The 140,270-nt window shown below is 45.7% G+C and overlaps 9 protein-coding genes across 23 annotated transcripts in view; 4 read left to right on the top strand and 5 right to left on the bottom strand.

Moving 5' to 3' along the window:
- The window catches only part of LOC137610190 (nucleolar protein 4-like), a 53,177-nt gene extending 43,897 nt beyond the window's left edge, over positions 1-9,280 (top strand). For both annotated transcript variants that reach the window (XM_068337670.1, XM_068337680.1), the window contains 6 exons: positions 4,612-5,096; positions 6,097-6,288; positions 6,366-6,554; positions 7,948-8,061; positions 8,171-8,411; positions 8,595-9,280. In XM_068337670.1, coding sequence (XP_068193771.1) covers positions 4,612-5,096; positions 6,097-6,288; positions 6,366-6,554; positions 7,948-8,061; positions 8,171-8,411; positions 8,595-8,830 — 1,457 coding nt within the window. In that variant the 3' untranslated portion in view covers positions 8,831-9,280. The remainder of the gene's footprint in view (positions 1-4,611; positions 5,097-6,096; positions 6,289-6,365; positions 6,555-7,947; positions 8,062-8,170; positions 8,412-8,594) is intronic.
- A 5,995-nt stretch (positions 9,281-15,275) lies between these two features.
- On the top strand, positions 15,276-28,142 carry srms (src-related kinase lacking C-terminal regulatory tyrosine and N-terminal myristylation sites). Its single transcript, XM_068341726.1, has 9 exons — positions 15,276-15,538; positions 15,581-16,461; positions 18,720-18,841; positions 20,961-21,127; positions 24,430-24,577; positions 25,156-25,314; positions 25,841-26,022; positions 26,156-26,312; positions 26,459-28,142. Exons 2-9 carry the CDS (start codon positions 16,082-16,084, stop codon positions 26,656-26,658), a joined length of 1,515 nt encoding a protein of 504 aa, XP_068197827.1. The 5' UTR covers positions 15,276-15,538; positions 15,581-16,081; the 3' UTR covers positions 26,659-28,142.
- Positions 28,143-32,371: 4,229 nt separating this feature from the next.
- Positions 32,372-40,043, top strand: ptk6b (PTK6 protein tyrosine kinase 6b). The gene is made up of 8 exons (XM_068341740.1): positions 32,372-32,895; positions 33,808-33,929; positions 36,384-36,547; positions 37,035-37,191; positions 37,808-37,969; positions 38,045-38,226; positions 38,310-38,463; positions 38,929-40,043. Exons 1-8 carry the CDS (start codon positions 32,522-32,524, stop codon positions 39,108-39,110), a joined length of 1,497 nt encoding a protein of 498 aa, XP_068197841.1. The 5' UTR covers positions 32,372-32,521; the 3' UTR covers positions 39,111-40,043.
- An 11,005-nt stretch (positions 40,044-51,048) lies between these two features.
- Positions 51,049-53,694, bottom strand: ppdpfb (pancreatic progenitor cell differentiation and proliferation factor b). The gene is made up of 5 exons (XM_068341753.1): positions 53,526-53,694; positions 52,409-52,497; positions 52,242-52,319; positions 51,918-52,011; positions 51,049-51,506 (listed from the first exon to the last, which is right to left on the bottom strand). Exons 2-5 carry the CDS (start codon positions 52,461-52,463, stop codon positions 51,392-51,394), a joined length of 342 nt encoding a protein of 113 aa, XP_068197854.1. The 5' UTR covers positions 52,464-52,497; positions 53,526-53,694; the 3' UTR covers positions 51,049-51,391.
- Positions 53,695-55,433: 1,739 nt separating this feature from the next.
- On the bottom strand, positions 55,434-67,805 carry tpd52l2b (tpd52 like 2b). Of its 6 annotated transcripts, none has more exons than XM_068329936.1 (8): positions 67,576-67,805; positions 64,425-64,582; positions 63,852-64,000; positions 61,575-61,622; positions 59,859-59,960; positions 58,026-58,067; positions 57,555-57,603; positions 55,434-57,211 (listed from the first exon to the last, which is right to left on the bottom strand). In XM_068329936.1, the coding sequence occupies exons 1-8, from the start codon at positions 67,592-67,594 to the stop codon at positions 57,125-57,127; spliced, it is 654 nt and encodes a 217-aa protein (XP_068186037.1). In that variant the 5' UTR covers positions 67,595-67,805; the 3' UTR covers positions 55,434-57,124. The 6 variants fall into 6 exon arrangements, with proteins under 6 accessions (XP_068186037.1, XP_068186045.1, XP_068186054.1 ...); XM_068329944.1 differs by having other exon boundaries at positions 57,570-57,603; XM_068329953.1 differs by lacking the exon at positions 58,026-58,067.
- A 448-nt stretch (positions 67,806-68,253) lies between these two features.
- trim101 (tripartite motif containing 101) lies at positions 68,254-76,912 on the bottom strand. 6 transcript variants are annotated; one of them, XM_068305958.1, is made up of 13 exons: positions 76,392-76,912; positions 75,486-75,698; positions 74,319-74,500; positions 74,075-74,249; positions 73,876-73,971; positions 73,725-73,802; positions 73,506-73,661; positions 73,391-73,413; positions 73,157-73,281; positions 72,608-72,987; positions 71,430-72,317; positions 70,608-70,737; positions 68,254-69,950 (listed from the first exon to the last, which is right to left on the bottom strand). In XM_068305958.1, the coding sequence occupies exons 1-12, from the start codon at positions 76,401-76,403 to the stop codon at positions 70,651-70,653; spliced, it is 2,415 nt and encodes an 804-aa protein (XP_068162059.1). In that variant the 5' UTR covers positions 76,404-76,912; the 3' UTR covers positions 68,254-69,950; positions 70,608-70,650. The 6 variants fall into 6 exon arrangements, with proteins under 6 accessions (XP_068162059.1, XP_068162067.1, XP_068162075.1 ...); XM_068305966.1 differs by having other exon boundaries at positions 68,254-69,935; XM_068305974.1 differs by having other exon boundaries at positions 71,610-72,317.
- Positions 76,913-77,591: 679 nt separating this feature from the next.
- On the bottom strand, positions 77,592-85,602 carry dnajc5ab (DnaJ (Hsp40) homolog, subfamily C, member 5ab). 2 transcript variants are annotated; one of them, XM_068305108.1, is made up of 5 exons: positions 85,434-85,602; positions 80,354-80,530; positions 79,806-80,019; positions 79,459-79,654; positions 77,592-79,368 (listed from the first exon to the last, which is right to left on the bottom strand). In XM_068305108.1, the coding sequence occupies exons 2-5, from the start codon at positions 80,458-80,460 to the stop codon at positions 79,271-79,273; spliced, it is 615 nt and encodes a 204-aa protein (XP_068161209.1). In that variant the 5' UTR covers positions 80,461-80,530; positions 85,434-85,602; the 3' UTR covers positions 77,592-79,270. The 2 variants fall into 2 exon arrangements, with proteins under 2 accessions (XP_068161209.1, XP_068161221.1); XM_068305120.1 differs by having other exon boundaries at positions 79,483-79,654; positions 85,434-85,594.
- Positions 85,603-85,619: 17 nt separating this feature from the next.
- LOC137588180 (proteasomal ubiquitin receptor ADRM1-like) lies at positions 85,620-89,633 on the top strand. 2 transcript variants are annotated; one of them, XM_068305087.1, is made up of 10 exons: positions 85,620-85,751; positions 86,647-86,887; positions 87,525-87,641; positions 87,731-87,941; positions 88,081-88,162; positions 88,262-88,395; positions 88,541-88,675; positions 88,793-88,950; positions 89,059-89,161; positions 89,382-89,633. In XM_068305087.1, the coding sequence occupies exons 2-10, from the start codon at positions 86,678-86,680 to the stop codon at positions 89,468-89,470; spliced, it is 1,239 nt and encodes a 412-aa protein (XP_068161188.1). In that variant the 5' UTR covers positions 85,620-85,751; positions 86,647-86,677; the 3' UTR covers positions 89,471-89,633. The 2 variants fall into 2 exon arrangements, with proteins under 2 accessions (XP_068161188.1, XP_068161195.1); XM_068305094.1 differs by having other exon boundaries at positions 85,621-85,751; positions 88,084-88,162.
- A 5-nt stretch (positions 89,634-89,638) lies between these two features.
- On the bottom strand, positions 89,639-139,990 carry lama5 (laminin, alpha 5). Of its 2 annotated transcripts, none has more exons than XM_068305063.1 (80): positions 139,534-139,990; positions 136,208-136,360; positions 122,617-122,734; positions 121,660-121,778; positions 121,330-121,500; positions 121,132-121,229; positions 116,172-116,287; positions 115,248-115,366; positions 115,083-115,173; positions 114,860-114,994; positions 114,723-114,785; positions 114,465-114,605; positions 113,855-113,992; positions 113,505-113,639; positions 112,891-113,025; positions 112,609-112,746; positions 112,267-112,319; positions 112,028-112,127; positions 111,873-111,925; positions 111,338-111,443; positions 111,140-111,239; positions 110,865-111,021; positions 110,127-110,265; positions 108,972-109,114; positions 108,695-108,798; positions 108,324-108,477; positions 108,082-108,245; positions 107,531-107,639; positions 106,799-106,896; positions 106,507-106,720; positions 105,947-106,073; positions 105,725-105,864; positions 105,378-105,493; positions 105,063-105,274; positions 104,725-104,926; positions 103,551-103,695; positions 103,323-103,463; positions 103,069-103,230; positions 102,567-102,674; positions 102,370-102,453; positions 102,063-102,293; positions 101,324-101,437; positions 101,099-101,229; positions 100,937-101,017; positions 100,413-100,627; positions 100,195-100,295; positions 99,925-100,108; positions 98,648-98,788; positions 98,367-98,518; positions 98,164-98,274; positions 97,816-97,927; positions 97,480-97,650; positions 97,201-97,397; positions 96,993-97,109; positions 96,762-96,916; positions 96,533-96,662; positions 96,329-96,431; positions 95,944-96,057; positions 95,630-95,812; positions 95,395-95,537; positions 95,136-95,315; positions 94,834-94,973; positions 94,586-94,745; positions 94,231-94,364; positions 93,936-94,101; positions 93,710-93,844; positions 93,477-93,628; positions 93,105-93,237; positions 92,780-92,923; positions 92,563-92,693; positions 92,309-92,476; positions 92,060-92,192; positions 91,829-91,983; positions 91,559-91,751; positions 91,223-91,360; positions 90,966-91,125; positions 90,762-90,892; positions 90,544-90,637; positions 90,338-90,457; positions 89,639-90,247 (listed from the first exon to the last, which is right to left on the bottom strand). In XM_068305063.1, exons 1-80 carry the CDS (start codon positions 139,825-139,827, stop codon positions 90,099-90,101), a joined length of 11,097 nt encoding a protein of 3,698 aa, XP_068161164.1. In that variant the 5' UTR covers positions 139,828-139,990; the 3' UTR covers positions 89,639-90,098. The 2 variants fall into 2 exon arrangements, with proteins under 2 accessions (XP_068161164.1, XP_068161173.1); XM_068305072.1 differs by lacking the exon at positions 110,127-110,265 and adding an exon at positions 109,334-109,463.
- Positions 139,991-140,270: the final 280 nt, after the last annotated feature.

The following is a 140,270-nucleotide window of genomic DNA, read 5'->3' as shown; positions in this document are numbered from 1 at the left end:
GACGCCGCCACTCAAATGATTCCAGGAGTAATTATTATTATGTTGTGGAATTGCGTTTCCATCCCAGATAATACGTCGTGTGTCACCATAGATTAGTTAATGATGTCACTGAGGTGGATCAAATGTGAGCCAATCAGAAGAGTCCCACTGATGGCGTCTGACCCACCATGAATAATATTTCACATGAAGTAAAAATTAAATTCTATTATTGTTATTATCATCATCGTGTTGAAATCACGCTCATCTGCTAATTTAAATCATCTTCGTGTTCGTTATGAGGTCATCGCGCTGGTTGTGATGTCACGCTGTGCAGGCTTCTCATTGGTCCATCCATCCAGAGTTTACAGAATGAAATCTTCTTCATGTTAATAGTTCTATTGGAGGAGGAAGAGGAGGAGGAGCTCATAGCTGCTCATTTCAGCGGGCCCAGTGTGTTTCTGTGTGTTTGGGAGTGGGAGGGGTCAGGGTGGACCGGGAGGGTTGTTGCCATGGCGATGCCAGGCAGCGCATGGCCACACGGTGCATCATGGGGTGCGGCACGGAGAGCTAGCGAGCAGCTCGTGCCGCGTTTTAGCGGGATAATCCATCGTAATCCCACATGGGGGGTGGGGGGGGGAGTAGCCGGCCTGCCCACCCCCTCCTTTGCCCCCCTGTTCCTCCCCCCGCTCCCCCCAGCTTCCCTGTGGCTCTGCATCCCTCGGGATGGGAGGTCGAGGAGGAGGAGGATGGGGGGGGGGGAGTGAAGGAATTAGCATCTGTTACCACTCTTACTCAGGTTAGCTCCGCTGAGGAGAGGGAGGGGGGGCGAAGGCGGGAGGGTATGGGGGGGGGGGGGGTGAAGCCTCCAGCTGTCACTGCGTAGTGAAGCCACAAATGAGAAACGACAGGGAGCGACCCATTAGAGCCCCCCCCCCACTCCATCCATCCATCCTTCCATCCATTCCTCTTTTTAGCTCCTCTGTCCCCCCCCCTTCTCCTCCTCCAGCTCTCATTTTCATCGCTCCTCGTTCCTTTCTTCTCTTCCTCTTCATTTGCCTCTCTGCCTCCTCTTCATCACATCCTTCCTCTTCTTTCCCCCTGCAGCCTTCCTTGCTGAGTTTCCCTCCTAGTTTTCCTTTTCTCCTCCTCCTCTCCTCCTCCTCTCCTCCTCTTCTCCTCCTCTCCTCCTCCTCTCCTCCTCCTCCTCCTCCTCCTCCTCTCCTGACGACTGCTAATGATGCTGAAATCGATCTGGCTCCTAACGGCTCACAGATGAATGTAGAAATGTAAAAAAGAACCACTGTGTGTGTGTGTGTGTGTGTGTGTGTGTGTGTGTGTGTGTGTGTGTGTGTGTGTGTGTGTGTGTGTGTGTGTGTGTGTGTGTTCTACACTTCTATGATCAGAAGTCGTCCTCCTCTTTGATTGGACGGGACGAGGTGCTGATAATGAATCTATATGCTGCGTCTGCTTATAGATCATATAGGAAGCTGAAGCTGCAGAGCTTCAGCGAGTCTCTTCCTGGGGGGGCGTTTGTTTTTCCTTCAGCCGTGACTCGTTTGCGGAGCTTCTGTTTTTCAGCTGGACGTAAAAGCAGAAACGCCTCCGACCCGAATAAACACGTTAAAAAGTTTCCTGTGAGTTTTTCCACGATGCTTCACCGCCGCTTCCTGACGCAGATCGGGGACCTCTGCTCTCCATGGGGGTGGGGGTGTGTGGGGGGGTGGGTCACGGCAGAGTCCTCCACCGCCGTCATGTGACCGAATGATGCACAGATCATATGCACTCACACACATGACCTCACACACACACACACACACACACGCAGGGGCTGGGAGCAGACAAGCCTTTCCATTCATACGTACGTCACACGCACACACACACGCACACACAAGGTCACATTGTGTCCCGCGTGGAGCGAGACGGGGCAACGACCCAACAACCTTTGCAATGATAAATATTGATGCGGATAACTGGAGGCAAACTGTGAGGTATGCATGAAAGATTAGCGGCGCAGGAGCGCCTGCAGAAATCTATATCGCACAAGTCATTATTATCCCGTAACAAAAGGGAATGTTTCGATTCCTTCGTGCACGCCTTCCTTTTTCTAAACAACTCTGTAACGGAGCTCAGCTCAAAAGGGCGAATATCGTCCGACGTCAAGGTCGCAGATCTGAAAGCGGGGCAGGTGGAGGATCAATCACAAAGATGCCGCGTCAGCAGAGGTGGCACCGCGCATCTTCGTCAACGAGTGTTCGTGCGAGTGTTTCCGCGTGTGTGTCGCGTTAGCAGCCGAGGTATTAGCCAGACGGTGGGCGGCGGCAGCGGCGGCGGCGTGATTAATCAGGCTCGTCTTCGTCTTTTTAACCCACTCAAACTCTATTGGTCTGGAATCACGACGCAGCTCCAGATGAGATTTATAAGATTTGAACACGTCTCATTTGTTCTGAAATGGAAACATCTCCATTACCGCTAATGAGTCTGTCCGCTAGCTGTTAGCATCAATCTAATGTGTGAATTGCAGATGAAAAAAATTCAAGGTCACGTCTGTAGTCAAGACGCTACGGAGAGACGACGCTCAGTTCCGTTTCTGCACCGCGTGGATTGTGTCACGCTAACAGCTAATCGTTTTTTTTTAGTACAGATGACATGAACGAGTGGGCGTGGCTACCGTCAATGGAGATCATGCTGGATTACACATCTCTAACGAACGCAATGCTAAAGGAAGTAGAGCGGCCTGCGCTTCATTTTAGCATCGCTGCAGCTAACATTGTAAATTTCCAAGTTTGGGATCAATAAAGTTTTATCTTATTTTATTTTATCTTATTATCATGGCTGCAGCAGCTGCAGCTAACGTTAGCGCGCTAGCAGCCAGTTCAGATTTACATTAAATGTCACTTTCTGGTGAATTTATTTCACTAGGATCCAAAATTTATTCCTGGAGATTTTTTTTTTTTTTTTTAATTATGAGGAATGCAATAAAATAAATAAAAATTAACTACATTCCCACCAAGTTTCATGATAATCAGTATTTTTGTGTAATCTAAAAAAATAGCAGGTGATTTTTTTTTTTACAAATTTTGTTTCTGCAGGCTGGAGCTGCGATTAGCACCGATGCTACGCTAGTAAAGCTTCCACCTTGTGTGCGGAGTTAATCAGACGTTTCCCGTTTGACAGCAGATTTACATCCTCGTGAACTCAAGAGCTCTTTAATTAAAAAAATGAAACATCTTTCACCCGAGTGTCGTGCCGAACAGGAACCGGTTTCAATCAATGTGATTTAATAATCGTCACGAGATATTTCACGTCTCAGTCGCTCACGAGAGCGACGGCAACAAATCAATGGCTCCATTGTAGCGACGGGGCTCCGGCACATCGATCTAAAAAAGACTAGCAGATTAAAATCCACGCCATTAATTAAACGGATTGTTTCTTTAATGCAGTCATGTAATCAGTTTCCTCGGGGGAGGGGGGGATCGGATTCTTCCTCGTCTTCCTCTTCTTCTCCAACATCTGGTGTTTGTTGTTGGCAGCCGTGATGCTAGCGTGACAAATATGTAGAGGTGAAGTTCAGGTGTGTAGATCCTCACCCAGACCACACCTCCACCTGACCACACCTCCACCTGACCACACCCACTCGGTTGAACGATGGCGTGGCGTTTCCACTGCTGATCGACGTTCATCACTAAGGAGTCAGAGTCAGGAAGCAGGAGTCAAGGAAGGAGGAGGTGAGAGGAGGAACCTCCTGTTTGGGGGTGAGTCAGAGAGGAAGACGATGAGGAAGACGGTCTTGTTTTCATGTGAATGGGAGGATATAAAAGAGAGAGACAGGGGGGGGGTAGCTCCTAACATATAGAGTAGATAGTAAAGATGGAGGGATAGAGGGATTGCAGAGAGGCAGTGATGGAGGAAACGAGGGATGGATGCAGGGATGGAGGGAGGCGGTACCAGGAGGATGCAGGGATGGAGGGATGGAGCTCTCCCTGCTGTGGGGGTTGTGCGGTGGGTGATGCTGACCTCCACACATCAACAGTCTTTACTCATGGTCCCCCCCCCCCCCCCCCCAATATGTGTGCCTTTGCCTCAGTCTCTCTCCACCCCTCCCCCTCCCATCCTCCATCACAAACCTCCCTCATCCTCCTACCACTGCCCCCATCCCCGAGCCACGACCCCCCCCCCCTGCCGCCCCCTCCCATCCTCCTCCTCCTGACCTCTTTCCTCCTGCCTGGCTGTTACCTCCCTCCCTCCCTCCCTCTCTACCTCTATAATCATCTCTCCCTCTCTCCATGCAGCGGTTTGGGCTCCACCCCTCCCTCCCCAACTCCCCCCCCCCCATCCAACGAGTGACACAGTCGATATCGCCCTCTTTCTCTTTCGGTGCATCGCTCTCCTCCTCCTGCCGTCCGTTTCTTCCGCCGCTGACTCATCCAAATCACCCCCCCACACACACACGTTCTCTCTCTCTCCACTCGTTCTTGATTGGAGCCGATTCTCTCCGTCACTCATCCCGTCTTCCATCAGCTTCTCTCCGTTCGTCTCCCCAGGAAGCTGGGAAGCTAACGGCTGTTCTGATCGATTGATCGGTTCGGTGATCGATCATTAAAGGTGTTCATGATCTTAAACGTGTCGTTTCAGAGGACTCCTCCTCAGAGAGTGGGAGCGGGAGCGGGAATGGCCTTCCTGCCCTGACCCCTCCCTCTTCCGCTGTGATGGACGGCGGCGCCCTGGTCAGGGAAACCGAGGTCATCAATGGCAACGGCGGCCCAGCCCCTTTGGACTTCAGCACGCCCACTTCCTCCTCCTCGTCACCGGAGGACCAGCAGGCGATGAACCTGAGCGACCCCCCCTCTCAGCACCTCCCACTGGCCTCCTCCCACCTGCCCGTCACCGTGTCGGCGGCGGCGGCCGCGTTGCTCGGCGCGCTGCACCCCAGCGCGCCGGAGGAACTCCGCAGGAAGTACCCGCTGGCCGCCAAACCGCCCCTGGTGCCCCACCCAGCCATGCCACTGCCACACCCCCTCCACACACACAACGCACACACCCCCAGCACACACTCCCAGTCCCACGCACACGCCGCCGAGCTGCGACCGGACCGGGACGGCAGGGACTACGGGGGCAAGGTGAGATCACATGACTCAAGTATCAAGCTAGCAGTCACATAGCTTATCTGACAGTCTTTATGCTAAGCTAAGACAAGTTAAGCTAAGATGAGATAATCTCAGCTTAATTTATCTTAAACTGAGTTAAGATTAATTTATCTTTAGGCTAAACGAAGCTTAATTTAGTTTAACTAGGTTAAGCTTAAACATGTAGCTAATAAACTACATGTTTATTCGCTAATAAGATAATAAGCATGTAGCTTATTAGCTCACAATCATAACAATTGTGATATTATAAATTAATATTAGCTTTAAAATATTTAATCTGAAACCACTGAAAGCCTTTGAGAAAGGCTGGTTAAATAAAAATTATTGTTAAAACTCAAAAAAAGTTCATAAAGAAAAATTTTTGTTGTTGAATTTTGCGTTTTTACTGTGAACTCTCGGTTATTTCTTGGCGCTTAAACTCGTCTCTTCTCCTGTACCTGGATCTTTCCCGCCTCCTGCCTCAGGTGTTTTTTGTGGAATCCTGCCAATAAACCAACAAATCAAACTGAGGATTTCTCCTCATTGGTTTAAATTAAAAGTTAAACGGGAGCAAAGAACAGAACAAAAAACTTTCAAAATTCAGCTGAACCAAAACCTGATGAAGAAATCAAAAGCTGCGATCCAGACTAACAAAAGTCTCTCCTATAATAAACCTAAAGTAAATGGAGCGCCTGTTGCTATGGCAGCAACCTCCTGCTCGCTTCCAGATACATTTTGTCTGTAAAAGTCACAGAGCGTTAATTACATTTGATTCTTCATCATTTTATTTGAAGAATGAACCTTTATTCCTTTGTGCCTGATGTGTGTCGAGTGTCTCCACTGCAGACTGAAATCTTTGTACTCGGTGACCTTTTTTACGTCGAACTGTCATATCCTGATGAGACTAATCAGTGTTTTATTTATTAATACGTCTGCAGGAACAATGGACCAATTAAAACCCTCATTGGTGTAAAAACACCCTGTGTGTGTCTAGTCCCCCCACTACAGCTCCGGCGGCAGCTACGACAGCATGAAGATGGACCTGAGCGCCGAGGACCTGTCGGTGGGCCGTCACGGCGGCCAGGTCGCCCCCGACGACGATGACGACGACCACGACGACCACGACGACAACGACAAGATGAACGACACGGAGGGAGTCGATCCCGAGAGGCTAAAGGCCTTCAACGTGAGTCGGTTCGCCGATTCATCCGTTCCACCAATCACGGCCGGCGATTCTAATGAGCGACGTTGTTTTTCCTGCAGATGTTTGTGCGTCTCTTTGTGGATGAGAACTTGGACCGGATGGTTCCCATCTCCAAACAGCCCAAAGAGAAGATCCAGGCCATCATCGAGTCCTGCAGCAGACAGTTCCCAGAATTCCAGGAACGCGCCCGCAAGCGCATCCGCACCTACCTCAAATCCTGCCGACGCATGAAGAAGAACGGCATGGAGGTACGGTTCTCCAGTAGTTTAAGTTATCAAATCAGGACTAATATTGATCACTGTTATTGATTATTCCTTTGCTGATGTTTCCTTTTTGTTTGCCTAATAAAGAATATTCCGTTTGTGTTTTAAAAAGAAAAGAATCTGAAATCCGTCAGGCTGTCGGTCTCCGTTAGGTACCAACATTTCCTGGCAGCAGCGCCTTGTGATCCCGGCGGTTTGTTTTCCAGCGTGACTTGAATGCAGCGTGTGGTTGTGTGCATCCGTGTTGCCGCCTGAGACACGGAGCTGATTCCTGCTCTCAGAAAGCTTTCAGACCGACAGACAGATAATTTCCTTTTCACTCTGCAGCCAATTTAGCAGTGATATAACGTGTGTCGTCCTTGCAGCGCGTTTAGTCCAGTTGATTCCCATAATGCACTGCTGCTGGCCTTGCTTTCCAGTCGACTGCTGCGGCAGCCAGAGACACGCTCTCTGGTTTCCTGATGGTTTTATTGCAGCAATTTGATGCGTTTGTTTTTTTGTTTTTGTTGGGTTTTTTTGAGTAAAAGTTAAAAGTCGGAAAATATTTTGTGATCTAACAAAGATTTAGCTTCTACCTGCTTAAATTAGATTCTACCTGCTTAATTAGCAAACAGTAATTCCTCGCGCATTCGCACATCAACACGCGCAACTTCACCTCATCGTGGATTTTTAGTAGGCAGTCAAACGATACCGTACTCGCATTCTATTGGCTGACGGCATCCGGAAGTGCGCCACGTTCCGTGAATTTCGGATTTCCGTGAGACACAAAAGTGCTTTAAACAGTCTATCAGAGCGTGGGAAAAGGTAATACAGATAGAAGGTGGTTTAATATCAGTATGGGGAGGCTTCATAAATGTTTAAATTACCGTAAATATTAAGATAAATAGTTTGTCGCCATATTACGGAATACTTTATTCGTGTGTGGTTCCTGGAACGCATTAACTGTGAGGAACGAGGGCACACTGTATATCCGGGGAAAAAAACATCTCCCCTTTGTGGACACGCCCCCTGTTTTCCAGGCTCCTCCTCCTCTTGTTGGAATAATAAAATAAAATCGATATGCTGGAGGAACCACTTTTACTTTGTACGATATTAAATAATTCACCCTCATCGTTTGGTTTATTATGAAAGTAATAGAAAGCTGAGAGATGAGTGAGTTGGGGGGGGGGGGACTGGATGATCGAGGGAACAACAGATGAGGCTGACATTTAAATGGCTCTGCTGCCCCCCAGTGGTGAGGAAGAGACTCATCACCATTGAGACATGAAAACAACTTTTGCTTAGACTGAAAGCTGGTGGACTGTTCCTTTAAGAGAGGAATCTGTATGTTGAGATGCGTTATTATTATAAAATTAATTCTAATGTTTGTTGTCTGCAGACACGCCCGACTCCGCCTCACCTCACCTCAGCCATGGCTGAGAACATCCTGGCCGCCGCCTGCGAGAACGAATCACGGAACGCCGCAAAGAGGATGCGCCTTGAAGCCTATCACGTGAGTTCCTGCGTTTGTGCAGAATGAATCGCCCGAGGACGAGAGATCACCCACCGTGGGTTTAAATCCTCAGTCTTATTTTGAAAATCCTTCCCGTTTCCTGTGTCAGGATGAGCAGATCTCTCTGGACAAGCCATCCAGCGGCTGCGGCGGCGGCGGCGGTCTGAGGGAGCCGGCGTCCCTCGCTCACTCCGCCTACTCTCTGGCCGCGTCAGCCTTCGCTTCCCAGGATGCCCCGCTCTACATCAACGGAGCCGGGCTCAGCTACGCCTACCGCGGGTACCCCGGACTCAGCGCCGCCATGCAGCACCCGGTCTCCCTGACGACCGGCACCGCCACTCAGGGCAACGGTGAGGATGTAGTGCTGCTGTCCCCCCAGTTTGAAGACTGTTTTAGTGATTTACTTCTTTGGATTTGCTAACCGCTAACTGCTGCTAATTGGTTTTAGCTGTTGGTGCTGTTCTGTCTGATCGCTCTCCTCCCTCCTCCATCTCTCCATCTTCACCATCTCTCCTCCTCCTCCTCGTCTCCAGGGCCGACGGACCTCAGCATGAAGTCTGTCTCCGCTGCCAACATAAGCAACTCCTCCTCCAACAACAGCCTGGCCGGGCGGGGCAGCGGTGGGGCGGGAGGTGGCGGGGCATCCACCCAGCTCAGCCAACCAGAGATCACGGCTGTTCGTCAGCTGATCGCCGGCTACCGGGAGTCGGCCGCCTTTCTGCTCCGCTCGGCGGACGAGCTGGAGAACCTCATCCTGCAGCAGAACTGAACTCCTTCGCTCCTCCTCCTCCTCCTCATCTTCCTCCTCCTCAAATCTGCTTTTGTTCGTTGCTCCTCAAACGCCTTGTCTTTGGAAACCACTTTTTTTTTTTTTTTTTTGGGAGGAAAGCACCTCACAATCAACACTCCGAGCGACAGAGAGGAAGAGGAGGAGTGGGTAGAAGACTGCTGCAGAAAATAGACTTTTCCTCCTCCTTTGTCTGGAAAAGCGTCGCCGTTGGAAGACGATCGGACTCCCTGGATCCGTCCTGGTGCAGATGGTTGTGAAAGCAGGAGTTGTTGTTGTTTTTGGGGGTTTTTTTGTTAGTTTTTGAACGTCCGACGAGCATCTTTTGTTTTTTATTGACTGAAAGAACGAAAGAAAGAAAAAAAAACCGGTTTCGTAAAGGATAGCACTAATAGTCCGGAGGGGCTGACGGAGGAAAACTGGAAAAGAAATGAGAGATTAAAAAAAAAAAAAAAAAAGATTTTGGTTTAAAAAAAAAAAAAGAAAAAAGAGGAGAATCTTTTCTGTGCTCGCTTGTACATAAGCTGTTTGTGTCCTCTAGCACTTTCCCCTCACCCGAAACCTCCCCCATCCTCCTCACCCCTTTTTAATCCAGGGAGCAATTTATGCATTCAAGACGCCATGTTGACCACCAGGAAATACCTCAGATCAGACCCGCCCACTCCTCACACACACACACACACACACACACACATATGCCGACACGACACACACACACACACACACACCGTTTACGTTGACTCCACCCCCCCCCGGATGTCTTTGTGTATTTTCGGACAGCGAATCAAACGGACCTGAAACGAAGCATTTGAAAAGTTCGTTCCTGAGCTGCTGTATATAATCAGTTCATCCTTTCTCCTAGAGGGGGGGGGAGAGGGTGTGTGTGTGTGTGTGTGTGTGTGTGTGTGTGTGTGTGTGTGTGTGTGTGTGTGTGATGGGGGGGGAGGCATTTTCTCAACAAAGGGGTTAAATGTTAATTTTCAATTTTACCTCCTTTTAGCTGTTTTTTTTGCAAATGTTCAACGCCAAAACCTCAGCATCTTTCTGTTTCGCACCCTTTTCCTCTCCTCTTCTTGCTCTTCGCCTCCATTGGACCTACTCTTCACCTCCTCTTTGTGGACCTAAAACCGCCTCCTCCTCTCCTCTGGTCCCGGGTCCGACCCGGGTTCTGGAGGAAGAGGAGGGCGGCTCTGCCTCACTGTGTTTCTGTCATGTTCTTGTCGATGATTACTATGAACTGTCATGTTGCTGCTGCTATTTAACACCGGACCTTCTGCCATAGACCTGAAACCTCAACGACGCTTGGCGTTAGCGCCTCCCCGAAACCCCGCCCACCTACCAACCTCGATCGAAATGAAGCAAAAGACACGTAAAGGCTAACAGGAAGCAAAAACCCGCTCTTCCTCGCCTGCTCACGCCTCTTCTCTCTCTGATTGGTTGGTTGGTTTCCTTGTTTTTGCATCACAGGGCTCTTTCAGTCCTTTCCTGTGTTTTCCTTAGGGGGGGGCGGGTACATCGGGGGTGTTTTAGTACACACTTGAATTACTAGAGTGTGGTTAAGGGTAGATTTCTTTTGTTATGGTTTTTTGGTTCATTCAGTCCAGACGGAAAGAGAAGAGTCAGAAAGATATTTCTAAGTGAATTCAAGTCCCGCCCACTGTTCAATTTAACTCCTCCCACTTAAATTTCATTGGTTTAACTGTCAGATTGAGTTTAAATAACCTCAAAGAAACATTTGATTTCGTTGCTCCAAAAAGGGAACCAAACAAAACAAAAGACGTTATAGATTCTTTATGATCTTTAGTTTGAAGCTAACTGGATGTTTATTTCATATATTGACTAGTTTGGCCAAAAAATGGTGAAGATTAAATAAAACTTTAGCATTGTTAATAAATATTATCAATGACCAGAATTTGGATTAAACCAACGGTTAGCTAACGGCTAACCGTTGCCGGTTTGGCTACCTCAACAGGAAGTTACGACTTCCAGCCTGCTAATGACTAGCACCACAGCTAGCTGATGTCTGAAGTAGCTACACCACAACGTTTAAATACTTTTCGGTCACTAGCAACATTTGACTCCACCCACTTTGACAGTTAAACCAATCAAACCACAGTTTCAAATCGCTTCTCGCTGACTGTTGTTTGAGAAAATTCATGCCTTGCTCATGTCTGTGCGTTAGCTTAGCTGACAACCTAGCCTAGCCTGCTGGCGCTGCATTGTCCACAGATGGAATGCGGCATCCTGGGAAACGGAGTCAGACAAGATAATGCTGCAGTCGTTGTGCTATGCTAGGCTAAGCTAAATATTTGATAGCTTACCTTTATATTTAGCATGCAGACACGTGAGTGATATCAATTTTCTCATCAAAACCTGTGCAAAGAAAACTGAAAAAAAAATCTCATTTTGATCAACACTTTTTAATTATTTTTCTCTGCTGTTGCTAAAAAAAAGAAGCTAATTTTTCTGGATGATATTTTGATCAGTTTGATCCTCGTCCAATCAGCTGTTGGTTCGCCCATCCCGCTAAGATGATGCTAAGCTACTGCTGTGATCTGTATGCATGTTTCCTAAGAGAGACCCCCCCACCCCCACCCTTCCCCGACTTGCACTGGAATTGGACAAAAGGGGCGGCAAAGGTGTGGCGTTTTGTTCTTTTTTGCAATGCAGTTGATAATCATAGCATCGTTTGTTGGCGGACAGACAGCGAGGCCTCCTCACCACCGGGTGGCGCCGTCGGGTCGGGTCACACCTCCTTTTCCATCCAATTCAATCCGATGTTAATTTTTTTTCCCACTCGTGTAAAATCAGAACCACGATGTCAGCTTCCGGTTTGTTTGATTGCAAATGTAAAATATTTCATTTGTGGCCGGTTAGATGTAGAAGTGTGATTTATTTTTTTTATTTTATTTTTTTTATGTCACTGAATGACACGAGAGAAATATGCAAAAAGAAAAAGGAGGGGAGGGTGACATCATCGGGTTGGGGGCCGATCTTTCTGACGGGGTTTCGGCGTTTTGCTACGACTGAATTTAATTGAAGCTCACAGAGGAAAACCTCATGAAGCCTGAGGTACAATCAATTCTCCCTCTGGCTCCTCCCACATTTCAGTGTCCTTATTATATATGAAATGACCCCGACGCCGACCTCCCGTCCCTCCGGACTCCTGTTTGATGCTCACTGTGGACCCCCCCCCCCCCTCTCCCAGACGTGCTCGTATGGCCTCTTCCTCCCTCTTCATCATCCTCAACGTGATACACCTAAACGCGACCAGCTGTAGCGACCGCCGCTTCCACGCCGTTAGCAACCAGCCCATAATCACCAGGGCGGGTGGACTTTTCGGACTCATGTCATTAGTTCAAGTGTTTCTGAGCCCGGGGCAGAACAGCACCACAAAAAAAAAGCAAAAAATAAAATAAAAAAAGCAAATGACAATCTTTGGAAAGGTGGAATTTGCTCAGTTTGGTTCTTCTGTCCCTCAAAAACGGGACGGACTGGGGAGAAGGTTTTAATCAGAGCGTTGGTTCTTCAGAACTCCTCTTCCTGTTTGTTAACGTCTCCAAACGACCGACACGTTTCTATCTGATTTATATATTTTAGTATTGGATCAACGTTCTGGATTGTTCATATTATTTTATAGATATATTTTGTAGTGCGAGTAAAGTGGTCTTTTTTGAGAGAAAAAAAGAAGAAATTTTGTACAATATTCCAACGGTTTCATGCCTGTTCTTCACATTCCAGACGCCGGACCCGACCGGCATCACTGCAGACGCCCGTCTTTGTCGTTTCAATCCATCTGGCGTTTAAATCAGGACTGTGATGCTAAAACTGTCTCCTGTGTAACGGTCGATGTTTACGTCGTGAACCGGATGTCAGATTATAATCCCTCATCGATCGGCCGCGGAAAAGGATTAAATCCTCCGTGGCTCGGAGGAAAGCGACGTGCTCGCCTTTAACGAGTATAATTTATTTTATTTAACACTTTTATTTTCTTAGACTCAAGTTTTTTTTTATTTCCTGGATTATAGTTGTAATATTTAAAAATGAAGGGAGTTTGTTTTATTTTAATTAATTTAAAGATAAAAAAGCAGCTTCACTTGAGCTTCAGGTCTTTTGAGTTCTTTATAATAATCAAACAAAGAAATCGATGTCACGCCTCTGTGTCGAATGCGACGCCTTAGCTAGAGGCCAACTAGCTTAGCTTAGTTTAGCATAAGAATGAAGGCCCGCTCTGTCAGAAGGTAAAATCTGAATAAGTCGCTTTAGGTCGTGTCGTTTCACCGACATTCCGACACACACACACACACCTGTGTTATACATCCTACATAACGGGAATCGTTCTGGATCCGTCCGGTCTGAGCCGTGATGTGGGTCGGGTCCCATCGTGAACCGGTCTGGTCCGACGTACGACTGAAAAGGGTTTAGAAACGATTTGAGGAGAAAGAGTGACGGACCTTTTTATTCAGTCAGAACTAACGTCCTGTTTTCTACTTCTGTTTTTCTCTGTGATGCTTCAGGATCATTTTCTCTTCCTGTCTTCGTTCTCCGGACTCTTTGGCGGTCTCGGGTTTCCTCCGCCGTCCGGTGAAGCCAGTTTTCTCCTCATGGTTCGACTCAGTGGAAGTGTGATGTTTACATGTACAGAATTTTGGATTCTTTCAGTTGTTTTTTTTTTAATTATTTTTTTTATTTTATTTACTGCTCATCCCTCTCTCCTTCCTCATCCCTTCTTTGACTTCATCTGACTCCTCTCACTAAAGGGAAATGGGACTCCGTCAAAACACAATTATCACCACTTTCACTCGTAAGCCTAATCGCACGCCGGGACGCCTTTTGAATTTCAGCCTGTCTCATCTCGTCACCAAACGTCTGCCTTGTTTGTTAGCATTCAGCTAGCATTCAACGTGCTAATGCTGTCGTATCCAGGAATGCTAACAGCTAGGAATGGAAAGTATGGCTACGAACAACCCACAGCTGGAATTAAAAGTCGTCTCTGGTTGGATCAGATCGTTTTGAGGTGGGTGGGGTTGGGGGGGGGGGTTGTCGAGCTGTGTGTTTGTTTGCCTCTGAGCAGAGGCTGACCTTTGACCTCTCGGTACACACAAAATCACAGTGGGGCCCACAGTGACCCTCAGTGAATGATAAGCCATGCCGGGCCCTGTGTGTCGGGTCCTCTAGTCTATTAGTATATTTAGCAAAACTTTAAACTGCAGACGACAAAATTCAACCTCAGGAATTAAAACGCAGGACATGACTTTTGTAAAAAAACGCGTCGAACTGAAGGCCCATTTCCCTCTCTCTTTGATACCACGTAAATTATATCAAAATTCTTTTTTATATTTATTGTGTTTATTATTATATATAACAGTGGAATTCCTTCTTTTCCAGTACCTGTGGCTAAATATTTTGATTCTTTAGAAAAGTGTTGAATATATATGTGAAGCAACTTAAACGATCGAGGAAAGAAAAAAAAGAAAAAGAAAAAAAGAAAGCGAGGGTTATTTTTTTTTGTTGACGGGCGCGTCCGTTAGCCTAAGAACATATCACTCTGGTCCACGACGAAGAAACCAATGATCGGAAAAACTGAGCTTTCTTTTGTGTGATGTCACTGCTGAAGCTGAAATGTTTCTGGACTTTAAAAATTGTGACCATTTGTTTCTTTTTTTATTTGTTTGTTTTTGTTTTCTCCCGAGCTGTACGTCACAAAGCTAAATATACTAATAAAACAGTGTGCTATCTATCAATCTGCAGCGCTCCTCTCTTCTTGTTAAAGCAAAAGTATTTGTCATTGTAATTTTTAAAAGATGATTTTTATTTTTTTTTTACATTAAACCTAATTAATTTTATCAATTTAAATCACTGGACACAAATGCTATTTTATAATGAAGCAAAAAGCTCTGCACAGCTGCTCCCGAATGTCACAAAACTTTCATTTAAAAAAAAAAACAGCCTTAAGTGTTTGATTACAAAATTATATGAAACATTAAAAAAGGAACAAAACATAGTTAGAAAATAAGAGTTAACTTGATAAAACAGTAAAAGTGGGTCAGACAAAAGAAGTCTTGTCTGGTCCCATCAAACGCCCTCACCTGTCATGGCTTTGATTGGTCTACTGTGGTGCAATGAATGCTGGGACTTGTAGGTTTTTAGCTTTTGAACCTGTTTTCTGTCATGTAGCAAAATTTTAAGAACATTAGCGGCTTTTGACATTAGACTAGTAGATCTGTCCATATGAGTAAAATCATGTTTTAATTTAAGACATAAGCAGTATTTTTAAAAAATTCAGAATTATTTTCATGTTTGGAGTCGAATACCTTCACAGATTCACAAATTTAAACAGAAATATTGGGGTTCGATTTTATATAAAACACTTTTGATTTGATTTTAATCAGAGAAATAGTGAAAAAGTTTAATCGTGCAACGTCACAATTAAACTCGTTACAAAAAAAGAAAAAGAAAAAGTGAACACACTAAATACAGGAAGAGTAACGGGTCTGATATGAATGACGTGTTTAGGTGAAGTGGGAACAGAAGCGGAGCAGAACCGGATCAGCTGAGGCGCGCAAACAGATCGGAAACACCTCCGGGGTAAATAACATGGATGTGTGTGATGTTTAGTCTGGAGACACACAAACACACCCGTCCGCCCCTTCACTGCGCATGTGTGTGACAGCAGGTGTGTGACAGCAGGTGTGTGACAGCAGGTGTGTGACAGCAGGTGTGTGACAGCAGGTGTGTGACAGCGGGAGGTGTGTGGACGGAGCGCCAAACCCAAACTTTTTACGCACCGCGCTGCTGCCGCCTCCGCGTCCCGCTGCTAAACCCCCGACACCCCCCCCCCACACACACACACACACACACCGCTTGGCGTCCACACAGGAGGATTACCGGCGTTACGATCACACCCCCGGTCGGGCCGCACCACCGAGTCCTCAAAGGGCTCCGACTTGGATGCCCTCCATTCCCGTTTCCGCATTCCCGCAGCCGCCGTGCGCACTGCAGGCGTGGAGATCAGATCCATGATCTCGACAGAAAAAACCGGTTCCTCCGGCTAATCTACCCAACCACTGCTGGCGGGGCATTATGCTTCCAGCCACGGGACGGGAGGGAAAGTGTAGGACTGAGCGGCCGGACGCCGTGGGCTGTAAACGTCCGTTTTTAGACTGAGAAAGTCCCGATCGTTGTTCGGATCGATCCCCGGAATCACCCCGCCGCGCTCCTTCATGTCCCGGGATGGAGAGTTGCTGCCGCTCCTGTATGCCCTGTTTGGACCGGCTCTGGAACTGCATCTGGCCCGGCATTCGCTACCCGACCATCCCGAACCACAACCATGTCATCGCCAACCCGGGCGCGCAGCCGGCGGAGATCCGCACCGTGTCCGGTGACATCCGCATCCCGTCCCCGAAGAAGCGGCCGGTGCAGCTTTACGCGGCGCTGTTCGACTTCGAGGCCCGCAGCGACGACGAGCTGACGGTGAAGGAGGGGGACAAGCTGTCGGTGATCGAGAAGCGGGGGAACTACGTGCTGGCCAAGAAGCTCACCGGGACGCTGGAGTCCGGCCTCATCCCGGCCAACTACGTGGCTCTGCTGCAGGACGAGTTCGCCAAACACAAGTGAGTTTGTCCGCTGCTCCGACCCGTAGTTCCACCTGCCAGAACCCCCGGGGTGCTGTTGCCTCATTCTAGGGATATTAACACAATCCGGATCCTGATCCTGATCCCCAGCGGATGAAAAGTCACAGCAGAAGGTTATGAAATCGGATAAATGCCGGAATTGGAAGGAGACCGAATTCTGATCTGTTGTTCAGGCGGTGTAAACACGAATCGGAAGTAACTAAAACTGTCAAGTAATCTGACCTGACGTTACTGTTACATAAAGACCAGGACAAGTTTGCTTATACGTGTGTGTATGTATGTATGATTATATATATAAATATAAATATATATATATATATATATATATATATATATATATGTATATATGTGTATATATATGTATATATATGTGTATATACATGTATATATGTGTGTGTGTGTGTGTGTATATTTACACAGTATATAACAGTATTATATATAAATTTAGATGGGTTTTTATTCAATTTCTCATTCTGATTCTTTTTCTTTTTTTTTTTTTAAATTATAGAATTTTTAACCCAAAGAGCAAAAAAAAACGTCGACTTTCCGTCCAGTTAGGTTTTATTAAAACTGGGTTCAACATCGTTCAGCTGCTGGTTTTCATCCATTGAAATGAAAATTATTCTGTTGAGTGTCACATCTCCACCCCATCAAAAACTACTTTTATGTGTCCTGTTAAGGCGTGACATTTCTCAGCTACACAAAGGCGTGATCGTTGTGATAAAATTGCTGAGTCAGAATCTACCTGAAAGAAAATCCAGATGGGATGTTGCGATTAGCAGGGGGAGTAAACTGTTAGCTACTGGCGAAAAACTTTGCTGCTCTTTATTTCTTAATTTTTCATTCATTCATTTTCTTTTCCACGTCGTCTGCTTTTTGTGGATTACGAGGGTTGCTGGAATCAATCCCAGTGGATTTATGGACGAGAGGCGGGGGACACTCTGGGAAAGGCGCCAGTGCACCACGGATTATTAATTCATTATTCAAAACATAATAATAAAAATGGTTAAAAAAAAGTCAAATACAAATTCTATACATCCAACATCCTAGATGTATAAAGAGGGACCAGACATGGGGTTAAGGATGGAATAACACAAAGGATTGATCAGTGATCGGCCACCTCCATGGGAATTGATCAGTGGTTTATTAATATAATAATAAACACCGTCTGTCTGATGCTGCTGGCGGAGCTAAATGCAGCCGCAGCAGGTCCTCCATTATTCATTCACCCCCAGAGAATCATCGTGTTTCACTTTTAAGGTTCACTTCGCTGTCTGCGTTCAGGCGTCTACGACGACACCTGTCCTCGAACGCATCGCTAGAACTGAGGATGAGCAGTAATGATGATGATGACGCTCAGTCAGACTAATAATGGACATGAAAGAAAACGCACAGGAATCCTGTAAAAATCCAGTTCCTTGACCTGATCTGTTGGATCTACAAATCTTTAGTGTTACCGGAAGGGAGGAAAATTTGGTTCAATGTGCGGCAGGTTCATTATACCACTTAACTATTAACTGTTGGTCGAGTTACTTGAGAAACTTAACGAAATAAAATGGAGTTATAATGCAAAAAGTATATTTTATTTTATTTTATTTTATTATGTGTTGTATTTATAACCTGTTATTGTGTCTGGTCAGTCTTAGGGAATAGTACTTTAGTTCTTAGAGTCGTAATAACATTTAAATAATCTCAAATTTAATAAATAACGACTTACAAACAACTCCGCTTGAGAACAGTATCTCACACCCAATCTGTGTCCGTATGTTGAGGACGACATGTATTCTGAAGGCTTCTTGTGGCTCCGCCCACTGGTTCTTGTTGATACCTTGCTCGAAATCCGACCCTCTGGAGCCCCGCCCCCCTGATAGTGTAAAGTAAACAAAGGTCAGCCTTTGATCTATTGAGCAAACAGCGGCGTGTCGTCCACGCCTAAAGACGCCGCGGCGCTCTGGACATCTCCAGAAATAAAACCAGAACCGACCCGACCAGTTTGGTTTATAGTATGAGTGTGTTTAAGGAAAAGTTTACCTTTAATTAATTTACTAATCTCCCTCCAATTGTGCACTGATGGAATGTAATGAAGTATATTCACTTTGGTGCTGAAGTAGTGAGACCTCTGGAGGAACTGAGTATCAACATAATGACAGGAAACAGATCCCAGGTCAGATTTGAGGATGTTTGATCATCGTTAACAATGACGTTCATCCCTCCATCCCTCCGTCTTTCCTCTGCAGGTGGTATTATGGGAACATCAACCGCGTGAAAGCTGAGAAGCTGCTGATGGCGTCCCAAAACAAAGATGGCTCCTTCCTGGTTCGCATCAGCGAGAGTCACAGCGACGAGTACACCATCTCTGGTGAGTCGTCCGTCCATCCATCCATCCATCCATCCATCATCCATCCATCCATCCATCATCCATCCATCCACCCGTCATTTGGTTTCCACGTGATCTTATTTACTTCTTTTTTTTACTGTAATCTGACTAAATTGAATTTAGGGACATAAAAAAGAGAAAAGTTACGTCCTGATCATTCAAAAATATTTTATTTTATTTTATTTTTTCACTCTCATCTCATGGGATCCAACTTTATCCAGATGTGAACATTTCCCGCCGCTCCCAAATCTGTTCTAGTGTTTCTACATATCGATGACCCACTTTAACCAAAAAAATCACACTCCTGTCGCCACGGCGACAGCCAGCCAGAGATAAACTTTCCGCTGGGCATCGGTGGGTGAACTGGTCAAACCGGACTGGGTTTGAGAACAGAGGAACTGCTGAGGGCTGATTTGAGTGACGGGGCTAAATTTAACTTTTCATTTTCAAGAACAATTAATCAGCTGATTATTGGTTTCAGTCGAGGTAAAGTCTCGAGGGAATTAATCCATTATATTCTGATTAGATTAAGTTCAGACTCAAAAAGCTGATTGAACAGTTTGTCTCGTTCTTGACCTGCATGCTGTTCCGCTCCCACCCATCACTCCTCCACCTCCTGTCAACCTTCATCTCCCTGAGTTTGATTTCCTCTCCTTCTTCCTCCTCCTCTTTCCACCGTCTCTGTTTGGATTTTTAAATTTTTGATGCTAGTTTTTTTTTTTTACCGCAGATCAAACCATGTTTTTATCTGAAACACGTGACTCTGAGAGTAAAGCGACCGTAACGGTCTGCCTCATGTCTCAACGACATCTTCAACAAATCAGCATTAGATGTTTCTCTGAACCAGAACAGAAGAACGTTCTAGGATGGTTTGTGATGGGATCATCACTAGATCACCAGCTGGTGTTGGAGGAACAAAGACTAGACCGTCCTTTAGCTTGACGCAGTGTTTCAGTCTCTCTTTGACCAAAGACTAGTTGTTTTCTAGTCCTGTCTCCAGTTGACCCACCTTCTCCGATTGTTGTCATCTTACGAATGAGCCTACAGCTGACCTCATGAGGTTTGTGTGATTTGTGACTTGAGGTTATATTTATAATTATCTATATCATTATCTCCCTCTTTCTCTCTCTCTTCACTCTTTATTCTCATCTCTTCTATTTGTCCTCGAGCTTTTTTTTTTTTGTGTCGGCATCTTTTTCCTCTCGTCCCTGCATCGACTACAGTCCTCCCTCCCCCCTTCTTCAAGGTCCTTCAGGTCCCTGGGGGGGAGGGGGGGCAGGGGGAGCGGGGGGAGTGCTGAATCTCGCCGTTCAATTTTCGCTGCGCTAGTTCTGCTGAAATATGCATCATCAGTACTCTGAGCAGGGAGCCCTGGGAGGAGTCTGCCAGGAAAACACCAGCGATAACTTTGTTTTATGGCTCGATTGCGTGGGTTCCTGTGACTTCCTGTCACGGCCTCCATCGTAAAACAAGTTCCTCTTCATCATCTTACAGTTTAACGACATAATGTTTTAATTAATAGCGTAGATTATGTCCGTGTCTGCATCCAGTGCTTGTAAATGATGTAGCATCTGTATCAGGGTACAAGCTAAGCAAAGTTCTGTGAGATTTTAAATTGATATGTCGATTTTATGTTGTGAGTCATGCATCTTTTAGAATTATTGATAGACAACTCCACTGAAAACGAATGCAGGGGTCACCTGGTCAGGTAAGTCGACATTTCATGTCTCAAAAATAAGACTTAAAATATAGTAATTAGTAAATTCAGGGTAGGAGGTCAATGACAAATAATTTTTCCAACTCTCTAAAGAATGAACTTTAAGAAACTGGATCGGACCCAGTTTTGTTTTTTTTGTATCAAAGTCTTCGTTCAACCTGCGAAGAGCGTTTTAAGATATTCTTTCTTCTCTTGTTCTTTTCAAGACAAAAACAAATCTTTATTATCCGCAAAACATTCGATAAAATTCTGTTTGACTGTATGAATACTCATTTCAAAACTCGATAAAACAGAAGCTCTGCCCAACTTGAGTCTTGGGTCTGCTTGAGGTTTACGTCTGTTCAAGGCAGCTCGTGAACTCGATGCTTGTCCTGTCCTTCCCAGTTCGGAGTGAGACGAAGGTCTTCCACTTCAGGATCCAGCGCTCCGTCATCGGAGCGTATTTCGTGGCGGAGAAGATATCCTTCGGGACGCTGGGGGAGCTGGTCGCCTACTACCAGAAAAATTCCCGCAGCCTGGGGGTGGTGCTGGGGGAGCCCTGCGCCCAGCAGGTGAGACCCCGACACAAAAACACATATTTTTACTTCTACACTTACGAGGACCCACAAAGGTGTGATGTATTCACCGACATGCTAATATGGATCAGGCTCAGAACTAATATCATCCAAAGACTTGATGATGGATTAACCCTTTGGCGTCAGTTTAAAGTTAATATGGAGATTTAAATGAGATGAAGGACTGAATGACTTCATGGTGTCTGAGGAATGTTCCCCTGTCAGGTTAGATAACTCCAGGATTCCTATTGGTGGAGCAGAGCTGTTGGTAGCATTCCGATCATGAGAGAGCCTCTCATTGGACGGATGCATGTTGACATGTTGGTAAAGACAAGAGATTGTTTATCCGACATGAACATTAATTATTTTTTTTTTTGCATCCATGTGACAATTTAAGTCCATATTGACTCTTTTAGCTCTGGTTTTGGTCTCGACCAATCACAGTGTAGTATGTGGGCGGAGTTAGTAGGTCAGAAAGTAAATCAACGGAGGGCGACGCCATTGGTTATGAAAAAAAGTGATTGTATGGAGGTTGTGAGAATGGAAGCCGTATTCACTGTATTAGCTTAGCATTAGCATGTGTATTAAAATAACTGTAAAGAGACCATACTTTAGGGCGTGGCTTCCTTGTTGACACCTGGTCTTGTTAATCTGACCCAGTTTTTAGCCAGATACGGTCATGTCTGGAGTGTGCTGCAGCGTTTTATTCATTTAAAACGATGATTTGAGAGCCAATCAAACTGCAGATTAAACATCCGTCAATGAAATCCATTGATTATTTAAACTACTGATCACTGCAACATTAAACTCACCTGGTCCTCACAAAGGTGGAAGGACAGGAACACCTTACATGACAGGAAAAACGGTAGTAAAGATCCTGTGAGGTTTATTATTGGTTCTAAAGTCCAACATGTTGGTCATCTCTGTAAACACGTATAAATACGTAACCAGTAAATCATACACAACTTAATAAGGTGAGATAATAGCGGGAGACGTGATTGATCCTGGCTGACGCTTCTAATTCTGGTCCATTGTGTCGATGATTCTGATCAGACGCTGATCTTTCGAAGGAGAGTCGAGATGACGGTGATATTAAGAAATGAAATATTGATGCAGATGTGATGATGATGTTTAAATATTTAATGAACTTAAGGCCTTGTAGATTTTTATTCATTTTTCCTACAGTTGAGGATTCATCTCCTTTTTTTCAAGAATCTTAATTTGGATTTTTTTTGCACTTATTGTTAAAATATTGTAAAAAAAAAACAAACTTTCACATTAGTTGTGAAGTGAGCATCAGATTTAAGGACACCTAACAGTTCAGTAAAATGTACATAAAGCTTCCCTGTTTCAGAAACAACTTCTCTATTCCTCTGTATTTTTCTGTGACTTAATTTAATTCTTTCGAATCTTTCCACGTTTCATGGAAATTACTTTCTGCATGGAGACAGATCAACTTAAACAAAATAAAACGTAATCTTTAACATAAAATATCTAGTAAAAAGACACTTTAGAGTTCATAATTAAAAAAATAATGATTAAAAAACAGAATTACAAATTGTAATTTTTGACATTTCTTGTACATTTATATCAACTTTTTTTATTTATGATCTAGCGGCTTGGGGAACCGCAGGCGTTCGTAAATCAATTTAAACAAGTCAACAAAAATCAATTTCATTTTCACAAACGGGAGCTTAAATTTTTTAAACATAAAAACTGCTTAGTTTTCTTTTATTTGCAAGTCCTTATCAGACATTTTTATAAGATGTGTATAAATAATTCTGTGTGATCCTATTTAGCGCCTTAGAGTCATGGTGTGTGTTTAAAACCAGAACCAACTCATGTTTTCACATGCGGCCATTTTCCTGTGATGTCACACACAAACAATGGGTGCTAATGCTGTTCATCCACTGCTAACTAACATTAATACATCACATTAAACACAAACACTCTCTCTCTCTCATTAAATTATCCTGGGAATAATGGGTTTATTTTTAGCTTGGTTGTGCTATAATTACCCTCCATCTCTGCAGATGAAAACAGAACAACAGAACGACTCCTTTCATCTTTCATATGTAGTATTAATATATGCATGAGAGAGTCACATGACTGACGCAGGGAGGCGTTCAGGGACCTCACGTAACACTTAAACACCTTGAAAAGTGTTTGAGGAGGTGAACTCAGACCTTCCTCCTGATCAGACGACTCAGTGACTCCCTCCTCTTCTCTCTTCCTTCCAGGGAGGGCTGTGAGTCAGAGGCCACGGACACACAGAGGCCGACACACACACACACACACACACACACACACACACACACACACACGGCTAACTGAAGGAACATTTACATTTTGTTTTCTTTACATTTCAGATCTTTGTGTTCATATTGATTGATTTACTTGAACATCTCAGTAGTTTATTCTCATAGTCACATAAACAGGAAACTCAACCAGTTATCCATACTGGGCACAAACTGGGAATGCAGAGTTGGAAGCCACTCTCTGATGATTCAACACAAACTGATTTGAATGTTCAGTTTAAATCCTAATAAATATCAGCTGACTGCAGAGGATTGATCTGAGAATGCTCTGAATAGAAGTATAACTTAATTTAAAACTTCACAATGAAGACGCCAAAAAAACCACAAAAAAAACCCATGGATCATTCTCATGCTGTTCTGTGAAAGAATAACATCAGACTGAATGTCTTTTTAAATTTCATTTGTTTTAATTTTGTTTTTTGATTATTTTGTTTATTGAAGTTTTTCTCACCCGAACCTTTTTTATTATTTATTCTTCCTGCGGATTTCTGCTGTTTTATTTATGTAAACGAATATTTAATCTTCTTATCTGTCGTGTTTCTAACATAATCATTTCACTGATGTGTTCATTTTATTTCATGTTTATTGAAGCACTTGATCATTAGAAAATGAAAAATGTTTTGTAGAAGCTGATTTTTACTGACAATAAATTACTGAAAAAATGTTTAGAACCAGTGTGTCATTCATTCATTTATTCATTTATTCATTCATTTTGTTGATTAAATCAACGTGAAACAGTGAAATCTATTTCCTGTGTATCAAACCTTAAAACATAAGAAATAAGGAAAATGTGAAAATGAAATTATTCTCATTTGAGGAGATGACAAATCTAGAAATTGTAGGCCCGCAGCCATTTTTGTATTCTGTCCTCATGTCTCAGGTGAGTTACAGTTAGAGGAGTGACGTCTTTATTCTGTTCTGTGTGGATGTTGAATCTGACGCTTGTTCGGCGTTCCGACTCACCTTCTCCTCTCTCCACAGCGGGAGCTGTTCGACATGGAGCCGTGGGAGAGACCCCGAGAGGAGTTCAGGCTCCTCAGGAAGCTGGGAGAAGGCCACTTTGGGGAGGTGTGGGAGGCTCTGTGGACGACGGAGAACAGGAAAGTGGCCATAAAGACTCTGAAGCAAGGTACAAACGAAGGAACGAACGTGTTCGTTTAAAGTCGGAAGGAGAAATTATCATCCAGTTTGTTTTAATCTGCCTCCTTATGGGAGGTAAAGATGTGATCTCCTCCTCCTCCTCCTCCTTTCTTCTCTGCTCACCTGACCAGTGTTAAATACAATAACAGCATCACTGTAGATTGTTTATTGATGTTTGCATTTACAGTAGTTTCCGCACTTTAAGGCGCACTAAAAACCTTTAATTCTCTCAATTTCTTATAATCCAATGTGCCTTTATATATGAAAAAGAGTCTTAAAATAGACCATCCATTGAAGATGAGTTCTCAGATGCGTTTTATAATCCAGTGTGCCTTATGTATGAATTTTTAACAAAAAAAGAATAGGCCATTCATCTCTTTACTTCAATCAGGTTTACAAATTAAGATTTAGTCTCAAACATTTCACCAGCTCCTGCTACAAAAGGATTTCATACTTTCCAACGAATCCTTCGACAAACAACCAAACATGTTTGTAATGTCCTTGTTTCCATGGTTACAGTTCGATCTTAGGCTCATTCTTTGACTTTGTGATGTCCTTCTCTTCCAGAGGACACCAAGCAGGACGAGTTTGTGAAGGAGGTGCAGGCCCTGAAGAGCCTCCATCACCCCAAGCTGATCCAGCTGCTGGCCATGTGCTCCAGAGGAGAACCGGTCTACATCGTGACCGAGCTGATGATCAAAGGCAGCCTGAAGTCCTACCTCACCTGTGAGCACCTCTACGCCTCCACACCGTCACACATTCACCAGAACAGGTCCACAACATGCCTGCAATACTTCTAGTAGGAGTCACAGTTCCTGATTACATCTACGGAGGCGGGGGTCGACTCCTCCCATCTGTCAGGGTGAAACAAACTCCCAGGTGACAGATGGTGAAGGGGCGGGGCCTCAGTAAAGAAAGAACCTTTATTGGTAGAATCTGGAGCTGGTTCTCTTTTTGATTGGTTGGTTGGTCCGCCAGCAGGATTAAACTAAAGCCAAGTTCTCAGAAAACCAGGTTGTTGTTAGTGAGTAAAGGGGCGGAGCCTTGACATTTCTTTTGCCTTTCTTTTTATTTTAAATACATTTTTTATTATTGATAAGATCTTTGTCAAACCTGTTGAATGGATTTCCAGGTATCTGTGTGAGGGTGGGGCATCAGGGAACCTAAAACACTGGCGGAACTAGCAGAGTAACCGGTGGAGATTCCGCCGTCATTTCCCGCTAACCGGACCTGACGTTCTCCTGTTTTGCAGCGGCTGAAGGTCAGGTCCTGACGTCGGCTCACCTCATCTACATGGGCAGTCAGATCGCTGAGGGCATGGCCTACCTGGAGGACAGGAACATCGTCCACAGAGACCTGGCCGCCAGGAACGTCCTGGTGGGGGAAGACCTGGTCTGCAAGGTGGCCGACTTCGGACTGGCTCGGATCATTAAGGTGAGAGGAGAGAGAGAAACCCACCTCCATCCTCTGTGGCTCTCAAAGCAGAATCTGTTTATTATTTCACTGTGGGTTCATGGGAAATGTAGTCTTAGTATCTTTTGCAGAGCAGCTGCTCTCTGTTTTCCAGGACAGTGTGTACACAGCGAGTAGAAACACAAAGATCCCGGTTCGCTGGACGGCTCCCGAAGCCGCCGTGAAGCAGCAGTTCTCCGTTAAATCAGACGTGTGGTCGTTCGGCGTCCTGCTGTACGAGATGATGTCACGAGGGAAGATGCCCTACGATGGTAGGGCTTCACCTCTTGATTCAGTTTGGTCGCGCTGTTAGTTGACTGCTAATTCTATTTGTTATTTTAAAATTTTCCTGCACCTGGAAAGATCAGGAATGAAAAGAATTCCTTTGATTTTCTTTTTTTGCATCTCTGACTTTTAGGAAAAAGCAATAAGGAGGTGTTGGACCTGCTCACCTCCGGATTTCGGCTTCCCTGCCCGACCCGCTGCCCTCAGAATATCTACCGCATCATGATGGACTGCTGGTCCGCCGAGCCGTCCAAGAGACCCTCCTTCCACGCTCTGTACAGCCAGCTGGACAACATCTACGCCAGGATCTATTTCAAGACCATCGAGGTTTAGAGGGGAGGAGGAGGAGGGACAGAAACAGAAACGTCTGCAGCTGCTCAGAATCCAAACATGAAGGAGATCGGAGGAATGAATATCCTCCTCTTTATCGCCGTAACCGGGCGTAATGAAGCACACGAGGAGTCAAAGGTCAGGAGGACACGCCCGCCGATCAACGAGGACATGGAGGAATATTTGACTGAATGCAGAACCTCTCCGGATCCTCGGCGCGTCATCAGAACAGACGCCTTTTAATTTTGTAGTCTTTGTTTTATAAATAGTATTTTAATACCTGTGTTTGTGCCACGTCTGGACGCACAATTTTAGATATCAAATCACAGGTCCGCCGTCTTCTGACGATGCCGACATAGAGTTTATGTGCAATAAGTGCTAGCTGGGATTTAGCCACGCTAGTGGCTAGAGCGGTGGATTACTAGGGAAAAGTCTCAACGCAGACGAACCAGATGTGTGATTTTAAGCTCTTACTATCCGTCACCTTCAGCTGTGATTTGAGGTTTGAAGAGAGGATTAACCTGATTGATTACGATCAATGATCTTTTGTTGTGCACGCAGCATGTGAGCAAGAAAAATCCAAATTTAGTCCCGAGAGAAGCATCAATTTGATGGAGCGGAGAAGATTGAAACTATATTTAGGATGGAGTGATGATTAGCCTAGCTTAGCATTAAGATCGAAGCAAGGAGACTCAACCGCTCAAACATCTTCTGAACACGATCGCCTCTTCTTTTTTGTTCACAGCCTTCCATGCACTTGGAAATTTTATGATGACATTAGCTAATGGCTTTAAAAGCTAACAGGTAAATTTGGAGTTCGCTGAAAATCTCTGGAGTTTCAGGTGTATTTTATATTCTTTTAATTTTTAACAGTATTGAAGGATATAACCAGAACAGCAAAGGCAAATAGTACAGCTGATGTTTATTTAAATAAATCTGAGCTCAGAGGCCGTAGTGAAGATTTAATCTTCAGAAAGATTATGATCGAAAAAATCTACCTGGACTCAGGTTTCTGGAGTCTCCACCCCCTTCAGGTGTTCATGAGGACTTTTTTTTGTTTTGTTTTTTTTTGTGCACTTTCAGCTAACAATGACTGATGATATATTGATCAGTGAATTGTCTTTGATTTTGTGACCAACTGATATTTCCCCCCTGATGCTCTGGACAAAGTTAACATGTCATTTAAGTTTTATCTGATCATAACACCTCCCACACACACTAAGTATTTTGGATCGAATTCGGAACAAAATCCTTTTTAAAAGGTTTCTTACAACTAGAGTGTGATGTTTACACCCCACCACCCCACCCCCGACTCGAACCGGAACCCCCGCACATCGTGTCGGACACGACCACAGGCCTCTTCCTGGGCTCAGCCGTGCATTTTTGGACTTGTATGCATGACGTTCACCGCCGAGGAACCTTCAGTCATAAGGACAGAATCACTAGAAGGAGTTTCACGTTTGGCTGTGAGCCATTAATTAATATAAATAAAGTTGTTTTTTTAAATAAAGTCTTCTGAAATGTGTTTTTATCCTATACAATATTTGTTATTTATCTTATCTACTTTTTATCCAGCTGATCAGCTTCTGTGTTACTGATCAATAACGTTCATAATATCAACAACATTAAAGGGGCCCTATTATGAAAACCACACTTTTTCAGGTCTCTACATATACATAGTGGTCCTCCCTAACCCGACCAACTCCTAGAATGTGGTAAACAAACACTTCCTGCATCAATAGATATTTGGACTTTCAGGAAGTCATGGCTCTGAACGACTCGATTGCTAGAACAGGCACCCTTGACGTCAGACTTTGCACTCTGCTATTGGACAGAGTATTGGACGATATGGATTGGTGGACATGCTCAGGGGCGTGGACGATATGGATTGGTTGACACGCCCAAGGGCGTGGCCATCCCCAAGACGGAGTTCTTCGTGTCGGATGAGAGGCAGCAGTCTGTTGAAATGGCGTCTGTGACAAGGAGACAAGGTAGCTGCTCAGTTGTTGATTGTACAAATCAACACCAGTGTTTATTTTTAATCCCATCCCATGAAAAACAGAAGAGACCGTGGTTACATTTCATTTTTAATGGCTCTCTGCAGCTACATCTCCTGCACGTTTGTTTGTGTGTGGAACCACTTCACTCCAGCCTGTTTTAGCAACGAGGGTCAGTCCAGACGGGGCTTTGCCTGAGACTGATCCTCATTCAAGGATCACTCCCAACCATACGGGACCAAGGACCTGCACCCCGGTTACAGGTTAGTCTCACCATATTCATCTTTTTAGCAGTTGTCTGTTAGCATGGGTGATCCAGTGCTATTTGGCTAATTAGGTGCTGCTGCTTTGTTTCGCGTTTGCGTGTGTGTGGCTCCAACGTGTGTGTGCTAAACCTACAGTACCTACTGTAGGTACAACGTGTGTGTGCTAAACCTACAGTATCTACTGTAGGTACAACGTGTGTGTGCTAAACCTACAGTACCTACTGTAGGTACAACGTGTGTGTGCTAAACCTACAGTACCTACTGTAGGTACAACGTGTGTGTGCTAAACCTACAGTACCTACTGTAGGTAACAACGCACCAGAGTTGGGCTCACATTTGATCTTTTTTTCTTTTTGTCGGTTAGCATGAATGAAGTCATGCTATGCTAGGCTATGTAGGGAGGTCTCCTTTGTTTCGCGTTTGCGTGTTGCGTGTGTGTGAGTGCTGGACCGACAGTATAAAACTAAAACGCACGCAAGTTGGTTCATATTTTCTTATAGTTTGTTAGCATGGAGTCATGTTATGCTAGGCTATGTAGGGAAGTTGCCTCTGTTTCGCGTTTGTGTATTGTGTTTGTGCGTGCCTGACCTACAGTAGGTACAACACACGTAGGTTGGTCTCATATGTTCTTTTCTATTATCTGTCAGCATAAATGAAGTCATGCTATGCTAGGCTAAGTAGGGAGTTGTGCTTTGTTTCGTATTGTGTGTGCGCGTACGTGTTAGAGTCGATTGTTTGTTGGTCGTCATAGCAACAACGCACACAGGTCTGTCTTCATCCAAAATCAGAACATTGGTGTCCTGAAACTAGTGTCCCTCTTCCTTGTGCATCCTTTCAGCCTACAGCTTCAAGTGTCGTGGGGGGCCAAACTGACCCAGGGGACACCCATACTGTTGGTACACAGCTGTCCTGCAGGACTCTTCATTCCCACTATTGAAGAAAAGGTATGTACAAGTCATATTCCATACGTTTTAATAAAATTTGTTAAATACACTAATTTTCTAAATATAGTTGTCTATAGGTGTTAGTGAATGCACATGTGTTGATAGTAGTTCAGTAAAAAATAAGAGTGTTGTGTTTTAGAATATTCCAGCAAGACAGTAAGTGAAGACTTTAGTATAAAAAAATTTGAGACATTTTCATGTATGTTATATATTGTTTTGGCTCCTTATTTCGTTACGTTTGGTGTACCCCTCTATAAGATCCACTTTCCAAAGGCTTTTGAAGGGACAATGCGACAATGAGTCAAACCTCACAAGACAGCCAACATTCTGTTAGTGTTGCAATATTTTAATATTTCAAACAAACATGTTTTGAAATTCTGTTGGTAATTGTTTGAAACAAAACACAGTTAAAAGTAACCATACAAATAAATAAATTAGTAGCAAGTACCAGGATGTATTTTGAACACAATTTTTCTAAAAGAAATGAATCAAACAATATCAATAACAGTAAATATCTATCTTTGTGTTTTATGGAACAGGTTTTGTAGCAGACATGTTGGACCTCATATGTGACAAAGTCTTGGTGGACCCCATGCCATACACAAATGAGATGTTGTCCATTCCTCTCCTCGCCCAGTATGAGCGTCCGGACAAGGAGGAGGTCATTGCCAGCTACATGACCAGGTTCAACCAAGACTCGGTCTAAATCCAGCGTAGTGGCCTTTGTCTTCAGGAAACTCCTGGCGTATGTGAAGGACCACACATGCTGGGATGACAACCCAGATTCTGCACCCTAAGTAGCCCCAGCACCAGCCAACAAAGGGGCGATAGGCCAGATGTCTGCACCATCTACAGAAAAAGGACACAAAACTATTTATTTCACAATGTTTTCAATCCCGAGTATTACAACTGTTGTTGATTTCCTGACAGGATGGCCCTGTGTTCTCAATATTATTATTGGATGTATTGTTTTATGTAAATAAATGCTTGTATGTGTCAACAGAAATGGATTGTGAATACCAAAAAAATGTTCAACATGTCTATTAATAAGATAAAAATCAACATGTCGCAAATACAATATATTAGATTTTGTTGTACCTATATATGTCATGTTACTGCATTAATGAAGGAATGCCTAATGAAGCAAAATAAGACATAACTAGTTTTTATTCTGACATTTTTCAAAGAACGACTTACCGATGTATTGGTCTCAGACGTGAAGGGCCATACCTGGCCCTCAGTACGTGACCGGCCCTTTGTAGGGTGTACACGTTTAGGTACACAGGCTGGAACCCAGGATGTTGAGTCATGCACGGAACTTCATCAACCTCCTGCAGACGAATCCTAACCTACAGTGAAAAACATGGTAAAGGTATTTTGAATTTAGTTGTAAAAGTAGCCGAATACCGTAGAGACATAACTTTGTGGTTTAGCTGTGAGCTTGCTACTTGTATCTCCAAACAGATGTTTTCTGCTTCTGTTGGCATACATTCACAGTGTCCACAGGAACACCTGTACAACAGGTGAAGACACCTCAAAATAGAGTAGATAAAAGCATCACTGCAATATGGTTACATCATTTCACCATTAAACTGGTGGCAGGTGTCAGCTCCGTGTGTCTTGTCACAGAGGACTGCCTCAAACATTTAGCAGCTTAGTAACGGGTTAAATCAATGTGATAGAAAAATAAAGGAACTTAGCCGTGAGCAGAAGCTAGCATTAGCCACATGGTAATAACTATCAGAACCACCATCAGACTTTACCGTCACTTACAGAAATACAGCAACATTTTAACAGTCAACACATCTGTACATATACAAAATACATAATAAGACATGTGACATTATTACTGTGTGATGAGAGGCGGGAGTAGAAGCTAAAGTAGCTACCGGACGATGCTAACGTCCTGTGATGACGTAGGGTACACAACAAAACAACAGAACCAACTAAGTAACGTTCACACGGACTAACCGTTCAGAAACGTCCTGCTGCAGCCGCACAGTCGGTGTTTCTTCTGGGTCCGACTCAGGGTCATAGATGTACGCCGACACGATGGGTCCTCCAAACGCCATAATGCTAACAAACGTAATGCCGGTCAGTGTCCCGTTAGCCTAACGCTCTACGTCAGAGGGGCGTGGCCCAGGTGAAGGAGGCGTGGACCAGCGGAGCTCATTAACATACTGCAGCCGGAGGTCTGAAACGAAGCGTTTTGTGAGGAGCTCAGATGAGCGGTTTTGAAAAGCTGATATTTAGGACCACAGATCACTTTAGGTCAAAATATTTGGAATACAGTCTAGTTGGACATCTGGCAGCTGAATGACATTAAGTTAAAAATACATAATATGGGACCTTTAAGAAAAACGCAGGCGCGCCTCTTGATTCAAAGCTGCACAGGTGAGCCCCTCCCACCACCTGCATCCATCAGTTAGACAGATTTCTTGGTGGGCGGGGCTTCTGTCAGTTATTACCTCCTCCATTAGGAAGTTGACAGTCATTGGAGGGAGTCCACGGTGTGACGGGAACGCAGCAGCTTCCTTCCCGCAGCATTCCACGCATTCCGGCGCGGCGGCTCCTACCTGTCGGACAGGTGCGGCCGGCTGGCGCTAGGAGCCAGAAGGGGGTCGCGTCGGCTCTGAACGGGGGCCACTCACCGTCACCCATGGGCGAGTGTCTGCGGACAGCTTGTCCGTGTCTAGACGCGCTGCGACAGAGGATCTTTGGAGACAAAAACGCTTCTACCGATGGAGGGGATGTGGGCGGCGGCGGCGGCGGCGGCGGCAGCAGCCTCGACTGGAGAGCACCGGGTCAGAAGGAGCGCCCGGTGGAGAGCAGCTCCGTCTTCACGGCGCTCTGGTCGTTCGATTCGCGGCAAGAGGACGAGCTTTCGTTCACGGAGGGGGATCTGTTCAGCGTGATCAACCGGAACGGGACCTGGTGGTCCGCGCGGAGGATCGACCGGAACGGGCGCGTCCTGGACACCGGGGTCGTGCCCAGTAACTACCTGGCCCGCGCGGAGACGCTGGAGATGCAGCCGTGAGTGAAGTGATTTAGATGACGTCACGGACGTCACACCTGTTGAAGTTTGTTTCTCCTGCAGCAGGTGTTTGTTTGTTTACTAATATTCTCACTTGTTTGTCAACAAGTGTGGAAATGTTGAAATAATTTCAGGTTATTTAGGGTCATGAAGAAGGGCGTGTCCAGAGGCGGGGTTTGAGTCAGGCTGCACACTCAAACCCCGCTGTAGGGGTACAGTGAAGCAGGACGGCATCCAATCAGAATCACCTGTTGGAATTGTTTGATTGGTTGATGATTGGTTTAATTCACCTGCTGCTAACAGGAAGTGGTGTGTCAGGTGTGAAATGTTTTTTTTCTAGGCATCATGCCACGCCCCCTGCTCTGCAGCAGGTCAGACCTTCCGTCTCCACTTCACCAGCTTCAGCTTCACGTTCATCTTTGAAACGTCCTCTGGTGCAAACCCTGAATGTCATCACTGCCGCTTTAATGTCAGCGCCGTGTCTCTGAGCACTGATGCATGCTGGGACACAAATACACCACGGGGCCATGAAACGTGTGGTCGTTCGCCAGGTGCCACAAAGCTGAAGTGGTTTTTAATGTCGCTGCTATTTGTGGCCGTTTCACATCCGTTTTAAACACACAGGAGTTAGCTTTCAGGGGCTACGCTAGCTCTCACTCTTCAGCATCGACTTTAAAATTAATTTTATCTTTTCCCTTGAAAAAACACTAAAGAAAAAACAACTGGAAACATTTAACTATTTACAAATACAAGAATAAAATAATTTAAAAAACGGTAACTTCTGTATCTTAACAATATTTTATTTGTGTTTACTAAAATTCAACCAGAACCAGTGTCATTCTAATCATGACACCAGAACACTTGTGAGTCCTCCCATTGGTCACGACCTTTCTCTCTCCATCTTCATCCAGGTGGTACTTTGGGACGATGAATCGGTTCCAGGCCCAGAGCCACCTCCTGGGACCGGGAAACGACGACAGAGCCTTCCTCGTCCGGCACAGCGAGAAAGACAACGTTGGATACGTTCTGTCAGGCAAGGCATGAAACTGGGCGATGAGGGAGGAAGGCCAAAAACAGAAGGAGGATGAGGCGTTTGAGTCCGTGGGTAAAAACAGAACTAGTTTCACTTCAGCTCTGGAACAGAGTCATTCGTGTTTGATAAAGGAAGTTGTTTGAAGCTGACAGAAGACAAAACATTTCAAACCGGATTTTGCATTTATCTCCACAAAGATCACCAGAAACTGTCTCGTCTGATAAACATGGCTGGAAATGATTCCTTTTTTAACTGCTGCCACGCCCCAAAACCGACCAAACCAAAATCAATCTCCAGTTTGTCTCCATCAGGGTGGTAAACGTCTAGCTGTCGTCCCGTTCGAGGCTGATGTCACGCTCTTATCTGTAAGATAAATACGACGCTACAGCCGGTAAAACATTAGCTTAGCAAAGACGGGACAAAATCCACCTACCAGCACAGGAAACAGTCACAAGTCATTTAACCGATGCCCTTTACAAGGGCAACGAGCGCAACCACGGAAAATGTCAGCGTTTGTTTTCCATCACTAATCTTCACTTTCAAGCGGGACAAACAGGAAGTGTGTGACGAACGCCATTTTCCAATCTGTTTAGAAGAAGTATTCCTGGAATGGTAACACCTAGCTTTGTTTGTAACCCGTCCTGCCGCGGAGCGCAGAGGAAGTGTTGCTGAACGAAACATAACACTGACTATCATCAATAAAATGATTCATGACATGTGGGCAGCAGATAAGAGATCATGAAAATCCATCAATCACATTTTAGTTAGATATATATACTTTATTTATCCCAAACTGGGAAATTTAGGATCACATAGTGCCAAAGTGCCATAGTGCCAGTTACATAGTGCCAAAGCGTAACAGAAGTCATGTCATTGCACGTCACATACAGAGCTGGTCTAAAACAGTCAACAAGTGATATCTTCAAAGATATCTGAAGACATCTGAGCAGCGTCTCGGTTGGAAACGAGGCGTGAAAACAGAAACTGTTCTTCTGGTCGTCTTCATCCAGCCTTCGTTTTCAGACCTCTGAGGTTTGTCGGATTTCGATTTCGTACCTGCTGGCAGAAAGGAAAATGTTAATCTGCAGGCGTTGTGGAACAACTGTCGAACAACTTAAATCGTAACAACCTGGATTAAAAAATACTGAATTGTTTGCAAACTTAAAATAGTCAATAATATTTTTTTCAATAATATTTGGTATTAACCAAATACTATCGAAAATGCATCCATTAATAAAGTATAGTACAGAACTGGGAATGGTTGCCCAGAGATGGTGCCCAGAGAGGAACTGTGGTATTGTATGAGGAAGTCTGGAGTATCAGAGAAGTATGTGAGAGCAATGCAGGACATGTATGAGGACTGTAAGACAGTGGTGAGGTGTGCTGTAGGTGTGACAGAGGAGTTCAAGGTGGAGGTGGGACTGCATCAGGGATCAGCTCTGAGCCCCTTCTTGTTCGCTATGGTGATGGACAGGCTGACAGACGAGGTTAGACAGGAATCTCCATGGACTATGATGTTTGCAGATGACATTGTGATCTGTAGTGAGAGCAGGGAAGAGGTGGAGGAGAAGCTAGAGAGGTGGAGGTTTGTCCTGGAAAGGAGAGGAATGAAGGTTAGCCGCAGTAAGACAGAGTACATGTGTGTGAATGAGAGGGACCCAAGTGGAAGAGTGAGGTTACAGGGAGAAGAGATCAAGAAGGTGGAGGATTTCAAGTACTTAGGGTCAACAGTCCAGAGAAATGGAGAGTGTGGAAAAGAGGTGAAGAAGCGTGTACAGGCAGGATGGAACGGGTGGTGAAAAGTGTCAGGTGTGATGTGTGATGGAAGAGTTTCAGCTAAAAGGAAAGGTGTACAAAACTGTGGTGAGACCAGCGATGTTGTTTGGCCTAGAGACAGTGTCACTGAGGAGGAAAAGACAGGAGACAGAGATGAAAATGCTGAGGTTCTCTTTGGGAGTGACCAGGAAGGATAGGATCAGGAATGAGTACATCAGAGGGACAGCACATGTTAGAGGTTTTGGAGATAAAGTCAGAGAGGCCAGACTGAGATGGTTTGGACATGTCCAGAGGAGAGATAGTGGTAGGTAGATAGAGGAGAGATATTGGTAGAAGGATGCTGAGTTTTGAACTGCCAGGCAGGAGGCCTAGAGGAAGACCAAAGAGGAGGTTTATGGATGTAGTGAAAGAGGACATGAAGGTAGTTGGTGTGAGAGAAGAGGATGCAGAAGACGGGGTTAGATGGAGGCAACTGATTCGCTGTGGCGACCCCTGAAGGGAAAAGCCGAAAGGAAAAGACAGAACTGGGAATGGTTATCTTCGGTTTAGTCTGGAGAAGTTAATGACTTAAGCTGTGTCTACTGGAGCCGACTAACCTTTCAACACATACTTTCTTTCAGATTTGGTTTTACTTTGCAATCTGATAAATCTTTCCTTTTTTAAACTATTTTTCCCCAGTGAGGTCGAGTGAACGGGTGAAACACTTTAAAGTCCTTCAGGACCACGAGAACAACTATCACGTAGAGCAGAGCCAGCACTTCAGCTCCATGATGGACCTGGTGGAGTTCTACTGCACCAACAGCCTCAACAACACCCCCCCGATGGGCAACCCCTGTAAGAAGGTAGGATCCGACCAGCTGGTTGTCTTCTAGTTTCTCTCATTCCTGCTGTCAAACCAGGAAGTGCCCAGTCATCACACAAAACTTTAGAATGCCATATAGCAGCAGCGCCAACGCTAATACCTGAATCATCGGGATTCCAGTTCATACTGAACAAACAGCATTCATCGTTTCTATCGCTGAACAAACTGCCAAGTCACAACGGTGACTCGTGTTCCTGGTAGCTGTCGCTTTCAAAGTAAATTTTGAAATATTTTATTTTTAGACACTTTGACCTTTCATGCCCTTGAGGGCCACATATTATTATGTGGTGGGCCAGATGTGGCCCACGGGACTTGTGACACATGTGTGCAGGCGCTCTGAGTGACCAGTTTTTAAATCATATTAAAAATGAATCAAACTTCATTTTAATTTGATCATCTACACTGTGCAGCGATTGAATCATTAAATTAAACACACTTTAAGTTGTCGATATTTTTGTTTCCGTCAGATTCCACCCAACATCCCGGTTTGTGACAAGGACGAGTGGGAGCTCCCGAAGTCGGAGTTTACCGTGGAGGCGGAGCTGGGCAGTGGTTACTTCGCCACCGTTCACCGGGGACGCTGGAAAAACATGATCAAAGTGGCCATTAAGATCCTGAGAAACGGTAGGACCTCTTCATCCACCTTTCTGGTTGGTGTATTCCAGATAGTAATATTACAATGACTGGTGTGGGTCTGGGTTACCTGTCCATGGTAGAGCTGTTCACTAATTCCCTGGTACGACTGAAAAGCTGAACTCTAAATCAAACCTAAATGAAACTTTGTCACTCCAGTGAGATCCGGCCCCTCCTTCATCGCTCAAGTGTTCAGTTACCTGTAGTTCACCTGTAAGACTTGCAGTTGGTTGAGTTTCCTTTGTGTGGTGTGGAAGCTGGGGCGGGGCCTCAGACTGTTTTGTGGTGGAATACGATCAGTCTGAATAAAAGACTGTTTGTGTATCCACATCTTTCACTTCCTCTCTCCTGAACCCATCACATCTTGTCTGAACAAATTGGATGATCCTCTTTCTGGACAGGGGGAGGCTGTGTTAGCTTGTACCATGTTGTATCTGTCGTACGATTGAAATAAAAATCCCTGTCATTATTAAGACCCATTTTTCTTTTAAGCATTTACCAAGCACAGAAAACCCCTGCTTGTCTTGGATTGACCTGTTTGAATTGTCATGTTTGGTGAATCACGATTTCACAACATGGTCCTGGTTCCTCTTTTGGATTCTGTCAGACTCCGAGCTGAACCACGCTGAATTTCAGAGGGAAGTGGAGATCCTAAAGAGACTCCGCCATCGCCACCTCATTTCCCTGTTCGCCATTTGCACAGCATCGACGCCCTTCTGGATCATCACGGAGCTGATGGAGAAAGGCAACCTGCTGGGCTTCCTCAGAGGTACCCTTCTGCTTCACCGTTTCAGTTTGGAACCCCAACTCACTCAGATTCTGATCCTCTTTGCTTTGGTTTCAGGACCGGAGGGGCAAAATCAAGACTTTGCGTCCCTTATTGACATGGGTGCCCAGGTGGCTGATGGGATGTCTTACCTGGAGGAGAAGGAGAGCATCCACAGAGATCTAGCAGCTCGAAATGTGTTGGTGGGTGAGGACTACATCTGTAAGGTGGCGGACTTTGGACTGGCAAGGGTGATCAAGGTAGGGAGGGAAGGGGGGGGGGGTCTGTCTTTTTTTTTGGGTCCAATCTCGTCTACAGTTCTTAGAACTGATTTGTCTTCCAGGAGCCGTTCTACATAACAGATGATAAGAAGATTCCCTACAAGTGGACTGCTCCTGAGGCCATCACTCATGGAAAGTTCTCCAACAAGTCGGACGTCTGGTCTTTTGGCATCCTACTCTACGAAATCGCCACCTATGGAGGCGTTCCCTACCCAGGTTGGTAGAGTGACACATCTGAGATTAGTTTTCTGTTTTTGGTGTGACTTCCTGGAGGAATCTGTCTTCATGAGGAGATTCATCATGTTCTGATCAAATGTTCTCCACATTCCTTAACTCTTACAACACAAGTCAAACTATTCAACATGTAGATTTAATCTGTTTTCAAGTCCTGGATCGCACTAAAATTCCAACATTCAATAATTCCTTGTTCTGCACATGCCCCAACCATTGGTTATGAAGTCGAAGCACAAATAAATGGATCCCTTCTAAATTTAGCAGGTACCTCGTGTGACGTTTCCAACTTGTCCGAGCGTCATCACAATCCGTCGGGTAACTTTGTGTAATCCTGCTTTGTCAGCAGGAGGGAAAGACGATCAATAAATAACCCTTGAACTGAGCGATGCAGTGGTTGCATCTTTACACTTACGTTTCTTTCTCCCTGCTTCCTCTTACCTTCCCCAGCTATGAACAACCAGGAAACGCATGAACGGGTTACCAAAGGATACAGGATGCCAGCTCCGGACAATTGCCCCAACTTTCTCTATAACATCATGCTAAAATGTTGGAGCGCCCAGCCAGAAGATCGGCCAGACTTTAAGACCCTGAAGAGCCAGCTGGACAACAGCTCCTATGACCTGGAGTGAGTTTGAGTGTTGGTGGTGATCTGAAACAACTGAACCAACTGTTCCGTGTGACAGGTTTCAAGTACAGTTGTTCATTTTTCACCTGGCAGTGATGCTTAGATGAACGTTTAGCCTTTCACTAACGGATGAAACAGACGCAAACGCGACGTGATGACGTCTATGCAGCGGATTTAAAATCTGACTGCAGTGTCTAGTTTCAGCCAGCAGGGGGCAGTACAGTCACAGTAGCTGTCTCTCTTTTACCCGCTGCAGTGAAGGGATTCATTCGCCGTCTTCCGGTTCTACGTTCAGGTTCTCTGCAAACGGGAGAAACGCAGAACGATAAAACAAATAAATTGGACCGAACCGGTGCGATGCGTTCAGGGACTCTGACCTAAACAGACGCAGCTGCACTTTATTATCTACATTTATTAAATGACGCTTTTTCTGAATTCTATCAAGAATTCAAAATAAAAATGTGGGATTATAGGAAATTTCCACATGCTGATTCACGCACAGCAAAGGCTTTACACGACATTGTTATTGAAAACAATGTAAAAAAATTGGTATAATTTGAAGGAAAATTCCTTAAAAATACAATTTTAGAAAGAAATTACACTAAACTACAGGTGTCAACGAAAAAATATGTGAAATTAAAAATGTTCAGTGTTTAACGGGTTCAAAGTCAAACTTTAAATCCTGGATCTACTTGTCTTCGGCCTGAACACAATTATTTAAATGTATTCTCAATAGCAATTAAATTATTCAATTTAATTAAATGTAACTAAATTAAAATGATTCCCAAAGGCTTCCTTTTTATTTATTGTGGATCATGTTTCACGAGGCATGTGATTAGACTCTCCACTGCTGCTGGAATAAATATTTGACTTCTATATTCTCACCTTTGCAATGAAAGTGGAAAGATATGAACGTCCACCACTTCTGCAAGATTAAAAGAAAATATTCAACAGATTTTATCTGGGTGTATTCTTAAAAAGCAAACACACACATTAGTGCTTAAAGTACCCCACACTGAAGCCTGTGTGTGTGTGTGTGTGTGTGTGTCGATGCTTAACCTCCCCCAACCCCAAGTTAACCCAGCATCAGACGTCAGACCTGCAATGTGCAGATCAAGTCCAAACAGACTCTGGACAAACTGGTTTTTAATCAGTTCAGACACATTTTGACCTCAAATAGAAGAACTTTGTCGCCACTGACAACAGACATTGGCGACAGGAGGAATATTATTCTTAATGACTAATTGTGTTTGATCTGGAACAACAACTAGAGACTCTGGAGCATCTGTTCACACAAATAACATGATGTAAGAACAGACACACAAAGTCCTAATATGCAAGTGTTTACACGGAAATAAGGACGAACCTCAGAGACCAATTGGTTCGGTGCTAGTCGCTAACGTTAGCTCATGTCCAGACGAGCTTAAGTGCTGGAGGTTCAGTGAAAGTCAACAGATTGTAGGTCAAAAAGAGTCATCCACTGGAAATGTTTACCATCTGACTTTATCTGTGCGCTTTAAATCCAAATCCTCCAAGCAACGGAGGATGACCTACTCTGACAGACGTTAGCTTAAGTTTCCCTATAGATACTCTGTTAACATGAACGTTGCTGCATCCCAGAAATGCTAGAAGGGAAGACAGACGCAGGTAACAGCTATGATTGGACAGCCAATGTTTTCAGGGGCATTTGATTGTGCGTTGTGTTAGTGTACTGTGGGAGAAGAAACATTTACAATCCTTTCGAAACTCCCTGACACCCTCATCAAACATTGTTGATCAGCCAGACTAGTCTCGACTATGGCTGTTGGACAAAACCAACCACCAGTAGAACTGAAGAAGACTCTTGGATGAGAGGTGAAATGTCTTCAAGAAACTTTCTTCAAGTCCAGTGGATTGATTTAAACGGCTTTGGATAACCATGACCTAGATTGAGAACCAGATAGTTTGAAGTTGTTAGTTTAGCAAGACGCGTTCCAACCATGACAGTGTCTTTCTACCTCCTGTTCAAAATAAGATGTAAATGCCAAGAGTTCTAAAAACAGTAACCAGCGTGACTTTCTAGAACTGAGTCAGTGTCTCTTGGCACCATTAATTGTAATCATTTCACAACACATTGTCGATGCATGATCGGCATCAACATCCTGCAGTCATGTCTGGAGCCGCCAGCTATCAGCTGCATGTCCTTCATCTGTGTCATCATTTACCATGTGGAGCTCCAGATTCCCTCTTGAAAATCCAGCTTGACGAGGACCGGAGAGGAAGGAGAACAGAGGGGTGAAGGGAGGGAAGAGACAGGCTGCCTCATCACATGAAAGGGAGGCGTGTTCGTCGTGTGTCTGCAGAGCGTTGACTTGTTGTCTGCTGTTGTTTTGGATCTCTGCTGATCAGAACTCATCCGTCTGGTGGTTTGTTTACGACCACACACCCAACGAAGGTAAGAGTTTTAAACTTTACCGACTCATTTCCAGACTCTTATTTGACAGAATGCTAAGAACATTGGGACTTTCGCTGTTTATTCACTTCACTGGAAATACAGGTTCAAAATGATTTCAAGGGATCATCAGTACTTATGAGGCAGCTGTCATTCTCTTCTCTAGAATTTAATCAAATTTTTACTCATGCATCATGTTTGTTTCTCCAGTTGGACTCCTGACAATAAAACCTAAATAAAACCTTTTGAAACGAGTTGATCCAATGAAGAACATGAAAACACAACAAAACTGACATCTTCACGTCTACACTTTGTCCTTTAGCTTCACTGCCTTCAGCATTGTACTTGGTTTGTTTCCAGATGGATCGTTTCCCATTATTTTATGGCATGTTGTCTCAACGCTTTTAAGGCGGTATTTCATAACTCAACTGCTTGTCACATATCCAGAGCACATTGAGATGTAATAAAAGGTGCCAATCAAACTGATCTACTCCACCTAGACAGACAATCTGAGCTTAGAGAGAAATAACGCAAAGCAGGATGTAGAGAAGACAGAGCAGAGGACAGGCCACACTTCTGTTGACTTTATCTGACAAACTCTCCAGCTCCTGCTGGAAATAACGTCACCTGAAAATGTAACTAGCGAATGTTGGATTTGTGATGTTAGGAAGGTAAAAGTTAAAGCACGTTATGGTTACAGCTGACATTCAAGGAATAGTTTCCCCCTTGTTTCCACCCTGGAACTGGGGCTCCCTAGAATCCAGCATGACCGTCTTGGATCCAAAAGGACTGCAGCTGCTGTCTTGGTTTGACGGTCTTCCTGTTCCTTTAGCCCACTGGACACGGGGATCCATGCTAAAACCTAGAGAGCCTGTCTGGAATGTGCACATGTTGAAGATACTTTAGCATGTGCAAAAGGAAAGACTAAAAGTCAGCTGCATGTCCTTTTCTGGTTTCCAGTGGGAGTCAAAGATTTATGACAGATGCTGTTCAGTGTCATCCACCCGGAGGCGAGGGGATCTCGGCCAGCTGAGGTCAGGATCAATGTAGGCTGCAGGGAAAAGTGTCCCCCTCCCTGGGAAAGACCTGCAGAATGAGGCTTTTAAAAAGATTCATGGTGTCCTAACAGCTTTTAGATGCTGGTAGAAGTTAGAATAGTGGAAACTATTCAATGCCAGGGGCAAAAATCACACCGCTTTACCCACAGTATATTCATTGTTAGGTTCGATCCGGAGGGGAACGATGGTTGGTTAGGGTCAGAATTAGGGTTAAGGTTAGGTTCAGGATCAGGGTTAGGGTTAGGATTAGGATTAGTGTTAGTCCTGTCCCAGCTGTCTCTGAAGCTGACTCCCTGTAATAAATTCACTTTCTGTTTCAATTCATGTCAGCAGAGAAATAAGCTGAGCAAGCATGAATGCTTCCAACCTGTCAGGTCCTGCATGTGTCATGTCCATGACTATTGTTAGAGAGGGCTCAGCTAAAGGATACCCCAAGTTCATTCCTGTGACCTCTGACCTATAACTAGCTGTAATCCAGGTCAACAGTGAGCTAAAACAAGCCCATGTTTGTCTGAGCCGTAAAAATGGGTGCTGACCTTCTGTCTAGGGTGATGCCACTCGACTCTGGCAAAAATATAAGCCACTCCTTGGCCGCCTATGGAAGCAGAAGGGCGGTCACTTCCTGTGGAGAAAAACCTGCTGATGCTTCCTTCTGTTTTAAAGCGCTGAAGCTCATTTATGAATCAGAGAAGAAAGTTTAAGCAGGTGAAGAGCTGGCAGAAGGTGGGTCTGTTTATCTCAGTCATTCAGGGTTACTCAGTTTAAGGAGCATGCTCACGAAATGCCTGGTTTTCCTACTTCCTGCCTAACTTCCTTATGAGTGTCCTTCTCCCCACGTTCCCTCTTAACATTTCCTTCCTTCTTGCTTTCCCGTGTTCTTTGTTTCCTCTCATCTTCTCTTTCAACTTTCCTTCTTTGTTCCCATCTGAAGTTTCTTTCTTCCTTGTCTCATTCAATCTTCTTTCTTTCAACCTTCCAGCCTTCTTTGTTTTCGTCTTTCCCTCCCTTCCTGTCTGTCCTCCCTCAGTTCTGTTCTTTTCCTCCCCTATTTGTTTTGGTTTTTCATTTCTTCTTATGGCTGCTTCCCTTCCCCTCCCTTCCCTGCTGAGCTAATGTTGCTCAGATCAGCTGTTGGATGCGAGAGACGAATGAGAACAGGTTCCTAAAATAAAAAACAGTTCCTTATATGAAGTGTACCACAGCCACAGGGTTGATCTGAACGAGGGAAAAGGAGGGTGGGTGAAACAAGAGTGGGAGGGGACAACCTTTCCCCTACATCTGACTGAGCGGCGAGGCTTCCAACACAAGAAGTGTTTACGCCGACTCACACAAGGCAGTCAACAAACTGGAAGACGTGAGAGGTGGTCCAACCAGGACGAGCTCGTCTTTCACAGGTTCCACAAAGGGTTTGACAGAATTTAATATAACTTTATGCAAGTTTCTATTAACAAAAGTGTGTTTAGAGCCTCAGAACAAACCAGAGAATCTTTTACATTTCAGTTGTGTATTTTTAGCTTCATGAATGTGATGTCCTAAGCCGCACCCCTGCTAGCTGCATAACTTAGGGTGGTTTTTTACTGTAAAGGAATACATTGCATGCTTTTGGAAATGTCAGCCAACATATTTGAAAGAGAAACATCCAGATATCTATCCATCAAGCAATAGCAACTCACAGATAGGAGATGCAAAAATATTTTGTTTACTCCAGCTGATTTTTTTTTTTTAAGGGGGGGTACTGTTACTAACAGCAAGTATGGGTCATCCTCTTGTGAAATACCACACAGACCGTGAAGCGCTGAACTTATCTTCTCAGCACAAATATTATCGACACAAACATCTGTGCTCCAGTTCCACCACTCCCTTCCAATTTATTCACCTATTCATTCATTTTCCTTGTCACTTCTCTCCTTACGGGGGTCACGGAGGTTGCTGGAGCCTATCCCAGTGGACTTACGGGCATGAGGCAGGGGTATGTTCCGGACATATTTATATAACAGTGAACTGACCTCTGACTTCACATCTCTTATATATGGCTATGATATAGCTAACATCTGAAAAACAAGTGCGTAGTGATGATACTTTTTACTACACAACGCTTGTGTTAAAGAACAAGGACAAGGACAAAACTATTTAGAACTCAAACCCAAACAGGAGCATCAAGGCTTTCAAAGCAGAATGATGATCCCTGGACCACAAACTGAGCTTATCTCTAAATATAAATGTCCAACCTCGCCGATTGAGGCTCCCATGTGATATTTCAACACCAGTGCAAATATTGTCAGAGAATCTGTCATCAAAAAACCAGCGCTGATAGACCCGACCTGATCAAACAGGGTGAACAGGAGGTCATTGCTAATCCTGGTTCACTGCTTTGGTGCTCTGCAAACAAACAGATCGATCTAAAAGACCTGTTTATCGATCCCAAACCAAGTCCAAACCCAAAGATTCTTTACATTATAAATAACCAAGAAATGCACAAAATTCAATTCAACGAAAACGTTTTGGCATTTTTGCTCAAAAACAACAGTGACATGGATGAATAATGTTATTCTTCCGAGAAGGTGGAGGGATCAGACGCGCTCATGGTCGACCGATGGGGCAATAGTGGAGTCATGCATTCAGACAGTAGGCGGTTGTGTGTATCACGTCTTATTTATGCGATACTGTGAGATCAGGTTGAATCAGAAGGAATCAGAATATAAGGAACATTCAAGGTCCAACAATCTCAAACATCTGTTTAGCTTTCATGGCAAAGTTTCTTAGAAATCACTTCAGAATATTCTTGGAGTCTTCCCTGCATCCTGCCACCAAGATTTGTGGAAATCTGTTGAGTATTTTTCTTGGAAAATCCGCACCAAACCAAAATCTCAGTTTTAACACTACAAGTTGAGTGTGCTCTCTTCCAGGTGGAGCCTGGTCCACAGGTTTGAGCTTTTTGAACTCACTGATAACTGTAACCTGAAAACATTGAGAGTTCAGGAAAACCTATTTTTGATTTCTGAGCTGTTTTGTGGTGAACTTAATGCACCTGATCATCAATGACAAATAAAAACCGACAAAGACCTCACCAGTAAAATGTTTCATAAGTCGATAGCATGACCTCAAAAGCAGAACATGCTTCCAAAAGCTTTGCCAGGCTTGAAGTTGTTCAGCGTCAGCCTTGGGTTTTTGTCTGTTGTGCTGAAACTGCAAATTCTCAAAATGAACACTTTCACTACCCTTCACAAAGCAGACGATAAAGAAAAATTTAAAGAAACTCAATCTCAGCATCAAATCACCAACAGAGAGAACAAACATAAGCATCTAATAATAGCAAGGTTAGTATTCCAGGTAACAGGTTGAACAAACTTTTTCCTGCTTCTATTGGAACAATGGCAGCTTCTATTTGCTGTGTTAACAGCTGTGACCTTCAGCCCCGTCGCTGTTTACCTTTCCACAACATCTCCCTTCAGGATCAGCACAAATTCAGCTGAAGCCTCTTCCACGTGACAAAAATGCAAAACTAACTTAAATCATCTAAAAAATTCCATCAACGATGCGTCACGATGAGACACAGATAAGACCCGTCCAGCAGTCATACAACAGAATTAGGTTGAATGTTTTCAACATTCCTCCCTTTGGGTGGTTTTCTATCACAAACTTCTCTCCTCTCAAATCGTATTAGAATATATTACCTTCAGGACTCCCTTCGTTCATCTTTGTGTTTGGATTTGAATTACAAATTTAAAAAAAACTGAAATTAAAATGAGGTTGAATGTTTGAGGTGATGTAAACTGAATTGATCTGGAAAGAAAGACTGAGTTTTTCAATGGGGCGTTTGTTTCCTGGCGTTACATCTCACACTCTATCTTTCAACCCCTTCAGGTCGGACATTCAACTCGCCATGACTAGCGTCAACTCTCCAGCCTGTCTGCTCGCCCGCAACCATTTTCACACAAGTAAGCTGACACGCAGTCGAAACTGACTTGAGACGCCAAAGGGAGAGTAAATATTTGAATTACAAACAACAGTGTCAAGCCTCAAGTGTGAATGAGTCTCAACTCAGTGTTAGAGCAGGCGTCTGCGGTTCAATTCCCGCCCCTGCCAAGCCATCGTCAGAGTGTGAGGTGACGTCTCACCTGCCAGTCACTGCCAAGGTGCCCTGGAGCAAGGCGCCGTCCTCCTTACGAGCTGCTAAATTGGGGCACACCGCTGAGTCGCTGCCCATCACTCTTCTTCCCTTGTACTGTACTAATTTACACTCTTACAGGCCCCTAGTGTGTATGCGTGTTTGTTTCAGGGGCCTGTACACATACAGTATATATGCATGTGTAGCTTGAGTGAAAAACAATTAATTTCCCCATTGGGGATCAATGAAGTTGAATTTGATTTTTAAATCTTTAAACTCACTGAAACATTGTCACTACCATAAAATCAATATGTTCGATCTGACAAATCACAATAAATCATATGTGTAGATAAAACATGACACACGCTATACTAGAAAAACAAACTAGAGAAGAAATTAATATCTCCTGAAAGCGATTATTTTAACACAAAGTCAAACCTGATAAAAATAATTAGTATAGTTCCACGGTTCTGATATTTTTCCATGTTTATCTCAAATAACAAAAAACTGACACTTAAATGACACTTAAATTTAATGACACAAAAGTTTTTTTTAAATTAGATATGAAACCAAAATAAAACGACACCAAGTACAGGTCGCACCTCTGCCAAGGCCAAGCGATGCTATTCATTCATTTAACCTGGTTGATGCTCATACAGTCAGGTGGAAATCAGGTAAGTAGTTTAAACAGAAATACAAATAAAAAAAAACCCACATGACTATTTGGTAACCAGACAGATGATTCTAACTGTTTGGCGTTCATAGAGATCTTATCTTTCTCTTGTATAATCACAGTTTCATTTTTGGTTAGCTGTCGATTAGCTGTGAGTCCTTCAAATGCAAGCATCATCATGCAAGACACTAAGACATTGAATCTCAATAAGACACATTAGTATTTATGGTGGGGGCATTCTGCTCACCCTCAGATAAGCTGTTAAACTGAGCAACAGCCAAGTGTGAATGGCTGCCGTGGTTTCTGGGAATGAAGGTGAATACTGCTTTGCAGTTGATAAACTCGTTTGAGGGGTTTAATTATACAGCCGATCCATCTGTGTACTTTCCTAGCTTGGATGTGATCTTTTGTTTTAAAAAAATGCAGTTCTCAATGTTCATTCACAAACCAGTGTTGGTGCTTCTGTGTCACTCAGACTCGACCCCCAGTCCGAAGCAGCTAAAGTCTGTGATCAGCTGTCAGGTCAACAGGCACCAGCAGAGACGGCTCACCGTCCACGTCACCATGGCTTCCCCTGCAGGTAACCATCTTCAAACGCGCCCTACATTCAACATGGTACACCTATAGACTATATCAGAAGCCACAAAAACCTGACTTCATGAAAGCACACGCCGGTTAATTTCTATTAAAAAATAAGCTTTGGTTTCAATGCAGAAATAGTGCAATGTAATATAATGTATTATTTTATTACCAGTGGAGATTTGACCTCTGAACCTTCAAGAGTCTGGCATCTATGTAGGTCAGTAGGCCGGAGGAGTTCTACAGACACACATACTGTTCATAAAAAATCCTGTCTGTATGTTCGGTATGTGGGTCAGTATACATGTAGACAAATAGAGACCTGTTCTATACAAACACACACACACACACACACACACACTATGCTCCTACATTTTTCATAGGGGGCCCGTGATCTTGAGCGACAGCGAGGTGAGACAGACATGGGGATTAGCTTCCTCCCTCCCCCCAGTTTGTGATTTAATAGTGATCGCAGCAACCCAGAAAACCTGCAGCGTAAGCAGAAACCGTCTAAACACATCTGTCTCCCGTTTCAACCTGACTTGTTTGATCTTTATCTGCAGATTTATTTGGACATTAAGCATAGAGACAGGATGAACAACGGATAGGGCAGAGCTACCTTTCTATTTCTCTTAAAAGAATATTTTCAAATGAATTTAATGGTTTTCTCTCTTTCCCTCAATTTCAGGTGGCTCTGGAACCAAACGGCTTTTGGTTAAAATTGTCCTCGGCTCCATATTTCTTCGCTTCCCCACCTCCAAACCCACCAGACCTGCCAACAGGAGCGTCAAGTAAAAAGAAACAAGCACACCTCCTCGGTTCATTGACTGTGGAGTTAAGAAATCAGCTTTTCTTATCTTCCCGTTTCTCAATGCTTATGACTGAAGGATTTCACAGCCTGGGTCAGACTGACAAATGCCACAAAAGTAAAAAGACACTTTAATATTTTCATCAGGCAAAAGCAGAAAGAGAAACACATGATTCTGAGTTGTGTTCCAAAAGAGATCTGCAGGACACCGAAATGCTTGGCAACTTTTTATTATAATTTTGCTGAGCTTCTGTTTCTAATCTGCGTCAGCTTTATTAACAATGCTGATATCAGACCGATGATGAAAGAGCTGCATTTCCTCCTGATAAGTATGAACTGACTCAGCATCCGACCGAGTCCATGTGTCACAACGGACACCCTTTGGACAGTCCCCTCTGATCATTTCTTCTTTTTAACATCATGATCATGATCTCTTCAGAGATACTTGTCCATTAAGAGTCCTTCAAAATACGACACACTGAATACTCAGGCATCTCTTCTGTCTCAGCCAATGAGCTTGTGTGTTTCAGCCATAAAATAACAACCATGAGGATGTTGTTGCAGAGCATTGCAGGGAAAGGTCATTGGAACTTAAATGAGGAGTAAGGGCCTCACTATCAAGCACAGGGATGTTTGAAGATGGGTTCAGAATAAACCCGATGGAACAGAACCAACTGGAAAACCCTCCGAGCGCTGCTGACCTAGGACAGACTGCAGCATGAGAGGACAGCCCTTCAAATGAGCAGAACAAACCTCCATTGTTTGTCTTTCCTCTGTTTCATAGACACACAGAGGGACAGAAGGTTGGATAGCTGCCAGCGGTGCTTACATAAACCATTTTAGTCATGTCAGGATTTGACTTGCCCAGGGGTCAGCAGGAACATTTTCCTCCTCACGTCAGGATCATTCAAACTGTAGCCCCTCCCCCCCAGATTAAATTACAGGTTATAGCTTTAAAAACATGACTAGTGACACATGTACAATATGAAATCACCAGAAATGTGAAAATGAATCATAACCAACCACAAATTCACAGAATAAATACACTTAATTTAACTTGTAAAGTTTCAAATGTACTTTTACCAAAAGTATACACGAATAAATATCCAGGACGATCTGACAAGCTAGCTTCAGGCTAGCAGGGATAGCTCCACCACTAGCACACACGATTAGCAGGCAGACAATCACAGAAGAAGCTAGGCTATCTGGAAATAAGAACAGGTACACCTTACCTGAATGCCAATGAGTGGATCCAGGTAAACTGGGACCCAGGTCGGTTCAAGTCGACCCAACAGGAAGGCCCGAAACCAACACGGAGGCCATTAAGGGTCTTTAATTGATTAGCTAGCTAGTTAGCTTTGATTTAGTAGCAGCGAAGCGATGTAAATAATTCCATAAAGATTTAAGAAAATATAAAATAGTTTCATCCGACTGTAAGCTACTTATCTTATTTATCATTTATCACAATTAAGCTAGTTAAAGTAATTTACCGAGGTGAAATTAGCTAATTAGCGTCGGAGCCACACGTATTCAAAATATCGACGTCATCACTTAAGGTGCGTTCAAATTACTCTACGGGTCCCGGCAAGGACGAAATGCGAAAGACACTGAGACGAAAATATTGATACGTTCAAGTGTGGGGGACACGATCCGAAAATCCGATTACTAAAAGAGAATCGAACGTTACACCTGCGGAGAAAATGACGCGTTGGTTGATTACACCGGACATAGGTGCAGGTGAATGAACGTGAAACTTTCAGGTGAACCTGGTGGTTGTTGACTGGGGGGGGGTGCAACTAGCATTCATGTTAACATGTTAACAGATGTGTTTGAGAAAGGTGAATGGGAATTCTCCCCCAAATCAATGGCCTTTTGGAGAAATTCCACAATTTCCATCAAATAATTGATTGCAAATATTAACCATTTACTGCTTGTATTTTCTGCCTACATCTCTAATTTTAAATTCAAGTAAAATGAGAAGCAGATGTGGAAACAGAAACCACTGGAGGCCCCTTTAGAGGTGCATTCAAGTGTTCAGATCCAGTTATTTAACCAGATTACGGCCTCTGGGCTGCTGCTCCGGTCTTGACCTTGTTGCTCAATAATCCTGTTGAGACCAGTTTCTGGAGGGTTCAGCTTCATTCGAGCCAAAAGGAGTCCTAAGTTTCAGCTGGAACACATTTTATTCTGTTTAATAAAGACTCATCAGCTCTGGATTCAAACTGAGCTGTAAAATCTTTGGGTGGATTTTCTCTTTACCTGCACCAAATAAAGACATGAACAAAAATGTGGATTCTACTTTATTGCATTCGCAATCATAGGGCGTCAACAGGCAAATGTGGATGTTAATGCACCACAGACAAGGTACAAACAGTCAGTCAGTCACAAAGAATTTAAAAAAAAAAAAGAAAAGTTTTTTTAATAGATTTTTTTTTTATCTTTGTTGCCAAAAAAAAATAAAAACAAGGTTACCAAAACAAAACAAGGATGCCTCTAGCACAATGACAAAAAAAGTATGAAAAACTAATAATAATAATAAACATTTAAAATGGGACACCCTCCCATCACCTAGCGTTGGTCGGATCCCCCACCCAGAGGTGTGGCGTTGATCGGAGTGAGTCTGCAGCATCAAGAGGATGTGGGGCTTCCCGCCTCGCTGCTCACACTCACTTGGCGTTGCATCACCATCTCCTTGGCAACGCAGGTGATCTGACCATTGGTCGCCACACCCGGGACCCCCGCCCTGAGAGAGATTGAGAAAGGATATTTTCAATGCCATTCCGTTTACACAAAGTGGGTCACTGCTAAGCTAACGCACAGTGTAGGAGTTAAAGGAATGAGCCAATCTGTCCCAGTGGCCACTGATGGTACTACAACCAAAACCCTCAGCAGACCACAACTAATCAAACCCCAGTAAAGTAGATCAATCATCACACCTAACAGGATCTTTCACAGCTGAGCCTTTGGTCGCTTTATCATTTACTAGTTTCCATCTCCAAAAACACGGCCAGGGGATGTTTTTTTATGTAGAAGACCAAAGAAGAACACAGATCCACAATGAACACTGGATTCTCTATGTCCCTGGAGTCAATCTAATGAGGGCGGTTTTAAAAAAGGAGATATGGAGTCAGAGCGGATGAGTCAGTATACTCACTTCTGCTGTGCCTCCTCAGTCAGTGGAGTCATCCCAGGCTGCTTCCCAAAGAAGAAGCTGGACCACCAGTGGCCCGAGTCCTGCTTGGGGAGTCCTACAGAGAGATAATGGAGTTAAGCACAGACTGTGTGTGTGTGTGTGTATCTCCCTGCAGCCTGACACCCTTCAGCTGAGTCAGTGATGAAATCAAACGCCCTCAGCCATACTTGACCGGCAGCCCAGACACCAAATCTGACACAGCCTATTTGTTGGCTGATATTCCATCCAGGGTTTTCCCTGGTGAGTCATTGAAGTGTGTGTAAATATTTAGAACCAGAGTCACACCTGGATGGTGCGGGATGACCTCGCCACTGTACTCCGAACTGCCGCAAGAGCTGCTGCTGGACGTCGAACCGATGCGCCCTGCAGGAGGCAAAGAGGAGGTTCAATCTCAGGTGGAAGCTTAACTCACCGAACAGGAAAGACGAGCGTCTCTCAGAACAAAGACTCACTTCGGTAGTAGTCAGTGGTCGCCACGAGAGAACCGCCTGCTGGAATGGACGCCATTCTACCGTTGATGGTCGCTGTGCTTGATGGAAACCTGGAGGAAAACAGAACCAGAACATTTATATTCCGAACTGAGAAATTCCACTCATTTAGGGAGTTACTAAACATCCAAAAAGTTGAAAATAAAAATGGAGGTGGGGGGGAGGGGCAGTTGTTTCAGATGATAATTTTAACATACTGTTCAAATATTAAAAAAGCAAAACTTTGAACATCTGACAATTGTTTCGTACTTGCTGACCGTATATCACTTCCAGTCTGGAGGGCAGAAAAAAAAAATCCATTTAAATCAGCTTTTTTCTGGCTAAATAAATAAACACTTCCTCTGGAGTGAATCAAAAAAAATAAAATGCATGCTTACACGCTGAGGGGCTTATCTGTGGTTATTTTACAAACAAAAGTGTGATAAATGACATCATAGATAACATTGATAATCCACAATGAGTTTTGTTGCCTTTCAAAAAAAAAAAACAAGAAAAAAAAAAGACTTGAATTAAATGAACGCAAACATTTTCTACAGGAATCCTCTATAAAACAATGAAATGTAGTTTATATATATATATATATATATATATATATATATATATATATATATAATTTCTTCGTCCATTTCCGCTCGCCTCGTGCTCGTCTTGGTGACGTCATGTTGTTTACACGAGAATCGCTGCAACAAACCGACATTTTGACATTGTTCCGTTTAAACACAAATATGAGCCTCGGACTTCCGCTAGAGGAGACATTGAACGCATCACATGCACCCACAGAAAGGGTAAAAAATAGAACCGTGAGGCTGCACCGACATTTCTAGTGGCAATTAATTTAGCAAAAAAAAAAAAAATATATCAATTTTTTTTTTTAAAGCAAGCAAAAGAGTCAGTTTTTCTTTTTTGAGCGACGCTTGACTCAAATCTGTCCCGACTGGTGATGAAAACCCAACACGAAGAGGAAAGAACGTTTTAATCCGTCGCATCTGAGAGCTTTAAGACACAAAGAGTCCCGTTAGCCCCCGTTAGCCCCTCGCTAGCAGCCCACCCGCAGGACGCCCATCCGTTTTTAAAGCCTCACCTGTAACAAATCCGCACGCGCTGCTGCTCACGAGCACCCAGGTACAATCAGTCGGTGAGGCTGGGGGTGGGGGGTCGCTAGGCAACGGGGCCCATTTGAAAATAAGTTCGGGTAAGTGTGGCCCTCCAAGGTCCAACGAGTTTCAGCGCTGCTACTTCTGCGCTTCTGCGACTTCTCCCTGTTTTTATACCCACGAGTGACGTCACCATTAGAGGGCGTGGCGGGAGGACATTCCGGAAGAATTAACCCTTATTTATCCCATTCTTCCAGTCATTTATGGTCCTTTTTAGATGTAAAACACTCACATTTTAGATTTTTTTTTATCAAACTCTTTTTAATTCAAATTTCACATTTGTCCAAAGTAGTTAACGACACAACTGTTTACTGTAAACAACAACAACAAAACAGGAAAATAAACATATTGTTCAACAGGTCAGACTTCTGACGAGTGAATTACTGTATTGTGCAAATCAATCTGTTGCTCAAGTAAGACTCATCATACATCCAAGAATCAGGAACTGACTCAGAATACTTTGCCTCCACATCAGAAATATAATCTGCAGCCTCACATATGATTTGGATTGATGTTAGTTTATCAGTGATGCAGTCTTTAACATGTTGAAACAGTAGTCATCTGAGAGCATGACTGATTTGTTCTGCCTCAGATGTGAGGTCGGATCAGGTCGTGGATGTGTGTGATGGATCGGGACCTGACCCGTACCGATTGTAAAGAGAACAGTCTGGATATGACGGGACACCTGAACGCGGTTTAATTATCATCTCCAGATGAAGATTTAATTCCCTGTGAACCTCCATCAGTGGAAACCTCGTCACACACACATGCTTGTTTGTCTCTACAATACCTCTGAAACACAGACCGAGTATTTTTCAATGCTAGAAACAAAACTAAAGCTAAACCTGCTTCATGAAGCGGGTCTCAGGCCTGCCGTGGTGGAACTGGTCTCCGGCGCCCCCTGGTGGTATCATTATGAACTGCACTGACGAATTTGGGTTCACGTTCTAGCGTTAGCTGTGGTTAACGTGTGAATTGTTGCACAACAAAACCAGATTCTAAATGAATCATTTCATATCCTGCAGAGGGAAGCATTTACAACATTTTCATGCTTGTAGATTCATATCAGGTCTCTGCTCCTGAGACCAGATCCGGGACTAGAACAGCCTTCTGAACCAATTCTTCATAGATCTGGGGCTTAAGTTCCTCCAGCAGGGATGTCAAGGCCTTCTCCTTTTGCCATTTGTAATTCATTTTAGTTGCTCATCTGTTTCTCGTCTTCCTCGTTTATCCATTTCTCTGTATTCCTCAGAGAAACAGGGGCTTGTGAATTTTATGGATATATGAGAGCAGTTGTTATACACAATTTCCTTCAGCAATATTTACCTGTAATTTTTTCTTCAATCACTAAACCAACCAACAGTTTGACAGATTCGTGTGAAATAAATGTTCCATCAAAAACTGAGCAGACGCTGTTCTCTCATTTAAAGGAATGCTTTATTGATATCCAAACATATACAACAAAACCAAAAAGTGTTTTTAATTCATTCACCATAGTCTTCCTCATCTGATCCCTTTTGACTCTCTACATCAGCCCATCCCAGGACCCCAGTGAGGCTCTGGGTTCTAATCGCGTGCTGCACCTCCCCATTGGCACCAAAATCAAAAAAGTATATCCTTCTCATCACCAGTCACCCCCCCCCCCAAAAAAAAGTCCATGTTAATAAGTTGTTTCATTTAAAATCCTGTTTTCCTTCCCGTTCGTTGGTGAAGAACGACAGGATCAGCGATTGAACAACTGCAGAGGAACGATTCCTGCTGAGGTTCGGGTGAGAAGAGTTTTTGTAACAGATATTTAAATGTTGGCAACTTTTGTTTTTAACCAATGGCAAATAATTTGTACAAATAAATCAAAAACAAAACCCAACACACCTAACAAGGAGATTTCAACTACCAACACAAACAGAAGGAGGAAAGACACTTCAGACACGACGCTGGCAGCAGTTTTGAGTCCAGACTCCGGTTCTATTTCCCGTTTGTTCAGCATTTTCCGGTCATCTGCCTTTCATTAGTTTGATTTTTCTGCTACTTTGTCGGACTTGAATAGAGTTTAAATCAGCCTTGGCAGTTTTGACGATGTTTTTTTTTTTTTTTTATTGATCTGAAGTATTACGACGTATAAAACAAACGTTTTTCTGGCCTCAGTAAACCAAACAGAACTCAAGGTTCCTGTGAATGTTTGGAGACGGTGTGCGTCGTCTCGTGGTAACGGCGCTTCTGGGGCACATCTAAAGAGTTCTGATTGGTCGCTTAATGACAACAAAAAGAGTAACGGTGCTTTAGTACAAAAAAAAAAAGTTTGGCCTTGAGCATCACATGATCACGAGTAGCATTTAGTGTGTTCACAGGAGTGTGTGTTTGTGTGTCGGCGGAGACGTTTTTAATGTTTTTAAAGCTAACTGCCCTTCCTTCCATCAACTGCCGTCAAACAGAGAAATAAAAAAAAATAAAAAATCAACATAAAGGGAAAAGGTGTTGTTCTACCAGCTGGTTAAGGGAAGGTGAAACTTGTAAGGAGAGTAAGGCCGATAGAGAAGCGTCGACATTCACCGGCGAGCGAGCGCAGCGAGGCGTCGTTGGCAGGAAGAGGCTGCGGCTCCAACCGGGCGACGAACGGTTGAGGAGGTTTCTGAGTGTTTTTATCTTGTCGTCCAGTTTGAAATGAAACCCGCTCAACCCCTCACGCCCCCACCTCGGTCTCGGTTCGGAACAGACTGGCCAGTCCCACAAACCCAACCACCCCCGCAGTGTTTGTTAGTTTAGCCTCCCCGACTGATGGCCGCCATCTGGCAGCATCAGCAGCAATATATTTCTACATATATATTTATACATATTGATAAAAGGTATGTAAAAACTTTATGCAAAGCTGTGTAAAATAGTTTTAATACAAAATGGTTTCAGGTTGGGGCTTTTTTTTTTTTTCTTGCTTTTTTTTTAACATCCTGGGGTGTTTTTTTAGGCCGAGACCTCGTCGTCTTTGTGTGGTTGCTAACTGAGATGAGATGCTCATGCATGCAGCAGTAGTGGGTGAAAGAAGGGTGGGATGTGCTGCACCCTGACCCCCGACCCCCTCCACCCCCCTCCCAATCTAAACACCAACCCCAAACCTACGAGCGTAGTTCACACCGCAGAGCTGTGACGGATTTAAATCACGACGGCCGACAGAATCGGGCAACTTTCAACGCCGGGAATCTGAGAGTGAAAACCATTTATAGACGAGTGAAGGGTGGAGGAAAGAAGAAAGTCTGTAAATGATTCAGGTTTAAACGTTTTCTTTTCCGTTAGCAGCGCGGCAGGGGGGAGGCTGCGGGACCAGCGCCGGCAGTGCACCCCCCCAACCCCCACCTCAAACCCACCAGCCCTTCGCCTCCGCCTGCCGGGGGTTTGGGAGAGAGTGAGAGGCGGAGGGTTCCAAACGGCAGGTCGACTCTGCGAGGCGAGGCGTTAACAGTACAGTCTCAGGTCGTGAAGAAGGTTGGCAGCGAGGAGGAGGAGGAGGAGAAGGGAGGAAGGAGGGAGGGGCTGTTCAGAAAGGCGGGTTCTCCTGAGTGGGGGTGCTCTCAGTAGGGGAGCTGACGGTGTCTTCATTTCCTCTGGTCCCCACCACCTTTCCCTGAAGGACAGAGGCAGAGATTATTCATCTCACTCACGGCTCACTTCCTGTTTAGACACAGGAAACACCTGCAGTCGAGCTGGACTGTGTTCTGGACCCCGCAGGCATTAAAGTAAAGACCGGGGGGGCTCCGGCTCAAATCAGTCCTCCTGTTTGCTGTTGTTGTGGTTTAAACGTTTAACACCTTACTGCCCCCTACTAGATACATCAACATTGGAAATAAATGAGCCTCATGTCTGGCAGGAAATGACCTCAAACTGCATCCAGATGAAACTCAACACAATGTTACAGCATCACAAGTTGAGAAACGCCAGAGGGTCCGGTTCACGTTGTCCAGACTCACCTTCAGGTTCCCCACCTTGTCCTCAAATGACTTGAAGGTCGGCGAGTTCCTGCAGAAAAGACACATGTTACTCAGACAGGAAGTGACATCACGAGGTACAAGTTCAACCCTGAAACAAACAGTTCAAATAAGGTCAATGCACAGAAAACTAAACATGTGTTCAGCATTTTTATGAGAATTTTTACTAGATATTTATTGGTTTTACACTCATCTGTACTAAAACTACTTCCTGATAAATCTTCTGTTTATGATGATGTCGCAGGCTGTTCTACATGTGGAACTATGACATGTCATCCTTCATCAAGGAGTGTATTTCATTCCAGACATCGGATTAAAAATTAAACGTCTTCCTCCTCTGACTAGTGAACACTAAACAGCTCATCATCACATCATCCTCAGCAGATACACCACAGACAGGCAGCTACAGGTGTGTTACAGGTAGGCAGCAGTGAAGACAGGGAGTTACTTTACCTCATGGCGGGCATACTTATCGAGTGGCGAATGGAATAGTTGCTACTTTGCGAGCATTAAAGAGAAGAGACACAAGTGCAAGTGTTAAAAAGCGACACACAGAAACGTAACGCATCATTTATCAGTCAAGTGTTCCTTAAATTGTTAAACATCCATCTGCTAAAGTTTGGTGTCATTCAGGAATATTTCCAAATGCTCAGGAACAAAATGTCAGCAACAGTTCATTTTAGCACAGATTTATTTTAACGAGGAAAAAAAACAGTCTGGAGGAATTTATTCTTGTTTTCCGATAATTAAAACAACTGATTAAATCAAAAAAGATGTGTTAGTTCACTGTTTAAACTCCAGACCACTAGAGGGCAGTGTTTTAATCCATCATCACTTATTTAACTTCTGTGAAACAACTGAGAGGAGAGGAAAGCACAACGTCGGCGGCGTAATGACTCGGTTGCACGCTAACGTGTTTGTCAGCTCAGACACGTTTGGTCGCTCATATTCTTCGTGGCATAAATTCCGAAACATTTCGGTTATCGCTTTTTTTAAACTCTAAACGAATAAGGAGTGTTAGGAATTCAAATAACCATCATATACAATACATAAAATAAATTGTTGCCACATCTTTGTACTTCCTGGATTGAGTTTTAATTCAGTTTCAATTTGACAAACTAAAGTAAAAGCTGCTATGCAGGGAAAAATATTCAGGCAATATATGGGATTAAAATAATTTAGGATGCAAAGATTGTTTATAAATGCTTAAGTCAAAGGCAGCTCAAAGCAAAAGTCACATGAGTAGAAGCCAAAAAAGGCGGAGCCTAACGATGAGTCTGAACTCCTGTTAGTCTTACCTAAAGGAATTAGAGAACGGTAGCGCTCTGCGGGTCAAACCAAGGCAGCAACAAGAAACAAGAAGGAGAGAGTTTGAGCCACAGGAAGCAGCGTCAGAGCACAAACACACAATGTCAACAAGGACACACACACACACACACACACACACACACACACACACACACACAACGACATCACCAGCAGGGGGAAAGCAGTCCAAGCATAAACCAAACTCAAACACATTGACGTTGCTATCTAGCTTATGGGTAACGTATTCTGTTATGTGTCAGTATTGGTTGGTTTCGATTGAGTGTTCAACAAACGAGCATTTCAGTAACACAACTTACCCTGGATAAACAGAACTACAGTTTCATCTAAGGTAACAGCTGCTACAGCAAGAGGATGGATGTATGGATGGATGGAGACATGCAACACGTACGAACAGAAACACAAAGTCACTGAGATGGGATTCTAAAACAACGCACAACAAGAAGCCGCTGGACAAGAGGAACACACATCTGTCAGCTATGAATGCTTTCAGCACGTGCGTGTTAGTGTGATGAGTTAATACCAAACGAACATGACCACATACAACCGAACGAGGCGATGAAAGGCTACGTTAGATGTGAGGGGCGCAACATGTTAGCATAGCATCATGGAATCGATCTGATTTCCAATGGCGATACTTCTGTCGCCCCTCGATCGCACTAGAACGCTGCTCTGTCAGTTTGTTACGAGGCTAGCATCGGTGCTAGCGTACGTATCTAACAGACATCCAGCATTACAAAAACAAACGAGTAGAACCTGAAGGAGCTCACAAACTAATGATATCCACTAAACAACATGGAAATCAATCCGTGATCTTTTAAAGAGGTGTATCTGCTCCCCGCCCCCGCCCCCCAGAATGAAAACGAGTCTGCCGACTGCCAGCCACCCGGGTTGAGTTCTGTCCATTCTGCTCGTTTGTTCTTGTCGCCCCGCCGTGTGTCGTTAGCCCCGGAGTCGTACCTCATCTCTCCCAGCCTCTTGCCGATGGCCGTGCTCATCGTGGAGAGAGCAGCACTGGTCTTCATGCCCGCTTGGGAAAGGGTCTCCTGAGTCTTCTTGTACCTGTACAGGGGGAACAGGATTGGGGGGGGGGTGAGGAGAAAACACTGAGGATGTTAGAGAGGATAGAAACGTTTACACCACTGCATCTCTAGTTGGATTTTGAACGCATCACCAACGTCTGTGTGCAAAACAGTAGTTGACATTTTGTTATCATTTAACTAAGCAGAAGAACGATTCTTCCTCCACAACATCATCATCATCAAAAACACAGAAGCCATCATTTTAGGATTTGGTTGGTCCCGCTGCAGCCATGGGAGAGCGGTAGAAGCATGAAGGAGGTGAAGAGCAAAACCAAGCAGAGAAAAGATAACAATGAGGCGGGGTCAGAGGTCATGACAGGAAGTGGTTCTGTTCTGCCTCCCTGATTTTCATTCGAAGACATCCTACGTCCTCCGATTGCGTCGGGAAAGAGGTGAATGGAACACAGACGTTCCTTCATGTTCTCCATGTCTGGACCTTTATTTAACCTTTCCATGAGCCTGTTGTTGTGACATCACGCATCGTTTCATCGCCACACCAAAGCAGGAACAGTTTGGTTTTACGTTACGTAAAAAAGGAGACGCAGGAAGTTTGTCAGGAGCAGATCAAACATCTGAAGCTACATTCTGAACTGATCAGAAGACCCTTTAATCAATACTTTAATGATAACCATTAGACAACAGCTCAGTGTGTGTTAGCCCTGATGGAAGCGTGGCAATAATACACCTGCTTCAATGTACAAATACAAACACACAAAAATATGAAGAGATTAGCAACGATTTACACACACACACACACACACACACACACACACACACACACACACACACACACACACACGTTTGCAGGAACTGAGTAAATACATGTGAGATCAGCTGATTGCTGCTGTCCATCAACACAGTCGACCTGCCAACACCACAGTCACTGAAAACACAACAACACAACATCACAGCGCGCTCTGGAGGAGGAGCTAACTCTGCCCACCTGGCACCTTCATGTATGAAAAATCAAACACACATTCCAGATAAAGACATTTATCAAAACAAAAAATACACAAACACCATTGGGGGGATCTCATGCCCATAATGTCCACTGGGATAAGCAGTAAAGAAAATGAATGAGCTGACATGATTTCATGTATTAATAATTTGATGTATGTCAAAATTGATTACACAGGGGAAAAATAAGTGAAGACTGGGCAAAAAGACCTGAAGCATGTCCAAATACTTTTGTCCATCTGGTGGAGACAGAGACGCACACAGAGAGAAAGACAGAGCGATAGAGACAGAGCCCCACGCCACCTTTTAAATGTTTGTTTTTCAGTATTTGACCAACTCAATCTGTCGTGAAGTAAAGTAATGGTAAAAGTAATGAAACCACAAACTGGATTTTTTTAACATTATTTCCTAAATTCTTATTTCTTATTAGTAAAAATTGGAACAGAAGAAATCGACGGTTGGAAATGGGATCTTTCGGGATGAAGAGGACTCCCCAGATGTCACCAAACTAACAAACAAACAAATCTACAGCAGCAAAAATAAAAAACCCAACAGGACGACAGACGACGATGGAAATGAGCTCCAAAAGAAAGTCAGCGTCAAAAAACAAAGCAAAAAGAGAAAAGGGTCAACTCACACTTCAGACTGGGCAATGTCATCCAAAGTGGCAGAGGCAGACAGATATCTGAAGACACAACAGCAGGACAATGACACAAGGGAAGAGTCACAATGCAACACAATCAGGTTCAGCAGAGAAACACAAACACGTCTGTCGGCAGCAGGAAACATTTTAGAGGCTCCAGTAAAACAAACAGAAATATGATGTTTTCCATTTAGATCCTTTTGGATCAGAACCAGTTCCAACATGTCAGTTTACAGTTAAAACACAGGCTCTGCAGACAGGAGACCAGACATCCACTGACGTTCTCCTCCATCTAGAGAACCTTTTCATGGCGTCAGGCATGAAGGAGGGAAGCAAAACAAAACACCAGGAGTAGAAGATTGGGTTGATCTTTAGTGGGACAGAGATTCTCACACTTGGAGCAGGTTAACAGAGGCAGGATCCATGAAAACACATGCAGACTGAATTCCAGCTCATCTGCGCTGCTGTAAAACAGCTGAGCTCCAACCGCTGCAGGGCTGGATTTACACACTGACACCCCCCCAGGATCACCCACTGCCGTGTGTTCATGCAGCCCCACCCGGTTGGGACGGACCAACTATCTGACGAAGCTCGTCGAGCGAGCCAGTTCGCTTCAGGAGCTGTGTGGTAACCCCCCCCCCCCCCCCCCATCCGCGTTGTAGACGTAGATCTATTCATGGATTATTGATCCCGGTCACCCTTCCTTTGTTTCTTAAAACCTTCATTTATTTCTTAACGCATAATGGAAATAATAACTGAAAACATGAACAGTCAAACTCCACCTGAGACAGAAGGAACCCCTTAAAACCAGAGCATCGATGTCCAACATGTCGATGTTCACATCATACACAATCCTCCAGGCGTGAACACAGATCAATACCGATGATCAGCTGGTTTATAAAAACAAATGACTTTATGAAATCATTATCGACTGAACGACCACATAAGGAGAGTCTGATGTTTGACATAAAGAAATGGTCAATCTGGGACCTGTCGTTACAGAAGCAGAGAAAAAAGCCTTTGAGTTGATAAACCCATCAGGCAGCCTGATCATTGTACGTTATTGATCCTTTGTCCTGAACCTATCCTGATCCGACAGAGAGGAAAACATCATCAAACTCAACACGGAAAAACAGAACAGAGCCCTGGTTTGTAGAGGAAGTAGAAAACGACGTGTGTCATGATTTATAGCCGACGGAAGAGACGACACCTGACTTTCAAGACAGGGAGAAGAACAGACCAGCAGGGAAACAGGGAAAACAGGACAGGTTATAAATAAACAGGAAATGTAAAGCCGACCTCCGTTAGTTAAATACTAACGTGTGCTGAACAAACAGCAGAACCATTAAAATATCTAGTAACATTAAATCGGTGAGTCAGAGGCCTGTTGGGAAAACACTGATTCATGCTGCAGGGGTTAGATCACACATCAAGGAGGGAAAAGCAGATCTTGGATCTGCCAGAACAGGTTCCTCCATCATCAGAGGCAGGAAATAAAACACCATAAACAACAAATAATCCATTCAGAAAATACTTAACCCACTCTGGTTGTGTGTTTTTACTAAATTTTCATCAGCTTTTCAACAGTTCATCTGATGGATGAACAATGAATTAGACTACGCCCCCTACCCCCCCACCCATTAAAAACACACCCGTGTTCATGCTACTGGCCTCAAACGTTAGCATTAGCGGGATGCAGAGAGCGTGAGAGAGCAAACGTGACCCCAGACACCGGCGGTGAGCAGCAAACAGAACACACTCACAGCTCCAAATTGGAAATTCTCCCATTCCACTCGTTCAGTTTGTCAGCGGCTCTCACATAGCTAGGAAACAGAGACAGGGAAGTATTACACCGCCAGGATCGGCAAGGAATCCGGGCAAGCAAGCGTTAAGGGGCGGGGGGGGGATGTAACCAGAGAACCTCCATCATACGTGGTCTTCATCACAGAACAAACATTAAAGGGTTAATGGACCGGTGAGGGGGGAGGGGGGTCAGTCCAGGATCCACATCCTCTCCTTCTGCGTCGTCTCCTGACTCCCAGCAGCTGCAGGTTTTACTGGATAGCTTAAATTAGCGTCTGCGCTATTTTTTTTTAACAGCCACTGACATCTGATTTGTGTTTCATTTGATTGAATGCAATTCAAACAATAAGTCTCTTGTTTTTTCTACAGTATCATGTTAATTTGGTGGGGGTGGTTTGTCGCATTCTTGATCATGGCCTACATTCTGTGCATTACTGCCTCGCCAGATCAGAAGCATGAAGTACTTACGCGTTGGAGGTCTGGACGTCCTGCCAGCTCTTGCTGATGTTCTGCTTGAGTTCGGTCAGAGGGCTGAGGCCCAGCTTCCTCTTCAGCTCGGTGGCGTGTCTCTCTTTGGCAGACAGAACCTGACGCAGGGTGTTGATCTCCTCCTCTACCTGAAAAACACAACCGACACTTTAACTTTGACTGCTCTTCTTTGTCACTCCTGTTGCTTTTGGAAACAAATATATTTAGACAAAAATAAACTCAACCTATGGAGCGAACGGAAAGGCTGACAGCAGAAGTAAAACTAAAAATATCTAAAACATTCCAGTCAGACGGCGAGCATGAGTGAACAATGATTAACAACAGCTCGAACATGACAGACTGAAGTGGAATCCAGCAGTCACTGTCTTAGGTGAGCTTCTACTTCTATCTGATGATGCATCTCCACAATGACAAGTCACAGGCAGGAGAACTTTAAATTAAACAGGCCACACCTGCCATAGATTATATTAAAGTTAATTCCACACACATGTGAATATTTCATGAACCCCGTTAATCCATAACTTTCCTTGTGTCCAGCAGTCGCTGCGTTACCTTGGTGAGCTCGTTGTGGAGCTCCTCGGCCTCCTCTTCCGTCAAACCGGGAGGAAGAGGGTTGGCAGAGTTTCCCACTGCTCCCTCCACCGGCACGTCAGCGAGGTTTTCTGATTGGTCCACAGCAAGACCCTTGTTAGGAGAGTTCAGGTTGATATCTGGGGACAGGGAAGAGAGGTGATGATGATGATGATGGGATGAAGAGGAAGACAATAAGGTTAAAGTCAGGCAGCAAAGGGGTTAAAACAGACACCGGATCAGCTGACGTGTTAAAGACCAGGAGGGGTTTGGTTTCAGTATCTGTTTCAGACTGAAACAACGGCCGCGAAGCGGATCGGGCTGCTGGCACGAGATAACCGACAGGAAGAGAAAGTGGTCGTTTGCAGAGCCAGGAGGTGGATGCTGATCTGCTGGGAGTGAAACCTGAGATAAACGTTCAACTTCTCACTTTCTGCCAACAGGAAGAGCCACACATGGTAACCAGAAACAATGAGTCCAGACCACAGAGGAAGAAACACTTAAAAAAAAAAGAACGAGATACGGCCAGAACCTATTCTTTCATGAATTTTAATCTCTCCAGAGGTGACAAAAATACAAAACACACAAACCCCTTCTGTCTTCACCATTTCCGTGATGACGATGGACGCCTGGACGCCAAACAAAATCTGGCAGCTCTGGAATCTTGACAAAGAGGACGACCGCTGGCTAAGAATAGGTTATAAGCAGCAACAGGCTCACATTCAAGCCCTACAGTATTTATTCAGTGGGAGAGCCCAACATGAAATGAAAGTCACACAAACACACCCAGCAGTGTTAGGGGCCGGGGGGGGGGGGGGGGGGGGCATGAACTTTATATATAACTGATCTCAAACCATTACAACAGCTCTAATCACAACACACATTACCTGACCATCAGTGTGTGAATGTCAGCTTACACAACACAACAGACAACAGCAGGACAAACATAGCAGTGTTGCTAAACACCACGATAGAGAGCTGGCAGAGCCGAGCCGGTGTCCCACAGATAATGTCCTCATACAGGCGGGTCAGACGCCGTGGGAGAAGTCAATATGAGATCAAGATGAAAGTATTTATCAAAACCACATTTTCTCACTTCTCCATCTACTTCCTAGAACTTCTTCCGACCTCACCCAAAGTCAGTCCAGGGTTATCCGCCCTACAAATCAGAACTAACTTGCAATCCAGCTGATTTGACTCTTGGGCTATCATCGCCACACCTTTTACACACACAACCTTAGTGCTGCTCCGCATCCTGGTTCATTTCCTGCTGATAATGAAAACAGGAATTGATTTTTGATCCTTCCTTCACAAAACAACAACAACAACCAATAAAGATGACCGTGCTCTTCCATTTGAACCTGTTGTCATCTTCTTTGTCCTGAATGTATTTCATCAACCCCTTACAAGAAAGCAAATCAATCAACACACATTAGCATGAATCAGTACAGATGAATTATTAATGCTTTTCTAGTGGATATACTGACAGCAATGTCTTGTGAGGATGACTCAGTCAAAAATCTCATTCTCAGGTTTCCTACTATTGGTCAGCAAACAGAAGCAGGGTTTCATTTGGACAAGCATGACCTAGATAATATCAAAATGAAAACATTATCTCCAACAAGCATCTACATGACACGTCCATCACAGCCACAGGCCTACAAAAGTACAGGATGCGGGCCTGGAGGAGGCAACGCTGTGACATCAAAGATTTGAGAAGTCTTCTAAATGTCAACTTAACATTCTTATTTATAATGTGTTTCAATGTCCCTCTCAAAAATGTGTCTTTCTGCTGCTTGCAAATATTCTGCACTTGCAAGAATATTTGATGTCTGTTTTCAGCCAGTAAGATTAGATCACAAACTGTAGGAGAATCAATGCAGACCTGCCAACTTGGGAAAATATTTCAAGTAGCATAATAGCGTGACTAAAGATTTCACATTGGTGTGGCTGTCGGCTGTGCACACTCAAAACCGAGTAGATAGACAGTCCATCCACAGATCAACAGTAGCTGGCTTCATCGGCAGACGGGGTGAGTCTGATGTTAGATCTGGAAAACCCTCAGCAGCCCTCATCAAAACGTGGCTGTCAGCTTTAATAAAAGGTGAGGGTGCTGAAAATCAGCTCTGACCACAGATCACCTGTCATTGCAGAAATGTGGAGTGCAGTTCTGCAAATAAAAGCAACGTCAGACATAAAAAACTAAGCCATATATAAAACAAATTTAAAAAAGAGCTGCTCTATAGAAAATGAGACGTACAGAATTTTAAATACATAATTAGCTTTTTTTTAAAAAGCAAAAATCTACCTTTTCTCAAGTAAGTCCTTTCTCAATATGTCAAGTAAAATTAATAATGTACATCAAGCTCATAGCATTTATTCATGGCCTCAAGTATTTAATCAGAACATTAAACACAATAATCCACGCATTTTTTCCCCATCTTATCATACTATTTAATTATTTCTCTGCAACAAAGCTTCAAGCAATTTGCTTTCAAGGGTCAACCACATTAATCAGGATTAGACAATGACAATAAAGCAGTAGGATGTGTGTGCTGCTTCAGCCCCCCACCGAGCAGAGACCCGTCAGTGATCGATACCGACGGTCATCGCTCAGCAGCCATTGCATGCTAACAACAAGGCAGCAAAACAAATGTGAGTGTGTGGCAAACATCTGAAATACGAGGCGAAGGCTGGATCCTCGGTTTGGAGGCCACCAAAACAAACTGCTAACACTTCTCTCTTACGTCTGGTGCACTGGCTGGGATTAACGTGATTCCGTTTGCGTCTGTAGTCATTATCAACCACACCGAAATAAACCGTGTCGTGGAGTTAGCCACACTCGTAACTCGATCCTCCTTCCTGGTCTCTTCCCCAACTTACGTTGCTGTTCCTCGGCAGCGGGCCTCGACCTCACGACTCCTCAATCCTAATCATTAGCTCTGAACAAAACGAGAACCAACTAACAGTAAGAGTAGTGTGCTGACGACATGATCATATTTCAATTTATCTGGACCGTTAGCAAATATTTTATTTATTTCGTGAACTAACGCGCGATGTGTGCTAGCTAGCTAACCCGAAAGCTAAGCAATAGGTTAGCTTACTTACAAGCTAAGCTAACAATTAACATTACCTTGACTCGCGGGGTCCATGGCGTCGGATTGAAGAGCGAGAACGCCCCTTTTTGTTTCGGGTTAAGCTCGGTTGCTGTTAAATGCTGGCGGCAGAGAAGTTGCGAGTGTTTTCCACTCGAGACGTGAAATCTTCCTGGTTCCAGCGACTGCTCTCCGTGGGTGAAAGTCGTCGACAGGCACAGACAGGAACGCTCCAACCCAAAAGAACCTGTCTGCCAGTTCAGCTAAATGGAGCCTGTGAAGCGCACGGAAACCACATCATTACATCCGGTGGAGAATTTCAAAGTAAAAGTAATCTGCTTTTTTTTTTTTAAAAATCAATTAATTGATCCCTCTTTCATCTCTTCGGTGGTATCAATATACAGTAATCATTTTAGTAGTTTTACCTCCGCAATAGTAAATACATTCCGCAAAGAAATGTCAATAAAAACCCCTTTCTTGTTACATACTAACAGGTAAGTTCATATACTAAAAAGAAAAATAATGGTCTGGTGCTGTAAAATTTAATTATTTCAAAAACATTATTGAATTAAGAATAAAAAGTCATTTTTTCTCATTTGAATTAGTTGGGTTGTACAGTATGCTCTCTAAAGCCCCTCCAGTTATGCCGGAATTGTGGTGAAATTCAACATGAACTGATTAAAAAACAACAGTACTCCAAATTAGTTACGAGTAAATATAACTGTTTAATTTCAGTACCTTGGTAAATGCAATCAGTTTGATTACATTTATTGCTGATTCCAGGAGAGCCACACACACATCCAACTATTACAATATGTGGAGGTTGGGTAACAACAATATGAAAATGTTTGCACAACAGCATTTTGTCCTAAATTAGTCATTTATCTTACATAAGCATGACGGTGTTTGATTGCCGGTGTTCCATCAGGGGCTGACCTTCAACAGGAAGAACGTGTGGATGAAAAGCCAGGTGTTTTATTTTTGTACTTTAATTTTGAAAGGACGCCTCAAAACAGGAAGTTGAGCTCCTCCTTCGAAACGATTGTGTTTCGCTCCTTTTCCGGCGTGTGCAAATGACGTCACACGTACAGCTGTTGTTGGAGACTTATCGGTAGAAGATGTTTACTTCGTGTATCGTTGGCTGGAAGTTTGTGTATTTTGACACAAACACTGTGGGTGAAAAGTAGATTTGTTTAATCTGTAAACGTATCAAACACACACACATTAACCGGATGATAAAACTCTCAAACACGACAGAAAAAGATCTTGATTTTAATTCAAACAAAATCATGAGAAGTTGTTAAAACTGGACCAAACCACACCGAATCAGACCTGACACCCAAAATCACCGTTCAATAATGTGGATCTGTTTTCATATCCTCAGCACTCTAACAGTAATAAACCAAATACTTTACCCCCAAAAAAAAAAAAAAACTTTAAGAATTTTAACTATGAGAAAATGAGAAATGAGAAAATTTGTTTTTCTTTCTTGTTCAGTCAATGAATCAAAGTAAATGAATAAAAATTGACACAATCTTATGTTTGCATTCAGTTATTACAGATAAAATAATTCAAATGTTCAATTATTAGAAATAAAAGAAATGCACTGTGGTGCACCGGCGTCGTGCCGGGAGTGTCCCCCGCCTCTCGCCTGGAAGTCGGCTAGGTTAGAAGAAATGCATGCAGTTATCGTTCATGTGATACACACTACTACATTTAAGTCATTCAATCTGTTTAGATTGAATAGGCGTGACGGAAAAACAAATTATTCAATGTGAGTCTTGTGTAATAAAACTAGATGGAAATGTTACACTTAAATAAAACACACAGAAGTATTTTACACATGTTTGAATATGTTATTACAGCTACAACTAACAGTACTCCTGCATTGCTAGAAAACTTCTGTCTTTAGCAAATATTGATTTAACACGTATAGTGCTGCGTCTTTTACAGAAAAAAGTAATTATCCTGTTGCTACCACTTCAAATACCAGTATAGTTCCACGCTGCAGTGTTTTGACTACTCTGATTTTATGTCAAATAAAAACAACCTTCTGTTCAAAACAAAAAGCAAGAACAACTTTTTCAACACGGATAGACTCAGTTTATCCCGGACACAGATCCAGACCACTAATCCTGATGTAATCCGAGATAACATTGAGTTTAGTTTAAACTGGATGAATGTTTGGAACCAAAATAAAGAAAAGATTTTTCACAGTAAAAGAGAGTTTTTTTTATCTTTTGCCTCCACGTTTCGAGGAGCTTCTCTCTCTTCTCTACTTCTTCTTGTTTGGCGGGTTAAGCCAGGAGAAGCAGAAACTGGTTCGACGAGGAGCCTCGGTGGAGGAGAAAGAGGAGGTGGAGGGAGGAGGAGCAGGACTCCCTCTCTCAGTCTCCATCTGGGCAGAAGGACACTGACAGATTTATGGGAACACAAGTCAGATGTGCTGGTGACATCAGATTAAACTCACTTTGTTAAAAAAACAAGAAGAAAATAAGGTCATTTATTAAATAAATAAACTTATTTGTAATATAACCTCATAATGTTATTAAAGATTATTGAAGGTCCCTTATGCTAATATTGCCTGATTTACCATCAGTGCACACACATATATAATCACAGTTCTACATAAGTACAGAACGTAAAAATGCAAAATCTGGAAAAAAATCTATTTTACAAGATGAGTCCATTAAAGGATCAGACCAACTAAAAATAAAAATGTGATTCCCATCCAGTCAACATAATATAGGTAGAATGTTAAAAAAAATCATTACTAATTTGTATTTTTGAAAACATCATGTTAATGTTTATGTTTATTATTTGTGATGATCTATAGACAGATTCTAGTGAGGCCTGAACAAACTGCTTTACTGTCGTGACACACTTCTACCACCAGGTGGCAGCAGAGGCAAAGACGAATAATATATAAGGAAAATAGTATATTCAGAATTAGTTTTTACTATTTCTGTTTCAAATTAAATGATTAATTCTTATTTTATCAAGCTTCCTCTTTATAGTTCAGTAAAAGTGTCAGCCCTTCCAGGTGGAGGCAGCAGGTGGGTGGATGTACCTGAGCGGTGCAGCAGTGAGGGTGGATGCGTTTCCTGCTGGTGTTACGTGCATATGAAGCAGCCGATGTAAACCCAAAACCTCTGCAGGATGGCCAGGAAGGCCAGGAGGTAGAAGAACAGAGTGAGAGCCTGGAGGAAGATGGAGGGATGGACGAGAGAGCGGTGGAGGAAGGACGTGACAGACACATACAGGAGGGAGAGGATGGAGAGATGAGATTAAAAAAAAAGATGAGAGCAGTGATCAAAGTGAAGAGATGAGACGATATGAGCTGAAGGAAAGAAGGAGAGGGATGGAGAGATGATGCTGCAACGAAAGAGTGAGATGTGGTGAAGGAAGGAAAGAGGACCTTTGGTCTGGAGGACTAGTTTATTACTGTTTAAAGAGATCAAGCATAGTAAGATTCTATTTTATTTATTTCCCCTTTAAAGTAAATACTAAGAAATATTTATTAAGCCTATTAAATAAGCTTTAAATTTAATGTACTTTTAATTGAAAGTTCTATTCGGATTTAATTGTGATGAGAACAACCAGCATTCGCAGCTCCTTGTTCCTTAAAATGAACTTAACTCTGATTTTAGGAGCGAAACATATTTAATCAGGTAATTCATTTAATTAGATAATTGATTAGAAATAATCTCCCTCCTTCCTGTCCTCCTTCATCTTCATACGAGACGACGACACAAAGTGATGAAGCTGCTTCAGCCAAAAGCTGCAAAAACACAAACGACCCGAAACAAAGAGGATGAAGACGAGCCGCTGCAGCCTGCAGGTGGAGAGCCTGATGATGACGATGATGAGGGTGAGAGCAGACCGCACTGACCTGCAGGGAGTCAAAGGAGATTGTTTTGTCTTGGTTTTCCATTCTGGCTTCTTCTTTTTCCCCCCCAGTTGCTTCAATCTCACCCAAACCTCGTTCCTCTGGCTCTGACCCACTTCCAAGCTCCAAAGCCTCTTCATCGCTCTGCTCTTCCTCCTCCTCCTCTAATCTTCCATCACTGACCTCTGAGGTGGGGGCGCTCCTGCTTCCTGTCCCAGACGTCTCCTCTGGTGGGACAGACGACGGAAAACCACATCCGACAAGATCAAAGCCGTCTCCTGGGAGACACACCCAGCCCTGCATGTCCTCCTCCTCTGGCCCCTCCCCCTCAGGCTCCTCCCCCTCAGGCCTCATCTCCTCAGGTTTTTCCTTCTCAAGCTCCTCCCCCTCGGGCTTCTCCTCCTCAGGCTTCATCTGCTCAGGTTCCTCTTTCTTAAGCTCCTCCCCTTCAGGCTTCATCCCCTCAAGCTCCTCCCCCTCTATCCCCTCCCCCTTAGGCTCCTCCCCTGCCGTCTCCTGCATTTGAGGAACGGGTGTAAGACCCCCGCCCAGATCCACAGGTACCATCGGAGGTTGAGATGGGGATTCCTGAGGTAGAGGCTGAGTCTGGCTTTCTGACAGGGGTGGGGGCTCCTGGTTGTGGGGGGGCTGGTCCTGGGTGTGATGCCCCGGGTTCGCTGGAGGCTGCTGCTGTTTGTGGAGCTCAGACAGAGTTGGGGTCTCTCCAGCCGGGTGAGGTGACCCCGGGTCACACAGTTCTGGTTGGACAGGAGTTGTTCTGGGTTTGTACCAGCTGGGGTAAAGCATCACCTCCTCTTCCTCCTTCAGCTCCTCTTCATCACTCAGTTCTCCTTCAGTGTCCCTCGGTGCTGCTGACGCCCCCCTTTCAGACTGAAAACAGTTAAAAACCCACGTGGAAGCATTTAAACCGTCAGAGCATTCAGCACTCATTCAGAGTCATTTGAATATTAAGCTCCTCCTTCAAACACCTGAGCCTTAAAGGAACAGTACACGTCTAGCGTGAGGAGCTTCTGAGCTCATGAATCATTTCTGGAGCTTCATAGTGAAGCCACATCATAGGACATCCTGTAGATGTTGTTTAAAAACAGATTTCATTGGGGGGGGGGGGGGGGGGGACTGTTCCTTTAAAGCCAGGTTCTCCCCCAGGAGTGATACTGGACCTGCTGTGTGCTCATTCCCTCCTGATCACAGACGATTTCTTCTCTGGCGTCTTCACATCCCTCCTCCGCAATCATCTTCTTCTCACCGGACTCTTCTTCTTTTACATCCTCGGCCTCCACACCGGCCTCCAGACCAGCCCCCCCAGGTTCCACCGACTCCCCCATCGGACCGGGATCCGGTGGAACCGCTACCGATGTGGGAGCTGCTCTCTCTACCGGTTCCACAGGTGGGTCTGGATCTTTAGCTGGTTCTAGAGCTGGTTCTGGCTCCTGTGTGGAGGTGTCCAGGTGGGGATCTGGTTCTAGGTTCTCGATGGGGGACTCAGGTGATTCTTCTGGTTCTTGTTCCACCTCTGGATCTTCAGGAACATCCTCCACAGCTGCAGAGACACGAACAGAAACCTGATTGTCTGACCCCCATCATGTGACTCCAGAAAACCCCGCCTCTAGAATTTGGATCTCATTAGCAGTTTGATAATTATTCTAGAAAAACCGGAGTTCACCGATGGAGGTTCTTCTCTGGATCCAGACCCCCCCACCCCGCCTCACCTCTGAGGAAGTCGATGCCCCTCAGCGCCCTCTCCTGTCGGCTGAAGTCACAGCTGTAGCGGCTCAGGCTCTCATAGCCGGGTTTCAGCGTCTCGCTGGGACAGGAAGCCGTCGCCGCGGTGACCCTGAGGAGGAGGAGGAGATGCGGGAAAGGAGGAAGGAGATCACTGAAGATGGAGAAGAAGCTCCTCCTCCTCCTCCTCCTCCTCCACCACACCTGTTCCTGATACTCACTGCTGGATAAGCTCTCGTGACCCCTGGGGGGCAAACAGAAGGACTCAGGTTCAGTCTGAACATCATCACACGGCTCCTTCACACACCCCCGTCAGACACACACACACACACACACCTGGACAAACGCCGCCATGTCCTCCTCCTCCATGCTGCTCGCCGCCCTCTCCACCAGCTTGTTGCCGGCCTCCACGCTGTCTCCGTAGCGACGCAACAACATCCGGACGTGGCCCGTCTTCTCCTCCTGCTCCGAGCTGATTCGCCGAGTCAGCGCCTGCGTGACGACGGCCGTCAGAAGTTTCGCGTTTTGAACACGTCGATCGTGAAGCCGACTCACCTTCTGCCTCTCCTGCAGGAGGGAGGACACCCGGCTGATCTCCTCACAGACGCTCTGCTTCTGGGTCCGACCGTTCTCCTGCAGGAGGAACCGGTACGTGAGATGACACACACACACACACACACACACCCACACACACACACACACACACCTCGATGCTGCTGCAGGTCTCCTCCAGCTCGTTGATGATGGTCTGGATCTTGTGGTTGACGCCCATCAGGGCTCTGACTTCCTCTCTCAGCTCCTCCTGGCAAACAAAAAAAAAAAAGAAGATCCGGTCACGGCGGAAGGATATCCTGACTTCAGGTCATGTGACGCTGCGATGAGGTGATGAAGAGGAGGGCGTTTACCTTCCGCTGCTGACACACCTCCGTCAGAGGCGCCACCTGACAGGACTGATGGGCCCCGAACACTTTACACAGAGAACAGGTGGGGACCTGACAGGTGAGGCAGTAGATGTTCACCTTCTCACCTTCGTGGTCCGAGCACGTCACCTGAGCAGAGGGCGGAGCCAGAGGGGCGGGGCTACAGAGAGAGGACGGATCAGGTCTTCATTCGGATCTACTCCACGCCGCTCGTCTCGTCTCTCCTCACCTCGCGTTGTTGTTGCTGTGGTTGACTTCCTGCTTGTAGACGTCGATGATGTTCTCCACCAGCAGGTTCCGCTGGAGGCCGTAGACGCCGTGGCGGTCCAGCAGCACCTCGTGTCTGCAGGACGGGCAGCGGAAGCGGCCGCTGTTCACCAGCATGGTGGTGCGAGGCTGGAACAGGGAGGGCTGGACGGACAGGAAGCGACGGAAGCATCAGATTGTTTTGCTAACCTGTCAACACCCAACAGTTGGAGGTGGTCGTCATGCAAACACAGATGCATGCTGGGACTTTAATCATGAGTCACCAGTGGAGAAAAGATTATAAATGCCCCCCGTCCCCCCAGGGTGAAGTTAGAGCTCTTGATTGGCTACTGGGGAGACTGGAAAAGCCCCCAGTTCTCCGTTTGTTTTCTTCTGTTTCAGATCTTCGTCGGTTGTTAAGGATGAAGACGAAGAAGACGGACGGATGAGTGAAGAAGAGAACAGATGAGCAGAGACGTACGGAAAGGTTAGAGGGTTGAAGCGTCCTGAAATAGTGGCCTGTAATAAGCCTCAGCTGCTGGGGGGGGTTTCTGTGGGGGGTTCAGACCGAGAGCGCCTATTAAATGTGTTTTCACACAGCTTGATGTTTTGCTGAGATTTTCGCAAAGGTCGTCAACGTGTGGGAGGGGCCTATTGGGTTACCACATGAAAACACACATGACAACATGAGTGCATGAAAGCTGACCCCCCCCCCCACACACACACACACACATGCACACATACACACACACACACACCGGTCCGGTACATGGATACACCTCATAAACCATCAACAGAGATGAACTCATCAGAAGGAGCCTAAATTGTACTTGTAACCATGGAAACAAAAAACAAATAATCCTTCTTACGCACACACACACACACGCACACACACACACACACACACACACACACACACACACACACGCATACACACACACACGCACACACACACACCCCAATAGCAAACAATAGCAGTAAATGTGGGCCATGGAAGGTGACCCTGTGGAAGAGCGAACCAGCTGAACATCCATACATCTTATTTTAGACCTAGTTAATCCACTGCGCACACACACACACACACACACACACACACACACACACACACACACACACACACACACACACACACACACACACACACACACACCTGGTACAGCTCGTTGGCACACTTCCTGCAGAGGTTGTGCTGGCAGGGCAGGATGACCACGGGTTTGCTGAACAGCTCCAGACAGATGGGACAGATCAGCTGTTTCTCCAGCATCGCCAGCGCCGCCTCCCCCTCCGCCCCCCCGCCACCCTGCAGGCAGATCAGGTCGGCCGTCAGCGACGTGGTCGCCTCGCCCATCTTCACCTCCTCCTGCTGATAGCAGATGATTGAATGAGAGACGCCCGGGAGTTTAATACATTTAAATCTACTTCATCTTGTTCATTACTTCTGCAGCATTTCTACCTCGAGGCAACAGGAAGTGACTAAATGACCAACAACTACCCGGTCCTGGAGTCGTGCAAGCAAGGCGCACCTGACCTTTAGAGCAGGGGTGTCAAACTCATTTTTACTGAGGGCCACTTCAGCATAACGGCTGTCCTCTAAGGGCCAGATGTAACTTAAAAATGTAACTAAATGCAACTTATCTTAATTTATTCAAGTTACAAACATTACAGTTTCACTGAAAAAATGTGTTGTTGCTCTCTGTTATAACATAAATCCTTTTGTCAGGTTATTAAACACACAGAACTCCATCAATCACGGATCAAACTATCCAATGAATAAAGACAAATAACATCAAACACAAGAGTGTCAGAGTTGGACACTCTGACACTCTTACGGGCCGCATAAAATGATGTGGTGGGCCACATTTGGCCCCCGGGCCTTGAGTTTGACTCATGTGCTTTAGAGGGATCGGTAATGACATTATGATTGGTTAGATTCATGTCATACCTAAAACACACCCGTGAATAACTGAGGGAAGCGTACGACCCAACTGCACACTGCATCGGCCGTCACCGCCGCCGGGTCGTGGGTCGTCTAACTGACACAAGTGAGTCCACTCACCTTTCTGTCCATCTGATGGTGGGCGCGTCTGATTCGCTGGTCTCTACAGTCGCGCTAGTTTAAATACTGTTGTTCAAAGTCTGTGTGGAGGTCAGATCCCAGAAGTTTTCCACAGGATTTAATCCAGCGGCCGACTGTTCAGACCAGACGGGAGCACCGGGTCTGGAAATCCCCGACTGGCTGAAGCCGGCAGGGGCCAGTCTTCGGGTCCCCCCCCCCCTCAGCAATTGTTGGAGAACCTCTTACGACTGGTGGGGTCCAAAGGTTAAACCATCGATCAATCAGAAGTCAATCAAAAATCCAGAAGAACAGAAACGGCACACCAAGGCCAGATCGGCCTCTTCTTCCTCCTCCAATACACTCCATTCCTCTCTTTCTCTGCACAGCTTCCTCTCATGTGGGGACACATGGGGGGGCTGAAGTGACTTGGGGAGGGGGCTCAGGTTTCAGCCCAGTGCCTCTGATATGAACCTAACACACACACACACACCATATCAGGCAGTGGATGGTATGCGGACGGATTAAGACCGCGCCGGGCCGAGCTCGTTCTACTGTTACCCACAAACGTCCTGTTAAAGGTGGCGACCGGAGCGTTTTCACAAGAACCAACACCTTCAACGCTCAGACCCTCTGAGGAGAGACGAGTGGTCCATGTGTCTCCAGGCGCAGCACAACTGCATCTATTTTAAGATTGTCTCAAGTGTTAGCTTTAGGTAACACTTTCCTTTTACTCCCCCCCTTCCCATTTAGCAATCGTAAACACGATCCTGTAAATCATTTGAGTTTGCCCAACTTAAACATGTGAGTTCATTCAACTAGAAGACTTTGGTGTCTTTGAGTTAACATAATGAGGGAATTAGAAAGGGACCGTGAGATAGCATACATGCTAAAGATGTAGCTTAAAACTTCAATTCACGCAATAAAAACTCTGAACATTATATTAGAACAACTTAAAGGAATATTTAGGTCATTTTTATAATTGAAACTTTCTCAAAATGAAAACATTTTGAATGGATTTCATTTCATAGAATGCATCGTGGCGTCCCACAAGGCAGCTGTCTCGGTCCTATTTTTCTTACTTAAATAAAAATTTGAGTTGAGCTGAGACAGGACGTTATTCTGTTTCTTTGATTTTTTTTGTTGCCAGTCATTCCAGTTTTCAGTCTAATAAATCCACAATGAGACGAGAGGCTCTGAAGAGGAACATTTATTTTACAACAGTACATTAGATACTTCATTTTCCTACGTCTGCCTGAAAGAAGCAAACGTGTTCAGACCATGTTTAAAACAGAAAACCTCTACATCTCTACGTTTTGTGCCACCGTGTGAATGAATATACAGCAGGTCTTCCACATCTAAAAACTCGAACATCTCAACAAACGGCTATTTCATTAAAATCAATTATTAAAAACATAGGAAAAATAAATAAAATGCTTCAGTGATTTCATCATGCCGCTATGTCCACCCATGGTTGGACTGCTGTTATTTATGTCATTGATTTATGATAAATCCATACAGGTTCTACACCTTTAAATTTGACTGACAGTGAAGCTGCTAAATAAATTTGTTGATTTATTATGTATTTATTTTATTTCTAGTGATATGTAGGAATACTCAACGAGCAAAATGAAAAATCAAAGAAAACAGTGAATAAATTATCGTGTTCCATTCAATTTTTTTTTTTTTAGTTTTTTTTTTTTTACAAAAATTAAATTCACACAAACAAACAACAACAATGTTCCTGTATTTTCTACCAAAGCAGAGAGAAAAATGATAAAACAAGAGACCTAAAGTCTGTTAGTGTACCAACACTAGAATGTGAAACTACTCTTCTGTTGAAATGTGCATTGTTTACTCTATAAACATGAACAGATAAAACTGGATCATCGATGTCCTCTCGTCAATAACAACACAAATAAAACACAACCAGCTCTACGGAGACAAACAAAAGAAAACAACAGTGGCATAAAATCTAAACATATATGACACGTTCATCACAAACCAACTGAAAACTAAGAACAGAGGCTCAACCAGATGGGGATCACTAATGCTTCATCATCATCATCATCATCTGATGATGATGCCTGAATAACACTGTAGTTTGAGGAAGAGGAAGTAGATTAAAAACAAGGATGTAGTGGGAATAAAGAGGAGGAAGAGAACCAGGGCTCTGTTAACGATAATGAAGTTTGCAATTAAAAAGATTAGATTAAACTTTATCGATCAATCCGGGTGGAGGGGTAATATAGGGTTCCTTTTGAACCCTATATTGCCCTATATAGGGTAAACTGTAATTTGCCAAACTCTCCTATCTTAGCAGGACAGTTTGGCAAATGAAACCAAACTGTCCTGCTATCAATGTCTTGAAACGATTGTCATATCTGTCAAAGACCCGCCACTCTCCCCAAACCCTAACCCCCACCACTTTGAATCCAAGATTTGGATAACTGAAACCATCATAATGTGTCTTCCATTTCAATGGAAACACATACACTACTGTGATATACAGTATATATATATTTTTTGAAGATGTTTCACCTCTCATCCAAGAGGCTTCCTCGGTTCTGTGGATTGATTTAAACAGCTTTGGGTTAAATGAGACCCTGCACACATGTCCTGTGATGTCATTTTCTTCACTGACGGTCCTCTTTCTACGTCAACATGTTCTTGGAAACATGAACATGTTGACGTCATTCTGTCTCCCCGCTGTTAAAGGAATTTAAAATTTTGTTTCTTCTCTTCTCACTTAGTGAATTTAAACATAAAAAAATTACAGATAGCCTTTGTAGCGTCTCCTGGTGTGTATCTGGTACCGTGTGTGTGTTAATCACTGCTGTAGAAGACAGAAATAAATGGACGGACTGTGTGTGTGTGTATGTCTAGTATGTTTCGGTTCTGTAGCTTTGGTGGGCATCGGAGGTGAGCTGGGTGGTTTCTGTGGCGGAGGACGGCTGCATCACGATGGGCTCACTGCCATCTGGGGGGAGGAAACGCAAAAACACACATTAACACACACATCAGGGCCAAAACAATCCAATACACACACACTAACATAGACAGACATCACCTTTGATCCGGTCTCTGCCCTCACCTCTCTCGTCGGCGGTCATCTGGGCCTCCAGGTCCTCGGGGGACACGTAGAACTCGGGCTCCTGGTCCATGGGGGGCCGAGGTTTACATTTACCGCAGCAGCAGTTACAACAGCAACACAAGCAGCAGCAGAAATAACAGCCTGTTGCTAGGCAGCAGAAGACGAACAGCGCCTGACAAAGAGGAGCGGAGAGATTATCAGCGGACCAGAAGGTCCGAATGTTTAATGACTCAGCACCGACTCACAGGAAGACTGAAAAGTTTATTATTTTTATTTTGTAATAAATTACACAGCCGATCAAAGCCCCCGTGTTCCCGCCATACCTTCGCCCACCAGCTGGACAGAACAAAGTAGGTGTTGACGTTCTCCTCTCCGAACTGCTCTGCGACGTAGAGCCCCAGCGAGCCGTATTTGTCGTAGATGTTCTTCTTCGTGGCGTCGCTCAGGATGGAGTGAGCGTTGTTGATTTCTTTGAACTTTTCTGCAGCCTCTGGGTTGTCTGGGTTTTTGTCTGGATGAAACTTCAGCGCCAGTTTCCTGAGAAAAGACGGTGATGAGCGCAAGCATTTATGTCTGGATCCATGTTTACTTTTTCAAAAGAAGGAAGTGACGTCATATTAATTTGATTCGATTAATAAAGTTGCTCCAAAGCCTCTGGCTCCCTCTAGTGGATCACAACTAAAACATCAACGTAACACAATCACATGATCAACCAAAGGGCAATGTTTGAGGACATTAATCCTCAACAAACAAATGAAGCACATGTAATTGGCTGCACCCCCAGCTGAAATCGTCCAATCACAGGCCAGGGCTCGAATTAAAAAACAACAAACTGTACACTTCTCATGTCATTACTTGTATTGGCACACACCTGTAACATTTCTTGATGTCCTCTGTCGTAGCGTTCTTGTCGACTCCCAGAACGACGTACAGCGATTCTCCAGACGTGGAGAGGGTTCTCTGTCTCTGCTGCTCCATGGCCCCTCCCTCTCTCTCTCTCTCTCTCTCTCTCTCTCCCTCGATCACTCTCACTCGCTCAGCCTCTCACCTGTCAGGTAAAAGAGGATGAAAATGTTAAATAAACTAAATGATCCCGTCCTAACCTTCTGCACGCTGCATGTCTCATCCAGACGGCGGCTGAATGGCGCCTTTGTTACTATGGTGTTGTGGGATTTAATGGTATGGAGAAAGAGAAAGGAATAAATGAGTTTGACTGGGGTAACCTCGGGTCAGGTCCCGCTGTCAGGATGGAGGGTGAAGAAGTTGCAGAAGTTATCGCTATCAATGCTTGGACTTTATTTCTCCACCATCGTGCTAATGCTAACAGGAAGCAGCTCCGTCAAAGGATGGACCCAAATCAACTGTCGCTCTGCATGTAAAAAAAACCACAACAACCAGACGCTGACTAAAAAAATTGTAACTGCTGAGAACTCCTTTGTGTCAGACATGAACTTAAATGTGCTATAGGTCACCAGATGGTTTCTATTGCCATGGCAATTACATGACAACACACCTGACAACACATTGATTTAACGCCTCCCTAAATCCCACCGAGAAAATCTTGACACGCTCCATCGTAATTTCTCTGTCCACCTGACTGTGATTAACCAATGAGGCCGATTCATCCGCACCTAAGGGATAATCAGCACTGTGTGAGTGTGTGTGTGTGTGTGTAGTGGGGTTGCAAATGAGATTTGGTCTTGTTGAATAAGCTGCGAGTCAAACAGGCCATTCACAGAATAAAGAGGGGGCGAGCAGATGGTGTGTGTGTGTGTGTGTGTGTGTGTGTGTGTGTGTGTGTGTGTGTGTGTGTGTGTGTGTGTGCGCGTGTGTATTTCCACACCTGAGCCTCACTTCTTCCCACTGAACCAAATCCATTGAAGGATTTCTGAGACGAACAGTCGTTCACTTGAGATGTTTTACTACAGGTAACCCACTATGACAGCCCTACCTACAGCATAGTACAGTCAAGCTCACTCCATAGTAGAAACACTGAGACGTTCTGGAGCTCCTGAATGTGAAGCATCTGACCCTACGCCCCCCCCCCCCAGCTCCACTTGACACCTTCAGGTGTAGCTGCTGTTGAGTAGTTCACGTCATCGAACCTTCTGTCTGGTTCGATGGTTGTGTATCAGTCCTTCATTTTATCGGTTGTGTAACCAGGTTCTACAAAATGCTAAGGCCGTCTGCACAACACACCCAACATCGCTGAGACGACTTCCTGCTAGATTACAACAGCAAACAGTATGTGTGTATGTGTGTGTGTGTTCCAGCAGTATTGTGTATGTACAGACCATAATACTACAAGCATCACAGGTTAAACAGTGCCATAATGTGAAAAGCCTGTGGCACAGCCAGGCCAGAGTAAAACACTCCTAACCGGTTTGACACTGGACCCAAACAGCACACAGAGAAGCCATGAACAGGAGCGCAGAGACACCACAGTCCCTTACAACGCAAAACAACACAACACAACAAAGAAACACAACAAAACTCCATCAAAACTAAAAATCTTAAGCTAGCGGTGGAGTGAAAGTAGTTCAGATCCAGAAGCTCCGCCCCCTATGACATCATTACAATGACCACATGTGATCCAGGTTGCCACCAAACAGATAAATCAATCTCATCTTGTTTTCTCTCTATCCGTGCGTCAGTCCCTCTTCTCATCCATCCATCGTCACATCTTCGACCAGCCTCCCTCGTTCTCCTGCCATCACCTCCTTGTTATCGCTAACCTTTAACCTCTTTCTCTCTGCCTCCATTTTTTACCTCTTCCCCACTGTTCCAAACGGCAGCTTTATGAATGTTGCTAACAGTTCGCTTCCTCCTCTCCCTTGTAAACATCTGAGCTTCCTGAGCTAGAATCAGTTCCACTTCCTGTATTCTTGTTGGATCGTTCCTTCGATGACTTTGACTGAACCTTTAGCATTGTCTTGATTCGCTTCAACCCTTCAGCTACAGACACAGTCTGAATGGAGAACCTCAAGGTGGTTGAACAGGTGGCATATTGGGGTGATATGTTCAGGTCTTGCTTTGGGGGATTTAAGTACCTGTTTAACTACTTGACTGTAGCAGCAACAGGAATTCGTTAAACATACCGCTGTTGGGTCATAGGCCATGCCTTAGTTTACGGAACGGTAGCATGCTCTGTGAACACACACACCCAGTGTCGGGCCAGTGTGGACACACGCCACAGAGGAGGAACTCATTTAAGGAAGACAAAATTCTGTATGAAACTTAAGGCTGAGAGCTGTATATGATTAAAATATGTTGCCATGACAACCCTACAGCCTGCAATAAAAGTCCAGCAGCGTGAATATTGATTTCGACAAACTGCCTGATCACTCCACACGTATTGTGAAGCCCAGCTGCACTGAGACAAAAAAGAAGGGATGAAACCTGCGTGAAGAAGAGAAGATTTTAGGAGGAAAGAAACCTCCAGGTATCTGACAGTCACATGTGACCTGTGATCACATGACTATCCTTCTTACTAGAAGTCTCGCTCATAAAAGACTTGTGACCTGAAAGGACCAGCAAACATGACGTCTCTTTAAAACGGGAGGTGGTAAAACGACAGGAGGGGCGTTAATTCTGAGACAAACTCATGACTGGTCTGTGGTTAATTTCACTCCAGTCGATTGTAGCGGCTGATAAACGTTCAAAAAATGACTGACTTCCTGGGAAAAAACAGGATGATGTTCACAAGAACCCACCTTCTGTCACACTCAAACTGATTTTAGTCCACATGTTTGACTTATGAGATGTTATAAAACAGGTTGCCTTTTGTCTAAACAAGCAGCGGTTCCTCTCAGAGAAGCTGAATGAGCAACTTGCTTCACAACTCCTGATGTCTAGTCAGACAAATCCAATCAGACGTGCCGTGAGATGTTTTTAGATGCTTCATAAACCAAGTCTAACTCATGCTTCTCATTCCCAGGGATCTGATTTCCGATGGGAGACGATCACGGCAGAGTTTTTCTGTGGACCCATTTAAAGCTGGTGTTGTGTTCTATTTGTGTAATTTGTTTGGCTGGACTGAGATATTTTTAGCTTTGTATTTTATGTCATCTTTCACAAAGGGATTCTTGATAATGCAATCAATAAAAATAATGTCAGTAATTTGCGACCATTGCCTGTAAGCTAAAATTTTGAACTGTTTTGATTTCATACAATTTCATGGTTTGTCTAATATTTAACATTCGTTTAAAAGCCAAAATGATTTATTAAAAATATTATATTTTCTTGTATTTCTATCCTGAACATGCACAATAAATGAAGTCGTTGAAGAGAAAAACTTAGATAACAAAGGACAACACACGGCTGTGGTGTGACTTAACAGATGGGACGGGATGTTCGCTTCAGTTCCTGTAATTATTGATGACTCTTTGTTCACAAAGATGAAGAGGAAAGAAATATCAATACCAAATAACAGGGAGCGACTCATGAGTCCCAGCTGGGGCATAATTTTAGCTTTTCGAGGGTCTCAGCAGAGACCGTCTGACAGGAAGCTGTTCTATTGCACCATAGAACCACTGAAGTTTAGAGTAAAACTAGTCTGAAATATAGAATATTAATAACAAGTGTAATTATTCAAACACAAGACATCAATTGTGAAAAATGTGACTTTTGGAGTCTTTGTTTGTGCTACAGCTGTGATGATAATCTCTCCCTCTGACCTACTACTGGTCGGTTATCTTGATGTAACATGATTTGATTTGACTACCTTTTTTATGAGTCACTGACCGCTTGGACCCAAGATGAATGATGTCAGATCAGCTGACTCACAACAACAAAAAAGGATCTGGGCTACCTACTCATTTACTTTAAAATGGAGCTGAGTCAGCCGTGATGTTTCAATCTGATACCTTGACTGAAAGGTCATTAAATTTATCCATCATCTCAGGTCTCAGTGAATGAAATAATACACTGTGTACAGACAATAACTAGTTAGGAATTACGCATCACTTAATTAAAGCTGTGTGTTAATATTCTGTCTTCCTCCACTGATGGAGTGGAGCAGATCATTTAAATATCTGCATTTATAATTTTTGTCTTCTTCCACAACAGAATCAGATGATAAAGATCATCATAGCATCAGTTATCCTGTTATTAGCCTTTTATGTACCAGGAAAAAAAATCACCTCAAAGAGGAAAATTAAAACAAAAGTGAGTTGAATGAAAATAACACTTGACCAAAACTGATTATTAATGTTGGATACATAAACAGATCTATAACAAACACATATATATGTTATTATTGGACTGCAAACGCTTGATAGAAAAGACTTTTAAGTTGCAGTAAATTATACACCAGCCTGCTGATCAGAGGTAGAGAATAAATAAATAAAGCTTTCCTCAGCTGTTTGGAACATCTTACACCATAAAGATGCTCTGCCATAACCAGTCAGTCAATCAATGTGGAAAACAAGAGTGGAAAAAAATCTAGACTTCGCTCTAGATTCCGAAATAGTCGGTCTGATTTGTTGACATGCTGTAAATCTTCTGCACCTGTCGAGGCAACACCTCCACGGCCAGGCGACACGTTCGCCCCCCACTTAGCTTAGCTTCAGACCACAAATCCGGATTTATGCCGTTATGTCTCATCGCTGTTTTACTCGGGGACAGGACTGACCAAATCAGTCATGTTGTGCCCACAATAAACAGACGGGACGCCCCGGGACGAGCACCGCGGGTCTCCCGAGCTGCCCGGCTCACCTGAACTAGAAAATACCGGTCGGCTCCAGGCAAAGTGTGGTTAAAGCGGATAATCTCCAGGCAGTGCATCAAAGCAACACACACCGCATCCATGTTGGTTAGCCACTTAGCTTAGCTTAGCCTTCACTGTACGGTTTTACGGTTTCAATCAGACAGCTAGCACCTAGCTCGCTAACTAATCCAAGGGCAGCAAAGCTGACTAATGTTAGCCCGCTCGCTAACTCTGAATTTCTTACCTTTCTTCCAATACCGGACACTTTCGCGTCGGTTTTTCTTTACGTGAAGCGTGACTCGGTTTCTATTTCACTCGCATCCCGGTGGAGACTTGCTTTCCGCCGCTGAACCATTCAAACAGCCACCGTACAGCGGCTAGCAGGGCGCGAGCTGTCAATCCGTGCCGACTCGCGCTCGCGCGGAAACACTGCAGCTCGCACCCAGCTCGCTCCCGCTGGTGGTGCGCGCTCACAATCCGACAGGAAGTCAACGAGGAAATCAGTTCGGTTACAAAGAAGAGAAAAACCTCTTGTTGCCGCAGTGTGCTAACACAACTTCAGGTATTTTACTGCTTGTTGTTGCTGCTTAAACGTTAGTTTTATATAAAGTTTTTCAAGTGTCGCTGGAAGTTAGTCGCTGTAAACATTTTTTTTATTACTTTAGCTAACGGATAAACTAGATAAAATAGAAAATGTTGGCCCTCTCGGTTTAGCTAAGTCATCGGCTAACGTTAGCATGGACGGTAAACGTTGCACACAGTGAACTCTGTACGGCTGGTGACGGCTAGTTGGCTAGCTGCTATTTTGTTAGCTTCGTTCTGAAAAGTCTTTTTGACACAAATGAAGGCCTAAACTTTTGTAGCCTCGGGTGGAGCAGACATTACGCTTAAGTTTTGAGCTAAATTCGATCAAATAAGAGCGTCAAAATACAGTATTTGTTCAAGCGCATAAATGAGTTAGTTACGGTATCTTGCTAGCAGACGAAGTTTTCTGAAGTTTTGACTTCGTCTATTTCGCAGTTCTCGCCGTCATCGCTAACTAATTTCTAACAGACCTAATATGTTTAACATTTAGAGTAACAGAACGTAATATTTGCAAAGACTTACAAATTAGTGAAATTTAATACAGTATAGCCAGTAAAAGTAAAACAGGACTACATACAGTAATTATGAAAGTGTATAGTTCAAAATCTGTCCGCAGATTAATACATGTGTCATTACTAAAAGACAACTCTTGATAAAAGTTTGTAGTTTTTTAGTTATCAAGTCGCAATTCGTCAAATAGACTCAAGTGAATACATATACTGTACTCCTTAAAGGAGGTCGTTGTGGCATCTAGATCTAGAAATTTTAAGTACGGTATTCCAATTTACAGTTATCTCTGTGTAAGTTTATTGCTCATTAATCTTAAGCATGTGTGATCTCCTGAACCTGACACATTTCTGATGTTCCTTCAGTATTCAGGTGGGTTTACTCAGAGATCCGAAGATGTCGTCAGGTGCTCTCTTTCCAAGCCTGGTGAGTGGCTCTCGAGGAAGTTCCAGCAAGTACCTGGTGGAGTTTCGTGCTGGAAAAATGACCTTGTCGGGGAACATAGTGACACCGGACAAACGCAAGGGTTCGGTGTACATCCAGCAGTCTGATGACTCCCTAATTCACTTCTGCTGGAAGGACAGGACAACAGATAATGTAGATGATGTGAGTGTACTTAATTTTGTTTTACAATTTATAATCCTTTTGTTCAGACCCAAATACAGACACTTAGTTTCAATACGAGAGCAGCCCATTGTACATAGTTTCAGCAAGAAAAGTATTTCTATTGTTTTAAGTACAGACAATTATCATCACCTATAGATGGGTGAAACTGGGGTTCGTTGTTCTACCTCATTTCTCTTTATTTCTTCTCATGCCTCTCTAAACTCAGCAATATTTTCTGAATTTTAATTTCGTTTTAAACATGAACAGATTTTAATTTTGCTGACTTTTGATCAGTTTTTAGAGCTTTAAAAATACAAGTGTGCCAGCACAAACGTGTTCATGCTGGAAGGACTTTATTAAAAATGGTCATCCTGAGTGTTGGTCTCACTTTAAACTTGTGTGAATTTGAGTCTTTCAACATCCTACATAAACCCCCACTGCAAATGTACCCTGATGCATCAAGTTCTCATTTAGCTGACCTTCCTCACAGCAAGAAAGGTGATTGTGTTTTTTTGCAGACCTGTGGTGACGTTGCTGCTGTAGTTTTATTGCTTGGAAGTTTGTTGGGAAGATCTGCCTGGGGTTTTTTTTCCTCTCTCTTTCTCTTATGAATATTTTGTTACCTTTGCTGCTCCAGGACCTGATTATCTTCCCTGACGATTGTGAGTTCAAGAGGGTGAATCAGTGCACTACAGGACGTGTCTATGTGCTGAAGTTCAAGGCCGGATCTAAGAGGCTGTTCTTCTGGATGCAGGTGAGAAACAGATCGCCATTATTATCTTCAAGTTGAAGCTACCTCACACACCAGTCTCTGAATGTCATTGCTTAAACTATTTCCATCAGGAACCAAAGACTGACAAGGATGACGAGTACTGTCGCAAGGTTAACGAGTACTTGAACAACCCCCCCATCCCTGGAGCGCCGGGCAGCGGTGGCGGCAGTGGCCACGAATTGTCGGCCCTCGGAGCAGAGGGAGGCCTGCAGAACCTACTGGGAAATATGAGCCACAACCAGCTGATGCAGCTGATTGGACCAACAGGACTGGGTGGATTGGGTGAGCAGTTTATATGACGTCTTTATCCAGAACCAGCAGACCCCCCCTACCCCCTGGATCAGTGGCGAGATGGGAAATTTTTCATGTAATAATCTGAAGTCAGTGGGGATCCCTTTTGATTGGCTTGTGTTTGTCCAAGGAGGTCTGGGAGCTCTAGCCGGACCAGGACTCGCCAACTTGCTGGGAAGCGGAGGAGGAGCAACCAGCAGCTCCTCATCCAGGTGAGTCAGAACACGCACATGCCGGTCACATGACCGCTGTTTTTACAGATGTAGACTTATGATTAAAATGTGATATAAATGGTTTCCTGTGATTCTCAGCTCTCGTAGCCAATCAGCTGCAGCGACTCCTTCAGGTGGAGCCCCCAGGCAGAGCACTGCTCAGGCGCCCGCCACCCCCGTGACTCCTGCTGCAACAGCCGTCCCCCCCACGACTGTGGCTCCCTCCACACCAGGTACACTAAATCATCATGTGTCACAATCACATCAATAGAAAGTTTTTCTCACCTGTAGAACGATTTATGGATTCCCTGCAGTCACTTTGAGCTTTTCGTTTAATAAATGCAAACTCTTTCATTAACGCCTCCTTCTGACGTGCAGCCTTGTCTCAGACCCCGGTGGTCCCAGCCTCCATTGGAAGCCCTACCTCCCATCAGCCCATCCAGCTCAGTGACCTCCAGAGCATCCTGGCTACTATGAATGTCCCAGCGTCAGCGGCGGCTCAAGGATCAGCAGGTTAGTGGCAGACTTCTGATAAATGAGAAAAAATATCGTCAGGGAAGAAAACACAAGAGTGATAAAGAAAGAGTGTAAATCCAGGAGAGAAACTAACAGGACTCATCTGTTCTCTAGTGGACCTGGCCAGCGTCTGCACCCCAGAGATGATGGCCCCCATCCTAACGAACGCCGAGGTTCAGCAGAGGCTCCTGCCTTTCCTCCCCAGTGGAGAAAGTTTACCTCAGAGCGCTGATGAGATCCAGAACACAATCAACTCACCTCAGTTCCAGCAGGTAGGAGAACCAGAACAACACAAAGCAGCTTTAGCGTCTCGGAACATTTCCGAGTCACAGGAACGGCTGATACACGACAGCGGCGCTGACTCCGAGTCTCTTCTTCAGGCCATGAGTATGTTCAGCAGTGCCTTGGCCTCCGGGCAGCTCGGCCCCCTCTTGAGTCAGTTCGGTCTGCCAGCAGAAGCCGTGGACGCCGCCAACAAAGGAGGTGAGACACAAACCAATAATGTTCTTTCAATAGAAGACAGGAAGGTCCTCAGCTGAGGTCCATTTCCCTTCAGACCCCTCTGATCACGTGATCATCTTTTCCAATGCCTTGAAAGTTAAGAGGATAGAATCTTGTTAGTTCTTTTATTTTAACACATCATGATCGATTTTCCTTCCTGTAATCCATCTCCTCTCCTCCACCACCTTCTTGGTTTTGTCAGATGTGGAGGCATTTGCCAGAGCGATGCAGGGCAGTAAAGGAGAACCCAAGGAGAAGAAAGATGACGAGGAGGACATGAGTCTGGACTAGAACGCCAAGTCTCAGCTGAGTAGCAGCAACGCCTTCACGTTCCCTTGTTTTCTTTACTGCTCCTCCTGCTGAGGAGGTGCAGGTCAGCAGGGGTCGTTTGGATTAAGCCTTAAATTTCTCTATATTTACCTGTCAGATTTTGGTAATAAAGAATCACATGAGAAAAAAATGTATGAAAAACTTTATTTAAAAATACATTTACAACACATTGGAGGGGGAGTGAGGGGGCAGCTTATTCTTTGTGAGATATTTTTTAAAGTGGTTATATTACATACAAGCCTTACTCATGTTTGGGTCATGTGACATCACAGCAATCTGAGTCCCGACACAGCAAGTTTTTAATGTTCCGATTTAGACGGACAATAAATTTTTTAGCAAATTAGGTCTTGGTAAAAGGATAAAAAGGAATTTTTCAACTCAATTTTAAAGTGTTTTTTCAAATAGAACAGTTCTAGTCAGTGCATCTCCGTGTCCGGTCACTGTTGTAGCTTAAAATCAAACCAAATGGAAAATATCAAATATACATTTTTCTGAAAATAGAAAATAAATATTACATGTATTTAAATTAGCCACAATAACATGACGCCCACCACCAGTAATTTGTAGGGAATGTGAGGGTGCGTTGGGTCTACATGTGGGGGCAGCCCTGTGTTCCCACGGCTCCGTGGACCGCCAGGGGCTTGGACAGCGTGGCCGGTCGGTGGTTGACAGTCAGCTGGCGGATGCAGCCGTGGAACGCAGGCAGGTCTGCAGGTAGACCGGGAACGGTGGCGCCATCTGGTGGACCAGAGGACCATAGATGCATTTGACCAACATGAGACGTAAACAATTTTCCCATGAAGCCGAGGGAGAGGGGCGTGTACTTACCAGGTACCCCTCCCAGGTAAACGATGTGTTTGCCCCCTTGGGAGCGGCTTTGTTTGGGGCCGACGCTGTGCTCGCTGGCCGCGTCCACGTGGAGCTGCAGGACGTTGTTCTTCTTCACCACTGGAGACACACGGGAAGTGACATCATTACATCAGAGTTAGGGCGGGGCAACAACAGAGATGGTGTCCAAAGAGCTGCTCACTCACCTGCGATGGTGTGCCAGTGTCCGTTACATAAAGGTTCTTCAGGGGTGAATGAGGTAGAGAATTCACCTTTGCCGCTGTTTATTGACACTGTCACCTACACACACACACACACACACACACACACACACACACACACACACACACACACACACACACACAGTTTTAGCTTGTCTTTTTTCATGCACTGATTGAAGGTGTGGTTGTGGGCGTGACTTCACCTCTCCCTGGCTCAGGATCAAACTCAGGTGTTGCTCAGATGACGTCCCAGCATGCAACAGCAGCCCAGAATCAGAAATGGGCCGAACCTCCATCTGGATTTCCAAGTCCCGGCCGAGAGCTAGAGCCTCGTCTGCAAGGAGAGAACCTTCAATCAGGACAGGGACCCATGAAAAAAAACACAGAGGAAGAGCGATGATGACTACCCAATGCGATGTGTCCTCTCTGGCCAGCGAAGTACACCCCGGGCTGTAGGGGGTTCTGAAAGCAGGGCACCGCCCCCTGGCTGTGGGCGGGGTTTCCTGCAGGGGCTTCGTTAAGCATCAGGTCCTTGACGCAACCGATGAACCCACCAGAGGCCGGGTTCTGAAGTTCAGAACAGGACAGATGGTTGCTGAGTGCAGATTTGAACACCTCCATCTTATTTCTCACCTGTGTTGTGATTAAAATTTGGATGTCTTACCTTCAGTGGGGGCGGGACTCCTCCCACATATAAAGGACCGCCGAGGTGCGTCCTGTCTCCTCCGGGAATTCTCTTGGACTGGGCACCGATTCCGTCCACGATCAGATTGATCTTCTCTCCTTCACGTTTTATAAACACCTGATGGGACATAAAGAGTTAGGTATAGAACAGGAGTGACAAACATTCGGCCCGCGGGCCGATTCCGGCCCCCCAGGAGGTTCAGTCTGGCCCCAGATTTGTATAATTTAACTCTTCTTCTTTGCACTGATACAAAGAAAAAGAGTAGACCTATTGTTCCTTGCCAACCCGGTCACATGACCCGGCGCGTGACCTCACCGTGTGCCACTGGCCGTCGTTGTACTTCTTGTGGCTGCGCAGGCTGACCTTCCTCTTCCCTCCATCAAGCAGAAGCAGCAGGTGTCCGTCTGACACGCTGAGTGACATCACAGCCTTGCCGCGCTGTCCGCCGGCGGCGTACAGCACCAAACCGTCGGAGGAGTTGATCCTCATCGCCATGGAGATGTGAGGCCTGTAGAGAGAGAAACAGGTCATGATGAACAGACTGTTAGCAGCTAGCTGCCCGTCCTCTGAGGCGTCGACACACACATGTTGTTGAGCGAGCTCTGCAGAGAGTCGTATCTCTGGTAGCTTTGCGTGGATCCGCTGAAGTGGGTCGCCCCGACCTCCCGGTTCGATGGCTCTCCCTGACAGGACTCCCTGGTGTTCCGACTGCGAGACCCAGAAGGCTTCTTGTGTTTCCCCTGGTAGAGAAAGAGAGGCGGCAAACATTTATCACCGAGTCCAGGCGAGACTCGCCGACCATTTTATCGCAACTACCTTGGGTTTGTTGCTTTGCTTGGGTTGAACAGCGACGATCTGCTGAGGCTTTTTGGCAGCAGGACAATCCAGAGGGACATTGACGTTTTCTCTGGCTTTCAGGAGATTCAAAACCATCTGAGGACTCGTTTCCCTGGAAACGAGACGAGATTAGACACTTTTGGTGAAGCTAACATCGAAGTTTGCCTCAAGCAGCTGATGGTCCACCAGCTGAGGAGATGTGTAGGGGATGAACCCTACAGGCCTCACCTCTCGATGAAAACATTGCTGATGCATCCGGTGAGATTGGCGAGGCCTTGGTTGGGCGTTCCTCCCAGGTAGGTGATCGTCTCTCCGGGGGTGGACCCACGCCCCCTGCTGTCCAGCCGGACACCCTCCTTCGTTTTCTCCAGCACGTCGTCCATGTAGAGACGGACCCTGATGGGCGAAGATCCAACATTCAGCACAATTTACACAAACAACTCGATCAGAACTGAAGTCCGATGGCATGATGGAGACGTCACCCGTTGATGTTGTTGTAGATGGCGACATAGTGGCTGTTGTCATCGTTGTACGTCTTCTGAGTTTTGATCTCGCTGTTGCCGGCCCTCACCACAACGTGGCCCTCATTCAAAAACACTTGACACAGCCCGTCCTGCAGCCACAAACAGGATAACATCAGGAAAAACCCCTCATGATGAAATGAGCAGGAAACAGGAAGTGCTGGGAGGTTTGTCAGACCTGATCTTGGTGGTAAAACATGAGTCCTTCCTTCTGCGGGGTTCTGAAGCTGAAGCTGGCGTAGAAGTTGTCCCGGAGGCTGGGAATGTTGGTGAGAGAAAAGTCCAGATAGCTCTGACCTGAGAAATGAGCCTCGCGAGCCACCTGTAAGTACAAACACATGAACACAGGCAGTCAACAACATCGCAGCGTCTTGTTTTGAAGATTAATGTGATGACATCAGTTTATGGAGTCTTTCCTGCCACTCCCAACCCTGGCGTGAAAATCTGTCCAGCGGTTTTAGTGTGATCAAACACAGAGGTCATAACAGAGATGGCTTTCCTACCAGGAGGTCACTGTCGCAGCCGAAGCTAAGTCCGGAGCTGGTCATCCTCTTCAGGTCGATGTGGGAGTTCAGGGCCTTGACGTTCCTGAAGCAGCCCTTCAGAGAGCCCTGGTTCCGGAACAGAGGCTTCAACCTGAACAGAGATGGAGGCGGAATGAAGCTCCTCAAATCTGAACTCGTCAAAGCTGTGCTGAATGTTGTCTTTGGTCAGTTAGAGGCAGAAGAGTTTCTCAACAGGCTACTAACATGATAGCATAGAGTTGCTACACACACACACGCAAGGAATAGCCGCTATTTCATTGTAATCCATCCCAAAATGTCAGTAAATTGGAGCTGTGAAACTAGTGTGGCTAAACGTTTTCTGCCACTCACTTGGCCGGCATCTGGTGCTCCGGTACTCCTCCCAGGTAGTATTTCCCGCTGAAGGGGGGGATGCTCTCGGTGAACTGGTGGGTGTAGAGACCGACGCGGTTGTTCCTCACCACGATGCGGTTTGGGACCACGCGTAAGATGATGATCTCCAGCTGCAGGACGGCGAGCAACAATGGGTGAGAAAGTGACAGGCGCGGCATGAATTGGTTGATGAACACATGGTGTGGACGTACCGCTTTGGGGTCGGCGTCGCTGATCTTCAGGAAACTAGATTCTGGCTCTTTGGGCTCGAGCTCCACCAGATCTCCGGTGAAGTCATAGAAGACCTTCAGTCGACCCTGAAGCACCGCCAGACACAGGAACTGGTCCTGATGGGGGAAACATGATGGACAAGATCAATGGATGGCTGAAAGGAAGAATGGATGGATGGATGGATGGATGGATGGAGGACATCGTTACCCCATTTTGCAGCAGGAGTAGAACTCCATTGTGCGACAGCAGTTTGACTTCCTGTTCGAAGCGCTGCATGCGAGTCGATTCGCTGCTGAAGGTGATCTCAGCGAAGCCAGTGCCGTCAAAATATGCAGCGTCATTCACCCAGGCCTGAGTCAGCAACAGTTTGGACCTGATTTTATGGTTTTTATTCCATTACAGAAAAAAACAGGAGAGAAAATGTTGGAGGAAATGAGAGGGAGCTGCAGAACGTCCAAGAAACATTTGAAGACAATACATGACACGCTAACTTGACACCGACCTTCCACAGGGTTTCTCCAAGGTGGTGTTGAGGTTGAAGGTCTTTTCAAAGTTATACAGACTCAGAACTTCCTCGTTGAGGGTGTCCAGCTCGATACAGCCCTCAAAGTTGGGGAGAGCGAGAGAAGGAGGAGGCTGAAGAGGAGGAGAAAGAGGAAGAATAAAATTAAACGTTATGTGTTAAACCCTTCAGAGATGCCCTGATGGAGATCAACCATTAGCTCAGCTTCCTGAGGGACATTCTTCTGGTTTACTTTGTCTTCTGATAATGGTAGTTTTTTACAATGACTTCATGCAGTCTTATGATAAGATCTTAACTCATGACTGGACCACACAGAACCCCTCCAGCTCCTTACTCTGAACGAAGTCGGGTATCCTCCCACGTAGAACACGGTGTCATCGGTCAACAGGTTCAGCAGCCCCTGATCGCCGCCGGCCTCCACGTGGGCTTTGGTGACTCTCTGGTCCCCTTCAGTGGCTTCTGAAGAGATGGACATCTGACCGAACTGCAGGATCCTGCAATCCGAACAATGAACAGAGTAACATTTTAAAAACATGCGTGTAAACACATGCATGCAAGCGGCACATGTGCGAGTTTTGTTACCTCTCCAAGACGATGCTGTCGAACTTCCCGTTAGATTTCACGTCTTCGGCCATCAGCACCTCGGCGGTTTTTCCTCCGACATTAAAGTACCAGCGAAGTCTCTTCCCATCCAACGCCATTCCCAGGTACTCCTTACTGGACTACAGAATATAAACAGGAAGTAAGAAACTAACATGGACTTCAGGTGTCACCCGAACGATAACCCCAGAATGAACCGTTACAAGAGATGTGATTTAATACTTGAAGATCACAAACGCCACAAAAAAGATGAGAAAAGAAGATGGGCGTCTGTCGATGCTTACATCCTTGTTGCCGAGGTAGAAGACAAACTGTTTGGTGACGTCGTCTTGCCGTCTGGATCGCTTCCCCTCAGGCAGAGAGACATAGAACTTGAGGGAGGTGTAGGCAGCCAGATCAGCCAGGTTGTGAGGAGTCCGGACCTGAACCCCAGACTTCCCATTGAACTTCACTGGAACGCCCACCTGGACGAAAGAGCGGAGTAGACGGCCGTTAGCATCCGCGGCGGACGTCAGTCGTCCTTCCCGCGGTCGCCGTGCTCACCTTGCTGGCGGCGTTGCGGGCCTGTTGGATCAGCTGACGGATGCGGTTGATGTTCTCCGAGATGTTGGGCATCTGGGTGGAGTGATTCTGCAGTTTGTCCAGCTTCTTTATGAGCAGAGGAATAGTTTCCCCCAGCGTGTGAACTACGAGTTATAACAAAAAATCCAATCAGTTTTCATCTACGGGGGGATAGAAGGTTCAAAAAACTAAAGGACCACATTCCCGTGGTTCCTACCCGTCCGGTTGGCCTCAATCAAGGCGTTGTTGATGTCATCGTTGGTGGCGTTGGCGTCTCCGTAGGTCTGCTGCCATTGGTCCAGCTGCTCCTGAATGGGACGCAGGGCGTCGTTGACTTGTGTCACCGTGGCATTGGCGAGATCCACCGCCTGCTTGGCGTCGTTGATCTCCTGACTGACGTCTGTTTGAACCGCAAGAAAACCCCATCTAAGTCTGTGTGTGTGTGTGTGTGTGTGTGTGTGTGTGTGTGTGTGTGTGTGTGTGTGTGTGTGTGTGTGTGTGTGTGTGTGTGTGTGTGTGTGATGGACGTACTCGAGGTGAAGTTCAGGCTTCTCTGAAGCAGCTCCAGGTCCTTCATCTCATCGGCCTGTTGGTTGGTGGCGTCCTCCAGACGCCGCCGAGCGGCGTCCAGACGGGGCTTCAGTTCTGAGCAGCAGAGAGACGTCAGTGAGACGAGGCTTCAACACAGATCCGCTATCGATCGCTGATATATGGATCACTTATCTATACAACAGCTTCATAACCGACCAATGAAGTGAAAGAAGTCCCAAAGAATTTAGAGACTAAAATAAATGAACACTTTATTAAAAAATCCTAGACAAAAGATGAAGATTAACAGAGAACATGACACTGTGTTAAGACAGGATTTAGTTTAAAGATTTTAGAATGACGGGACATTTTGTTTGTTTGTTTTTACCGTTTTCCAGCTCGTTGTTTAAATTTTCAACATCGTCCTTCAGCTCCAAACTGTGGTTCCTCAGAGAGTCAGCCATCTGACTGAGGTCCTGGTCGTCTATGTTCTACACACACACACACACACATTGAAGTTTTTTCAAACAATCATTTTATCACAACACAATTTCCTTTGAGCTTCAGAGCCAATCATCGACCACCGTTCTACCTGCAGGGCGTCGGTAGCTGCCCTGTCGGCCATCTTGGCAGCCTCCTCTGCCTCCTTGATGCTGTTGATGATCTTGTTGTACGCTTGGGTTACGTCCACGAATCCCTCCTTCTTTGTTTCTGCCACCAAGCTGCATCACATGACAGGAAGTCACATGATAATTCATCTGCCGCACGATCAACTTCCTAGTTTATTAACCCATTAGCTCCTTAACTATATAGCCTCCTACCTGCTCAGGTTCATGGCTAAGGCCTCAAGCAGTTCAGCGTGTTTCTCCGCCGCCTCCACCAGAGGGATTTTGGAGTCCACCCAGGTGAAGTCCTCCACCTTCTTGGCCAACATCGTCTTGGCGCCATCCAGCTGCGCCGCCAGCCGCTCGTAATCCTGACAGAAAGGCTTCAGTGTTAGCGGCGGCGGATCAAACCCGTCGCGAGGCGCAGGTGTTTGCAGGAGTCCTGACCTCTTTGGAGTCGTGGAGCATGGACAGAAGGTCGTTGACCTGAGCAACGCCGTCTTCGGCCATCTGCAGCTGCTGGTTCACCTCCTCCTGCTTCATCAGGAGGTCATCCATCTTCCTCTGAGAGACACAGAGGAGGTCAGCAGGACCTCCTAACACCACCTCCTCCTCCTCCTCCTCCCCCACCGCCCTGACCGACTCCTCCTCTCACCTGGTTGTCCTTCAGCGTCTCCTCGTTCAGGCTGTTGAGGTCGGCCGCTCTGGCCGTGTTGTTCACGGCTTCGTTCAGGGCGTCCCGGAGGTCCATCATCTGTGAGTGGATGCGGGTCAGATGGTCCCTGATGTCTCTGGCTGAGTCTTCGTTTTCTCTCTGACGACCAGCCAGCTCCTTGGTGACCCGATCCAACACTAGAGGAGGAAGAGGAGGAGATAAATATGTCAATCACAATAATTCAGTGTTCAAACTGAACCCACACCTGACTGAACTTACGTTTCTCCGCCTCCATCTTCTCCATATCAGCCAGGTTCTTTTGGAGGACAGTGCTCCTGTTCCTCATCTCCCTCAGCAGAGCCTCCACCTCCTTCATCTTCGTCTCCCTCTCCCCAAAGTCTGGCTCTGCCACTGTGTCGTTCAAGGACTGGTTTGCCTTCCGCAGGATGTCTGAACCAACCCAAAAAACTGACTTCAATCCTTAAATGTTTAATTTTTAAATAATGGAAGTGATTTGTCTCATTTTTAGAAGATAAAATGAGCTTTTAGGATTTAAATGATAATAAAATTTGATTCTGGGGTGTCAGTCCGACTGGTTTTTATTCGATATCTCACCGTTGACGTCCATGGTGATGTTGTTGATGGTGGACAGCAGGTCTTGCGCCCTCTGGTGGGTGTTAGCAGTACTGTTACGGAGGTCACCCACCTTGTCCATCAACGTGGTCGCCTAAAAACAAACAAACAAACTTTGAGTCCAGGACAGTTCACTTTGGTGTGGATCAGAATAAAAGAGCAGATCTGTGAATATTTATTCCTGTGAGATTCAACATTTTCCTTCTGGCAATAATTAATTTATCAGAAAACCTAATTTAGGATCTGAGTCCATCCATTTAAATAATTATTAACAACCATGAAAACCATTGGATTATAGTTGTTTAAAATTGCTTATTGATCAGTGATCACCTTGTCCTGCAGTTCATCAATGTCTTCATTGATATTTTTGATCTCTGCGTCCAGCGTGTCGGCACGAGTCCTGCTCTCGTCCAGCGTGCTGTTGTAGTTCTGGACGGCCCCCTGGAATCATGGGAAAAGTAGTTTATTACTGTTAGAGATACACAGAAACCTGTGTGTGTGTTTGTGTGTGTGTGTGTGTGTGCGTGTCTCACAGCAGCGTCCTCCACAGACTTGTTGAGGTGCTGCAGCTGAGTCCAGGCCATGGCGCTGGCGTTCAGGCTGCCCAGCTGATCGGCCACCGTCAGGAAGTTATCGTTCATTTTGTCGAGATCCTCCAACAGGTCGATGACGCAGCTGTCACACACTGCAAGGTCAGACACACACACACACACACACACACACACGCACACACACACACACACACACACACACACACATTGAGTATGCACTGACTTTGCAGGTGTTTCCGGTCACGTCTGGGGGCGTGTCTTACGTTCGCAGTGCATGCCGTGGTGCTGCTCCACAGGTACGTTGTACTCCTCCGAGCAGCTGTCACACTGTTTCCCCGTCATGCCGTCGGGACAGCGGCACTCCCCAGTGCGGGGGTCACAGTGGCCTCCTCTACAGTCACACTCTGACAAGAAGAGGGAGGAGAAAGGAGCGAGGAGTCAGCCAATCAGACGTTTGGTTGGCTCCTGCTAGGGCTGCTCACAATGACCCCATTTGTAGAACCAAATACTTGTAGTCCTCAAAATATGAACACAGTTGGTTCAGAGAAGTTGTTCGAAAGTTGCAATTTACTAAATTTCAATCTCTAATCACCGTTTGATGTCATTTAAATGTCGTTACTACTCTAAATATGATGTACTACTCCCTAAGACTGACAAGAAACAATTAGAGGACATAAAAACAACACAACGAAATAAAGTACAGGTTGTTTTGAGTTCAGTAGTTCTCAATTATACATCAGTTTTTCGAAACTAGGATAAATAAAAATCAAGTTTACATCAATTCACTTGGCGTAAAGTCTGTCTATCACAAATACAGGACTCTTAATATCACTATAAAGCTGTTGAAAGCACATAATATAATGTAACTGCACAATGAGGTCAACAATAGGGGCCATTCAAAGGTAGTCAGGAAGTCATGAATGCAATCATGACTGCCTGAGCAGCGCGGCTCCATCTAGTGGATGGATTGCGCAACTACAGCCGCTGCGGTTTATCAAATAAATTTTATTTATTTTTTATTGTGTGCGCCTTATAATCCGGTGTGCCTTATATATGAAATAAATTATAAAACAAACAAATTATTGAGGGTGCGCCTTATAGTCCAGTGTGCCTTATAGTGCGGAAAATACTGTACGTATGTATAGTTCTAATATCTACCGTTAAGCGTCGCTTGGGATTCACGTGATTGTTTTGAATTCAGATTAGTTTAAGTAAACTTTTTTGCTTTTTATAATTTAATCCTTGAAGAGAACAAGAAGGAAATACTTTGAGAAATTCTCGAATTCTTGGTACTGTAGCACGTAGCATGTAGCTAACCTTTACAGGGAAGGAAGGAAAGGGGGGGATTATCGTCGGTCAGAGTCAGAGTTGTCATCAGAGAGATCGTAACCACTACCACTATCTTCACTAGTCTTTGATTTATCATCCATGATAAACAGTAAAGTATCTAAGGTGCGACCCCCCCCCCCCGCCCATGAAGTGCGCTGGTCTGCCATGGTGTTAGCGTTGTGTGAACGTTAGCATGTCCCATCCCACTCACTCTTGCACCCGTCGGGTCCGTAGTCCCAGTACCCCGGAGCGCACTGCTTGCAGTTCGGCCCGTTGACCCCGGCCTGACAGGCGCACTCGCCGCTCTGAGGGTCACACGGCTGGACGAGGGCCGCGGACGCATCGCAGTCGCAGTGGAGACAGCCGGAACACGAGTCGAAGCCGTACATCCCGTCCTGGAAGACAACAGTTTGAGGCTAAAGATTAGCTCATTAGCTCGTGGCTAGCTGCAGCACCAGCTCCGGGTGAGATGTTGTCTTACCTCACAGCGTTCGCACTGGGGCCCCATGACTCCATCTTTGCAGCGACACTGCCCCGTGTGAGGGTCACATGACTCGGTACCGCATGGAGAACAGTTGCATTCTGGGTGAGAGGAAAACTCTTATTACTAAATGCTTGATTCAACATTTTTTCGCTGCTCGACTAAAACCTTTCCTGTGACACAAACGAATCCTCCTGGAGACCATCGACTGGACTTACTGGTGCAGTTTTTGGCAGTGATGGCGTCGCCATAGTAACCGGGGGCACAGACACCGCAGTGCGGCCCGGCCGTGTTGTGCATGCAGCCGAGACACTGGCCGGTCAGCGAGTGACAGTCGGTGAACAGCATGTTGGAGTCCGTGTTGCCATGGCAATGGCACGGCTGGCACTTGCTTCCGAGCACCATGGGGTTTCCGTAGTAACCGGGGGCACACCTCAAGACATCAAAAGACGGAATTTAATGACAAAAAAACTGCAGGAATGCCTTAAAATATGTTGACTTAAATTATTAAAAAAGACGTAAAAAAAGTTTTACAGGTTATCTTGTGGAATTAAATCCATTAGAAAATTACTAAAAATATTAAACGCGGCTCTGACGGGTAAGATTAGAGATTTTATTCTGGATCGTCTGTGAACAAATATTCTGTTCATGTTTTAGGGTTTAAACCAGTAAATCTTTTCTGACGATACGTTTGAATTCAGGACTTTGACTCCGCCCACCGCTGATGGAGGTGTATCCGTACCTTTCGCAGTTTGACCCGGCGTACCCCGGCAGGCACAGACACTGCATCCTGTCGCCCTTCTGCACGCAACCCTCTGCAAAACTACAGACACAAGAAGTCATCAAGGTGCGCCAGAGGGGGCGGGGTCAGGCGTTAAAGGTGGACGGTGAATAATGTACTGACTTGTTGGATGGGACTCTCAGTGGGCAGGGACAGCTGGAGCACGACACCGCCTGTCCGTCAAGACTGTTGTTACCAAGGAAACCACCCTGACATTTCTCGCAGTGGTCGCCGGCCGTGTTGTGCTGACAGCCCTGATGGTCAGAGAGGAAAACCACGGATGATGAACGAGAGGGAGACGGGGAGAGAGACAGACAGGAAGGAGCGAGCACAGATCCATCGTCTCACCACACAGATCCCGGTTCCGTCCAGGCAGCGGTCCGAGTGTCCGTTACAGTTACAGGGAACACATTTACCCAGAAACAGCCCGATGGTGTCTCTGTAGAAGCCGGGAGCACATTTCTATTGATGGGGCAAAAAACGTCACAAGGTCAAAGGTGAAGCATCTTTTATTTAAAAGGCACATTCAAATTAATCCTAAGGGAATAATCAGTCTGAGGATCCTGACTGAGATACTGCGTGTAATAATCTTCAGGCATTCTTGTTTAATGTTCAACAGTTCCCTTTTTCTGTTTTTAATTTTATCAAATGTCATTTTTTTATCAGAGCGCTCAGCAAAACAATTTTCGATTGATTCATATTTCACAAAAGTAAACCAACCACACTGTATGATTACCATTATATTTAGTTTAGTTTATTATTTTCCTACAATTAATTGTTTTTGAAATATGACTTTCACATAAATGTGATTATTTTGTCATTAGTTTTTGTGAATGAACGTGCTTTAGCAAAAAAGATTTAAAGTCACCGACTAAAAAAAATTATAAATGATTGAAAAACGGTTATAATATTATTATTATTATTATATTATTGTTATATGATAATAATAATACCACTATTTTATTATAATAATATTAATAATTTTATCATTATTATAAAATAATATTTCTATTATTATTATTATTATTATTATTACATAATAATAATAATATTGGATCAGCTGACGGTTTTGTCAGTGGCTCCTCACCTGGCAGGAGTCTCCCAGGTAGTTGGCGGGACACATGCAGATCTCCACGTTGTTGGCATGGCGACCGGCGGGCAGCGTCTCGGCGATCTCCAGCACGGCTCCGCGGAGTGACACGGAATGGGCCGACTGGGAGTGAAGGGCTCGGATCTGCAGGGACTCCAGACCCACCAGGACCATCATCAGCTCCTCCCGGGACACCAAGTTCCCCGTCTGAGCGTGACGGAAGCTTCCCTGAGAGGAGAGAGGAGGAAGAGGAGATCAGTTTCCATCTCAGACGGTCAATCAGTAAAGGATCACGACACTTTACCTCCACCATGTGAACGATCCCCAGGTGAGGCTCCTCAGGTGAGGAGTACTCTCTCTCCATGAACACCAGCGTCATCTGGTTCCCCTGCAGGAGGGGAAGCAGGAAATACCGGGACTCAGATTAAACGGGTTTGTCTCTTTTGTATCTGTTCATACATGAATCTGGATCGCAGCGATGGCGTCTGCGCTTCCTCCTACCTTCAGGATGATGTCGGGCCTGGAGGCTTCAGCAGGCAGAGACAAAACATCTCCTCTCATGGTCTGAGTGTGGAGACGGTACTGGAGATAACCGCCGTAGGATGAGACCTGGAGGCGGACGGTTGAGTTAGGACGCATTCAGGAGAAGACGACGTGACAAGAAGGGAGCAGGAAGGCGATGAAGCAGAAAATAAAGGAGACAACCTGGAGAACAGATTCTACATGTGATCCGGAAAGATAAACGCTTGTATTTCCATGGTAACTGTGGCGCTTGGGGAAAAGCGTAACGAGACTCGGATCAGACCCTCAGCCCGCAGACGGGTGCTGATGGAATCGCAGACCAAACACTGATCCGTATCCAGATGTCTGGTCTGAGACCCGGATCATGATGTGGGACACGTCTATCCATCTTTGGAATGTAAATGTTCCCGTTGTGTTCAACAGAACTGGTACTTCCTGTCACATGTTCAACTTCCAGGTAAACTCTGGACCTTCCTCTCACCTTGTCTCCCAGGTACGTCTTGGGAGCGTGCCAGTGGAGATCCTGATAGACATCGGGGACGTCGCTGAGGTCGGCCTCCACCAGATCCTGACCGGGATACACGACGACGGGCACCTCCTGCCTGTCTGCCCCCAGCAGCACCCAGCCCACCATGTTCATGACCTGCAGGAAGAGGAAGTAGATGAAGAAGAGGAGCAAAGAGGGAGAGACTTCCTGTCTCTTTTAGAGGAGAACTCAACAGATTAATATCGCACCTCGGTGCGCCTCTTCTCGGAGCTGCGACAGCGGTCGGTGGCTCCGAAGCAGAAGCAGCTGGTGCACCCCTTGGGGTTGGTTGGATCCAAGTGGAACGTACCGACTCGGCACTGATCGCAGCGGGAGCCCTGGACGTTCTCCTGCAGGACGACAGGTAGACGGGTTTGGAACCAACGACCAGCGATGGGGAAAAAAAAACCTCCCAAACCTGTCGCGAACGCTCCCACCTTGCAGAGACACTGTCCCGTGAAGGAGTCGCACACTTCCTCCTCGGCTCCCGCCTCGTTGCAGTCACATGGTCTGCAGTTCGGGTAACCATAGAAACCAGGAGCGCAGCGGTCGCACTGACGGCCGACGATGTCGTTCTTACAACTGAAGGAAAAGAAAACATAAACGTTAATGCTCCGATTATCCGTCGATAAATTATTTGCGAGTTTATTCCAGGTGACGGGATGAGAGGTTTACAGCTTTACATCCGGTCACGTCTGAACATTCCTCTGCTGGAAGTGACGATTAATGACGGTTGGCACGAGGCTAGAAACGTAGAGTGGAAAAGGGAAAAAACATCTCAAGCGCTTCGGAACGTCTATAAATAAAAGTTGCTTGTTGGCGCCCCTAGTGGTCACCGATGAGAACCCGTCTGTTGCTTCAACATGTCCTGAAACAGACAAGAAAACAACCTCAGACGGGAAGACGGGAAGCGACGCTTTGAGGTTAAACATGTCTGGAGACGAGGAGACGGCGGTTTACAAACGCCGTCATGACAGAAACACAGCTGGGCTTCCGCCAACAGAAGCTAGTTGGCGTTAGCATCAAGGGACGTCTCCTTCATGCTGCGGTTTGGCATCAAAGGTGATGAAGTAACAACCTGAGACAGACTGTAAACGTCTCTTAGATCCAGATGGAGCCGCTCTCGTCTAAACTAACTCCGGTAGAACGTAAGAATCGATTAAAACCGGAGCGTTCACATCGCCACAGTTCATCCAATCGGGCGTCGTCATTCAAACCACTGCTGCACTTTGAATCCTGGGTGCTTCCACATGATCAGAACCAAAAGAAGAACAGAACCAGAGGAGCAGGAGCTCGATTCAGAGACTGACGGATGGGGGAACAAACTGCAAAGGAGGAGGATTCAAACCTGCAGCTTTCAGACAGTTGGCAGGACGTTCTGGCTGAAGACCAGCAAACATCCTGCAGAGGAGCTCTGAGCCAGGATGGTGTCAGATGATCAAAGGGAGGGGAATAAAAACTACTTTACTTTGGCTTTTCCAGCCGGAGGCCCGAGGGTTGAACCTGCTGGAACACGAATCCTGGATTCCACCACGTGGTTCTGATTTTACCACGAACGACCGTTTACTCTCACGCCAGCGCGTAAACGTCCCATCTCGGGTCGAGGCTTACCTGCACTGTCCGCTGACCGTGTCGCAGCTCACGTCGGTGGAAACCACGCCCGGTCGAGAGCAGTTACAGATCTCGCACCCCACCACCGGGTGGCAGCCAAACGTCTGGGGTTCGCACTGGATGCACTCCGGTTGGAGGGTCCTGGGAGGGCAGATGCAGTCGCCGGTGACGGGTTCACACAGCCTGGTGCCGCAGTTACAAGCTGGAGGAGAGAAGAGGTGCAATCAGTCAGCAGACGGGGACCCAATGAGAATTATGGGTGATCATGAGGGGTCAAACTAGTCCCACAATACCCCGATGAGGTGGTCTGACCCCTCTGGGGGGTAGAGGTAACTCACGTCTGCAGTTGGGGAACCCCCAGTAGCCCGTGGCGCACATGGAACAGTCTCGACCAATCACGTTAGGCCTACAGCGGCACTGACCGCCGAAGGGCTCGCAGGTGTCGCTGTCGGCGCCGACCTCGTGGCAGGCGCAGGGCATCGCCCCGTTGTTGAAGAAGGCGGACAGAGACACGGCCGAGTTGAGGCAGAAGGGAGAGGCGGAGGAGGGGCTGGAGGGAGGAAGACGAGAGAGGAGGAGTCAGTCACCCGCGGACCGCCGTGGCGAACCGAACCGGGCCGGCGCGTCGAAACGCCCCGGAAGAAAACACTGACTTGATGTAGAAGCTGTTTTGGCCGCAGTTGCTGATGAAGTCGTAGGATTTATCCAGAGGTTCCTCATTCAGGTAGCTGGAGCTGTAGCTCGCCTCCGGGACAACCAGCATGTAGTCCTGGGGGGGGGGACAAGTTAGGCTGTAACTAATGTGGCTTCCAAAACGTCGTGAAAGGAAGTAGAACGTAGTAAAAAATTAAGTAAGAAGACGTCAGATTTAAATTTGTTACTTCGGTAAATTTTTTTGAAGTTTTTTTTTAAATGAAGCAAAAAAGAAAAGAAAAAACCCCCCACAAGACTTTTATTTTGAAAGGTGGGAAACTGTTTAAAAAGTAAATTCTGAACTTACCAGCCACAACGTCTTCCCCACAGGAATCTGGACCGTCAGGAAGACCTCGTGATCCGTCACGTCCAGAATGATCTGGTTCTCGGCGATCAGGACGTTACGGCAGCCGTAGGCGTGGGGGCAGAAGGAGGCGTTGGCGTAGCCTGATAAACAACACATTAAAGACTTGTTTATTTGTTGTTTATTCTTCGGAACCGGCGCTCTTCGTCGTTTGTGGTCTCTGACCTTGCCAGATCCGCCCCCCGTTAACGTAGACCTGAACGGGGTAGGTGGGGTGCTGAGGCTGGTGGTAGTGGAGGATGAAGACGTACCGGCCTAGGGCGTGGACACGGGTGGAGTACACAGCTGCATTCTGGGTAAAACACACAAAAACAGACCAGGCTGGATATATTTTTTTATTTTTAAGTTAAAAGTTTCTTTTTTTTTTCTGTCTCCTGCAGCTGAAGCTCGGAACATTCTGGCATCCACGTACGATAAAAAACACGGCAGGAAACCACTCGCTCAACTGTTTCGGTTCAGATTGTATTAGCGTCCTTCAGCTGCTAAGACATCTGGTTCCTCTTACCCATAACCCTTTGCATGTTGCATTTCCTACAGTTGTTTGAGAGCGATTCCAACTTTCCAATAAGTGAACAACAATAAATTCCCCAGAGGACAGGGAGCTGTGTTTAAAGCGGATTTATGTCGCACCTCCAGGTCAGCGAGTCTCACAACAACGAGTCAAAATGATTTGTATGAAAATCAGATTAAACATTAAAAAAAAAAACCCAGAACAGGATCAGAACCTGCAGGGAGTCCAGCCAGACGTGGTCGCCGTTGTCCGCCCCGTGTGGAGGTCTGTCACCTCCGGTCCAGGTCGGCCGGTCTCTCTGGTGGGGGGACAGAAGGGGAACGGCCGCCGGGGAGGCCAAGACGGACTCCTGCATGGAGGAGCTCTGGCCCTCCTTCAGGACCAGCGAGTCCGACGGAGTCTGGAACCGCGACGGGATGCAGGAGGAGCTGGAGGAGAGGAGCGACGGAAGGAGGGGGTTCATATTTAGACAGGAGGCTTCAAAGTCAGACCTGATTTCCTGTTACCTGTCAGGTGAGAACTGTCCGTGGGCGCTGATGCAGTGGACTTTGGGTTCAACGTGCTCCATGGTGAACTGGTCTTTAGGTACCAGGAATACTTTATGCTGAAAACAAGAAGAAACACAGGTTGGAGTCAGTTTATCAATTAATAAACATTAACATGAAATCGATTTTTTATCATTTAATCAATCAATCGCCTCATTTTTGGGTTAAATTTAAGTACAAATAACCGTTAAAAAAAAAAAAAAAAAGATTAGAAATATTAGCCAGTAGGGGGCAGCAGGGAGAGATCTGCAGCAGTGGGTGTTTTTAACTTATGAAGGGAAAATATCGACAACACAACAGATCCAAAAAACACGTCACAAAACAACAAAACACAAAGACGTAACCCAAAGATATTATTACAATCAGGATCGAAATAGACTCAGTTTGAAATTTGTTGTGTTGTTTTATTATTTACCGTTGTTTATTGTGATTGGTTATTGATTTTTTTAAATTTGTTGATGTGTTTATTCATTCATTGCTGTGATTGGTCCTCCAGGGCCACCGTAGTTGCTTCAGTGTTCACGTGTTACAGTTACTAATGTAGAGGAGAGTGTCGTCTGCATAGAGAAGAACCCTTCTTTTGATGTAAGAACCAAACTTCACATGATCCGTTCAAATTGAGACACGTCTCCTGCATGACGCTCATCATGTGACCGAGTCAGTCTGGGCTTTGTCATGTGACTGGGTTCTCACCAGGAAGAAGCTGGCCCGGTCTGAGGAGAGCTGGATCTCGATGTCGGTGGGGAGGGAGAAGACAGCCACTCGGTTCTGTCCGTCGGTGGCGACGGCTCGACACAGAAAGCTACGCACACACACACACACACACACACACACACACACACGCACACACACACACACACACACAGACACACACACAGACACACACACACACTGATTAACAGGTGCTGACATACTTAATAACACACAGATGGTAACTGAAGCGTGAACCAGCTGCGTCCACAGACCAAACACCCAGAGCGTTTCCATCAACGTCTCATCATGAACGTCTCATCTCTACATGAGAACCAGCTTCACTCTGAGGCTGCATTGTCTCCAGTGCAGATAACTAATTACCCTCTGCAGGGTCTTGGGGGCTGTAGCCGGTTTCTACCTGGGGCAGATCAGCAGCTTTTTGACTCAGCCGGCCCTACCCCTCTCTTTACACTTTCACTCCCAGAATCTTCTCACTGCAAGCAAATATCATCCTCAAACTTCTTGACATACATTCAGGGATCAGTGTGTACCTGTATGCGCAGTGCAGCAGCGTGACGCTGTGGTGGTGGGTTCGTGCCCCCGGCATGTTTACATCCACAGACAGAGTTTGAGGTAACTCTTCTTCGGTGGAATATTCTACCACCAGAACGTAATCGCCTGCAGACGGCAGACGCTCTCGCAGCTCCACGCTGATCTGCAGAAGGAAGAACGTCCGTTAAACCTTTTATCCGTCCCGGTGTTACGAGCTTCAGCGGTAGAAAGCGTTTCTCACATCGAAGCCGCTGCACACCGCCATGTCAGGGTGGCGCGGGGTTATCTTGTCGGTCGGGCAGGGGCGTGGCAGGTGGTTGTCGTGGACGCAGTTGGCGTCGTTGCCAGAGATGGAGGGAAAGGAGTCCAGAGACAGATACCTGTACATCAGACAGCTGGACGGACGACATCAGACACGACTGTTACACGTGTTGTCACGACAACAGGGAGAACTCGCATGAAAACAGACTGGATGGAAGGTCAGGGAAGGAGATCTGACGGATTTGGATATAAAACTAGAGTTCCGTTGCTAAGCTAGGACGCTAGGCTAGGCCTGTAGCATAGCATTAGTAGATAGACAGAACTTTATTTAAAACCCATTAGCTGACGTACTTCGGGCCGGCGTTGCCTTCGGGGCTGTGGGTGCAGGGTTCGGTGACCTTGATCTGCAGAATGGGGGCTTCGTAGTAGGCGCTGGGCAGCAGGACCAGGTAATCCTGATACCGAGACAGAGAAAGAGTAGAGAATTACTGCACTTCTGAATAAATACAACCAGTTCTGACCAGAAACTCACTTCATCAACATGTGAAGCAGTTGTACGGATTAAAAATGTCCGTTAAAATGTGACGTGTTTGGAATCTGTCCCAGAGAAACGGACGTTCAGACTCACCAGGAGGATTCCTTCAGCCTCGATCACCACGGTCCAGGTTCCGGGGTTCAGAACAAACGGTTCCACAAAGTTGTTCTGCGGAACGTTGACAAAAGTGGGTTCCACACTGGGAGCGAAGACGATCTGTTTGGACTGTTCCGAACCTGGAAAACACACCGGAAACCTTAGAATAAAACCTTAGAATAAAAATAAAATCAATGTAGAGTCAAGTAATAAAACAGATTAGAAGTGCTTCAGATGAATATAATACACATTTAAATAAAAATGAATAAAATCCAGTGCCCAACTCTTCCACTATTTCCGTTCACATATATCTTACACATATATTTTAAAATGCCGTCCTGTGATTGGTGGACACCTACCTTGTTTGTTGACCTGATAGGCTGTTATTTTACCGTTGGAGGTGGCGCCCTCAGAGTTTACATATCTGAGGATGAAGCGAGTCAGATAGACGTCTGCCTCGTTCACATAAACCTGAAGCTTCACCGCCGGCTTCAGCGTCCAACGGAAACGGAGGAGTAAGAAGAGGAGGAGGAGGAGAAATTAATGCTCAGTTTTAACCTGGATCCTGATCTGACCTGTGGCTCTGAAGGGGAGGAGAGAAGAGGCCGCCACCAAAAGCCATTCAAATCCACCAATCACCTCTAACTACACGCCCCCATCGTCTGTCTCAGCCAATAGAAAAGACGGCTGACAGGAAGGAGGCGTGAAGGACAGGAAAGAGGAGAAGATTTCCACCCAGGAATGAAAAAATGTAAAGTATAATAAATGTAATTTATTATAATTAATTAATGAAGTTATCAAAACATTAATCTGAGTATAATCTCTGATGCGAGGTAGAGGGAATTATTTGTTGTAAGAGAGTTAGCACGAACTTCTAGCTACTAGAGTTGTTTCTGTTAGCAGGTTTAGATTTAGCATTATGTGCTAACTGCTATGGATAGCTATTTAGCATGCATTACTGTCTGCAAACTGCAGGAAATCACCTGCTTTTTACATTTCAATTACCTTTAAATTATCAATTTTTAAACAATAATAAGGAATGAGCATGTTTGTAGTTTTTAAACCAATGGCCTGCCTCTAGAACACATCTCTGGAACGAGTGATCGATTGTTTGATTGGTCAGAAAGAGGAAGAGCCCCGCCCACCACTTACAGTTACCGCAGAAGTATTTCCAGGCTTCCTCTACGACCAACACCTTGCCCAGAACATCAGACCCTCCCCAGTTAGCGTAGCGTAGCACCACATGGAAGAGGTCTGGAGAGCCGACCGACACCGTCACCAACACTTTGGACTGCCGGCGAGCAAAGGCAGCGGGGACGAGAGAACAAAGAAGAAAGGGAGGAGGATTCGGGAGTCATCGGAGGAAAAGGGAGGAGAGGATGAGAGGATGCATGAAGGAGGGGGGGGGGAGGAATTAGGGAGAGAAGCCCAAAAGCAAGACCACAACACCATCACCGCTATAGCAACGTCAACACCCCACAAATGCAAGCAGATATATTTCTCTTTAAAGTCACACTTTTCAGCACAAACATCCAAAAGTTCTCCTGACAAATTTCTTTAATCAGCACCAATTTTAAAAAATAGTATTAATGAAGTTAAAAAAAAAAGGAAAGTCTCAAATTTTATTATAAGTACTCCAATCACAGCGGAGTATGTAAACAGGAGATTCTATAATTTGCTAAACTACAGGGGTGTTTGTGCTGAAAGTGACCCTAAGTGAGAAATATCTCTTCTTTTGTTCCATCCAGGCGTGGAGCAAACGTCTGCGTCACACAGCAGTCGACCAATGAGGAGCCACAGGAGACAGATATGACATACATCTCACTTTTAAATCATAAAAATATGTGATAATACAGTTTTACCATGGAAGGAGGGGGGGGGGGTTCTTACCTGGATAGGGGACATCTGGGCGTAACCTCTCCAGCTGAAGTCTGCAAACTCCAGGTGGTTGTAGCCGAACCGGACGGGTCGGCCGTCCAGCATGGTTCCCTCCTCGATCTCAAACTTCAGATGATGGAGGTCTGGGAAGTAGTGGTCCGTTCGAGGTCTGAGGAGATGAGACCCGATCGGGAGGTCAAAGGTCATAGAAGCGTCTCTGCAGTGAGTTTTTTTTTCCTGATCGCTTCCTGTTTCCTGCGCTGATAATCCCTCAGGCTTAAACTCACAGATTACACTTGGGACCCTCCACGTTGGGTCTGCAGCGACACCGACCGTTCCTCTCGCCACACGCCTGACCTGCCGAGCCGCCGACGTCACACTGGCACCCTAAACACACGACACACACACACACACACACACACACACACACACGTTAATGGCAAAATGAGAAACACCAGGCCACAAACAACTCGAAGGAGACTCACCCTGGCAGCCGAAGTAGTTCTGATCCTGCAGGTTGTAGAAACCGTCCTTACAGGTGGAGCAGGTTCCACTGCAGGCGTTGGGCTTACAGTGACACTGACCGCTTTCCTGGAGGATGGAGACAGCGAGCATGAGTCAGTACAGGTCATTGGAGGTCATCATAGGTCATTAGAGGTGATCACAGGTCATTAGAGGTCATGAGAAGTCATTAGAGGTGATCACAGGTCATTAGAGGTCATGAGAAGTCATTACAGGTCATCAAGGGTCCACACAGGTCATTAAAGGTCATTACAGGTCACTACAAGTCATCACATACTATTATACATCGTTACAGGTAATCACATGTTATTAGAGATAATTGCAGGTGATCACGTGTCATTACAGGTCATCACAGGTCATCACAGGTCATCACATTATTACAGGTCATCACATGTTATTACAAGTAATTACAGATTATCATATGTCATCCTATGTCATTATAGGTTATTATAAGTCAGATGTCATCACAGGTCATCAACCTTGACCTCGGTAGCTCACCTGAGCACACTCTGCCACTCTACTGATGGTTCCGTCAACGTTACACTCACAGTCTGCAGGAGGAAGAACAGGACTAATCAATCCAGGAGCGCCAGAAGGACTTTAGTTCAACAGACATTAGATGCCTGGATGTCTTGTTCTAGAACGCGTCTCACTGGAGCATCCGTCAGGAGTGTCAGGGGACAGATTCCAGAAGAGAGGTTTGCAGCGATCACAGGCGGGACCCTCCGCATGGAGACGACACTCACACTGGCCCTGAGAAGACGAGAAGACGGTAGTAAATATAATAATAATTCTAAAATAATCCTGATGTGTTGAATTTACAGGAAATATTTTCATGATATTAATGCTTTCATCTCTTTGTTGAAACAAGTAGAAGATTACAAAAACTCACCACAGGCGGCGGCACCACGTACTGGACCGAACCCGCGGGGTGGCAGGTACCAGCTTTAGATATAAAGAAGATGAAAACAATGATGTACGTTCACTGGAGGCATGTTAGCATTTAGAAGCTAAACCCAGATGTCATTATACAATTCATTACGCTAGCTTCCAAGGCAGAATTTGTTTTCAGTGTTATTTTGTCGTATGTGTTTAATGGCTAACGTGAGCAGCTGTGAATCGATGACATCATACTGGTGAAAACCCCCTAAAATAAAACAGAAAAGCTGAAAACCAAATTAAAAAAATGAGTAATAGCATGTAGCTCATGTTAGCCAGAAGCTAACGTGGTTACCTTGGCAATGGGGGAAGCCGTAGGCGCCGTGTCCACAGGTGTCACACCTGAGTCCCACCACGTTGGGCAGACACACACACTGACCCGTCGTCTGGTCACAGCTGGTGTAGCGCGACCCTTCAGCGGAACACTGACAAGCTGCAGCACACACACACACACACACACACACACACAGGTGATCGATTGATTAATCGATCAATCAGTGGCATCTATTGATCGGCACTGAATTATTTGGCATCAGAAGACATATAGAGAGTTTTACAAACACCTCGGCCGACTTACGTGTGCAGCTGGGGTAACCATAGTAACCAGGAGCACACTGGTCACATGACACTCCGCTGTAGTTGGGCCGGCAGTGGCAGTGACCCGACGTGGTGCAGCTGGCGTCCAATGAGGTGCGAGGATCACAGGTGCAAACTGGGAGAAAAGAGCAAGAGTGTGACTTTAATGATGTAATAAAATAATTTAATGATGAAATAATATAATTTTAGGATATTAGCCTCATTAAAAAGAAACAATAGGGGGAAGCAGAGCGACAAACTCAAACAAAAACCTTCTAGCCCTCCTGATGCATGCTGGGTATTTTTTAACTTGCACTTAAATCAAATGATGGAATATCCTACACGCAATCCAGGGCTTTAAACTAGCAACCTGATGAAGCATCACGTCCTCACACCAGAGCTGCGTCAGCGAAGCTCCGCCCCTGCAGCTGGATTTACTCCAGACCTCAATAAAGCGTCATAAACGTTTATGAGGCGACGCAACACTTCATAAGGAGGTGTGTCAAGTCAAATGTTACCAGGTGTGACTCCAGTCCACATGCGAGGCGTGTGTGTGTGTGTGTGTGTGTGTGTGTGTGTGTGTGTGTGTGTGTGTGTGTGTGTGTGTGTGCGTACCTTGACAGTTGGGGTAGGAGTGGAATCCAGATCTGCACTGTTCACATCGGGGACCCTGGAACTCTGGTTTACACAAACAGCGACCGGAAGCGTCGCAGCCTTCAGGCAGAGATCCCACGTTGCTGCAGCCGCAGACTGTAGAGACAGAAGGGGCGGAGCTTTAGACTCACCTGTCCGGACTACAGGTGAACCTGAAACAGAGTCTGACTCATGTTAGCCCGACTAACATGAATCTAACGTAAACGGTCTTATGTTTGGCTCCACATCAAACTGGTTCAAACCTGTTTACACCTGTTTACACAGCCCCGGTCCAAATGGGTCAACTCAAAACTTAGAGGAGAAAGACTCACGCTGGCAGAGGGGGTAGTTGAAGTAACCCCGTTCACATTGGTCACACTCGTATCCCTGGAAACCGCTTCGACACACGCCGTGACCAGTCACCAAGTCACATGACCCGTCTAGACAGCCAGGACCTGAGCACTGACAGGCTGCACGCGCGTGCACACACACACACACACACACACACACACACACACACGCACACACACACACACACACACACACAGACACACAGATTAAAAAAACAAACGGTCTGAGACGGGTTCATTTAACTTAGAGTTGTTTGTGTTTACCAGACAAGTGGTGTTGTTTATTCAGGAGTGTGTGTATGTGTGTGTGTGTGTGTGTGTGTGTGTGTGTGTGTGTGTGTCTGTGTGTTAAATCAACAGAGGATAAATCAACAAATGCCATCTGTGTGTATTTGTGTTTCGGCCTATTTGTGTGTAAAAAAACATAGTAGAGAAAAAATGTTACCGATTGAAGGATTAGATCCATCTACTGATGGATCAATAGATCTGTGTATCTATAGATCTATAGATATATATCGTTGATCTATGGGTGAATCTAGTTATTGATGGATGAGTAACGATAACAGCTGGTTGTCTTGTGATCCTCTCTCACCCTGACAGTTGAGGCCATGGTGACCCGGGGCACAGGTGTCACAGTGGTCGCCGGTGAAACCCGGTTTGCAGATGCAGGTCCGGGTTCTGGGATCCGGCCTGCAGGAATTATCCACGGTCCCGGCGGCGCTGCATTCACAGTCTGCAGAGAAAGGGTGGAGGTGATGCTGGCGTAGAAACAGCTAAGATGTTTAAAACTATGAAGACGGGTTTAGATGGTTCTGTCTGGACCCCGGATCAGAAACCGGTCAAGACTCACTGATGATCTCTCCTGCGGGTTTGGCCTCCCCGTTGGTGTTACTGGTGGGGTATGTGGGGACGGCTGTTGGATACAGAGAGAGTTTGAGTACTTTCTTCGCTATATTAAACGGGGGGTGGGGGTGTCACGTGACTCACGGTAACACTCGGGGAAGCTCATGAAGCCGCCGGCGCAGGAGTCACAGTTCTCTCCGGTGTAGTTTGGTTTGCAGAAACATCGGCCGGTCAGATCCTCGCACGTCCCGTCGGTGAAGTCCGACCGACAGTCGCAGGCTGGAAAGAGGAAGAGCCAAGTGAAGGATGAAGAACACGGACCACTGGTGGATCATGTGATCTGACAGACGGGGGGGGGGTCACTCACGCGAACAGGCCAGCGGGGACTCGATGGGGTGGTCAGGTGACCTGTAGTAAGTGGGGATGCAGCGCTCGCAGTTGACGCCGGTGGTGTGATGCTAGGGACGTTAGCTCCGTTAGCACCGTTAGCTGAAATATCTTTCTTTTATGTGGTTTCATAGTGGCGGGCTACCTGACAGTTGAGGCAGACTCCGCCTCCTCTGTAGACCCCGTTGATGTCCAGACTCCCCCTCCTCTGATCGACCTCTGGGTCGTAGTAGCAGTCGAAGGAGTGGCGGTGACAGTTACACTCTGCAAGACATCATGTTTGAACAAGAAAGTGTGGGAGGACAGGAGAAGGTCCTGATGGTTCATCTAAGTCTAGTTGTTCGTTCAGAGGCGTGTAATGAGCAGCTGATGACAGTCGGTCATCAGGACGGACGGGGCTACTTCCTGGTTTCATGAATCAGCATCTTTCTTCATCATGAAGCAGAACAGACGACCATCACGTCACGTTTGAGATGTAAAACCAGCTTAAAAACCCAGACAGAGCCGTCTGTCCTTATCTGACCCCGAGCGCCCCGAGAGGTGCCGGCTCAATAAACCAACGCTCCTCCGGCTCCCGATAGCGGCGAGTGTTTTCAGTCCAGTTGTGTTTCATGAAACTGTCAAAAGAAATCCCCGTTGAAACGAAGAACAGAGGGTCAGGTGACAAACCGACCCGACCCCTCCGCTCCTCTCTGGGCAGGACAGAAGCCTGGACGGGTTTCCTTCATGTCACTTTGACCTTTAGTGACCTTTTGGTGATTGTGATACTCGTGTCGATCCGTGTTAAATATAACCGCGGCTTTGATAACAGACGTGTAAAAATAAACACAGCCTACAGTGAGAAACACACCGACGAGATGTGTTCACCACTACGATACACAGCAGTTCACTAATAGATAGTATGTTAATTATCATTAATACACAAGACTAGAATTAAATCAACCAATCAGAACACATTCCTGAAACTGACATCATGTGACCCAATATGATCAAAACCCATGATAACAATGTGTGTGTGTGTGTGTGTGTGTGTGTGTGTGTGTGTGTGTATGGGGGGCACTGTACTCACGTTCACACTCGTTTGCGCTGTAGGTCGTGGCTGGTTTCCATGGTAACTGGTTAAACCCAGGGCAGCACTGGTCACAAGACACGCCGCAGGTGTGGTGCTGACAGTCACACTGTAACCTGTAAACAACAACATGATAAACGTGTTTACAGTAACAGGAACAAACACCGGTGAAGGTGAAAGACGTGACAAAGAAGAGAAAGGAAAGAAAAGGAGGAAGAGAAAGTGGAAAGAATGAAAGAGTTAATGTTTCCCCTCCGTCACCGGCCGACTGCTCCTCTAATCGGATTAGTCTGTAGACTTGTGTCCAAAACACAGCAGGAGGAGCAGAGGAGGCTTCTCTCCCTCCGACTGAGTCTCATCGGCTCCGAGAGGAGAAACGGAGTCACAGCAGGACGACGAGAACCAAACCGATCCAGGAGGTTCTGCTCCGGAGTCGTTCAGCTTGACCCGACCCCCCCACCCCACACACACACACACACACACACACACACACACACACACACACACACACACACACACACACACACACACACACACACACACACACACACACACACACACACACACACACACACACACACACACACACACACACACACACACACACACACACACCGGTGACGGATGGAGGCGTTCAGCCTCCGACTGAAGCAGCAGCGAAACGAACCACAACCACAGCAAAGTTTGAAGCATCCTGAGAGTTGATCTCTTTAGGGAATACATTGTTATAAATACGCTCAATACAATGTAACTGTCATCTGTTACACCACGGCTGTCGTTACACAACACCTTTCGTCAGTAACACACCTTCTGTCCTCAGTAACACACCTGTCGTCTTGCTACACACCTGCTGTCGTCTGTTACACACCTGCTGTCGTCTGTCACACACCTGTCGTCTGTCACACACCTGTCGTCTGTCACACACCTGTCGTTTGTCACACACCTGTCGTCTGCAAGACGTCTGTCACACACCTGCTGTCGTCTGTCACACACCTGCCGTCATCTGTCACACACCTGCTGTCGTCTGCCACACACCTGCTGTCATCTGCCACACACCTGACGTCTGTTTTACATCTGTCACACACCTGCTGTCGTCTGTCACACACCTGACGTCTGTTTTACATCTGTCACACACCTGCTGTCGTCTGTCACACACCTGTCGTCTGTCACACGTCTGTCACACACCTGTCGTCTGTCACACGTCTGTCACACACCTGTCGTCTGTCACACGTCTGTCACACACCTGCTGTCGTCTGTCACACACCTGTCTGTCACACATCTGTCACAAACCTGTCGTCTGTCACACGTCTGTCACACACCTGTCGTCTGTCACACGTCTGTCACACACCTGTCGTCTGTCACACGTCTGTCACACACCTGCTGTCGTCTGTCACACACCTGTCTGTCACACATCTGTCACACACCTGTCGTCTGTCACACGTCTGTCACACACCTGTCGTCTGTCACACACCTGTCACACACCTGTCGTCCGTCACACGTCTGTCACACACCTGTCGTCTGTCACACGTCTGTCACACACCTGCTGGATACACCAGCCTTCATGTCCAGCACTGATCTCCGTTTTCCGATCTGCATTCCTCCCCTCTGACGAAAGCCAGACGGACTCTAGGGGACTCTGAAGGGTTGATGAGGTCGGAGGGGGGTGGTGGTGGTGGTGGGGGGGGATATCTGAATTCCTCAATTCGTGTTCCCATCATTAATAAACGTGGTCTTCACAAAACAAGTGCACATAAATGGAAAACCCAAGCCCCCAGGGGATGAAGATGAACATTTTCATAGAACAAGAACCAAACTCAAACCACCACCCTATTTACAGCGACCCACAGATGTTTGTTTTAAATTTAAGCAGAATTATCCAGAACTTTTAGAGACATTTTCCAAAACCGGTGATGGAGCACAGGGCTGCAGATCTGCAAATATTTTATTACTTTCAATTCACGATTTAAGGAATTTTTGGTTTTCTTTCCAGTCGAGCCGACATTGTTAAAACGTTTGACAATGTTCAGGACTAAACCGATTGACTTCTTTTATCCTAACAACAGTGACAGAACTAAAGATCTGTTCAAACATACAAATGATTAGAATCGATCGACGCCCCTCTGATCGATGGCCCCAAGCACCAACACGAAAAGGTTCTCAGCATCGGGAAAAAAATCTCACCCCGATCTGATATCATGAAGACCGAGTGAATCACCGCTGGACGTTTAGATTCCTGTCCAGCTTTCATATAAACTCATCGCCTCCACATCTTAACAGAATTACCTTCTAGAACCCACAGAGGATTTAAAGAACGAGCTAAACTTCCTCCAGAGTTCCTTCCTCTTTATGCTTCGTCATTATCCCGACACTTTGCCAACACCCAGAGGAAAAGACACACACACACACACACACACACACACCCGAGACAGTGCTGATGATTAACCCAGATGTAGCCTCACCTCTCTGAGCTCTGATCCTGAACTGGAGGTGATGCAGAGCAAAGTGAAACCAAATGGAGCAGAACAGAACAAACCAGAACCCGGCAGCCAGCTGGCAGCGGCTCAGTCCAACATGTCTGCAACACACACTCACGTAGACTTCACGTGAATTAAATACTCTGGTTCCAACCAAACCTTTTTTTGTTTTTTTACTCCTTTGTTAAACAATTAGACTTTACTTTTTTTTCACACCCAAACTGCAAAGCGATGGGAGGTTTTTTTTTCTCATGGATTTAATGTAGGATGCAGGTGTTGTACCTATTGATTGCAAAATAATCCATAATGATGGAATAAAGAGCAGGGCCTCTCGGGGGGGGGGGGGGCGACTTTAAACGTTAACAGTAAACCTGGATGCTCACCAGAAATCACCGATAAATCACCTTCATCTGGACATATTTCTGAAACTACAGGAGACGACTCCAACCTCCAGCTGGTCGTAGCGTGTTTCTGACTTACATGTTACCGCCAACGCCCCCCCCCCCCCCACACACACACACACAAATACATACTTTCTCCTGGATCTGACCAAACCAGACTCAGATAGAGACCGGATGTGGCTCAGGAGGTGGAGTCAGGTTGTTGGTTTGATCCAGACCTCCTGCAGTCGACGTGTTAAATTTTATATAAGATCTTTTTTAAACATATATTATATATATTATATATATATATATATATATATATAATTTTTTTTAAATAATTTTTTAAAAATATATTTTTAATATCATCTTACATAAGATGCTTTATGATCAGCCCACAGTCTATTAAACTGTCACACACATTAAAAGTAGCGTTAACATGTTGTGCAGTAGATCTATACTTCATGTGGACGTGTCTGAAGCAGCTCTGTGTGTTTTACTGCACAGTTAAGAAACCACTCTGGTGGTGAACATGCAGGGAACTGGATTGAAACCTCCTTAAACGATCCTAAACATACGTGAGAAGATGTGCATGCAAGCATGAGAACGAACATGTCTTCTCCTGGGGGGCCTCCCAGATATTACAAACACCCATCAAACACATCTGCGAACCCAGGGACACCCGGAGGACACAAGGTTAACGGATTTCTACTGAAACACACACACCTGACAGTCTCTGGTCAGCGTCCATGACACACACACACACACACACACACACACACACACACACACACACACACACACACACACACACACACACACACACACACACACACACACTCCAACAGATATGACATCAAGAGAGTCATTGCGAGTCTCTGAGGGGCTCATCGCCAAACGTCAAGACCAGGACGAAGGAGGATGATGTAAACAAAACCTCCTGTTCTTCTGCTGCAGACGAACAGAAACATCTCAGCTCTACAGAACATCAATCATTGCGTCTTCATACAAAGCAGGGCTGCAGAATATCGGATACTGGGGCACCGTCCCCATACAAGTTGCATATTGGGTACACCACGAAAGAGATGCCTGCCACTCTACCTCCCCATCATTTGCATGCCTACAGGCCTGTGTGTGTGTGTGTGTGTGTGTTATGGGCCTATACCCACACATGGACGAGTGTGATTAAGAACAACTATACTGTATATGCAGATGATGCTGTGTTTTAAGTATCTGATTCAGAACGCTAGTGTTCCCTTAAAGAGGAGACGGCATCCATGATGTACAGCAGAACCACCCGACTTCACATCAATCAAAACATATGTTCCCTCACACTGTATGTGATGTCCCCTCCCCCCTCAACCCACTCGTCTCCCCCGGCTCACTCTAAATCCCCCCCTTTCCTCCCGAATTCCAAAATCACCCGTGCAACATGGAGGGATTACATCACCGGGCTCAGGTATACTGAGAATACCTTCAATCAGTGTGTGTGTGTGTGTGTGTGTGTGTGTGTGTGTGTGTGTGTACACATATCAAAAATCCTGTGTGTAAATCATTGTGGATTTTAGAAAAATTATGGCCTATTGGAAAAAGTTCAACAACCTGCAGGCAGCTGCACACACACACACACACACACACACACACACACACACACACACACACACACACACACACACACACACACACACACACACACACACAACTAATAAGACATCTATACTTCATGTGAAAACGCACACATATTTACACATACTGTATATTTATAAAGGGTGGTGTAGACCCGTGCCTGTAGGCCCGAGTGTGTAGACCCGTGTGTGTAAACCCGTGTGTGTAGACCCTTGTGTGTAGACCACTGTGTGTGTAGACCCGTGTGTGTAGACCTGTGTGTGTAGTCCCATATGTGTAGACCCGTGTGTGTACACGCTGAACCGCAGTCAGACGTTAATCCGGTGTGTGTGGTCCCGCTCAGACTCGTACCTCCCGGCTGTGGATGTTTTGTGTCGACTGACTTTAAACTGTGTTTGTGTTCGGTTTGTGGTTCGTTCGCCTCCACAGACGCGTCTGAGTCACAAAGAATGAACCATCGGAGTCGGGTTCTGCTCTTACTGGTACGGGTCGATGGGATCCTCGGCGTTGCAGGCCTCAGCGTGTCCATTGCACACACACCTTCCTCCGATGCTGATGTCTTTGATACTGTAGTAGTACTGCAAAGAAAGAACACAGCATGGCTCACCATCATCCACGTGTCCACACGCGCAGGAGTCACATGACATCATCAACGGTCTGTTAGCTGCGTCGCCTCACCCTGCGGGTGACGGTGGGGTCGCGGAGCGCCTTCCCCATCAGGTGTCCCAGCAGGGTGTTGGTTCTCAGGAAGCGGAGTCGGATGTTGGTGGCCTTGGTGAACTCCCTGAGCACTGGGGAGTAGGAGAAGTTCATCGCACCGGGACGGCCGTTCACCAAGGACACCACAATCTGGAGGAGGAGGAGGAGGATCAGTCAACAACAGGTGTGATGATACAGTCCAGCCTGGGAACGTCCCGTGAATATGAAAGAACAGATTCCAACAACATCCAGGCAGCTGGTACGGGTCAGATGATTGGCCGATCGTGTGATCATGTGACCAGACGTCACCTCTCCGTTCTCCAGCGGGACGATCCGCGAGTATTCCGTGGTGCAGATGACGGCGTCGTCATTATTGATCCTCTCGATGGTCCTGTGTCCGAAACGCTCGATGCAGTCTCTCTTGGAGGCTACACACACACACACACACACACACACACACACACACACACACACACACACACACACACACAGGTTAGAACCGGCTTCCACAAACGGGTGATGTCAAAACATCGTCTGGAATTTTTTTAAATGACACGTCTCAGTTTGTTGATGAGAGGCAGCTCTCCTTAAACACTAATCAGCTGCATTTTCTTCCTCGCAACAGCTGCAGTCATCATCATCATCATCATCATCACCAACAGAGTGTGTGTTTATGTCAATCATTCCGTTCAGACCATGAATCTGAACTCTACAAGTGAATAAACTGTAAACTTGTGACTACAGTTCAAAACCAAACATCATTTAATGCATTGATTTCTCAGGTGGGATCTCAGGTGGGATCTCAGGTGGGATCTCAGGTGAGGCCGAACCAAAACCATCTGCCTCCTCTTTAAGGTGAACATCAAGCTGGAACCTGCTGGGAATCGTGCCTGGAATTCGCCTGCAGCCTACATAGGCTTATGTCTGCCACAGCCAATCAGCTGGCAGCTCGATGATGTAATACCCCCTTATCCCCCCTCCCCAAATCAGCTGCCTGCCTTCAGGGTCTCTGTTTAATCCAGGGAGTAGAGGAAGAATTAAGGTGGACCCTGGGAGAGGTTAGGAAAGCATGAAGTGATGCTGATGGAATCTGACTGGTCAAAATAACATCTGGAATCACACACACACACACACACACACACACACACACACACACACACACACACACACACACACACACACACACACACACACACACACACACACACACACACACACACACACACACACACACGTATGAATCTCTGTGTGTGTGTTTCTACTCACAGGCGAAGAACTGCCAGGGTTGGTAGGTCTGCCCAAAGTCCACGGATCTCTCCAGAACCCAAAGGTCGGGACGGGGAGAGTTCGCAAACTTAATCAGGACGTAGGCGACGTGGAAGAGCTGCAGAGACAGAGAAGGAGAAAGAAGTGATGTCACCTGGTGCTTAGCAACAGAGACAGGAAGGAACACAAGATGTAAGACGTACAAACAGTGTCGACACCATGAGCGGGATAAAAATACATCACCAGTTTTCAAAAGGTCACGTTTTCAGGGCCCAAAACCACCTCAAGCATTTTAAAGAGCTGTTGTGTAAACGAGCGTAACTTCACGACACTGAATCCATCAGAGCGTGAAATACTTTTAAAAGGATCAACATCATTTGATAACATTCAAATCTGACCAAATAAAGCAAAAACATTCAGAGTCGGGGTTCTGCCCAAGCCCCGCCCATCCGCACCATTACTATGACATCAGCAGTTATAAAGAAGTGTGTGTGTGTGTGTGTTGAATGAGGCAGAAGAAGGATGGAGGAATGGAGGGGGAGGGCCATGTCCTCTTTTATCTGATGACAGAAGACTTCATCCATCCCTAACCCTAACCCCTCTGTCCATCAAACTGTTTTTTTGGTTATTGTGTATTATTTACTTCACGCCCACAAACATCCCAGCTCTGGCCAAACAGGAAGAAATGATGGGAGGCAGATGTTCTGGACTTCAAAGACAGGTAAAACCCTATGATATGAGTGTGTGTGTGTGTGTGTGTGTGTGTCTGCAGGAGATCTGACGGACAGGAAGCGCAGTGAGGCATGGCCCCGCCCCTCAGGGCCCGAACATATTGAAGGAAAGACCCAGAAGCATTCCTGTGATTCCAGGGTTCAAGTCTGACCTGAGTGGAAACACACGGCTGGACGCCGAAATCAGAAATCAGCTGATCGGCTCTGAGCTGGGGAGTCATCATCATCATCAATATCATCATCATCACCATTATCATCATCATCACCATTATCATCATTGTCATCTCTGGGGGTCAGCGACGGACGAAAGATGGACTACTAATCTAGATTACTGTGGTCTGCCTCCACCTCTCAGAGGGAATCAGTTAGCTCGTGTACACACACACACACACACACACACACACACACACACCTCCACATCTTTCCACAGGATTTATGGATTAGTAGCTGCCTCCCAGGTCAGCCTCCCTGAATTGCATGTCGATCCCATCAATCAGACTGATGTTACCACGGCAACAGGCAGCAACAGGTCAACGAGGGAGGAGCAGGTGAGTAAAAAAAGAAGGAAAAAGATTCAACTAAAACTGTGTGAATTTTTGTGAATATTTTATTTTTGACAGCAATGAAACCAGAGTAGATAACTGAAACACTCAAGTCGCGCGCGCGTGTGTGTGTGTGTGTGTGTGTGTGTGTGTGTGTGTGTGTGTGTGTGTGTATGGCTCCTGGACGGTTTAATAATTGAACACATTCCTTGGTGGCACCACATTCCTGGTGCCTCAGGTAACCATGGCGATAAGACAGGAGACACAACAAAAGGGACAGAGGGGAGGGTTGGGGGGGGGGGCGATGGAGAGCGATAAGGGTGGATGATCAACTCGGAACAAAGGTTTCACCAGATCCATCTGGACTGGACCGCTGCACCTGAGGGGGCGGAGCCAGGATTCTGTATGTTGTTGCTCCTGAAACGATTTTCAACACATTTCCAGTTCATTGATTGAATTTCTCATTGATCGGATTGGATTCCACCAGGAAGCAGACTGGGAAGGCCGGAACGGATCCGGAGCTGATCCCCGGAGAAAAGGCTCAGAGACGCCAACTTCTCCTGACATCACACAGATGTTCCTCTGTGTGTGTGTGTGTGTGTGTGTGTGTTTGTGTGTGTGTGTGTGTGTGTGTGTGTATAGATTATTCTGGCGTCAGATAAAAAAAAAAGAAAGGGCGACCGGAGCTTAAAAGGATCATTCTGTAGATTCCACACATTTTTTTGATAAAGCGTGACATCATTTACAGTATATCATATATCTCACATATAACACACATCTATTCACTTTCTATACCACTTCCTCCGTTTTGGGGGTTCATGGGGGTTGTTGCTGGAGCCTATCCTAGCAGACTACGGTCACGTTGCTAGTGCATCGAGAAACCACGCAAAAGACGAGCAACTTCTCAGAAACACACACACACCGGCCAATTCACCTGAAGAACATTTTTTTGGAGGTGGGAGGAAGAACCTGGGGAGAAACCCACGCAGACACCGGGAGAACATACAAACTTTGCAGGAATCGCACCCGAAACCGTCTTGCTGTGTGGCGACAGCGCCGTGCGTCTCATATATCATACGCACATGGCATACTGTCTGCAGCCTTAGATGGAAAGTATCTGAGGCTGAAGGTTTTATGAGCTGATGATGATGAGGTGGATTTATGTCTCAAAAGGAACTAAATCTGGTTCATTTTTATGTTTATGCTTCCACTGTGTGGAATCTGGTTGGGACGTCTCCCGGGAGCCTCCCTTTGGAGCCGGTCCGGGTTCCTAACTGATCCTGAAGAGGCCAAATCTGGTCTTTCTAAAGGAACGATCAGACTAATAATGATACCGATACGACCCGGAGTCTCGGAGACACTTTTCCTGATCCAGGAGTCACACGAGAAGGGTCAGACGACATGCAAAGACCATAAGAACAAACTGAGTCAACGCCAGCCTTGACCTGACCAGATGATATGAGGAGGACGTGTCGAGCTGATAGAGCAGCGTCCAATCAGGTCACAGATAAACGTTGAATCTGAGGAATTTTACTTGATTCTTCAGAAAATAACATCTAAACTGATAAAATGTGCAAATGATGATAATCCACCCTGTTTCTGCTGACTGTCCTCACTTTTAGTGTGGAATGCTCTCTGCGCACACACCCAAGGTGGTGCCAGGCTGAGCAACTAACGTAACCACACACACACACACACACACACTCACACACACACACCAGAAGAAGAAAGACATGTTCATTCGCTTATTGTACAGTATATCCTCCACCTCCCCCGACAGCTGGCGACTGCTGTACGTGTGTGTGTGTGTGTGTGTTAGATTTGGATAGCTCCCAAAGAATGAAGGTCATTCCTCACATTCCAGATCAATCTCTGCGTCTCTTTGCTTTCTGACGTTCATGCAAACCTTCGTTTTCCAACTCGACACGGAAACACAAGAAAGAAACTTAAAAATCAAATAAACAGAAAAGAAAAATAACATTTGTGTCGTTACCCACCTGATCAAAAATGTTTATTGATTCAGCCAACAGAAAAATAGTATGAACTATATCAGTATCATTCCTGGCTTGTGATTGGGCGACCAGTTACATAGAGTTGGATCTGAAGCAGCGATCAATGAAAAGACTCTTCTGTTCATGTAGGTCAATAAACCTCATAGTTTGACTTACATTTAGTTTATTTGTGTTGTATATACATATTTTAAGCCTGTAAACAACCCTAGTGGTCCACCTAGAGATGCTACTGCTAACAAAGTAATGCTATCATCTACAAGTACCGCCCTAAACCCCCACCCAGTTCATCTGTCTTACAGTCTTTGATCACCAACGGTCTGGTTTGTAGTTGATGTGGTTGTTTCCCGTGTTTCAGCCTGACCTCCCGTCTCACCGGCTCGGGTTTTAGTTTCACTTGAGAACTCTTCCACGCCGCTTCACGGGTGTCTGGAGCGTCTCTGTGGGCTCTCCAGGGGTCTGGAAATGCCCCGTCTACCCTTCCTTCAGAATTCCAGAACAGAATTCCTGGCAAAGATTCTTGAGGGAAGACTTTCTCAGGTCCACTTAGATTTCAGTGAGAACACTTTCTGGCTGTTTTAGGTTTCACGGCCGAAAACAAGACGCCTCTTTAAAGACGTGTTACATGGAGTGAAAACGATACTCAACTATTGAGAGTTTGGCTTTTCCACCGTCTGGTGATTTATCCTCCACACGGACTGATCGGCTTACAGAAGAACCCTTCTGCACAGTCTGGAAAACATGTTTGGAGTTGATGGTGTCAACCGACGGAGGTTATGGGACCGGGTCTTCAGAGAGGTGAACAAGAACAGGACTGTTGGATGTTAGTCTTTCTAATTACACATACGAACCGTCTCATTCCTGAAAGTTTTGTGCCTCTTGATCAATTAAAACATTGTGATGCATTCAAAACATCTGTGTCTACGGTTCTACAGAAGAGACAAACCAACTGGTGGGACGCGACTTGACTTCCTTCATCATCGGTCCACTTTGCCGTCTTCCTGATTTCAAGTCTTTCTTCCCAGATTGTAAAAAGTTGTCACCTCATCCCCCTGTCTGTTTATGAAAGAAAGAATGAAACCCAACCAACACTTTTGCCTAATCACCACCTCGCTAGTCGCTAACCACACGGTTCACAGCTGGCGTTCCACCGCCTCCGGGCTGAGAATGTATAGAAACAAGCGTCGCACCTTTAACACCCATACATCCTCACCGCCGGCCTGAACACGCTCGGCCAGTGATCTCAAAAAAGTAAAGACGACGGACTGTTTGTCATTATCGTTCCATCGTCACGCCTCGCTTTTCCCAGGGTTAAAAGCCGATGCACATACCCCGACACGCCGAGTCCAACGTGTCGGGGCAAGACGAGAGACGCTTGGGTAAGCCTTGGTGTTGTGCTGCTTTTCAGGGATGACAAAGTCGGAAACATTGACTTCCTGCTGGAGATAGAGGGATGGATTGCCCCTCTCCATGTCAGAATCAACAGTGGAGCAGTTTTAAACTCAGTCCAGACATTTGATTTGAAGCCATGACATCATCGTCCACTCTCCTGCCATCGTTTTCGCAATTTGGACAACTTGCATATCCTGAGAATGTCAGACTTCCAAGCTTTGGAAGGAAACCGAGGACGAAGAGGAGGAGAGGATAGTGAGAGGAAGAAAAGCAGACATGAAAAAGATAGGAGGAGAAGGACGAGGAGGGAGATAAGGGACGACTCCGGATGTGGAAAGACTGACAGGAGACTCTTCTCATACTTATCTAGAGAGACGGGGGAGGGAAGGAGGGTGAGAACAAAGAACGTGCACCAGAAATAAACCAAACATCTAACATAATATAAATGAAGAACTGCTGAAAGCAGATGAATAAATGTTGCAATAAAAGCAGAGAGGAGTAGACGGGTGGAGGAGCGACTGAAGGAGGAGAGGTGGGAGGTGGGACCGCTGGATGAGGCCTGGGGGAGCAGTTTATCTTCTGTTCTCCTTTAGATTGCTACCTTGTTCCACCACTCTGTCTGACAGCAAAGCTTCCCACCCCCCCCGGGAAGGGAAACTCCTGCAGTAGGAGCGACTCCCACCTCCGTCTGAGAGATTTTTATTTTTAAATTTAACAAAAATTTATGTAGACCCCCTTTGCAGGGCTACATACTCTTCAATTAAACCCCGATCTTACCACCCTACCTCCATTCGTCCCACCCACCTGGACGACATGAAGCTGCATGCGCTCCAGATCTCCTGAACTCCCTCAAGGTCAAAGGTCGGCTAGAATGTTGCAGCCTGACGGGGGAGACGTTCACCTGATGCTGACGGTGTCCCAGAAGGACCAAAACTAAGACTATTAAAGAGGAGTGGAAGGAACAGGCCCAGGGAGGAGGACAGGAAGGGAGGGCTCCTCTCCTGTGACCTTGACTCTCTCCATGTTTCAGGTCCACCCCTCCTGTCATGTCTTCTCTCCATCCCTTCCTCTGAGGAGGATTCCGTAATTAGCGAAGAAAGGGAGGAGGAAGAGGAGCGATACGGGAGAGGAGGGCGAGCAAAGGTCGTAGTGAGGAGAGACAGGAAGGAAGAGAGATTTGTAGAAAGTCTTCAACTCCTTAAAGTGAGATAAATTCTTCTGTAAGTCGGTCATGTGACCCTTCCTCCAAACGTTCCTTAAGAACCAATAAAAACTGCCGGAACGGTTAATAACAGATAAAATCAGATCAAACTGGGTGAAAGACGACTCTCACCAACAGACTGGTTTTAAATGTGAAGCTTATTGTCCCACTTCAGGAAGCCCCGCCCACTGATAGCTGATTGGCAGCTTCATCCTTAAAGGTAAAAAACACGACATTAATTTTTCCGCCATCATCAGCCGTCACCGCCGCTCTATGTCTTCATCACCGCTAACGTAAACCAGACATTCCCTCAAGAGCGGGAAGCGTGCATCACCGCCCGCTGCACACACGTGTTCTCCAACACGTCCAGCATGTGTTACACGGTATGCTGAACGCTAACGGCTAACAGCTACCGGGAGCGCTCCGGCATCCCAGCTGTTGGCGTTAATGAAACCAGTCCCAGTCGTTGATAAACACCTCTTCACTCCTGCTCCGACCCAAAGCCTGTCTGGGCCCGTCCGCTTTGATGGAGGGTCACAGGGGTCACGGGGGTCACAAGATCAGTCCCTCATTATCACACCCGAGGCGGGAACAGATAAGAGATCCCTAACGTAACGTGGAGAATCTGAAGCAACGACAGCGAATAGAAACTGAACGAATTCACACACACACACACACACACACACACACACACACACACACACACACACACACACACACACACACCCTCTCCGTTCCCATTCACTGTTTTATGACTTAACTATGGGAAAACACTCCCTTCTGTTTGCTGTCCTCCCTCCGTCTCCATCGACTCGTCTCCCACCACCTCCCCCTTTGCCATCCTCTGCTTGCCAAGGGGTAAGTGTGGGGGTGGAGGGTGGGTGGGGGGCATTCCTGCAGCTACACAACTGTAAATCCAAAATTACTGTGACAACAACTCAAATGTTATGGAAATCACACAAAATCTCAGAGGTCCTTCAGCTTCTGTTGAAATCTAGCGGTTATTTCATTTTGGATATTTATGAGGACAGAGAACACAAAAGTAAATTGATCTCTTTTAGAATAGGTACATATTTACACATTATATTAATAGACCTGCCTCTAAGCTTTAATCATCATTCTTAAATCAGACTTACGTAATCATATCAAATGGAAACGAGTGATTTCATGACGTTATCAGAAGCAAACCTCCACCGGCGTGCTTCTCTAACGTAACGTGAACTTCTTGACCTAAACTTCCTTCCCTTCCTTTTCTTTCCTCTCCTCCTCCTTTGCTTCTTTTTCACCACAAAGAAAAGAGGAGAAACTCAAACACCCTGCTGGAGTTGACCTGCTTTAAAACCAATATTTGCCGTCACATTAACAAGCGCGCCTCCCCCCTCTTCGTCCTCCTCCTCCTCCTCCTCACCCGCTGCTGCCTTTTTGTTCTGTTTCTGCACGTTTTATCGTTTGTGTGTCTTTTTTTTTTTTTCTCTTGCATTGATGGAAAATGCTGATAAGTGAACTATGGGAAAAGATTACCGCTGGACTGCAGGTGGTTCTCAAGACAAACCAAATCGCTGTCTGTCTTCAATGCAGCCCTGCTTAAAAAATCTATTCAATGGTAATGAGAATCCTCAGATTGACTTTGTCTTTAATAAATCAGGACAACTTGAAGAAAGTAAGAGTTTGAAGGCAGTTTTGCCCACCTTTTTACCAAAACTTTCAAGACCTAAAAAAAAATAAAAAAATAAGCAGCAAACTTTAATTATTCTGTTAAACCCTAAAAAGTCCCATAGAAGTCATGAAAAATAAGATCTCCATAATGCAACGATTGTACGAAAACGCTGATATTAGGCAGTTAAAAATGTGCTTAGCGCACCAATATGTACAATAAGTGTAGGAGTTTAACCTCTAAAGAAAAGAATTGTACTACTTTATTGTACAAAAACTCATTTGAATATCCACATTAAGTAACATGCATGATTTCAACTGTCTCATGCCAAGAAGTTTAAACTCAAATCCATTACGTTCCTTGTTTTATTGTTCTTTTTCTGATTTTAGTAGATGTATGGATGGAAACTCATAATTAATACTGGAAAATTAGCAATAAAAATATTAGTTTTGTAGTTTTTGGTCATAATATTGGTATAATTAACTAAATAATGACCCTAACTTAAACATCATTGTTCCGTTACACTTGATCCCAAAACCAGGCAAGGTTTAAATGTCCAGAAAGTCACTGTCAGAGTCCAGTTCTAAATGAGCTCATTGTGTTACGAGGGGGGGGTCAGACCTTAACGCCGCGCTATTCTTAGTTCGGTTTGGCAGAGACAGAAGAAAGTCGCTCAGAGTCGCTGGTGTCCTTAAGGGACGTCCAGTCTGGCACAGAAAGTGTTTTTCTGGAGAGGAAGCTGCACCAGTTCCTCACAAACTGCAGCTGAACCACTTTAACAATCAGGGATTGTTGGGGGTGGGGGGGGGTAACCGTGACATTTACAAGTCAAATGTTTGAGACTCTGATTCCTGCAGTTCAGTCTCGTGTTTGAGGTGACACGAACCCTTCAAATCCAGATACAAACAGTATTTATTTTTGCGAGGTTCACATTCACACCTGGATGGAGGCTCAGGCCAGCTTCTTGTTTTCAGCGTAAAGTCAGCCAGAGTCCAGTTTTTTGTTCCTCTAATGTTAAAGTTTAAAATACAAGGAGGAAATTCAGGTGAATGTGTGTCGTGGCACCAGAAGGAGCAACATCAGAGTCTCACACCTGAAGCTAAAACTTTTTTTTTTTCATTACTCCCACCAAAACTAAAGAATAGTTTGCCTAGGATAAATGAGATTCTGGAATTTTTCACTGAAGCAGCTTGACCCGGAAAACAATGTCCTCCTCCATCTGGACCCCCCACCACCCCCCGCCCCAAACTAGAGCAGGAGTGAAGGACGTTGGTCCGTTGTGTTTTTACCCTCTTGAAGTTATCAGCAGCTCAAAAAAAGACCTTGATGGAGATCAGCTTCCTTTAAATAGCAAACACAGAACCAAAGTCTTGTTCATGTGTGTGTGTGTTGTCAAGATCACATGACCTTAAAAAGAGGACAACTCCTTCAGGAGGACATGGAGACTAAATAAAGCCCCATCAGACGATGTTTGAAGGCTCCTACGGGATGGATACACCATCAAACCTCCTTGAATTCAGTTCCTTCCGTCTCAGACACTTCATCTGCTCTTCACAACCCTTTCCTCTGCTCTTTGCGGTGTTTCGGAATGAACTCTCCCCAACACAAAGGCGTGATAAAGGGCCCATTGGGAATCATTGTCCATGCTAAGTCGCTGGGAGGGCTCAGGACCGCCGCTACTTCAAAAGGAGGTTGGAAGGGCGAGCAAACATTAGCGCTGATAGGACTGAGCCGTCCGGACGCTCGGGGTCCGTCCTTCTGAAGGACAGAGCCAACATGTCCAAACCGGCTGGAGACGTGGGTAAAAAAAATTTAAAAACCGTGTCTTAAGGAATGTCAAGAGAGAGAAAGAATAGATGGAGAGAGACAGGCAGACAGACAGACAGACAGTTGGCGGTTCTTCAGGGCAGTCAGGGCGATCAAAGGAGCAGGAAGCCAAAAACTGAAGAGCCTGACAATGACCTTTGACCCGTGACAGATCAACAGGTCGGAACAGACATCTAGCACGATGAGGAAGCGACAGACAAACCACAACCAACCAATGAAGGGCAGCGACATGGGTGGGAGGGATTCTCTTTTTAATCACTTCCTCTTCTTTGATTACGAAGCACGCGTAAACACACACACACACACACACACACACACACACACACACACACACACACACACACACACTCGACATTTCTATTAGAGATGGATGGGTTCTATCATTTACAGCTCAAGTCTTCCTCTTCTTCAACCACCTCATATTTTCCATTATTTCCCCTCTTCATCCTCTTAAATCATTCTCTCAATCTCTCAATAGACGCCCCCCCCCCAGACATTAAAGTGACATGTTCAGACCTGTTTCACGCAGGCATTAGTCCCTCGACAAAATTTGTTGCATTTTCTACAAAGTTGCCGTGACTCAAAGTGAACTAAAGGCGTGCCTGTGTCCCGCTGCCAGCATCAACTCTCCTATCAGCTCCAACAACACAGAAGCAGGCAGATGAACACCCTCTACTTGGACTCCTGCCCTCCGTTTCCCTTCCCCCCAGCCTCCATCCATCATCCCTGCTTTATTCTGGTTTACATGCGACATCAACTTTGACCATTTTGCCTCCTTCTCTCCCTTCACTCAAAACTGAATCAGTCCTATTAAGGTCGGAGGACTCTCTCCCTCCGTCTCCCTCTCTTTCCTCCCTCTCTCCGCTCATTTTCCTGCCCAGTACACAAAATGAATGACTGAAAAATGTGGACTGTGTGTCAGCGTTTTGTGCGTTTGTGCGACGGTTGTGAACGTTTTTCTTCTTGCAGAGAGAAGTGTGCTAAAGCGTTAGCTTAAGCTCAAGCTGAATTCACATCTAATTTGTTGCTCGTATCATATTTGGTCTTCTTCTTCGTTAAAATTTAGGTCCCTCGACAGGCTAACACCAATGCTAGGTACTCCAATAGGCTAAGACTGACTTTTTTTAAATTTAATTTATTTTTAATGTTATATACTGAACACTCACACTCTACATACAGGCCCATATGTGTGTTACGGGCCTGCACACACTATATGCATGCGATTAACTAACAGTGTGTGCTAAAGTGTGCAAGCAATTTCCCTACGGGGTTTAATACAGTACATTACAATAGAGCTCCACTCTGCGGCTTCACGTGACATCACGCTAAGCATGTTTCAAGCATGTTTGACGTGAACTCGGCGTCACTCCAAACAAGCTTGTGATGAGCTGTCGGGGATATGAACCTCCGCCCTGCAGCTCAGCGCTCAGAGGAGGTTTAAAGCTACCTCTGACGTTCAAACCACATCAATAGCAGGAAACATTCAATCGGGAGCAGTTGGCACGGCATTCGCTCTTACGCACGACAAACAATGGAGCCGCAAAGGACAAAAAAAAAAAGAAGCTGCATGACAGTGTGTGTGTGAGCGATGGCGTCCTTCTGTCTGTTGGTCCAGCAGGGAAACCTCACGGAGCGCCAGGAAGTCAGTGATGGAGGTAAATAAGAAAAGCTTCCTAGTCGTTCCAACTTGACTGAACAGCTGAGGCAAGGACACACAGGTTCACCTCGATTTAAATAAATACAGACATTCCTGCCTCCGTCAATCACTTCACTGATCAGTCGATTAACAATCATGTGATCCGAGAATTGAAACATCTCTCAGATAAATATGTGCTGAAATCTTTTCTATAGACGTGCATTTCTGCAGGGCTGAAGACGCTGAAGCGTGATGACAGAAAGACATGTTTTTTCCCTGGAGGGGGGAGGATTATGGAAAAGAGACGATCTCACCTGGAGAGCACGCACGCTAACGCAAGGACGCATTCCAATCCGAAGGCTATATTGTGCTCTAATAATAGGCTGCAGGAACAAACATCCCATGTTCCTTTCCTCTGTCATCTCCTCTCCTCCTCTTTCCATACCCTCACCCTGTTTCACCTCTGATACAGTCCTCCTCCTCTTCTTCCTCCATCACACACTTGAGGACTGAAGCAACACACACACACACACACACACTTGAAAACAGAGGGGTGACCCGGGGTGCGACCGCATTCTTCCTACAGCAGTCTGTTTATTCCCGACCTTCCAGATAAAAAAACGGCAGCAGATGAAGATGACACAGATACAAGACGACGATGAAGATGTGGAGGAGGAGGCGGAATGGGAGCAGAGGGCAGGAAGATAGAGGTAGGCTATATTGGTTGGGGTGTTATCTGTTAAGACAGAATAAGTGGGACAGATAAAGAACGACAGGAAGGAGGGCTGAGGAGGAGAAGGTGTGTGCGAGCTGACGGCCCTCATTTCAAAGTCAGACGTTGGTTCCGTCCGACCAGATGGCAGACAGACAATAATAGAGAGGAATCCCAGGAGATAAAGCAAACAATGAGCAGATGGAGACGCTCCTGCTGGAGCTTTCTGAAACCTCCACCTCAGACTCGGTGGACGGGGTTCATGAAGCGATGGCGGCGCCCGCCCGCCCGTCCGCCTGTGTACCGCCTGCTGCTGACGGGTTCCACTCCGCTTCCACCAGTCTGATCCACACCACCACACTGAAGATGACATCGCAGCAGCTTTGCGCGTCGTTGCTATGACAACCAAGGTATACAGCGCTATCCTCGACTGGAAAAAGTACCAGATAGCGAGGTGAGGTGAGTCGAGGTAACGCAGCTTGACGTGTCGAAACAGAAAAGACGTTTCCACGAATAAACAGAGCGTCACGTCCCGTCAAGCAAATCTTTTCTGGAGCATTAAATAAAGATCGACATAATGAAAAATACATTCTATGAATATATATAAATATATATATATAAGTTCCAGATACAACCGGGAAAACATCAACATTTAGGGAAATAAACAAAGATTCACCTCTGAAGCACATGGCTCAAAAAGAAAAGAAAGTCCAACCACCAGAATGTTCTTAAAAGCTCTAATCAACATGTATAAAAAACTATTTCAAAACTATTATGTTAACTAGCTGCTAGCAGTAGCTTCACGTTTAGCGTGAAGATGTGAGGGGGGGGGGGAGAGTGAGGGGTAATTTCACAGAACTCCCCTCTGCAGGTTGAGACAGGTTAACTGACATTCCAATCTCTCCCTCCTCTTTTAGTCAGGCAGAGGTGTGTGTGTGTGTGTGTGTGTGTGTGTGTGTGTGTGTGTGTGTGTGTGTGTGTGTGTGTGTGTGTGTGTGTGTGTGTGTGAGTGCAAGAGAGGGGGGGGATCTGTCACGGACACACACACACACCATCGTAAACTCCGGCTTTAGCCCACCTACATTCCTTCAAGACAAAACTGCAACCTGGTAACCACAGCCCCCCCCCCCAACACACACACACACACACACACACACACCATTCTTTCAGCTGTCTCCTGAGCGTCGCTGCCCCCCAGAAAACATTTCGATGCAACAACATCTGAAAAGGTGTGAGCAGATAGATCCTGTGGCTGGAAACTAGTACCAGTGACAGTACTGGTAGTCCAGTCCGCACACCAGTCCAGACCGGCTCTCCAGACCCAGAACAGAACCGGTCAACATCCATTCAACCACAGTGAACCCAAATCAGTTTCATTTTCTTGTTCCTTTATTGATGATGTCAGAACTCCTAACCCCAAAACGGAGGAAGAGGAGGAGGAAGAGGAGGAGGAAAGACACCACCACATGAAAACACACTCGTCAGGAACACGAGTGCACACACTCGCTGTGGATGAATGAGGCGGGCACTCAAGCAGGAGAGGCTGGCACAAAAGAGGGGCATTCACAAACACAAAGGCTTGTTGAAGAGCGACGTTCACAAACACAGAGCAGAGGAGCTCTTCAGTCGAGTTTAGGACAAACGTCCATTCAGGAAGAACGGACAAGAACGATCGGGGTTAGAGTTGTGAAAATCTGGAGAGCAGTTTAAGTTTCAATTGAAAATACAAAACTTTAGAAAAAAGTACAATCTTGTTCCTTTATGGATGCTTTCCAACCGGAGGGAAACGTTCACGACACAAACACCCCAACACGTCGTTCCTGGTGTCCCAAAACCTTCTGGACCAGAGCAGCTGATAATAATGACAGCAGGTGCTTCCATCCGTACCTGTCCGAGGTCCAGGGTGACGTTCACCTCGTTGAACTCGGTGCTGCGCGACAGCGGCGGGCTCTGCCACCAGCGCTCCGTCCCGTCGATGGCGTTGGTGATGGGGTGGGCGCGGTCGCTGTCGCCCTGGCTACAGATGTCACAGTACTGACCCTGGAGACGGAGAGAAGAGATTACACCTTAATGTTATCCCCAACAGGCTGTTTGTGTGTTTACTAGCAACAGGATACCGGCTAACGGCGTGGATTTTTATACCACTTCCTGTGACAGGATAAAGTCTGGAAGCACAAATGGAACAGAATTTGATCCGGGGTCGATTTCACATCCGTTCCCACACTAGATATGAATCCCATTCCTGCGGATGTGAACGGTTTGATCCGGATTCATCTGGTTTCTCCTTGCCGTTTGGCGTTACCCTTCAGCGTGAACACACAGGATGTTGGCGCATAAAAACTTGCCGGCTCATAATAACCCCCCCCTCAGACGTCCAACGTCTTGAAACACTCAAAACAGCAGCGACAATCTTTCAGTCGCATTAAACTCCTGTGAAAGGAAGAGATTTATTTCACAACTGTTTGTCCCCAGAGCCGCCGGCTCGGGTTTCTGATGCTCCTGCGGCGAGGAGGCGCCGCTCAGGTTACCGTGGCAGCGAGGGTCAGGCCTGTCGTATTTCACGCCTGGTTCATTTTGTGTCAGGCGCTTTGGGCTGCCAGGTTTACGGGTGGCGGCGCTGGTTAGAGCTGGTTAAGGTGGTCGCTTCCTCCTCTTCATCTCCTGAAGCCTCTTCATCCTCACCTAATCCAGGCCGGCTGTCAGAACATTTAACCCAATCACTGCTGGCTACGTAAGCGTTAGTAGAAACAAAACAAGCACAGGCCTGAACAAAAGGCCGGGTTAGGAGATGTTATCACTGGTGGTCACCGAGGTCAACCCTAAACCTAACCCCCACGACCCCCACCTCCCCCACACACACATTTGTTCTGTCCCAGCTGTCAATCAACATTCTTAATTTGTGGGAAGCAGCTGAAATGCATTCAAGCCCGTAATATTATTCTATGCAGATTGATGGATGGACTTCAAATGATGTTTTATTTGACAATTCGTCACCTTGACAACCACAGGCGTTATCGATATCCATCTGGCTCAACAGGTGAACATCACTTATAGTTTAAACGAGATAAAAGATCAACCACCAGATCACCGGCATCCTGCTTGGTCAGGAATCGATCAATACGTATCGATAGGACATACAAGTGGGGGGAGGACGGATCCCACCAATCACCAGCTGGATGGAGGTGCTGGCGAGGCGGCGTCAGCTAAAGGTCGTCACCTTCAAATGCTGGCGCTGTAAATACAGCCGACCACTAGGGGGCGTGTGAGCGATCAACAACGCGTCAATCTGCATCACCTGAACGTAACCAGGCGGCAGGAAGTCTGCTTGGCTTCCTTCATCGTTTCCTCCTCTTCTTCCTCAGTTCTTCCTCGTTCTTTCAGCTCCTTTTGAGACGAAAGCGCTCCAACAGAAAGGAAACCACTCTTTCATTCCTCTGCCCGTCGTCCCTTTTTCTCTCTTTCGTTCCACTTTCAGGGGAATAACAAACGCTCTCCAGCGGAGGAATCCGTGTCCTCAGGGGAGAAGAGTCTCCCTTCTGTCTCCTGCCTCCCTCCTTCTGTCTCTCTCACCTCCATCCATGATGACAATATTTTTCAATAATTTACCTAAATTCATTCTGGCTCAATGACGCAACGCAACAAAACAAAATTACAATGCGATGATAACCATTGATGACAAAGTGTTTGAGATGTTTTAACATTGTACATTCACTGCGACACACAACCCTGTTAATTAGTGTGAAGACACAAACACACACACACACACACACACACACACACACATACACACCACACACACACACACACACACACACACACCAGTCCCCTTCCTGCTGTTTTAATTAATAAAACCCCCACACACATTTTGCTGTCAAATCAAAACAGGATTAACATCAACACAAATATGTGTGTGTGTGTGTGTGTGTGTGTGTGTGAGTGTGTCCTGGTCGTGTGTATTGCTCTGGGAGGGGGGAAGGGGTGGGAGCAACTCCACATGTGGGCCAGGCCTCACACGCCCGGTGGAGCGGGCTAACCCTCTTAGCCAGAACCCATAATGCACCATTCCTCGAGCTAATGAGCACATTTCTTGGGTTCACTCTTGAGATTTCCTGAACTATTCACACACCGCCGTCTCCACTTCACCCACTTCCGAGAGGAAGACGCTCCTAAGAGAAGACTCAGCACAGTCCCGGCTGGGGGGCGGGAGCACGGGGGGTAGGGGGGTCCGGGACACGGCCCTGGATCATGTCTGGATTCAGGAGGACTGACCTCAGAGCAGTTCTCTGGTCCAAACAGATCTCCTTCAGATCTAATGGTTCTCCCTCAGGTGTCCCTGAGGGCAACCGTTTCACCTCTTCATTCTTTCTATTTTCCCTTTAACCCCCCCTCTTACACCTTTATCTTTCTGTCGTTACACCTTTAGCTTTCACCTCTTTTTACTTCTTTTTAAAGTCTACTTATCAACACGGACATTTTTCAAGCCACTTTTTTTTCTCCGCCAAATCTCAGAGCGGATAAACCGATTGGACGACGCGGGTCAGTCACCGTGAGGAATGCGGCCGACAGGTGGGAGAGAGAAGGCAACAGGCCTACAGGGCCCGGCCCCGAGGGCTGCTTTAATGGTTAACCCGAGAAACTGCAATAATCCTGTGTTAACCGTTGATAACCTGGGGGGCAGACGTCTAAGGGGGGGATCAGCTGGTAGTTACTAACGTTAAAGCGTCTCTGTCCACTTGAGATCTCTTTATATAAAAGAGGCCTGCAGCCATGCAAAGGAAGCAGGGCATGAAATAATGAGCTGTGGAAGATCAGTTCAACTCCCTGCTCTTGTTTTACGCGGGGCAATAAATCCCTGAAAATGTCATGTAAAAAAAAAAAAATCTGCAAGCTTCCAGCAGGTTGGTGTAAATGATTAATCCCACCAGTAGGGAATGTATGAACATTAAAAAAAAAAAAAAAAAAGCTTCCCGGAAATGTGGAATCATATTCAGGGGAGAAAGTGGAATAATGAATGAAAGGTTGTGACCTGCCCCTGGAGCCATGAGTCCATTTGGACCCCCTCTATAAATAAATCTGGACTTTTGACAGCTTTAAAATCGCTGTTGAGCTACAAACACGAGTTTCTACACAATATATAAAATAAAAAAACGTTATAATTAAACTGCATAATAAAGTTCAGGAGTGTTGCGCCACTTCCCCAAAGCCCCGCTCACCTGGATGGTCTGGCTCGGGTCTCCGGACACCGGACCACCGACCAGCTTGCAGTACAGGTCGGCCACGGACCTGCCCGTGTCCTCCTCCCCGCAGGTCGCCGTGGCGGTGATCTTGGTGCCCTCGGCCAGGTTGAAGTAGGGCGGGTGCAAACTGTACCCGTTCACCCCGTTGGCCGGCAGCTCCTGCGCCGAAGCCAAGCCGCACCAGGTGACCAACAGCGGCCACAGCAGCGGCGCGACCCGCGCCAGGGCGCGCCGAGACCGGGGGAGCGCAGCGTCGAGCGGCGCCATCATCTCCACCTGTTCCGCTCGGTCCGGGTTAGAAGTTACGGGGAGAAAAGATCCGCGGGGAGTTCAGCTCCACCACAGAGGCGCATCTGCAGGAGCAGAGGCGCAAACCGCGAGAGGAGAGAGCGCAGAGCGTCGAGGTTTGGACTCCCTCTCCGGTTGTGTCGCTCCGCCAGGCACCTATTCCAACTCAATCTTCACTCCCCCACCCTTCCCCTCTGTTGGCCCGTCCCCAATCGCTGGAGGAGGGCGCAGCTTCCATCACTGACCCGTTTACTTACTTACTTTCTCTTATTTTATTTATTTATTTATTTACATCATTAATTGGCTCAGATGGAGATTTTAAACTTATTTGAAGTTTTAATTTCAGATCCTGGTCGTTCATCCGCCTCTTTTTTCTCCTCTTTCCATCCTTTCAGAGTGAATTGGAGTGAAATTGTCTCACTGGA

The sequence above is a fragment of the Antennarius striatus genome, chromosome 2 (genome assembly GCF_040054535.1).
Source record: "Antennarius striatus isolate MH-2024 chromosome 2, ASM4005453v1, whole genome shotgun sequence".
NCBI classification, from domain to species: domain Eukaryota; kingdom Metazoa; phylum Chordata; class Actinopteri; order Lophiiformes; family Antennariidae; genus Antennarius; species Antennarius striatus.
The sequence above is the reverse complement of the archived record's forward strand: the minus strand, read 5'-3'. Positions and strand labels throughout refer to the sequence as shown.

What these genes read in the sequence shown, in the direction of transcription:
- srms (XM_068341726.1), top strand. Translation starts at nt 16,082, where the DNA reads ATGGAGAGTTGCTGCCGCTCCTGTATGCCCTGTTTGGACCGGCTCTGG. An exon ending in GACGAGTTCGCCAAACACAA is followed by an intron (nt 16,462 to 18,719) that starts GTGAGTTTGTCC and finishes TTTCCTCTGCAG; the next exon opens with GTGGTATTATGGGAACATCA. An exon ending in CCTGAAGTCCTACCTCACCT is followed by an intron (nt 25,315 to 25,840) that starts GTGAGCACCTCT and finishes CCTGTTTTGCAG; the next exon opens with CGGCTGAAGGTCAGGTCCTG.
- ptk6b (XM_068341740.1), top strand. Translation starts at nt 32,522, where the DNA reads ATGGGCGAGTGTCTGCGGACAGCTTGTCCGTGTCTAGACGCGCTGCGA. An exon ending in CATTAAGATCCTGAGAAACG is followed by an intron (nt 37,192 to 37,807) that starts GTAGGACCTCTT and finishes GGATTCTGTCAG; the next exon opens with ACTCCGAGCTGAACCACGCT. An exon ending in CCTGCTGGGCTTCCTCAGAG is followed by an intron (nt 37,970 to 38,044) that starts GTACCCTTCTGC and finishes CTTTGGTTTCAG; the next exon opens with GACCGGAGGGGCAAAATCAA.
- ppdpfb (XM_068341753.1), bottom strand. Translation starts at nt 52,463, where the DNA reads ATGGCGTCCATTCCAGCAGGCGGTTCTCTCGTGGCGACCACTGACTAC. An exon ending in GGTCATCCCGCACCATCCAG is followed by an intron (nt 52,012 to 52,241) that starts GTGTGACTCTGG and finishes ATCTCTCTGTAG; the next exon opens with GACTCCCCAAGCAGGACTCG. An exon ending in ACTGAGGAGGCACAGCAGAA is followed by an intron (nt 51,507 to 51,917) that starts GTGAGTATACTG and finishes AATCTCTCTCAG; the next exon opens with GGCGGGGGTCCCGGGTGTGG.
- tpd52l2b (XM_068329936.1), bottom strand. An exon ending in GACGTCCAGACCTCCAACGC is followed by an intron (nt 61,623 to 63,851) that starts GTAAGTACTTCA and finishes TTGTGTCTTCAG; the next exon opens with ATATCTGTCTGCCTCTGCCA. An exon ending in GACATTGCCCAGTCTGAAGT is followed by an intron (nt 59,961 to 61,574) that starts GTGAGTTGACCC and finishes CCCCCTGTACAG; the next exon opens with GTACAAGAAGACTCAGGAGA.
- trim101 (XM_068305952.1), bottom strand. An exon ending in GTGCCAACGAGCTGTACCAG is followed by an intron (nt 74,501 to 75,485) that starts GTGTGTGTGTGT and finishes CTGTCCGTCCAG; the next exon opens with CCCTCCCTGTTCCAGCCTCG. An exon ending in CACAGCAACAACAACGCGAG is followed by an intron (nt 74,250 to 74,318) that starts GTGAGGAGAGAC and finishes CTCTCTCTGTAG; the next exon opens with CCCCGCCCCTCTGGCTCCGC.
- dnajc5ab (XM_068305108.1), bottom strand. Translation starts at nt 80,460, where the DNA reads ATGGAGCAGCAGAGACAGAGAACCCTCTCCACGTCTGGAGAATCGCTG. An exon ending in GACATCAAGAAATGTTACAG is followed by an intron (nt 80,020 to 80,353) that starts GTGTGTGCCAAT and finishes GTCTTTTCTCAG; the next exon opens with GAAACTGGCGCTGAAGTTTC. An exon ending in GGGCAGAGACCGGATCAAAG is followed by an intron (nt 79,369 to 79,458) that starts GTGATGTCTGTC and finishes TCCTCCCCCCAG; the next exon opens with ATGGCAGTGAGCCCATCGTG.
- LOC137588180 (XM_068305087.1), top strand. Translation starts at nt 86,678, where the DNA reads ATGTCGTCAGGTGCTCTCTTTCCAAGCCTGGTGAGTGGCTCTCGAGGA. An exon ending in GGCTGTTCTTCTGGATGCAG is followed by an intron (nt 87,642 to 87,730) that starts GTGAGAAACAGA and finishes TATTTCCATCAG; the next exon opens with GAACCAAAGACTGACAAGGA. An exon ending in GGACGCCGCCAACAAAGGAG is followed by an intron (nt 89,162 to 89,381) that starts GTGAGACACAAA and finishes TGGTTTTGTCAG; the next exon opens with ATGTGGAGGCATTTGCCAGA.
- lama5 (XM_068305063.1), bottom strand. Translation starts at nt 139,827, where the DNA reads ATGATGGCGCCGCTCGACGCTGCGCTCCCCCGGTCTCGGCGCGCCCTG. An exon ending in AGTCTGTGGAGGACGCTGCT is followed by an intron (nt 98,275 to 98,366) that starts GTGAGACACGCA and finishes CCATGATTCCAG; the next exon opens with GGGGCCGTCCAGAACTACAA. An exon ending in TTGGAGAAACCCTGTGGAAG is followed by an intron (nt 94,102 to 94,230) that starts GTCGGTGTCAAG and finishes CCATAAAATCAG; the next exon opens with GTCCAAACTGTTGCTGACTC.